Source organism: Sarcophilus harrisii, chromosome 3 (assembly GCF_902635505.1).
Source record: "Sarcophilus harrisii chromosome 3, mSarHar1.11, whole genome shotgun sequence".
NCBI lineage: Eukaryota > Metazoa > Chordata > Mammalia > Dasyuromorphia > Dasyuridae > Sarcophilus > Sarcophilus harrisii.
In genome coordinates this window covers 560,692,183-560,836,361 of record NC_045428.1, presented here as the reverse complement: position 1 = coordinate 560,836,361, position 144,179 = coordinate 560,692,183, and the positions used below count along the sequence as shown (strand labels likewise).

Here is a 144,179-nt window from a genome sequence, read left to right as displayed (position 1 = left end):
ATATACTGCCTATGTCTTATTTATATCTTTATATATCCTCATATATCTACATCTACTATATCTTATATATATGTCTTACTTATATTTTTCTATCTTTATATATCTATATATATGGTCTTATTTATAGCTTTCCATATGTTTATATATATATAAATTATGAGAGATCATCTCTACCTGTTGGTCATATACTAGAACTTGTATAATGGGCTGGTGGGAACTAGTGCGGTCTCTTCAATGTGAACTGGATTCTTCAGCCCAGCTCGAAAAGTCATCCAAAATCACAATCCAAAAGAAAATAAGACAAATGACTTTCAAGACCCCAAGAGCTTGCTTTCTTGTCACCCCTCAATCTATTGACTCTTTGACTCTGCAACCAAGCAGGGAGCTCCATCACCAGATGGTTGTTATCTGACGGAGTAGACTGGAAGTGGGCAGAAGTCAGGAGGGTTTACCATTAGGAAGGGCAAATCTGCATACATCTTGTGCCTGGTCAAACTTTTCTAAGTATGTTTTGTCTTTCCTGTGAGAAGAGAAGTTCTCAAAAAGTGGCAAATATTTCCTTCTTTCTTTTTCTTTTTTTCTTTTTTCTATTCCCCAAAGCCTAACACAATGCCTGGCACAGAGTAATCACAATAAATGATGGCCAATTCATTGATTGATTCCCAGCTCTGAAAGGCTATGAGTCCTAAAAGCTTCATAAGATTTTCTTTTATCAGGGCAGCTAGATGACGCAGTGGATAGAGCACCAGCCCTGAAGTCAGAAGGACCTGAGTCTGAATCTAGTCTGAATCACTTAACACTTCCTAGCTGTGTGACCCTGGGCAAGTCACTTAACCCCAACTACCTCAGCAAATAAAAAAAATCATTTATTGCATCCCTTTGTTTAAATCCTTTAAAAAAAAAAAAAAAAAAAGGAACATAGACAATGTCTTGTACCCTAGCAGAAATGAACAGAAACTTAAAGGGAGAAAATGAAAAGACCTTAACAGGAAATTAGCTAGAGACCCAGCTCACTAGTCATGTGATCCTGAGCCCAGAGATCCCACTCTCAGCCTCAGTCTCCCCATCTATGAAATGGGGTCAAGCATTTCTATGCTTATCTCCCTCCCAAACTATAGAAATCCAAGCTATTTTTTTTGCCACAATAATAATAAATTCGCACATGTATATATATATATATATATATATATATATATATATATATATATATATATATATATTTTTTCCTTTTTCCATTCATGTGCCTCCTTTCCTGCTAATTAATCTTCTAACCAGTAATAGGCACCCTGAACACAGCCTCATTTTACCCTGGGTCCAGAGAGAACAGAAATAATGAAGCTGATAGAGGCTCAGGCTTGATCTTGCGTCTTTATCAGTTTCATCTCAGAAAAGCCAATGGAGGTGCTGGCAGAAGAATTCTAATTGCTACCAAGGCGTCCCTGGACGTGCCGCCTTGTTTGTTTGAAGTAGGCTGCGGCGGGGCAGCGGCACTGATGCCGGAGCTGGGGGGCGGCTCTGAAACCCTCCGACGAGCCCCAGAAATCTGCTCTGAAGGTCGCTGCCAAGGTCACCGGAATCTTGGGAGCCTTTGCCGGGTTGCAGCCGTTCGGTGGCTGACATTTTCTTCAGTTTTCTTGGTACAGAAAAGAAATCCCAGTTGTCAGAGCTCTCAGCGTTTCTAAAATGCCTGCTCTGCAGACTCCGCAGTGACAACCAAGTCACCGCAAGGGCAGGCCCTGTCTCCGCTTTAAATTGGTAGGCTTTTTTTTTTCTCCTTAGGTAAAGAGATGGAAGGATATATTTAGTATCCTAAAATGTCAGGGGTGGAACGGACCCTGAGGGGGTAGAACTTTAGAACTAGAAGAGAGCTTAGAGCTTATCTAGGTCTGTCTTTTCATTTTCTAAATGGGGAAACTGAGGCCAAGGGAAGAGATGTGACTTCATATAGGTCACAGAGGCTTTAAGTGACAGAGGAGGGAGGAACCTAGAACCCAGGGTGTCAGAGCCAAGAGGGCCCTTAGAATCCAGGATGTCAGAGCTGGGAAAATCCTTAGAACCCAGGAGGTCAATGGGAGGCCTTAGAACCCAGGAGGTCAAACTGGGAGGGCCCTTAGAACCCAGGAGGTCAGACCGGGAAAGGCTGAACCCAGGAGATCAGACTGGGAAACCCTTAGAACCAGGAGGTCAAAGTTGGAAGAGCCCTTAGAAAGGAGGTACGGAGAACCCCTTAGAACCCCAGGAGGTCAAACTGGGGACCCCAAACCGAGGCCAAGTTGGGAGGCCCTTAGAACCCAGGATTCAGACTGGAGGGCTAGCCAGGGATTAAACTGGGACCCTTGGAAACCAGGATCAAAACTGGGAGGCCCTAGAACAGGATTCAGACTGAAAGGGCTCTTAGAACCCAGAATGTTAAAATCTGATGGACAGCAAATGGCCAAGTTGGAAACTAAAAAAATCCCGAATCATAAGTCAACCTGGTCATCTTACATAAGAAACCTAGATGTATGACAGATCTAAAGTCATAAAACTAGAAAGGGACAGAGGCAACAATTCAACCCCCAAACTTTGGGCTGCAAATACAATTCTCTTTTCTCTATATCATACGCCATCATAGAATATGGAATGTTAGATGTTAAAGGGACTTTTTCCTTGATATTTTTCTTTTTATCTCACTCTGATTCTCTACTATTTCTCTCCTCTCTACACCCATAGCAAATCTTCAATTTAACAAATCTTTAAAAAAAAAAACAGTTTTGCAAAATCAACCATCACTTGACTGGGTTAGCACTTCAACATTCCACATCCACAATTGCCCACCTCTTCCAATTAAAAAAGGAAAGCCGCATTTTCTCAACTCATGACATCATGTTCAATCTGGTCTCTATAATAGCTGCACAGCATTTGTGCGTTTTTTTCCTTCTTTCAAATTTATCATTTCTTATTATCTATATCATTTCCTGATTCTTCTTTCTTTAGCTGCCATCAGTTCATATGAGCTTTCCCAAATTTCTCTCTCAATTCTTCACACTTATTATTTTTCATGGTCCCATAATGCTCCATTACATCCTTGCCCCACAATTTGGCCATTTCCCTCAACTGATTGGTATCTAAATTGTTTCTAGTTCTCTGCTACCACAAAAAGCATGGTACAAATATTTTAAGATTTATAGGACTTTTCTTGCTATCTGATCTAATTGCGGTATACTCCAGTGGTAAAATCTCTGGGTCAAAGAGTGTGGACTTATAGGTACTTTTTAAAGAGAATTCCAAATTGCTTTTCAAAAATGATTGAACAAATTTGCAGTTTCACCAACAGTGTATTAGTGTGCCTGTCTCCCCACGACCCCTCCAACATTAATTCTATTCTAATTCATTTTTCATCTTTGCCATTTTTGGGGATGTAAAAGTAAAAAAAAAGGAGTTATTTTGATGTACATTTCTCTTGTCATTAGTAATATGAAGCAATGTTTAATGTGGCAATTCTTTAGGAACATCATTTCCTTTGACTGTTTAATATCTGGGGAATGCTTGTAGTTCTTAACTAGTTGTATTAATTCAATTTATAACATGTATAGCAGAGACTTAGCAGAAATATTTGATGCAAAGATTTTTTTTTTCTTCAAATAACATTTCTGGAAGGGAATTTAGGAAGCCATATAATCCAGCTCCCTTTCTTTACTAAAGAACATGACATTATGAGAGATTAAGGAATGAACCCAAGGTCACAAAGCAGGTGAGCAGTGGAAAGAGGTGGTGGGGGGAGGAGAGGGATAGAGTGGGGAGGACCCAGAACTGCTGACTCCATGATTTTATACAATTTCTCTTTGGTATCAGGTCTCCTGGCAACTACTTTGAGGTCCATAGCATCATTTTCATGGTGTGGTGAGAGTGTTCCATGTTGCCTTCCAGATCATGTGCCTTTTCAAATATGGTCACACATTGTGAAAACGTTTAAGCAAATCAGAAAAGAAGGGATCAAATCTAAGTTGTAGATAGATTTGGCAGCTAGGTGGTGCAATGAATAGGGTGCTGAGTTTGGAATAAGGAAGACAACTTCAAGAGTTCAAATTCAACCTCTGACACTTACTAGCTGTGTGATCTTGAGCAAGTCACTTAACCTGTTTGCCTCAGTTTCCTCATCTGTAAAATGAACTGGAGAAGGAAATGGCAAATTACTCCAATGTCTTGTCTAAGAAAACCCCATTGGAAAACTAAACATAGATAGTTTTGCAGCATTTATTAGTTACCCTCTCAAACTCACCTCCAGGGTGCTAGTGACAACATATGAACATATTGTAGTCCCAGTTAAAATATAACCTCCATTGCTTAGCACAGTGTTTGACTCATTGTAGGCGATTAACAAACGTTTATTAATTGAATGAATGACTCTAGTATTCTAAAATGGCCCTTCCAACCAAGCTCTAACTTGAGTTTCTCATCCACCCCCACCTCAGGCTACAACTTAATTGCCTCTCTGATGTTTTTTCTTTTTTTTCTGAATTTGGCCATTAGTCTTGTCAACTTTAATCACTCTATCCCCATTCTGTCCTTCTCTTTTTGAGTTTGACTTCTTACTTCCTAGTCTAACAATCATTCTTATTTTTCTTTTTTATTCTCTGCATTGCATTTCCCTTAAGTATAATTCTTACTGCTGCCATGCACATATCCTATGCTTAAGCTCAAGTGGACAATATTTCCCACAGGGACTACATTTTCCTTATTGCCCTTTTTTTACTTATTTTACTTATGCCCTTTAATCTGATTTCTGTCTATTACCATAGAATAAATACAATCATCTTCAGTCATTTTTTAGTCACTTTAACTCTTTCTGACTTTTTTTTTTTTGAGGTTTTCTTGGCAGAGATACCAGAGTTTGTCATTTCCTTTTTTCAGCTCATTTTACAGATGAGGAAACTGAGGCAAATAGGGTTACATGACTTATCCAAGGTCACACAACTAGGAGGGAGCCTACTAGAGGGGAAGGGATCTGATTAGTATATAGAAGAAGTAGTATAGGCCTGCATTGAGTCGTTCGTTTTGGCTTCCTCATCTTGTGATGATGATCAGAGTAGTTTCAAATAAAATGTAGAATATAATAAGTTCTGATGAGGTGAAGGCTATAATTAGGGAGAGTTGAAGAATAATAAGTCTTTGAAACCAGATTGGAAAACAATAATATGAGCCTTCCTCTAACAGTCACTCTGAATGATTTCCTCTCTTCCTAGTCTAGGAAGAAATATACCTCTCATGGACTTTAATGATTTAGTTTCTGTTTTAAGACAACTAGCCCAACAATTATTTATCAAGTGCCTACTATACACCAGGAATTATGCAAAGCATATAAAGAGACAAAAGACAATCCCTACCTCAAGGACCTTATACTTTAATAGGGGAGAGAGGACAATTTGCAAACAAATATATATATATATATATATATATATATATATATGTACATATATGTACATATATACACACATACACATACATGCACACACAGAGACAGAGAGACAAAGACAGAGACAGAGGGAGAGACAGAGAGACAGAGACACACACAAAGAGAGACAGAGATAGAGAGACAAAAACAGAGACAAAGATAGTGACACAGAGACACAGAAACAGAGAGAGACACACAGAAACAGAGAGAGAAACAGACAGACAGACAAAGAGAGAAACAGACAGAGACACACAGAGAGAGCTATCTACAGATTATATAGGAAATAATTAACAGGAAAAAACATTAAAATTAAGAGGGTTTGGGGAAGACTTCCTGCAGAAGGTGGGGTTTCAGTTGGAACTTAAATGCAGACAGAGAGATGTCAATAGAGGGAGAGTATTAACATTAAGGGGACTGAAGAAAGCTTTCTTGTGGAAGGTGAGATTTTTACCTGGGACAAAAGAAGTCAGAGAAACCAGAGATGGAGGTTGACAAGGAATGAATTCCAGGCATGGGGAAACAGCCAATGAAAATAACACATAAATGGCACATGCTGTTTACTGTAAATATCTTATTTGGGAAACAATGTGTCACTGGATCTTAGGGTATATAGAAAGGAATAAGATAAAAAGATTGGAAAGGTAGGAAGAAACCAGCTTATGAAGAACTTTAAAAACCAAATGGAAGCTTTTACATTTGATTGTAAAAGTAATAGGGAGCCACTTGAGTCCATTGAAGGGCAGATAGGTGGAGCCATAGTACATAGGATGCAGGGATGGAATCAGGTGACTCATCTTCCTGAGTTTAAATCCAGCCTTTTACTATCTGTGTGATCCTGGACACGTCACTTCACTTCATTCTGTCTGCCTCAGTTTCCTCACCTGTAAAAGGAACTGAAGAAGGAAATGGCAAACCACTATAGTATCTTTGCCAAGAAAACCCCAAATGGGATCACAAAGAGTCAGACATGACTGAACAACAACACAAAAGAGTTTACTGAATAGAAAAGTGACATGGTCAGATCTGCCCTTTATGAAAATCAATTTGACAGCATTGAAACTAGATGGCACTTTTGAGATAATAACTAGTTTAAACCCTTCATTTTACAGAGGAGGTAGCTAAGGCACAAAATGGGGAAACAACTTGGCAAATGTCATCTAGCTAGTTGATGGCAGAGCTGGGATTAAAATCTAAATCTTATAACACCAGATGAAGAACTTCCACTATTATCCAGTTCCTGATGTTCTCAATGGCCCACTCATGAGAAAAATTTTCCACAAACAATTCAATAAACATTTAGCAAGTTGGTGCTAAGTGCTAAACCCCAAGACAGATTAAAAAAAAATAAAAACATGAATACTTTGACAACATAAATCTCATTTCAATCCATATAGGAACTTAACATTCAACAAAAACAAGAACAAACAGTAGTTAAGCCCCTTGTGTTTTCCAGACTCTGTACTAAAAATTGGAGATAAAAAGATGAAAAGAGACACAGTCCCTGTCCTTGAGGACCTTACAGTATGAGTAGAAGGAAGTGGGATTTTTAGAAACAAGGAGGTAAAAATTCAGGTAAATAATTAATCCTGATACAAGTTTGAGTCTGACTGGGCGACAGAGATCTACATTTGAATGCCCTAGGAAAATAATAGGGCAGCCAGGTGGCAGCAGTGGATAGAACACTGGGCCTGGAGTCAGGAAGACTCATTTTTCTAAGTTCAAATCTGGCCTCAGTAGCTGTATAACACTAGATAAATCACTTAATCCTAGCTGCCTTGGTTTCCTTATCTGTAAAACGAGTTGGAGAAGAAAATGGCAGACCGGTATCTCTGCCAAGAAAACTCCAAAGAGGATCATGGAGAGTTGGCCAAAATGAACAACAAGGAAAATAAAAGAGAACGCTTTCATTTGGGAAATAAACATAGTAGGCTTCATGGCAAAAGCCTTCAGTTGACCCAAAAGAGAAGGAATCAATAGGCAGAAGGGAGGACTTTAGAGGCATGAGAATAGGATTCTCCCAACTAAGTGGGAGAGAACAGGACCAAAACCGAGGAATAGCTTGTAGTGCAGTTTAGTTATGTAAGTCTGGGCTTCTCACACACGTCCTCATATTTCTGTAACCCCTCACTACTTCTCAAGTTGAAAGTGCTTTGGGGTACTCTCCACCCAGAGAGAGGACTGCGGGAACTGAGTTGGACCACAACATAGCATTTTCACTCTCTGTTGTCATTTACTTGCATTTTGTTTTCTTTTTCAGTTTTTTTCCTTCTTAATCTGATTTTTCTTATTATAGCAAGATAACTGTATAAACATGTATACATATATTGGATTTAACATATATTTTAACATATTTAACATGTATTGGATTACTTGCCATCTAGGGCAGGGGTGGGGAAAATTTGGAACAGAAGTTTTTGCATGGGTCAATGTTGAAAAATTACCCATGTATATGTTTTGTAAATAAAAAGCTTTCATAAAAAAATGAAAAAAAGAATCCCTCACTAAAAAAAGAATGAATATTGAAAACTATCTTTGCATGTATTTCAGAAATAAAAAGCTACTATTATTTTTTAAAATGCTTTGGGGGAATGATTTATTCAAAATTATACCCTGAGCCCCCACCAATATAGCTCCAAGCCAGGTCAGACAAAAGATACATGATTCTGAAGAAAAAAGGCATTTCGTTAATATAAAATAGTAAGATAAATAACAAGGAATTGAATAAAATAACAAACATACTCTATATCCATGAAGAAAATTGCTGCCATCTTCCAGGACCTCAAGGCAGGATTATTCATAATCTTTTTTTTATCCCTTTGTTTCTCCATCTTAGGAGGGGGAAAGGGCACAGTCAGCTGAAACTTAGCAACTCCATGATGAAGCTTAGATTCTCATATTGCCTATTTCTTGAGATTCTTTGTGTGCCGTTTTAATGGGCAAACTAAGGGAGTGCTAAAGCTAGTTTAGTACTCAGGGTTACAAAGTACTATGTTTCCTCCACCAACAGACATAGTAACTCCCACACTTGCTAGACGAGCTTTGTAAATGGTTGTGACCAAAACAAGTCATCTGCTCATGGTTCATTCTCTGGTCATGGACCCCACCTGCCATGAATTGGATTCCTCCAAAGAGGTCCTTTGCATAGTCTGTCACCAGACTCCCACTGGAAGCTTTTCCAACATGGAACTTCTGCCTTCAGGAAGCTAAGGTGCTCTCCCTGTACTGTCACCCCTGCTTGATGGAATTCTTTTTTCCTCCATATTTTCCTTCCATCTTCAGGTACAAGAAATGGGGAAGGAAGATGAACTAAATTATTTTCATATTTAACATTAAAGAAGATGTCCAAGGTTTGGGTGAAAATTTAAAAAGCAAGTCCACTGGCTGTCCCTCATGCCCGGAATACTACCCCTTCTCCTCCGCAGCCATACTGAAAAGACAATATATCCAACAAGTGGTGATCTAGTTATTATTTGAAGAACTCCAGCAACAAGAAGCAACCCCCTCCCAAGGTAGTCTGCTCCATTTTGGAAAAGGTAGGTAGCATGATGGATAGAGTACTGGTTCTGGAGTCAGAAAGGTCTGAGTTCAAATCTAGCCTCAGACGCTTACTTCCTACGTGACCCTCAGCAAGTCACTTCACTCTGTTTTGCCTCAGTTTCCTCATCTGTCAAATGGAGGTGAAGTAGTAATTAGTGATAATTATTAGATAATTATCTAGATATTAGATATTAGACAATAATTGCAAAGCATTTAGCACGATGCTTAGCACATAGTAGGAAGTATGTAAATTATTTTTGTTATATTATCTGTCTCCTGGCTTTAACTTACTTCAGTTCCAAGCTAAAATCCCATGTTCTGCAAAAAGCTTTTCTCAATCTTATTTCATTTTAGTATCTTCTCTCTAAGGTTATCTATAATTTGACCTATCTCTAGGTCATACATACTTAGACTATAGGCTCCTTGAGAGAGAACTTATCTTTTGCTTTTCTTTGTATCCCCAGTACTTACAGTATCTGCCACAAAGTAGGGGCTTAATAATTGGTTGTTGACTTGACCTGACTTGACCAGTCTATCCTTCAATCAGCCACCAAAGTCATTTTCCTAAAGCATAGGTCTGACATGTCACTCTTCCCCTACTCTATAAACCTCAGTGGCTCCCTATTGCCTTCAGAATCAAATTTAAAATGCCTTGTTTCATATTCAAAGCCTTTCATAACCTAGCTCTTTTCTATCTTTCCAGTCATCTTACTGGATTTTTATCTCCCAAGTCACAGGTCTTTGGGAGATGAGTTTATGGAAAGCAGTTCTATATCAACATAATCACAAATTCTTGATATACTCCCAGAGCCCAGATTTGTCAAATTACAGAGTCCACAGAATTTGCCCACAGATATCCCCAAACTAGCCAAAGAATTAGCACCTGACTCAGACCTAAAAAACATTCTCTGCTCATCTCGATGAATTGAAATCCTTCCCTTGCTTCAAGGACCTGTTCAAGGACTATCTTCTCTCCTTCCCAGGACTGAAATGGTCTCTCCCTTCTCAAATTTTTTTGGATAAGTTTTTCTGCATATTTCCTTTTTCCCTAACATACTACATTGAATTATGCTTTTAGTAGAGAATATATATTTTCCATCCTCCCGAAGACAGAAGCGGAAGATGGAGTAACCTTTCCTCCTGTATATGCAACAAACATCCTCCTATGGAAGTCATTAGAAGTAACCTCAAATAATTTGAATAAACCATCCTTATTGGCCTCAGAGAAATTCCATCCCTGGAGTGAAAATTCGTGTATATTCTCAAGCCTTTAGAGCAGGGATTCTTAACTTGACATCTGTAAACTTAGTTCAGATTTTTTTCAAATGCATTTTGGGGGGCAGTTAGATGGTGCAGTGGGTAGAGTACCAAGCCTGAAGTCAGAAGGATCTGAATTCAAATCTGGCCTCAGACACTTGTCATCCTAGTTGTGTGACCTTGGGCAAGTCACTTAACCCCAATTGCCTCAACAACAACAAAAAAAACCTTAAAAAATTAAATAAATATTTTGATTACTATATTTCAATGTTAATAATTTTTTTATAACTCTAAGTATTTTATTTTTTGCATTTAAAAATTTTATCCTAAGAACTGATCCTTAGGATTCACCAGATTGCCAAAGGGGTCTATGACACCCCCTTCCTCAAAGTTAAGAACTGTTCACAGACCCTGAGAATTTCAATTCTTGGTGCCATATTTTGCAAAGCCTATCGACCAGCCAGAAACCTTCTATGGAGAAACCAGAATAGTGAGGGGTCTACAGAGCATGCCACATGGGGATCATTTAAATAAACTGAGGATGTTTGTTTTATAAACTTGGCGAAGGGAAGACTGGGGAGGAAGAAGCAGGGACAGGATAACAGTTATCCTGTATTTGAAGAGCTATAATGTGAAAGAAGGATAAACAGAACCAAACTAAACCACACACATGACAATGTAAATGGAAAGGCTAAAGAAACAAAATTGAACACTATGTAATTAAAATGAACAAGAAACTTGGCCTTAGAAAGAGATGGAAAAAAAGCACCTCACTCATTCTTTTCAGAGATGGGGGAATGGAGTGTAGAACATTGCACACACTGTCAGACTTTGTTGGTTAGTATTGTTAAATTGATTTTTTTCTGCTTTCTTTTTCCTTTGTTCACAAAGGATGGTTCCCTTGGTAAGGAAGGGGAGAAGGATCTATGCAGAAAGGAAGATCGTGTAAAAACAAAAAGCATCAATAACATTTTTTTAAAAGAAAGTCAATGAGGGAAGTCCCTCACCAATTCATGCTTATATTAACACAATAGCTTCTTATTTTATTTTTGAACCTCAGTCCAATGCTTCTTCCACTCAACTGCCAAGGTGATTTTCCTGAAACTCAGGTCTGACCGTCTCATGCACCCCCACTCAATAAACCCTAAAAATACCTGAAGATTGCTATAACATCCCTCCCAACCCAACCCTCTTCTCTAGGCTGAATAGCTTCAGTTCAGAATCACAAAATCACAGAATTTGAAAGTTGGAAGGTACATCAGTAGCCAACTAATCCAGTCCATAACTGAAAGGAATCCCTATTATAACAAAGGGAGAAGAAAGGAAACAAGCCAGGCACTATGCTAAGCACCTTGTAACAATTAAGTCCTAGGTGCTATTATAATCCCCATTTTACAATTGAGAAAACTGAGGCAGGCAGAGGTTATGTGATTTATCCAGGGCCACATAGCTAGTGAGAGTCAGAAGCCATATTTGAACTCAAGCCTTTCTGACTCCTGGTCCAGCACACTATCCACTGCCCCATTTAGTAGCCTCCATATATAATTACTCCAAGTCAGACTAGATAGCTGCTGAGGTCCCTTCTAACTTTCAGAAGACTGAATCAAGAAGATACATTTCCATCTACTTTGCTGCTACAACCCAAGGACCTCTCTAAGCCTTTCTGTCTGACATATAACTAAAAACATCCCATAGGTGCTGTATCCCCCTAACAGAATGTGAGCACCTGGAGAATAGGGACTGTTTTGCTATCTACTTGTATCCATAGTCCTTTGCATGTAGAAAAGTGCTTCATTAATACTTTGTCATGAATTTCTTTATTTTCCATTTATTCAATGTTCCAAAAGTCAGACTCTTATGCAGAGAAGTTTTGATTTCCTGGTGAGAGCCAGTCTTGACAATTGCCTTGTGGGTAACCCCGAGTTCTACATTTCCTGAGTTTGAGAATTGAAAGGTGGGATAGTGCAAGGAGAAAGGTACTAGTCTTATAGCCAGGACAATCTGGATTCAAATCCCACTTTAGACTCTTCCTTGATGTTCAATATTGGGCTTAAACCCTCTGTATTTCTAATATATCATCTTTAAAATGAGGAAATTGGATATGCTAGCTTCTAAGGGCCCTTCCAGATGGAATTCATGATGTAATATGTTCTTGAAGGGGAAAAAAAATCACTTCTATGATTCCTGAGAACTGTCCTACCTGTATAGAGCAAACCAGTGAATTATCCAGTTCTGGCCCAGTAGGAAAGAGATCACATGTTTGGAAATCCAAAATGTGTCCACAGGAAAAACCAAATCAGAAGGTGATAACACAAGTTTCCCACACTGTGGGAAGCATAGACACTCACCAGAATATCATAGGGTTGCCTCCTGGAGACCCCAAGCTCATTTCCTCCCAAGGGGAGTTGATGGATGATTTGGTTATTCTCTCTGTGTGTTTCCATGCATGTTCATAGGTTCCTTAAAATCATTTGCATTTTCACTGTTGGAAAAATTACCCATGCATATGCTTTGTAAATAAATACATTTTTAAAAAATCATTTGCGTTTTCTGCATTATCTTAGGAATGAAATAAAGACTGTCCTCTCCAGGTACATTGGTGTCATGAATGACTATATGGAAACCAAAGGATCCTATAACCCACATTTGAGGAAACAGATACGTCAAATGTATTAAATGTAGAGATTTTCCTAGAATAACTCTAGGCAGTGAGGGAAATAAACTAAATAGAGAAAATGAGCTTCTTGGGGTCAGCTTTCAAGACTAGACCTAGCGTGTGCATGATCCCAGAGTCGTGGGACAGAGGAGAAGTAGGAAGGAATCAAACCTGGGCAATGAGGTATGTGCCTATATACAAAATTACACTTAGACATCTATCCTTTTAACAAAACTAGATAAAAAGCACCCTTGTTTTTGATCTGGGTTCATCCTTTTCCCAGAAACACTCTTCCCTTCACTCTGCCTGTGCACAAATCCCCCAAAGCTCTGAAGATAAGCCCTCCCTCCCTCACTATCTCAGATCATTCTATCCTTTCCTTTTTGACAGATAAGAAAAAAAGGAAACGCCAAGTCTTTAGCCCTCACCCACTTCCCAGTTGGTTTCTACAAAACCCAATTCTTATTTCTGCTAAAGAGGTAATAAGCACCAGACAGTGGGCAAACAAACAAATGAAAAACAACAATAACCAAAGAACCCCCAACAACAACAATGAAGAGAGAGGAGGCCTTTAAAGTTCCTTCCGGATCTCTATTGATGATCTACTGATGCTAAGACCTGAATTCAAATCCCACCTCTGCCACCAGTTAGGGGACTCAGTGAATAGCGTGTTGGACCCATCATCAGGAAAACCCAAGTTGAGATACTTACTAGCTGTGTGACCTTGGGCAAAACACTTAATTTGTTTGCCTCAGTTTCCTCAATTGCAAAAAGGGGGTAATAATAGCACCTACTTCAGAAAGATTGTTGTTAGAATCAAATAAGACATTTAAGACAATGCTTGGCACATAGTAGATGTCATATAAGTGATGGCTATAATTATTACTATTGTTATTTCTTTCCTGAGCATAGGTGACTAAATAGCAATCCCTAAAAGGGGCAAAATTTAATCAGGACTGAGAGAGTCCCAAACTAGAGTTTATTAACTTGGTGGGGGGAAGAAGGAAGAGGGTGTGTGGCCCCAGGTGAGAATTCAAGGATTCACCATGTTAAAAGCTACCACCGGGGCAGCTAGGTGGTGCAGTGGAAGAGCCCCAGCCCTGAAGTCAGGAGGACCTGAGTTCAAATTTGGTCTCAGACACTTAGTGTCTTAGCTGTGTGACCCTGGGCAAGTCACTTAATCCGATTGCCTCAGGATAAAAAAAAAATTACCACCCTTCCCCTCAAGGACTATCTCTCTCTACCTCCACAGTACACAAAAGCTTATGTCTTATCAGCCACCTTCATTAGATTCTCTGGGCAGCCAGGGGGATATTATTCTTTGTGCATGAGGGAAAATGTGTTTTCCAGCAGAAGTCATTCTGAAAATCTCTACTTTCCCCAGACTTCTAGGCTTCTAGATGTGTGACAGGCTGAATCTATGGTCTTAAATAGAGGGTCTGCCAGAGAAAACAGGAGAGGTCTCCTTGAAGCGATGCAATGAAGCAAGCAAAAGTAAGAGAACGAGTTATGCAATAATAACAACATGACATAGAAAAACAACTCGGAGAGACTTTAGAACTCTGATCAATATAACGATCAACCTTAATTCCATGGGACTAAAGGTACTACGTCCTCCTCACCTCCCGCTGGAGAAGTGATGCTCTTCAAATAAAGAAAGAAGCATGCATTTTTGTCATGGCCAATGTGGGAATTTGGTTTTTGCTAGACTATATGAATTTATTATGAGCTTTCTCTTTTTCATTTGGTTCAGCTGGGATAGGGAGAGGAGGAAATAGAGAAAATAATCTTTATAAAAATTAAATTAAAATGAAACAAAAAATAAAATAAAAACCACCAGTTTCCAATCAAAGGATTAGCTGTCATGGAAGAGAAAATGTGAAATAGTGAAGGTTGATTTTTCTTGATGTCATATCCTTTCTTCTGTAAGGTGATCATAGGACCTTAGACCCCCAGATTAAACAATCGACCCCTACTTTATCAGAGCATGGGAAGGAAAAAAAAATCCCATTATTATAGATCCTACTCATCCATCTCCCCACTCTCCCTCCCCCACAAGGAATGCTGCCCAATTCCCAACTATGCAGCTACCAAGCCTCTTGGTTGAAAGTCAGCACACAGAAGGTAGCCTTGGGGAGAAGCACATGGAAGGAGACCAGATACCATGAGAGGGAGTGCCATGATGAGCCTTTCTCTGCGTTTGACTCCTTTCATCCTGAGCCATATCCCCTCAGATCAATACCGGGCAGTAGCCAAACCAGACTTGTTTTCCTCACCATAACACAATTCTGCTAAGTCCTCACCCTGTGGAAATTAGAGAACAAAGAGAACAAAGAGCTGGAAGAGAAGGAAATGTAAGTGCTGGGAAAGGACCTCAGGGGTCGAGTATTCCAACCCTGTCATTACAAAGGGAGTGGAAGCTCAAAGAAAAGCATCAATATGCCTTCAGTTTACCCAGTGAGTTAGCAGCAGAGTCAGAGCCAAAGCTCATTTCTCTCCATTCCTGTTGCAGTATCAGATGAATCATTTCTTCTCCCACTCCCACTCTCCAAGCGCTTGGAAAATAGAGTTGATTTCCTCTAGACTTAAAACTAGATATTTCTGAGCCAAATGCTTACTTTCTCTCCCCCAACCAAAAAATCTATCTTGGTTTCCATCCTAGGGTTCTACTGGGGGAGGAGGGGAAGCATTCTATCTGATCAAATAATTTACTCCAAGGCTTTAGAGATTCCATGTATTGCCCTTATCAGAACATTTGTATTTTAAAGAATGCATTTAAAAGTATGGTTTTTTAATAGGGATAAATATAAATAAATGTAAATAGGGTCCAAAAATCAATTCCACAAATAAGAAACAGGAAATGTATGACTAGATAGAAGTTTGGTCTAAAAACCAATGGGATTTTAGTACATTGCAAGCTCAATATGAATAAAAAATCATATGGTTGCACTCCCCCAAAAAAAAAAAAAAAAAAAAACAACAAAAAAAAAAAACAATATGATTGAGACTTTATTAAAAGAAGCTGAACGTCCAAGACATTCACCACCATCGTGGAGAAGATGCAGCCCAGAAGCATAATTGAAGGTAGAAAGTCAGGATCTCTTGATACTCTTGTTTACATATGGCATTGTACAACTGCAAAGCCTCTTAAATGAGACTCATAATCACTAAGAAGAGTTTTGCCTAACTATACTGCAAAATTCAAGTGGATGAAGAATTTCTATTGCCCAGTTTGGCCAGAAGTTAGCTGGACAACCCATATAGATAACCTAACAGTTCTGTTAATGAAAAATGAGCTAGATCCAGAACTGAACAGAAAAAGGAGACAGAACTGGGTGGCCTTTGGGACATTGTTCTTTTAATGATTCCCAGTTTCTTCAGAAATGAAAGCCCAATATTCTTCCAATGATGTTGTATGGTTCAGATTCAAGGGAATGCCATAATCTTTAAGTAAGGATTACTCAAAAACCAATGTGGGTGTGAGAAAGCCGTTGCTGTTGTTGGGTTGTTTAGATTGTGCCTGACCCAGTTTGGGATTTTGACAAATATCCTGGAGTGGTTTGCTGTTTCCTTCTCAATTCATTTGACAGGTGAGGAAACTGAGGCAAATGGGATGAAGTGACTTGCCCATGGTCACACAGCTAGCTCAGAGGCTGGCTTTAAATTCAGGTCAGGTCTTCCTGATTTCAGGCCCAGCACTCTTTTCACTGAGCCAACTAGCTGTCCTTTATGTCTCTGAGACTAATAATATTTGGGGAGAGGAAGAGGGAAGATAGAGATAATTCTAATGGGGTACCCTTTCTCCAAGGAGACCAAAGTGGCCAGCCTCTAACACTGATCTCCTGATTCCCTCTCGATAAAAATCTGAGTTTTCCTTTGAGAATAGCGAGTGGATTTATTGTGGGTCTAGTGCCAAAATGAGTAGTCCTGGTCCTGATTTGCTATGCAATTGGCATGCATTGCTTAATAAATTGATATCCTTGGGAGCCCAGGAAAAAAAGAAGGGTAGGTGGAGGAGAATCTAGATTGATTCCTGCCTTCCTTCATTCCACATCTAAACAAAACCAAAAGGGCATCTCACTATGTGGGTTGTACATCCTTACTGAGAAAAGATGCCATCAAAAGAAGAAAATGACTGAAAAAAAAAAGCTGACCAGGTCATGTGGTGATAGGTATTATCTTTGGAAAGTCCATGTGTCCCACAATGTCAAGAGAACAAGAGGAAGACTACTCACCATGTTGGGTGGTATTTCTATGGCAGCATCATGGGAGGATATGAATAGAAATTAAACAGGATGGGCAGGCAATCTGGATCACAGATGGATTGCAATCTAAATTATTGGAGAGAATACCCGTACTGATAAGAGCACAAATCTCCTGTTATCTTAGAGCAATCAAATCTAGGGACATGACTGTTTTGTTTTCTACCCTCATGACGCTGTACAAGGAGTCTTGGATTCATTTTCTTGGTATCACGTTTCAGAAAGGTCATTGAAAAAATTAGACTTCATCTAGAGAGGGAAGACCAAGATGGTAAAGAGCCTCAGGGAAATGGAGATGTGTAACTGAGAGAGAGGAAGACTTAGAAGGGACATGAAATTTTCCTACAAGTATTTGAAAAGCTGTCACAGAGGAAGAAGGAATAGACTCACTCTGTTTGGCAGAACTAGCATTGACTTAGCAGTGATGTGTTGGAAACTGCCAAGGCAGTTTCTGTTTGATGCAAGGAAAAATTTCCTCACAATTAAATCTGTCCTTAAGTGAAATAAGCTATATTATGAAGTTAAAATTGTGTGTGTGTGTTTGTAAAAACAGCTCACATTAATATGGTTCTTTAAGATTTGCAAAGCATTTTACAAATTTTATGTCATTTTTATTCCTATTTTTATCCCTGTTTTACTGAGGCAGATAGATTAAAGGACTTGCCCAGAGTCACACAGACTCAGTTTTTTTCATCAATAAAATGAAGATATTAAGAGCATAGCTCCCCATATGTGAGAACCAAATGAGATAATATTTGCAAAGTGTTTTGAAAACCTTAATGTGATACATAAACACAAGCTATTTTTATTATTCAGACCCAAGTTTCCAGGTTCCAGGTCCAAATTCTTTTCCTTATATTGTATTGCCTCTCTATGCCACTTAAATGGTTTAATCTGTCTCTAGAATGGCCAATCCTGCCTAAATCATTGCTTAGGAAAAAAAAGCAATTTCTCCCTTTCCCACATCCCATCTGGGGGCCACCTCATTGTCATCTGAGAACAAGACAAATTATTTTAAATGTGGAGAGGCTCACCAGAGAGTTGGTCAATAGGAGACTGGTTCAGAAGAACTAGAATCACTCATATAATAATCTCCTAAAGCTTGGAAGGTCTTGGCACTGCATGGGCAGAAGGAATGCTCACACAAATCCAATCATCTATTCTTCAAAGTGGGCAGTTCTGTGGACTCACTCTCCCAGAGAGAGGTTGGTTACATCTCCTTCCTGGTATTCAAGGGGTACTCCTTTTTCTGGTGAAAATTTTAATTTTTTCCAAATTACACATAAAAATTATTTTTAACTTTCCCCCAATTTTGAGTACCAAATTCTCTTCCTCCCTCCCCTCTCCCTTCCTTGAGATAGTAAGCAATTAGATAATAGATTATACATATGCAATCATAAAAACATATTTCTAGTTAGCCATGTTGTAAAGGAAAACACAGACTCCCACAAACCCCCCCCCCCACAACATAAAGTTTTTTTTTTTTTTTAAATACTTTGATCTATATTCAGACTCCATCAGTTCTTTCTCCGGAGGTGAGTAGCATTTTTTTTAACTTATCTTATTGTCAACAGTAATCCATTAACAACTATTTATTAATTGCCTAATACACACTAGGCACTGAGAATACAAATACAAGGAATTAAACAGTCTACTTTCTTTTCTCCAATAGTATTTTATTTGCCAAATACACATAAAGATAGTTTTCAACATTCATTTTTGTAAGACCATGTTTTAAATTTTTCTCCCACCCTCCTTCATCTAAACCCATCCCAAAGCTGCAAGCAGTCTGATAAAGGTCATATATGTACAATCTTTTTAGATATATTTCCCTATTTGTCATATTGTGTTAGAAAAATCAGACCAAAAGGGGAAAGAAAACTACAAGAAAAATGCTACCCACCTCCACAGAAAGAACTGATGGAGTCTGAATATAGATCAAAGTTTGGTTTTTTAAGAACTTTATCTTGTGGGGTTTTTTTTTGTGGGAAGGGGAATGCATTTTCTTTTGCCATATGACTAATTGGAAATATGTTTTTGTATTTCTGCATATGTATAAATCATTTATCTAATTGCTTACTGTCTCAGGGAAGGGGAGGGGAAGAAGTATTTGGAACTCAAAATCGGGAGGGAAAGCTAAAATTGTTTTTACTGTAATTTGAAAAAAAAACAAAAATGGTGAAAATACTATACTTCTATCCATATTCAGTCTATAATTCTTTTTCTGATGTGATTGGTATTTTTCTTCCCAAGTCCACTGGAATTGCCTTGAATCACCACATTGTTGAGAAGAGCCAAGCCCAGCACGGTTGATCATCACATAATCTTGTTGCTACATGTGATGTTCTCTTGGTTCTGCTCACTTCACTCAGCATCAGTTCATGTAAGTCTCTCCAGGCTTTTCTGAAATCAATCTACTCATCATTTCTTATAGAACAATAATATTCCATTACATTCATATGCCATAACTGTATTCAGCCAATATTCAACCGATGGGCATTCACTCAATTTCCACTTTCTTGCCACTAACAAACAAACAAAAAAGCTACTACACTTTTGCACATGTGGGTCCTTTTTTAAGATCTCTTTGGGATACAGACCCAGTAGAGATATTGCTGGATCAAAGGGTATGCGTAGTTTTATAACCCTTTGGGCATTATTTCAAATTGCTCTCCAGAATGGCTGGATCACTTTTTAACTCCCCCAATAATGCATTAGTTTCCCACATTGTAGATGGCATTTTTTATTACAAGTCCTTTGGAGTTGTCATGGATCAGTTTATCTGATAACATTTTGATAACTTTTTATCACTCCTTTTCTTTCCTGATCTCTCCCAGAATTATGAGACTGTCAACCAGGCAAAGGGTATTCCTAAGGATGGGACAATGATATTGGCTCAAGTTCTCAAAATTACAGGCTATCCTTTAATCAGCCAGACTCAATGTTGTTTTTGTTGTTGTTTTTCAGCCATGTCTGACTTTCTGTGAACCCATTTTGGGTTTTCTTATCAATGATACTGGAATGGTTTGTCTTTTCCTTTGTCAGCTCATTTTACAGATGAGGAAATTGAGGCAAACAGGGGTAAGTGGCAAGCACAGGATCACACACAAACTAAACTGCCAAGCATTGCAACTCTACTGCAGAGAGCTCGGCTCTGTTGCTGACCACATTGTCTGAATGCCAAACGTACACTTGCCAAAAAGACTCTTTTATGGAGAACTCACACAGAGCAAGCGCTCACAAGGCATTCAGAAAAAGCAATACAAGGAGACTCTCAAGATCTCTCTTAAGAACTTTAGAATCTCTTATGAGACACTGGCGTGTTCTCATCAGAGAAGGTGCTGAGCTCTATGAACAAAGCAGAATTGAATTAGCCCAAAGGAAATGAGAGATGCAGTAAGTTACAGCATCTACCCCAAATGTTCCTAGGGATTATTTGTGTCTGACCTGTGGCAGGGCATTCCGAGCTCATATTGGTCTGATCAGCCATTGTCAGACTCATGGTAACTGGACTCTGACACAATGATGTCCTTTTGGTCTTCTTCAAGAACAAAGAACAGCAACCAGGGAGGCCAGATTTGAACTCAGGAAAATGAGTCTCTTTGACTCCAAGCCTGGTGCTCTACCCATTGCCCCATTTCGCTGCCTTATCTTGTTTTTAGAAAAGGGTGTTTACCAAAAAAAAAAAAAAGTTGGTACAATAAGAACATTCTCTCTCTCTCTCTCTCTCTCTCTCTCTCTCTCTCTCTCTCTCACACACACACACACACACACACAGGTTATGACAAATTTTCCAACAAGTAGATCCAGAGTCTAGAGGAAAGAGGGTCTAGACTAAGATAGCAAAGGGTTAACTCATGACTTTTGGTTACCAGGAGCCCTTTGACTAGTAGGTGTGACATAGTATCTAGAGACCTGAGTTCAGATCTTTACTATCAAGTCTCTTAATCTTGCTCAGTCTCAGTTTCCTCATCTGCAAAATGGGGATAAAAATAGCACCCACCTCCCAAGGTTGTTGTGAGCATCAAATAAGATAATAATTATATGAGAGCTTTATAAGTGTTTATTATTGTTGTTATTCTCCTCTTTATGGGATACTCAAAAGTTTTCCTTAGACATGATATAATTCCCTTCTATCCAGTCTATCCTGGCTTCCATTGCCGACACTATTTTCAGATGACCCAGGGAGGATACTAGGACTCTGATAGGGAAGACATGAAATCCGAAACCCTCTAGTTCACAGGGTCTTCTCTGGTCAAAGTCATGGGGGCAATGAGGATCTAGGTCTCTCCTTTTCAGTGGTGTGAGCTGGAATATTGCACTTGCTCCAAACTTGGGAATGACCCCAGCTCTAACGTAGCTTGATAATTTACAGTTGAGTGCTAGGACATGACCAAGTTTCCTCCTCTCAGCCCCATCTAATGTTCCAAATGCTTTTTATATTTCCTTTAATTTCCCAAAATTTTTATATTTAACGCCTATGATTTTCCAAAGGACTAGATGAAAATGCTATCCATTTAGAGAAAAAAGAACCAGAGTAAAACTGAAGAAATTTTCATTTTTTTCAGCTTTTTTGTGATGTGGCCAATATGGTAGTATATTTTGCATAATTTCACATGTATAATTAATGTCATATTCCTTGCCTTCTTGATGGGTGGGGGGAAGGGCAGGAGGGAGAAAGAGAGAATTTAGAACTCAAAATTTAAAGGAAAAATGTTAACAAATAGATAATTCTTTCAAAATGTAAAACTTGAGATTAATTGAAATTTATGCCTATAACTGAGATAGGTTGAGATTTGCCCTTATCTTTTTAAGCTATTAGGTTAGCTTATCACTTTAAGTCAGGTAAGGGACAAGAAACGCCATCTTCTTTAAAGTAAAAAGTGTTTGAAGGGTTAATGTCCACAGTCAGGGAGAAAATAGCAGACTGTTGAATCCAAATGTTTGGGCTCCAAGTTAGATAATGCTTTGATTATAGAACTTTGGCCCACTCCTAGTTCCATCCCAGCTGGGCTATTTCTGCTTATAAAGAATGCCATCTCCACATGAGCATCTGTCACCCAGCTTTGCAGTGGCTGGAAGGATCTGCAAGTTCCTGGGAAGCCACTGATATTCCTTGATTCTCTCTGGCCACCAGTCTGGATCAAACCCCTCCAGGAGAGCCCCTCTCTTAGATACTGCTTAATAATTTATGCTCATTATAGAAATCTACGTTCTTTTTATCCCCAAAACAATTGAGAATGTGGTAGGATTGTTTGTCCTTCATTCTCAAGAGAACCAGTGACATCAGGAAGATGACACCGTGGCTTACAAGTGAATTGGATTGAAATGAGGGAGGGCTGTGCAAGGTCACCTGCCTCACTTTCCCCTCCAGAGCCATCTGGGTGCAATAGCAAGATATAGATGGGGATGACTGGAGTTGGCCCTAGATGCAATGGGAGTCTTGGCCTTTTTAAGTTCAGATCTTTCCTGGGGAAGGGGGGGTGGTTCAGGGAAGATGCAGGAAAGGGCTTGAGAAGGAAGATCTGCCACATATTATCTGTATGACTTTGAACGTCTCACTCTGGCTCTAAATGTCCTTAGCTATAATTTGAAAAAATTACCAAGAAATTTTTCTGGTTGTTCAGTAGTGTTTGACTCTTTATTACCCCATCTGAGGTTTTCTTGACAAAGATACTGGAGTGTTTTACCATTTTTTTGCGCCTTTTTAAAGTGGAATGGGGGAGGGGGCCCAGGCCCACAGCTAGTAAAATCTACCAGATTTGAACTCAGGAAGATGCATTTTCCAGATCCCAGGAAACTGGGAATTCTATCCATTATACCACTTAGCTACTCTATTTGACTTTAAGACATATGTAAAGGTGGAATGGACCATGGGCTTCCCACCACTTGTCCAGGATATTGGAGAGGAGATTTTGCCGTAGTATTGAACCATCACCCTAGCTTCCTTCCAAAGCAACAGACCCTTCCAGAGGTCAAGTAGTGGTCCCCGAAATGGGGGAGAACAGACAGGGAGCGATGGACAGAGAGAAGAGACACATACATAGATAGAGAGATAAAGAGAGACAAAGATAGAGATAGATACAGAGAGAGATAAAGACAGAGAGAGAAAGAGGAGGGAGAGACAGAGGGAGAGAGAGAGAGAGAGAGAGAGAGAGAGAGAGAGAGAGAGAGAGAGAAAGAGAGAGAGAGAGAGAGAGAGAGAGAGAGAGAGAGAAGAGAGAGAGAGAAAAGAGAGAGAGAGGAGGGAGGAGAGAGAGAGGAGGGAGAGACAGATAGAGAGAGAGCCAGAAAGAGATACAGAGAGATAGCTCATCAATATCAGTATCAATGGGTATGGATAAGACAAAGGAGATTAAGGAGCAATAAGATAGTAGAATCAGGAGAAAATGGTATGATAAAAACAAAGGAAAGAAAATACTTAGGAGAAAGTCATCTAGGCAACAAACATTTATTAAATGCTTATTATGTGTTAAGCACAGGGCTTAGAGCTGGGAATACAAATAAAAGGAGAAAGGAAGATAGGTCCTGTCCTCAAGGAGCATACATTCTAGTGGTAGAAAAAGAGTTGGGGACCAGAGTGAAGTGCCCAGTCACAGAGAAAGACCCAAATGGAGTCTATCCCTTGGAGAGGGATAAAGACAAGGCCAGTTTGGGTGTATTCTTATTAACCTGAGGTTTTGAGAGGAGCCCTCCAATGAGAGGGATTGGTCAGGGGAGTAGGAGCAGTGCTCAGCCTTGCCAAAATCAGCCCAAAAGTCAAAGGGGATAAAAGAACAATTTCTTTAGAGCAATGCTTCTCAAACTTTTGTTTTCAGTATCTTTATCCTATTAAAAATTATTGAGGATCTCTCCAAAGCGTTTTTGTTTATCTGGATTATATTTATAGACATTTACCACATTGGAAATAAAAACTGTTTTTGAATTTATAGACCCTCTAAAAGGGTTTCAGAGATCCCCAGGATTCTCTATTCCATACTTTGAGAACCACTGCTTTAGAGAGATGCAATCATGAGAATGTAAAGAATTGAGGAGTATTGAGTATTGAGGAAATGAGGGCAGAGAGGAGAGACAGACATTTTTTTTCCCTAGAAGTTTGGCAATGAAAGGCAGGAAAAATATAGGACAATGGCTTCAGGGGATGGTAGGGACAAGTGAAGGGTGTGTGTGCATGTGTGTGTGTTGTGTGTATTTTAAAGCATAGGGAAAGCTGGACGTGCTTGGAGACAGCGGGGGGAAGGTGTCAGTAAAAATGAAAAAAGCTGAAGATGAGAGAGAGGGAATGATCAAAAGGCTGAGCTACCTGAGGAGACAGGAGGAGAGGGGAAAGGAGGGGAGAGGGATCAAGGGTCCCACCCAGGCAAAGAGGCTGATTCTGACCAGGTGAAAGGCCACCTCATCCTTGGGGATGGTAGCAAAGATTTAGAAGAGAGGCTAAAGCATGGGAGGTGGATTAGGAGAACAGAGAAAGATAGGATTGGATGTTGAGAGAAAGAAGAAAAATAATTAAGGAATCATGAGGCAAAGGGAAGATGGGAAAGCCAGGAAAATATGATCAGGGAAGGGGAACTAATTCAGTATCATGAAGGTGGTACAGTTATGGAGGATGGTAGAAGATGTGAACCAGATGAACTCCTTGAGAAAGGAAGGAGCAGTGTGGTGTAGTAAATGGAGCAGAGACTTGGGTTGATATAGGGTGAATTTACCTCAGATAAGTACCAGCTGTGTAACCTTAGCAAATTGCTCTCCTTCTCTGGGCCTCAGGTTCCTCACCTGTAAAAAGAAGGGGTTAGACTTGAACTCCATCTGATTGTAGTGCTGGTATCCTGTGACCTGATGTGATTGGTAGATGACATTGGGAACGAATGATAGAGATTTAATTTAATACACATTAATTAAGAAGGGTGGTGTAAAGGATTGAGATTTCAGGACCAGTAGCAAGGAGAAGGGATTTTGTCTCAATATGAAGCACCTCTGAATCACAGAGATTAAGGTGGCAGCAGGAAGTGTCATTTTGTTTTCTATCTATCGATGAACTACATCATCAGAGTGGCAATGTATGGGAAACTGTGGTGACTGAGGATACGTGAATCAGTCAGCCAGTCAGTAAACACTTATTAAGAACCTGTGCCATAGTCCCTCCCCTCAAGGAGCTTACCATCTAATAGATAAGAAAATAAAAAGAAAAATATATACAAGGCACAGACAGATTGAATAGGAAAAGATGGGAGCAATAGTTCTATGTCTTTATCCAGCCTTCAGAGAACTAGGGATCAAGATGTCAAAGGAAGGGATGGGTTGAGTGTGCAGGCTAGCAAACACTTGGCAACAAGGTTTCTGGCTCATTGATACTGAATTCATACCCAGCATCAGTTCCAGGATGAAACCCACTCAGAACATGGCCCATTCATGGAGAATGTACTAGGCTCAGGATAGGGTCAGGAGGCTCTGAGTTGGTAGGAACTTGGTAGCAGATCCCCATCTTTGGGGAAGTGACCTTTTACCGCTCCCAGAGTCATATTCAGGTTTGGAAATAACCTTAGGAGATAACTACTTCAATACTAACCTGAGCAGAAATCATCTCTTTGATATCCTGGACAAATTGTGGGGACCCCATAACACTCTTTATGTAGCCCATTTGCTGTTAATTGAAGGGAAGCTAGGTAGATAGATCATGGATAGAATGCTGGCTGGAGTCGGAGAGATTCATCGTCCTGATTTGAAATCTAGCCCCAGATACTTAATAGCTGTGTAATCCTGAGCAGATCACTTAACCCTTTTCGCCTCAGTTTCCTCATCTGCAAAATGAGCTGAAGAAGGAAATAGTAATCTACTCCAGTATCTCTGTCAAGAAATGGGATTGGAAACAATCGAGATAACTGAAGAATAACAACAAAATCAGCAAGTTTTTCCATATATGGAGCTGAAATACTCCTAGCTGCAGTTTCTACCCATTGGTTCTGTTTCTGCCCTTTGGGGCCAAGTAAAAACAGTCTTATTTCTTTCACATGACAGCCTTCAAATGTTCCCTCCCATGTTTCTAGGTTAAACATCCCTAGTTCTTTCAATTGATCCCTGTATGGCAGAATTCCCAGTTCCCTCATCACTCTATTCACCCTCCTCTGGCTGTTTTCCAGTTTGTCAATGTCCTTCCTAAAATGTGATTTCCAGAATTGAACATAATACTTGTTAACACGATCAGGAGAACAGACTTGTTGGGCTGTGTATGAAGAGGGAAGGTAGCAGCTGGGTCAATAAGCCTAATAAGACCTTCAGCCTTTCTCTCATTCTAAGGCTACCTACAAGCAGCATTATATAAAAAAAAAAAAAAAAAAAAAAAAAAAAAAAAAAAAAAAAAAAAGCTTGAAGAGCCGGCTCTGAGCTGTTTTCATAAACAGACCCTTCAAAACTATTTTGATGGAACTTAGTGTGTTGATAGGAGAGGGTAAGAAAAGGGAATGGAAGATGCATTTATTATATCACCTATTATGTGTCATGCATTGTGATAAGTATTTTACAAATATTATCTCATTTGATCATCACAATAACTCTTGAGGTAAATGCTATTTTTATCTTCATTTTACAATTAAAGAAGCGGAAATTAAGACTTATTTAGGTTACATAGTTAGGTGACATTTTAACTCAGATCTTCCTGACTCCAGACATCTCTAAAACATGGTGTCTTTATTACAGCAGAGCCCTGTAGTTTTCCTTGGGTGGTTCTGTGTGTTTCTATTTATATTTTCCTGGGTTGTGTTCATTCCTGGGGAAAGGTTTGTGCATTTGACCATGCTGTATATTGTTTAAGATCTTGGGTATATATATGTGCATTGGACCATGCCGTATATTGCCCAAGATCTTGGGTGCATAGTACACTAAAAGGCTGGGCAATGGTAAATATGTTCTCCAAAGTCAATGACTCAGATTTCATCCTTGAAAATGCCCTCTGATGATTCAGGTCAGTTCCAGTGATCTTGTGATGAAGACAGACATCTGTACCCACAGTAAGGACTATGGGGACTGAGTATGGATCACAATGTAGTATTTCACTTTTTATTGTTGTTTGTTTGCATTTTGTTTTCTTTCTTATTTTTTTCTCTTTTTTATCTGATTTTTCTTGTGTAGCATGATAATCGTGGAAATATATATATATATATAGAAAAGTTGCACATGTTTAACATATATTGGATTACTTGCTGAAGAAGGAAGGGGGTAGGGAAAAAGAAAGGGAAAAATTTTGGAATAAAAGATTTTGTGAGGGTGAATGTTGAAAATTATCTTTGCATATGTTTTGAAAATAAAAAAGTTTAATTAAAAAATGCCCTCTGGAAGGAAAGGGACCCACATGTACAAAAATGTTTGTGACAACCCCTTTTCATAGTGGTAGGAAACTGGAAAGTGAGTGGATACTCATCAGTCGGAGAATGGCTGAATAAGTTATGGTGTATGAATGTTACGGAATATTATTGTTCTATAAGAAACAATCAGAAGGATGGTTTTAGAGAGGCCTGGAGAGACTTACAGGAACTGATGCTGAGGGAAATGAGCAGAACCAGGAGATCATTGTATATAGCAACACCAATATTATACGACGATCAATTCTGATGAATGTGACTCTTTCCAGCTATGAGATGATTCAGGCCAGTTCCAATGGTCTTGTGATGAAGAGAACTATCTACTCCCAGAGAGAGGACTGTGGGAACTGAATATGGATCACAACATAGCATTCTCACTCTTTTGTTGTTGTTTGCTTGCATTTTGTTTTCTTACTCATTTACTTTCTTTTTTTGATCTGATTTTTCTTGTGCAGCAAGAGAATTGTATAAATATGTTTATATATATTGGATTTAACATATATTTTAACATGTTTAACATATATTGGATTGTTTGCCATCTAGGGGAAGACATGGGCGAAGGAGGAGAAAATCTGAAACACAAGGCTATGCAAGTGTCAATGTTATCAAATTATCTGTGCATGTGTTTCGAAAATAAAAAGCTTTTTAAAAATGCCCTCTGAATTCTACTGATGTAATTGATTAGTATACAATACTTATAAAAAATACCCTCTAAGATTAAAAAAAAAAAAAGGGAAAAGGACCCACATGTGCAAAGATGTTTGTAGCTTCCCTTTTTGTAGTGGCCAGAAACTGGAAACTGAGTGGATGCCCATCAGTTGGGGAATGGCTGAATAAGTGATGGCATATGAATGTTATGGAATATTATTGTTCTGTAAGAAATGATCAGCAGTTGGAAAATGATGAGCAGTATGCTTTCAGGGGGAAAAAATCCTGGAAAGTGCTCCATGAAAAAAGTGAAATATATTGTATACAAAGTAGTAGCAGATCATCCACACCTTCTCTGAAGGACTTATGATGAAAAAACCTATCCATACCCAGAAAGGAACTGATTGAGCCCGAAGATAGAGCAGAGCATTCTCTATTACTCTTTCTATCGCCTACTTAATTTTTCTTGAGGGTTTTTTATTTTCATTAGTGTAGGACATCTATGTTTTCTTTTACAACTTGACTTTTATGGAAATATTTTGAATAACTTCACATGTGGTTTCCTAATTGTGGGTGGGGATAAGGGAGAGAACTTAGAACTCTAAAATCTTAAAAACGAATGTAAAAAAATTGTTTTGAATGTAACTGGGGAAAATATTAAATAAAAAATTTTAAAAAGAAAGAAAAAAAAGAAATGATCAGCAGGATGATTTCAGATAGGCCTAGGGAGGCTTATATGAACTGATACTAAATCAGGTGAGTAGAACCAAGAGAACATTGTACACAGCAATAAGAAGATTAAGTGATGATCAATTTTGATGGACTTGGCTCTTTTCAACAATGAGATGATTCAGGCCAATCCCAATAGACTTGTGATGGAGAGAGCCATCTGCACCCAGAAGGAGGACTGAATGTGGACCATAGTATAGTATTTTCACCTTTTTTGTTGTTGTTTGCTTAATTATTTTTTCTTTCTCATTTTTTTCCTTTTTGATCTAATTTTTCTTGTTTAGCATGATAAATGTGGAAATATGCATAAAAGAATTGTACATGTTTAACCTATATTGGATTACTTGCCGTTTGGGGAGGGGGGGAGGGGAAGGGAGGGAAAAAAAATCTGGAACAAAAGGTTTTACAAGAGTGAATGTTGGGGCAACTAAGTGGTTCAGTGGATGGAGCACCAGCCCTCTAGTCAGGAGGACCAGGGTTCAAATCTAACCTCAGACACTTAACACTTCCTACCTGTGTGACCCTGGGCAAGTCACTTAACCCCAATTGACTCAATAAAAAAAAAAGAGTGAATGTTGAAAACTATTTTTGCATATATTTTGAAAATAAAAAGTTATTATTTATAAAAAGTTATTTTAAAATACCCTCAGTTCTTTTCTATTTTTCTGATTGGGACCTGGAATAGCTGACAAGACTGGATGTCTTCAGACAAGGGCAAAGAAACAGAGGGGCGATCAATCCCTTCACTATGGACATGATGTATTTATTCCTACAGCTTAATATTGAGTGATGCCTTATAGTTTAATTTCTTGTATGCATGTTTTAGTTCACTTTGAGAGTGCGATTTCCCAGAAGACATCAAAGGGGGTCTTGTCCCATATCTTTGTCTCTTGCACACAGAATGTTTGATAATTATCAGATGGCAAGGTATATATGCAAAAAGTGCTGGAACTGGAAGGCAGAGGACATATCAATATTTATTTATTAAGCACCTGTTGTGTGCCAGGAACCATCCTAATGCTAAGGCTACAATCCCTGCCCTCAATGAGCTCATAGTCTAATGGAAAAGACAATATGTAAACTTTCTTGTATGAACAAGATACAGGATAAATTGGAGATGAGATTTCCTCAACTGAGGAAATGCACTAGGAAATTCCCAATGCTCCTTTGGGAATGGCTTTCTGTAGAAGCAGGATTTTATCTAATCCAGGAGGCAGAGGTGAATAGCAAGAGGGTTCCCGGCTTGAGCACAGCCAAGGAAATTGCCCAAAGTCAGGAGAAAGTCTTGTTCCAGCCAGGAAGCTGGAGTTTCTGGATCACAGAGTATGTCCCCTTTCTACCTGCCTGACCTTGGGCAAACAACTTAACCTCTCTGAACCTCTGAAAATGAGAGGATTTGAACAAGACGCCCCTTCCAAATACAGGTGTGTGAACCTATGGATACATGTATAGAATCGTTGTTTTCAAATATATAAAAGGCCTTCAGAGGGACCTTCCCAACAATTCTGTGGTGCCTCAGTAGTCCTACTTCTACTAAATGCCTAAAGTCCCTCTGCCCAAATACCTCTAGTAGTGCAGAGCTACTTAGTTTGAAAGCACCCTGTTGGACAGCTCTGATTTTTAGAAAGTTCTGTCTGTTGAGCTGAAATCTGTCTCATGATGGAGACAGTTATGTTTACTGTCTGAGGACCAGTGCTTGCTAAGTTCTAAGTAGTACATTATCAGGTTGATCACAGGATGATGAATCTTTCAGCCAGAGAAGCTCCAAAGACTATCTCCTAAGGCACAACAAGGCTATACTATATATCCATGGAAGGAAGATTCAGCAGAAAAATCACCAGTTCTCCTTGTATAGCACATGACCCCAGAGGATATAACAAAGACCAATGTATAAAAGTCATAGGAAGGCAAGTTTTAGTTCAACAGATAGGATAATTTTATTTTATTTTATTTTATTTTTATTATAGTTTTTTATTTACAAGTTATATGCATGGGTAATTTTATAACATTGACAATTGCCAAACCTTTTGTTCCAATTTTCCCCCTCCTTCCCCCCACCCGCTCCCCCAGATGGCAGGTTGACCAATACATGTTAAATATGTTAAAGTATATAATTTTTATTTTTAAATAAAAAATTCTCTCTCTCTCTCTCTCTCTCTCTCTCTCTCTCTCTCTCTCTCTCTCTCACACACACACACACACACACACACACACACACACACACACACACACGATAAATTGGAAGTCATCAACAGAGAGAATTCTTACATTCAGGAGTCAGTGGGACTAAATGACCTCCAGATTCCTTTCACTAAGCCTAAATGTGGGGGGAAAGACTTCTGCTTCTGCTTTTGCTTTGGCTTCAAGGATATTTGATTTCTTTGCTGTGAACCCTTTAGACCACTCTGTGATTAGGTGATGTGGATAGAAGCCAGGAGACCAAAGTTCATCTCCATCCTCAGATACTTCCTTAGTGTGTGCTCTTGTTCAAGCCATTTAACCACTGCCTGCCTCAGTTACCTCAACTGCAAAATGGGGATAATTAATAATAGCGCCTAGTTCCCAGGGTTTTCATAAGACTCAAATAAGAGAATATTTCTAAAATGCTTAACATAGTGACTTATACAAAGTAGGTACTTAATACTTGTTTTCTTCCTTCCTCCCTCCCTCTTTTGCCTTCCTCTTTCTTCTTCCTCCCCTCCTTCCTCCTTTCCTCCTTCCCTTCCTTTCTTTTTCTTTCCCTCCCCTCTCTTTCCTTTTTTCTTCCTTCCTTTTTCCTTCCTTCCTTCCCTCCCTTTCTTCCTCCTTCCTTCCCTTCTCCCCTTTCTTTCTTCTTCCTTTCCTTCTTCCCTCCCTCCTTTCTCCCTTCTTCTTTCCTCCCTCTTTTTCCCTCCCTCTCTTCTTCCCTCTTTCACTTCCTCCTTTCCTTTCTTTTTCCTTCCTTCCCTCCCCTTTCTTTCCTTCCTCTTTTTTCTTCCTTCTTTTTTCCTTCCTTCCTTCTCTCCCTTTCTTCCTCCTTCCCTCCCTTCTCCCCATCCTCTCCTTCTTCCCTCTCTTCCTTTCTCCCTTCCTTCCCTCCCTCCTTTCCTTTCTTTCCTTCCCTCCCTCTTTTCTTTCCTTCTTCCTTCCCTCCCTCTCTCTTTCTTTCCTTTTACTTCCTTCTTGCCTCCCTTTCTCCCTTCCTTCCTCTTCTTTGCTTCTTTGACAAATAAACTTCTTGAATCACTATGATTCCAATAATTCATCATCCTATGGATCAATTGGATAATAAGCCTCTTTTGATCTCAGCTAGGAAGTTCCATGTACCACATATATGAGTCTGAACTTGTGCCCAAAGACTTTTGTAATGTGGTAAAATTGCCATAGTCTGACCATTGAGAAAGCAGGGTCACCTTCATACCCAGTGAAGCGTCATCAGGGGAAACCTATTGTGGTACAGGTTTTTATCATGCTCTAGTGGAAGGCTGGCTAAGTTAGGAATCAGGAGACGTGTCTTTGCCATGAAAGCTCTTGTGTGACCTTGGGCAACTGGCTTCATTCTGTGGGCTTTGGGATCCTTCTTTTTAAAATGGAGGCACTGGGCCAAATGACCTCTTACTCCCTTTCCTTCTCTAAAGTTTTCTGATTTCTAAAAGAAGGCTAGCAGAGTTATCTGAGAGTGTCAGTCTCTTAAGTCTCAGGCTGGCAGCTGCTCTCATCCCAATCTTTTTGCACCTGAAATGGATGAGAAGCCTACTGACCTTTCTGCCTCATTTAGCAAATTCCTACAGCCTCCACCACTGAGATTTCCTGGCCTCTGCCAAGCAGGCTCTGAAGAAAGCAATATGAGTCCCAATTCCCTGGGCCTACAGAAAAGTACCGAGCTGGTCTCATAATTAGAATATCAGGGAATGGGACGCCAAGGGCCGGACGCCAGCTCTGATAAATATGTGGCATATGGTGTGCACACGGCAAACCCGACTTTGGCTCCCTACAAATGACACCAGCGACACAGGGAATTACGGGAACATTTGACCAGTCAGCAGTCACTGCAGAAGGTGCTATTTACAGAAGTCAGCTAAGCTGATAGAGATCCTGGAAATGATCTTTGTGGAAGGGGGAGAGAAATAAGGAAGGAAGCACAAAGGGAAACACACACACACACACCATTCAAGGGTAGAACTAGATTTTCTTGGGAAAATAGCATGGTAGGAATAATGTACCACCTATCAATACTTTAGGAACATAGGATTTAGGGGTTATCAGGAAGCAGGATCCAGGGGAGACAGAGACAGAGAAAAGGAGATATTAATAATAATTTCTACTAGCAAGTTTAGAATTAAAAACTATTTTAGAAAATTTTCTTTAGAACTAAAGATAGTCAAAGGGCCTTAGAATATAGGCTGATTCTAAAAGGAGCCCAGAAACCTTGGAGTTGGGAGGGGCCTTAGAACATAGACTATCAGAGCTGGGACAGCCCTTAGAACTTGGGATATTAGAGCTGGAAAGGCCCTTAGAATCCAGGATGTCAGAGCTGGAAAGGCCCTTAGAACCCAGGATGTAAGAGCTGGGAGGGCCTTAGAACCCAGGATGTAAGAGCTGGGAGGGGCCTTAGAACCCAGGGTGTCAGAGCTGGGAGGACCTTAGAACCCAGGATGTAAGAGCTGGGAGGGCCTTAGAACCCAGGATGTAAGAGCTGGGAGGGGCCTTAGAACCCAGGGTGTCAGAGCTGGGAGGGCCCTAAGAACCCAGAGTGTCAGAGCTGGGAGGGCCCTTAGAACCCAGGATATCAGAGCTGGGAGGACCCTTGGAACCCAGGATGTCAGATCTGGGAGGACCCTTGAAACTCAGGATGTCAGAACTGGGAGGGCCCTTAAAGCATCCAATGTCAGAGCTGGGAAGGTCCTTAGAACAGAGGATGTTGGGCCCTTAGAACATAGAATGTCAGAGCAGATCCTCTGAGCTCTGACAGTCTCTGACCAGCTTCAGCTCTCCCTCTCTTGCAGTCTATTCCTACCTATTATTACCTTCTACTCCCTAGTGAGGAGTATGGATAACCGAAGAAAATTGAAGCAATTGCTCTCTGTTCATGCTGAGCTGAAGAAAGGCTGCTGTAAATACACAAAGCAGGCAGAATCAGGGCTAAAGAACTCTGGGCCCAGAGAGGGAAGCCAGGTAGACTAGGTCCCCAGGGGAGAAGGCTGTGGCAGATTACCCTACTAAGTACTCTGAGATGCAACCCTGAGCAGAGGTGGGGTGGGGAAGGCTGTTCAGGATGAGAGAAAGGCAAAGCTTCCCGATTATATGTAGCAGCGCTCTTGAGACTAAAAGTGCCTGGGAACAGACAATGCTAGAACTGGGAGGGGGTCTCAGGTCCAGGAACCAGGAGGATTGGGGTGGAATGGGACTCTATCCCCAACTTGAGCGGAGCTCTTCTATTTTCTGGTCCTTAACGTCCTGCTCTATAAGCCCAAAGACCTGAAAGACCATTCTAGCCATCTCCTCACCAGCCGCCCTACCCCTGAGGCACCTGAGTGCAAACATTTACTGTGTGACCCTGAGCAAGATGCTTAAAATCTGTTTGCCTCAGTTTCCTCAACTATATATTGGGGATCATAATAGCTCCTGCCTTCCAGAACATAATTACAGAGTGCAGCATAGTGCACAGCACATAGAAGGCACTTTAATGCTTATTTTCTTCTGTTGTATCCCCTCCCAAAGACCCTGGAGAACTCAACACTTTCAGCTCAGGGACTCCCATAGGTCCTAATTTGCAAGCTCCTTTCTTGGCACTGGCTGCTATGCTTCATCTTAAGTATTTTTACTTAAAATATCCTGCCAAAGTGTAGATATCACAGGTTCCCACCCTCCACTGCCCTTTCCATTTCTGGAAACATAATCAAATCAATACTTATTATGTCCTGAAAAAGGATAGTATGTATGTATGTGTGTGTGTTTATGTACATATATAGTGTCATATGTCATATCACATATATGTTGTTCAGTTGCTTTCAGTTATTTCTAACTCTTCATAATCCCATTTGCAGTTTTCTTGGCAGAGATCCTGTAATGGTTTGCTATTTCCTTCTCTAGCTCATTTTACCAATGAAGAAACTGAGGCAGACAGGGTGAAGTGAACTTGCCCAGGTCACACAGCTTGTAAAGGTCTAAAGCTGGATTTGAACTCAGGAAGAAGGGTCTTTCTGACTCCAGACCCAGCACTCTATCCACTCTGCAATTATATTTATATACACACAGACGCACATATATACATATTTATATATAAAAGCACAAGTATATGTATATGTACATATATGGGTATGTGTACATGCATATAGACATATATATGTAAACACAACATCATTTAATATATAATTATAATATAAATCCTCCCAGGACTGCACATACCATTCCAATGACTTTCTAAACTAAAAGACCGCTTCCTGCCACATGTATTGTCTCCAGTGGAATATAAAGCTCCTTGAGGGCAGGAAATTTTTTTTTCTTCTCTTTTTCCATCCTTGGTGCTCTGCAAAATACCTAGCACAGAAACAGGACAATCTCCTGTGCTTTCACTGATATTGGGAACTCCTGGAAGGGGAAACTTCTTTCACTGGTACAGGTCAGCATCTTTTCTGCAATATCTCATCTCAGATTATTGTCTAGACTACAGCAATGAGGACACTACAGTGCTCACAGTCACACAACATACTCCTCTGGGATAGGATATGAGTACAAGTTCTCCTGACTCCTCATGGTGTCTTTCTTAATCATAGTTTTGTCATTCATTCCCATACCCAACTTGATGTAGTCTAGAAGGTCTAGAAATATTAGAACCCAGGATGTCAGAGCTGGGAGGGCCCTTAGAACCCAGGATGTCAAAGCTGGGAGGGCTCTTAAAGCACCCAATGTCAGAACTGGAAAGGTCCTAAGAACAGAGGATGTCAGGCCCTTAGAACACAGAATGTCAGAGCTGGAAGGGCCCTTAGAACCCAGGATGTTAGAGTTGGGAGGGCCCTTAGAAGCCAGAATATAGATTCTACAAATCTATGTCTTTGTGCATTTACTACTTGTGTGAGGTAAGATAAATGACTTACATGTCAGTTTCCTTTTATATAAAATAAGTATAAAAATTTACTTGGAAGGGACCTTAGATATCACTTAATGCTAAGAATCATTAACTTAGGGCAGCATTCTCTTCTTGTTCATACATTCCTATAAGGCTCATGATAGAGGTTTACCTTTCCTCCTTCCTCTTCAGAGACTGTTACACATTTGCAATCAAAAAACATCACAGGAATATTAATGGTAAGAAGACAACAAACATTTATTAAACACTTACCGGGTTCCAGGCACTGTGCAAAGTGTTGGGGTATGGATATAAACAAAAAAAAAGTCTCATACTCAATGTAGGGCTTGGAAAAACTCAGGGACAAAAAAAAAAGCAGGAACAGATTGTAATCTCTATCATTGGGGGGACAGAAAAGATCCATTGAAGCAATAGTAGTGGAAGTAATATTAATAACCAGCATTTATATTATTTAGGGCATGCAACACTAGTTTATATATTTTGCCTTTTATTTTTATGCTCAGAACAACCTTTGGAGCATGTACTATTATTACCCCTATCTTGCAGTTGAGGAAACTAAGGCAGACAGCAGTTAAATATCCTAGAGTCCCATAGCTAATATTTAAGCCAGGATTTAAACTCAGATATTCCTGACTCAAAGCCAAATGCTCTATTGTCTGTGTTACTTGTAATACAGGTAGTGAAATTCTAAAAAAGGAAGCAGTGATGACCCAAAGCTAGTATAGCTCTAGTCATGTCCCACTAACCCAATTTTATCTTTTAACAAGGTTTCTCTGCTGGCAGATCAAAAGATACTGCAGTAGGTAGATAGGGCTAATCAGGAAAACCTGGGTTCAAATCCAGTCTCCAACTCTTACTGGCTATATGATTTTGGAAAAGGCATTTCATCTACCAAAGTCTCGGTTCCCTTATCTGTAAAATGGAAATAATAATACTTGTAGTACATGAGGTTTCCCCCCCTCCCTTGAGGCTGTAAGACGATAATGGAAAGAAACTTCAGTGCACAGGATTATCCAGGAAAAGTTGTAGATGTCAGTAAAGCATTCAATAAAATCTTTTCAATGCTATTCTTGTTGGATAAAATAGAAAGACTAAGCCTATACCATAGAGAAGTTAGGTAGATTCAGAACCAGTTCAATGGCAAGACCCAAGGAACGAATATTAACAGTCATATGCTAACTCTGTCTCTAACCTAGGTCCTTGGCTATTTGGCTTATTCATTTTATTTTATTTTATTTTTTTTTTATTTGACTTTTTCATGTATGACTTAGCTGAAGGAGTGAAGAACAAGTTCCCCAGAGCTCAGAAGGAGATTTTCCAGGGGAGGTTGGAGAACTATTTACTGGGGATGCTGCTGAGAAGATTTAAGTAGAAGTTGGGACTAGATCATTGCTGCAGCCCCCTTTAGCTCAAGGATTCTGCAGTCTGTCACAAATAACCATTTTTAACTCTTCCAGAAAATGGTGGTTGAGACTAATGGAATTCCTAATGCACTCAGACCTGGCTGTTCCTGTCCACACAGCTACTTTCCATTGACACAAAGATTCGGTATAGTTATATATTCTAAGTATTTGACTGTCCCAGATTAATCCTCCCAGTCACTTTCAGGTCACTTACAGGCTCACAATGTTACCCAGCTTTCATCAGTATAATATTTGCCAAGAACCTACTATGTGTACATTTATCCAAATAATTCCCATTGTCTGTCACACAGGCACTCTGTCCAGCCCATAATTTTAACTGCATTTTTGCAGTTCCATACTGTAAACAGATATCACCTATTCAATCATTTTCACTGTCTCACTCATACAATCATATTCAAAGTCAGCAAATATTTATTAGATGCCTACTGGATACAGAATAATCTGCCCTGGAAACTTAGAGAAGTCACAGTTCCTCTAAGATAACATATACAGGTGGCTAAAGTATACAATATGATGTGAAGGCAGTATAGCATTGTAGAAAGAGATTTGGAGTTGGTAATCCTGCTTCTGATGCTATCTGTGTACTTTTAAATAAGTCATTTAATGGGACTCAGTTTCTTCATCTGTTAAATGAGGCCATTGGACTAGCTGACCTCTGAAATCCCTTCCAGGTCTACCTCTATGATCCTACATAAATTCTAAAAGCTCAAAAGAAGAACAAAATGATATACGAAGTCAATGGGAAATGTCATTATCCTTACATACAAAATAGCTGGCATTTATGTAACACTTTAAAATTTACAAAAATGATTCATGTTTATTATCTTCCTTGATCTTCACAGCTACTCTATAGGAGTAAGTAAGATTGATGTTATTCATTCCCTTTTTACAGATGAGGAAACATAGGACAGAGACATCGAGTGAATTTGCCTAAAGTCATAATGATGGTAGCGAAATCTAAAGTAACTAAGGAAGCAAAGATTCAAGCTTCAAAGTATATTGATTTTTTTTTAAACAATGCATGCCAATTGCATGACAAATCAGGACCAGGCCTCCTCAACTTGGCACTGGACCCTAAATACAAAGGGAGACATTTTTATGTATTAAAAAGAAACAATTAACAGGATATAAACCCGGATACAAGATTAGGTCATCTGATTTCTAATTGGAGGAAAGGTTAGGGGCTTTCTGAGTTGGAAGGAGGAGAGTCAACAGGTGCAATTCCCTGACATCAGGGGGAAAAAAAGTGTCCCACTTCCCCTACAAGTGTCTGTATTCCATCAAAGGAACAAAGAAATAGTGCTGATTGACCTGTATGGCGCCGGTTTTCAGATAAGATATTTGGGTTGTTTGAGATGTATAATTGTGAGAAAATTCCTTGTATCAATCTTTGGATCTGACTTGGTTTCTGGTCAGCATAACCTATTTCCTTAGTTAAGGATCTCTAAGTAACAGGTAGGGGTGGTCCAGCTTCCTAGACATGCAAGGCTGGGTTCAAACAATACAATAAAGTTTTCTCACCATTCCCATAATTCAATAAAGTTTTCTCACAAGACAAAAATTGGACTAGACCCACAACTGAATAGAAAGGAATTGAGTTGGATCCAGAATTGAATCACAAGATGTAGCCACTGTGATCCATTCAATTCCCACAATTAACAACTCAGTTAATAATCAGTTTTGTATTTGGACCCAAATTATATCATTTTCCCTCATCCATCATTAGAATTTAGACACAGATCAGTGACTTTCATTGGTGCATTGGACCCTTGCCTCCCCATCACATATACCCATGTTCATTTACATAGTTTTAGCCTCCTTGTCACCTTTATCATGATGTAACTGGAGCATAGATGAATATACTCCTGCTGATCTTAAGAATGGGAGAACCATTTCTGTGGGTGTATGTTTGTATATGACTGAATTGATGATTACATATGGCTTGCATTGACTTCTCCTACCTGTACTTGTACTCATGCATTCCCTATGCTTTCAATGCTGATCCTCTTTCCCCATTTACCCTATGAATTGCCCAGATATTCAAAGCTCAACTCCAAGGTTACCCTCCCAAAGTCTTTCCTGATTCTTCAAGTTAGTAATGACCATTGGATCCCCAGTAGGACATTGTTTGAATCTTTATAATAAACATACTTATAAGATCATAAATAATAGAAGGACCTTGGAGTATATTTAGCCAAGCACCTTTATTTTATATGAAGGGCATATAGTTCTAAGCGTTCATATCCCAGCTTTCACTCTCATAGATAAGCTTTGGATCCCAGTACAAGATTAGCTTTCCCATATAAGTCGTGGGCCTATCTCTGAGGAGTTAGGGGTGATCTTCTAATGCTATTGGCTCAATCTTCACTGGTATGTTTTCTTCCAAGATTTATCAGGTGATTATCAATTAATCAGCCAGCCTTGAGTAGCTTTAGAAAGGGACATTTAATAAGGTGCTATAAGAAGAACACTTAATACAAAACATCCCCTTTCCTCCTCCAAAGTTCTGTGACACTCTCCCACAAGTACATATAGCATCTAGGAGAAAGGACTTCAATTTAGAAAGAACACATGGTAGAAATGGATAATTCACAATTTCTGGTTACTGTAACTCCTTTTCTCCTTAGAAAGTTCCCCTTAGACATGGTATACTTTCTTTCCTGGACTCCCATGAACCCATGACTCTTCCATGTCCATGACTCCCAGTGCAAACACTGCCATCAGCTGACCTACTAGAACACACATGAAGAGATGGGAAATTCAATATTAATTTGATTCCTCAACACTCAAAGGGCCCTCGTGGATAAAATAAGAGACTGGAATTGGGGTAAGAAATGGACAAGGAGACCAAGGCAAAACCAAATTGCTTTTCTCTCCACCTTTTTTGACCTTCCACAAAAGATTACTTTTCAGTTGGAATGTTCTCCAAACTCATTTGCTCCTTTCTGACATCTCTATCCCACATTTTAAGTAGCTTGATACCTTATATAGGACCTAGAGGGTGTAACAAAAATCTCACTCAACTAGAATGGACTTCCCATAGCATTTTACCTCATCCTATAACATTAAAATGTATTTCACACAATCTAAAACTTAGTATTAGGACTGATAGGTAAGACATCTTATTGACTCAGTCCCTATATGTCAGCTGGAAAGCTGTTAATTTGACAAATTGTAGACCCCCCCTTTGATAAGGAATTCTTGCTCTCCTTATTCTGCTGCAGGGTGAGCTATTTGCTAGAACTGGGGCTCTACTGTGCTCCTCTGGACTGAGTCGCACTGCTACTACTGGCTTCACAAATTTCTTCTCAGTTTTACAACTTAGGGACTCCCTATATGGAAAGTTAGCCCCAGTAAAGATCCCCTTTCCAGTCTCCTCAGAACATGGGAATGAATGATAAAAATTCTAGTTAGCACCTCTCCCCCTTCAGGTGCCTTGTTATGGATCTAGGAGTTCCCCAAGATAGCTCTAGGACCTCCTCTTTCCCTGATGCTTGGAATCATTTGGATACTAGAATATTCTCTATGCAGTGTGTTTTCCACAGGAGCCTGAACCCATGTCCAGTGTCCATAAGTCTCTTTGTTTCTCTATGCCAGACTGAATTGGACAAATGACTCACTGTGATTTCCCCATCAAGATTTTGTCTGGTTCATTGTCTATTTCTGTTTGAAGGAATTTTGTAGCGAAAAACTCAACTGTAAGATCTCATGCTACTCTTCCACTTTGGTTCCACCTCCATTTTCTTCAATTAAAAAATAAACTTTTGATTTTTGTTTCTAATATTAATGACTGATGGGATTGCTGAGTTCTATTTGACCTATTCTAATTTCAGGGAGTCTCTATTTGTAAGATTTTCTACTTCCTATTCAGGTTAAATTTTTTTCTGTGCTTTCCTATATCATTTTTATTTCACTTACATGTTTAACTCTTGCTTCATTCCTTCCAAATATTCTTCTATTCCTTGTGGCCAAGCCATGGTTGTTGTTTTTTTTTAAATTAGCTTGTTTTTTGTTTTTCTCTTAGTAGTAAGTGTAGAATTACTCTCTTCTCAGTTTACCTCTTGGGTGTCTCAATCCATAATATTTTTCATCAATCATTGTCTTCTTTTTCCAACCTCATTTTCTGATTTGAGTTTTTGTGTCCCAGACTAGGCTCTTTCCATTCTCTCAAATGGCATGGTCAACTTCCTTTTGGCCCTGACCTTGATTTCTTTTTTCCCTTTTCTCCCTTCCCATCCTTTCCCCTTCTCTTCCTTCCCCTCCCCTCCCTTCCCTTTCCTCTCCTCTCCCTTCCCCTCCCTTCTTTCCTCCTTTTTTTCTTTTTCCTTCTTTCTTCCCTCCCTCTCTTTCTCTTTCTTCCCCTCTCTTTCTTCCCTCCCTTTCTTTCCTTTCTCTTCCTTCCTTCCTGTTTTTTGTTCTTTCTTCTCTTTTTTCTTCCTCTCCCTCCCTTCCTCCCTCCTCCTCCCTCCTCCTCCTCCTCCTCCTCCTCCTCCTCCTCCTCCTCCTCCTCCTTCTTCTTCTTCTTCTTCTTCTTCTTCTTCTCTCTCTCTCTCTCTCTCTCTCTCTCTCTCTCTCCTCTTTCCACTTCTAACTATTCTGCATCTTTTAGTCTGAATGTGAATGAGGGCCATGCACACAACAGGAGCTCATCTGAATTTGATACAATGAATGTGGCTGTAACAATAGCCATGAGTCAATGAAAGTAGCCAAGTGGGTAACTGTCTATACAACAGGAGCACAAACAATACTGTAATGAGCTTGAGTACCAATGCAAGAGTTGACAAGTGGGTTGACAGTAACTGTGTGAGTGGTGACTAGAACGGAGAGTGACAAGCTAGGACCTGCACATTAGGAATTTCTATGAATTTTACCAAACATTTAAAGAACAATTGGCCCCAATGCTATATAAATTATTTGATAAAATAGGGAATGAAGGAAGTCCCTACAAATTCCTTCTATGACACAGACATGGTAGATACCTAAACCAGGTAGGCTGAAAACAGAGAAAGAAAAATTATAGACCAATCTCCTATGAATATTGATGCTAAAATCTTAAATAAGATATTAGCAAAAGACTTCTAGAAAATCATCTCCAAGATAATACACTATGATCAAGTAGGATTTATACCAGGAATGCAGGGCTGGTTCCAATTTAGGAAAACTATCATATAATTGGCCATGTCAATCAAATTAACAAAAACCATATGATCATCTCAATAGATGCAGAAAAGCATTTGATAAAATCCAACATCCATTCCTATTAAAACACTTGAGAGTATAGGAATAAATGGACTTTTCCTTAAAATAATCAGCAGCATCTATTTAAAACCATCAGTAAGCATCATATGTAATGGAGACAACCGCAACCATTTCCAATAAGATCTGAGTGAAACAAGGTTGCCCACTATCACGTTACTATTTAATATTGTATTAGAAACGCTAGCTATAGCAATAAAGCTGAGAAAGAGATTAAAGGAATAAGAATAGGCAATGAGGAAGCCAAACTATCCTCTTTGCCGATGACATGATGGTATATTAGAGAACCCCAGAGATTCTGCTAAAAAGTTATTAGAAATAATCCACAACTTTAGCAAAGTTGCTGGTTTAAAATAAACCCACATAAGTCATCAGCATTCTTATATATCATAAAAAATCAACAGTCAGAGTTACAAAGAGAAATTCCATTTAAAGTAACTACTGATAATATAAAATATTTAGAATCTATCTGCCAAGGAAAATCAGAAACTTTATGAGCAAAATTACAGACCACTTTTCACACAAATTAAGTCTGATCTAACCAATTGGAAAAATATTAAATGCTCTTGGATAGGGCGAGCAAATATAATAAAGATGACAATTACCTAAACTAATCTATTTATTTAGCGCTATACCAATCAGACTCCCAAAAAACTATTTTTAATGACCTAGAAAAATAACAACAAAGTTCATATGGAAAACAAAAGGTCAAAATTTCAAGGGAATTAATGAAAAAAATCAAATGATGGTGGCTTAGCTGTACCAGATCTAAAACTATACTATAGAGGCAAGTTACCAAAACTATTTGGTATTGGCTAAAGGAATAATAGTTGATCAGTGGAATAGATTAGGTTCAAGGGATAAAACAGTCAACAAATATACAACCTAGTCTTTGAAACCCAAAGATCCCAGCTTTTGGGATAAGAACTTACTGTTTGATAAAATTGCTGGGAAAATTGGAAACTAATATGGCAGAAACTAGGCATTGATCCATACTTAGCCGTACACCAAGATAAGGTCAAATGGGTTCATGACCTAGGCATAAAGAATGAAAATTAAAAATTAGAGGAACATAGGATAGTTTACCTCTCAGACCTGTGGAAGGAAGGTTTTTATGACCAAAAGAACTAGAGATCATTACTGATCACAAAATAGAAAATTTCGATTATTTAAACTGAAAAGTTTTGACAAACAAAACTAATGAGACAAGATTAGAAGGAAGCAATAAACTGGGAAAATATTTTTACAGTCAAAGGTTCTGATAAAAGCCTCTATTCAAAATATAAGAGAATTAACTCTAATTTATAAAAAATCAACATTCTCCAATTGAAAATGGTCAAAGGATATGAACAGACATTCTCGATGAAGAAATTGAAACTATTTCTAGTCATTGAAAGATGGTCAAAGTCATTATTAATCAGAGAAATGCAAATTAAGACAACTCTAAGATACCACTACACCTGTCAGATTGGCTAAGATGACGGGAAAAATAATGATGATTGTTGGAGGGGATGTGGGAAAACTGGGACATTGATTCATTGTTGGTGGAGTTGTGAACAATCCAACCATTTTGGAAGTTTGGAACTATGCTCAAAGTTATCAAACTGTGCATACCCCTTTGATCCAGCAGTGTTACTACTGGGATTATATCCCAAAGAGATTATAAAGAAGGAAAGGACCCATGTGCACGAATGTTTGTGGCAGCCCTTTTGTAGTGGTAGAAACTGGAAACTGAATGGATGTCCATCAGTTGGAGAATGGCTGAATAAATTGTGGTATATGAAATTATGGAATATTACTGTTCTGTAGAAATGACCAACAGGATGATTTCAGAAAGGCCTGGAGAGACTTCACGAACTGATGCTAATGAAATGAGGGACCAGGAGATCATTATATACTTCAACAACAAGACTAGATGATGACCAGTCCTGATGGATCAGGCCATCCTCAGCAACAAGATCAACCAAATCATTTCTAATGGAGCAGTAATGAACTGAACTAACTATACCCAGAAAAAGAACTCTGGGAGATGGCTAAAACCATTGCATTGAATTCCAATCCCTGTGTTTTGACACCTGCATTTTGATTTCCTTCACAAGCTAATTGTACAATATTTCAGAGTCGGATTCTTTTTGTACAGCAAAGTAGTGTTTTGGTCATGTATACTTATTGTGTATCTAAGTTATATTTTGATATATTTGGCATCTACTGGTCGTCCTGCCATTTGGGGAGGGTGGGGGTAGGAGGTGGAAATTGGAACAAGAGGTTTGGCAGTTGTTGGTGCTGTGAAGTTACCCATGTATATGTCCTGTGAATTAAAGGCTATTAAAAAAAAAAAAAAAAAAATTTCTATGAGGAAGAAAATTGGCAGTGTGTAGTAGTGATGGAGCAGGGCATACCCAGTAGGAGATCAGTAACTTGGTAATTGATGGTGGATGATACAATCATGTGCCTAATAGAAACTTTGTAAATAATGTACTAAGTTTATGAGACAGTGACTGAGAATGGCAACACATGATTAGGATGAACTGAGACAGCCATAAACAGAGTAGGAGCTAAAACCATATCATCATATTTTTGTGTAACAGTGTAACAAGTGTATGGTCAGTCTCAGAAATGGATTGGGACAGCTGTGGAGGAGCTCAGAAAATATCGCCCTGAGGGTGTCTAGATGATGTACTAGATAAGAGCATTGGTCCTGGAGTCAGGAAGACCAGAGTTCAGAATCAGCCTCAGATACTTCTTAGCTCTGTGACTTTGGAAAAGTCACTTAAACTCTTGTTTGCCTCAGTTTCTTCAATTGTAAAATAGGATGTTAACAGCACCTACCTTCCAGAGTTGTTGTGAGAGTCGAATTAATGTTTGTAAAAGATTAACATGGCACTTGGCACATGGTGAATACTATACACATGCTTATCCCTTCCTCTTCCCTAAATATTGTCCTTTATATATGCCTCAGTAACCGAGCAGGTGATAAGGGGTGGCAGGGATAGCTGGGCACACAGTAGGAGTTCGCTAAACACCGCGCTGCATTTGTGTAACTTAGTAGGTGACAAATGGCAAGCGGCAGTAATGGAGTGACTGACAGGGACAGCTGTACACACAATACTGTCTATTAATAGTGTGGCTAACTAAAATACCGTACTGAATAAGTCACAGTGACTGAGTAGGTGACAAGTGACAGGTTACAGGAGCGGGGTGAAGGGGACAGCTGTGCACACAGCAGGAGCTCACTAAATACTGTGCCCGACATATGTCGCAGGGACTGAATGGGGGACAAGTGGCAAGGTTGGGCTGACAGGGACATCCATGCATACAGCAGGAGCTCGAGTCTCGTAGTTAGTGACTGACTGACTGACAGATGGCAAGACTAGTTGAGACACGCAGCGGGGAATCTGGCGAGCCGAGGATCCTCCAGAGCATGCGCAACGATGCGAAACTTGGTGTCATTTGAAGATCCCCGCGCTGGACGGTATTTTGATTCAGGATGCTAGGGAACCTGGGGGCGGGGACCAGATGTCTCTGCTCAATGGGGATTGGATACAAATTAATGGCTCAGCCAATCACATGAGACTGAAGGCCGAGCCATTTCACCAATGGAGCCTTCTATTGCTTACAGACCTGGATGACCCTTACCATTCCGGGGGTCCCGTAGGCCCAGGGAGGACGTTTAAGTTAAACGGCCGTTTGTCCGCACTCCCTCCCCCTTCCCTGCCAGGTTCTTCCTATGAGTGGGCACAAAGCCCACAGGGGGTGGGGCTGGGACTTTTAAAAGCACGTCCCAGCCCCGCCACCTTCACTCGGCCCTCCCCGGCGCCGCTCCCCCGGCACGTGACGCTGGAAGTCGCCGACTCCGGCTCGGCCCCCGCCTCCCTCGCCCTGCTTGCGTCCCCTCGCGAGCCTCAAGATGGCGTCGCTCAGGCGGCTCGGGCGCTGTTGAATGGAGAAAGCTTTATTGTTCCCCGAGCCGCCGCCACCAGCCCCATCACCTCCCGAAGCCCGAGTGTTCGCGTGTCCTCCGAGCCGCTGTCAATAAAGAACAGACAGTTTGAATCGGCGGCGCCGAGCAGGTAACCATAGAGACGCGGGGCTGGGGCTCGGCCGCCGGGACCACCCCGGTGGCCCGGGGCCCCTAAATGGAGCCGGGCCTTGGGGCCCAGCCTCTGGAGGCCTCGCCGGCGGCTGGCCTGGGCCTGGGCCGGGGCTGGGGCTGGACCTCTGACCTGGACAGCCACCTTCGGGCCCGGGCCCGGGCCCCGACCGAAGCACCCCAACGGCACTCGGGGAAGCCCGGCCTCGGACTTTCCGCTGTGCCTCCCGGGGCCAGCCCTTGACCTCTCTGTGCCCTTTCCCTCTGTATGGGGTGGGAGGGGGGACGAACATTTACTTAGTACGTTACGAATACTCTCATTTGATCCCCAAAACAACCCAGGGAGGCACGTCCTAATTCTAACACCCCCATTTTACAGTTGAGGAAACTGAGGCAGACAGTTGCCCAAGAGGCTCGTGGAGGTCGCAGGCTGTGGAACGCGGACCTGAGGGCGCACAAAGCTCTATGTACACCCCCCCCCCACACACACACACAGAAAGACGTCAGGATGCAGTTAAGATAAACACGTGGCTGATTCTGAATTCGCACCCAGCCCCTCCGACTCCCAAATCCCAGGCTTAGCGCGGGGATCTTGAGACCCGAGGGGTGGGAAAGTGTAGGGATGGAGGAAGTGTGAACTGGGGGAAAGAACCCAGATACTGACTAGTGCCGGGACCTCTCTGCCGGGCCGGCCAGCCCAGAGGGTCCGGGATGACTGGGAGGGGCGGGGGTGGGGGGGGCAGCCCTGGGTAAACCCCGAAGTGCTTGGAGATCCACGGGGCAGAGACAAGGCACCAAGAGTTATTCAAAGCCTTCTCCGTGCTAGGTGCTGCAGACCGTGCAAGAGAGTGCCTGCGCTCCGGGAGCCTGGATTCTATCTAAAGGGAGCGGGAAAAGGGGGGAGAGAGGGAGGGTGGGAGGTGCTCCAGCCTGGGAGTGAGGAATGGCCCCTCCTCACCATGGAGATCCCATTAGAAAGGGGCCGCAGGAACTAAGTGTGGAAGCAGCTGGGGTGTGGTTGCCAAGCTGGAGAATCAGAGGAATGGAAGTCCAAATTCCATTTACTTTTCTGAATATGGGGAAGAGAGATCTAAATCACTTCCCTGTTTCCTCATCTGTACCAAAAAAAAAAAAAAAAAAAAGTAAATTCATGTAGAACCTACCTGGGGAGGTAGAGGTGGAGGAGGGCTCTTAGAAACTAGGTAATTATGAAAGATATAAAGTATGTAAAAATACCAGCTATTATTATTTACATTATTTACACTCTGAAGTTGACAAAAACTTCAAATGCGCCATCTCCCATTATGGCAATGGTAATTATCTCTTGTTCTACGAAGAGAAAACAAGATTTAGAGGGAAGTGATTTGCCCAAGGTAACATATCTTGAAAGTTCAGCTGTGGGAATGCAAATTATGGTGCTCCTGACAAGTAAATCTAGGGTTCTTTCCACAGTTCCTGCCTGCCTGGACTTCAGTTTCCTCCTTTGTAAGAAGAGGGAGATGGTTAGTCAGTAAATATTTATTACATATTTGATATGTGCCAGGCTACAGTGCTAAGCCCGGGGGATACAAAGAAAGGTTTAAAAAAAATTTTTTTTTTCTGCTCTCTGGGGAATGTGTCATTCTTTAAAGTCCATTGTAGCTTGGCCATGTCTTGTCTGTCTCTGGATTTATCAAACATTAGATTACTATCGTCATTTATTATTGTGTCTTGTGAACCTAACTTATTCCACTGATCGACTATTTCTTAGACAGTACCAAATGGTGGGGTTTTTTTTATTTTATTTTTTATTATAGCTTTTTATATACAAAACATATGCATGGGTAATTTTTCAACACTGACCCTTGCAAAAATTTCTGTTCCAATTTTTCCCCTCCTTGCCCCCACCTTCTCCCCTAGATGGCATGTTAAGTATGTTAAAATATATGATAAATACAATATATTTGTACAGAAGGTTTTGTGTTCCAAATATGTATACATATTTATACAGTTAGCTTGTTGCACAGGAAAGATTGGATTTAGAAAGAAGGTAAAAATAACCTGAGAAGAAAAAACCAAAAATGCAAGCAAGCAATAACAGAAAAAGTGGAAATGTTGTGTTGTGGTCCATATTCATTTCCCAGTGTTCTTTCTCTGGGTGTAGCTGATTCTGTTCGTTACAGATCAGTTGGAACTGATTTGGATCCTCTCATTGTTGAAGAGAGCCACGTCCATCAGAATTGATCATCATGTAGTATTGTTGTTGAAGTGTATAATGATCTCCTAGTTCTGCTCATTTCACTTAGCATCAGTTCATGTAAGTCTCCCTAGGCCTCTCTGAAATCGTCCTGTTGCTTATTTCTTATAGGACAATAATATTCCATAACATTCATATACCACAATTTATTCAGCCATTCTCCAATTGATGGGCATCCATTCAGTTTCCAGTTTCTGGCTACTACAAACAGTGCTGCCACAAACATTTTTTGCACATATGGGTCCTTTTCCTTCTTTTAATATCTCTTTGGGATATAAACCCAGTAGTAACACTGCTGGGTCAAAGGGTATGCACAGTGCCATAACTTTTTGAGTATAGTTCCAAATTGCTTTCCAGAATGGTTGGTTCCATACACAACTCCAACAATGCATCAGTGTCCCAGTTTTCCCACATCCCCTCCAACATTCGTCATTATCTTTTCCTGGCATCTTAGCCAATCTGAGAGGTATGTAGTGGTATGTCAGAGTTGTCTTAATTTGCATTTCTCTGATCAACAGTGATTTGGAACACCTTTTCATATGAGTAGATATAGTTTCAATTTCTTCATCCGAAAATTGTCTGTTCATATCAATTGGAGAATGGCTTATAAGTCAATTCTCTATATATTTTGGAGATGAGGCCTTTATCAGAACTTTTAGCTGTAAAAATGTTTTCCTAGTTTATTGCTTCCCTTCTAATCCTGTCCACACTAGTTTTATTTGTACAAAAGTTTTTTAACTTAATATAATCGAAATTTTCTATTTTGTAATCAATAATGACCTCTAGTTCTTCTTTGAGTACCAAATGGTTGTGATGACTGCTACTTTATAATATAGTTTTAGTGCCATGCCTTGTTTGAAGGAACTTTCCAACCCTGACAGTTTTAAGCAGGGATGGCAATCTTTAAAAAAAAAAAAAAAAAATCTTATTTTTCCAAATACATGCAAAGATAATTTTCAACATTTACCCTTGCAAAACCTTGTGTTCCAAATTATTTCTCTTCCTTCCTCCATCCCCTCCCCTAGATAGCATGTAATCCAAAATATGCTGACCATGCAATTCTTCTATACATATTTCCACAATTAGCATGTTGCACAAGAAAAATCTGATCAAAGAGGGAAAAAAATGAGAAAGAAAACAAAAAGCAAAAAAAACTTCAAAAAAGGTGAAAGTACTGTGTTATGATCACATTCAATCCCCACAGTCCTCCCTTTGGATACAGATGACTCATCACAAATCTATTGGAATTGGACTGAATCACCTCATTGTTGAAAAGAGCTATGTCCGTCAAAATCTATTGTTACATAATTTTGTTGTTGCTGTGTACAATATCCTCTTCCTTCTACTCTCTTCACTTAGTATCAGTTCCTATAAGTTTCTCCTCACTTTTCCTAAATCATCCTGCTGATCATTTCTTATAGAACAGTAATATTCCATTATATTCATACACTATAGCATATTCAGCCATTCTCCAATTGATGGGCATCCACTCAGTTTCCAATTACTTGCCACTACAAAAAAGGCTGCTACAAATATTTTTGCTCATGTGAGTCCTTTTTCCAAAGAAAGTTTTCAACATTCACCTCTGCAAAGCCTTGTGTTCCAAATTTTTCTCCCTCCCTCCTCTCTGCCCCCTTCTCTAAACAGCAAGCAATCCAATATTGGTTAAACATGTACAAGTCTTCTAAACATATTTATGTATTCATCATGCTGCTCAAGAAAAATCAGGTCAAAACGAGAAAAAACATGAGAAAGAAAAAAACAACAAAAACGACGAAATTATTATGCTTTAATCCACGCTTTAATCCACATTTAGTCTCCATAGTTCTCTTCCTAAATGTGGATGGTTCTCTCCATCACAAGTTTATTGGAATTGTCTTGAATCATCTCATTGTTGAAAAGAGCCAAGTCCATCAGAATTAATCATCCCATAATCTTCTTGTTGATGTATACAATGTTCTCTTGGTTCTATTCACTTTACTTAGCATCAATTCATGTAAATCTCTCTAGGCCTTTCTGAAATCAGCCTGCTGATTGTTTCTTGTAGAATAGTAATATCCCATAACATTCATATACCATAACTTATTTAGCCATTTACCACCTGATAGGCATCCACTTAATTTCTAATTCCTTGCCATTACAAAAATGGCTGCTACAAACATTTTTGCACATGTGGATCCTTTTCCCTTTTTTGTAATCTCTTTGGGATACAGGCTCAGTAGAGACACTGCTGTATCAAAGGGTATACACAATTTAATAATAGCCCTTTGGGCATAGTTCCAAATTGGTCTCCAGAATGAATGGATCAGTTCACAATTCCACTAACAAAAGTTTAGTGTTCCACTTTCCCCACAGCCCTTCCAGCATTTATTATCATCTTTTCCTGTCATCTTTGCCAATCCGAGAAGTATGAAGTAGTAACTCAGAGTTGTCTTAATTTGCATTTCTCTAATCATGAGTGATTTAGAGCATTTTTTCATATGACTAGAAATGACTAATTTCTTCTTCTGAAAATTGTCTGTTCATATCTTTTGACCATTTATCAATTGGAGAATAGCTTATATTCTTATAAATTTGAGTCAACGCTCTATATATTTTAGAAATGAAGCTTTTTATCAGAAACACTGGATGTAAAAAAAAATTTGATGGCAACCTTTTCTATTTGTTTTCAAAGACATGCAAGTCAATTTTTTTTTTGCAATCCTATTGGAACATAACTTTTTAAAGCTATTATTTTTATGTATCCATTAATATTCTTCCCTGATTTTTTTTCTGGGAGTTTTCTCCTTCAGCCATATGCTTCAAGATCTCTCCAGGCCTTTCTTCCTGTGCCTCTCTTTCGACAACCTTTTCAGAGAGGATCACCATGATTGGATGCTTTATTCTGGACCTGTTAGTATTGGGAGGGCTATCAGGATAAGCCTTTGTCTACCAGCCAGTTTCTCATTCTTAAAATTGCCTTAGTTTAGAGCTCAAAGCATTGATGGCAGTCCCCTTGTCTGACACTCTTTTTACAGATGTGGCAATAGGCCTAGATGGGTAAAATGATTTACCTAAAGATTGTCCCTATGTGGCTTTCCATTGTCCTTTGCCTTACTTATAATGCTGATTCTTCTGAGGTTGTGGTATTGCATGAATCATAGCCATACATACATACATACTTTTTTTGTTCATGCCAGAAAGATTGAACATTTTCACACACTACTGGCATATAGTCAGCACTTCAAAAGTACTTGTTTACTGAAACCACATTTGAACAGGGTTAAACATCTTGTTATTAATTTCCATAAAGTAACAAGAGAAACACCAAAAAATTATTTTTCATCTACAGAAGACCCTTATTTGAATGCACACGCTTGGCCTTGCACCTGTATGGAATATTCAAAGGGAATTTTCTCTCATTGTCTCATTAGTACAATGAGTTTATTATTTGTTGTTGTACAAAGCAGGGAGAGGTCTGGAAGCATAAGGAGCAGAACTCAGAGGAGAACATTGGGGGAAGCAGAAGAGGGATGATTTGTACATAGAAGCAGAAAGGATGATAGATAAAAGGAGGAAGGGGGGGCTGGCTGGATGCAACTACACAACTTAAATCTCCCCTTAAAATTATCATTTTAGTCTAGTGGTTCTCAGAGTGGTCTGGGCACTGCTAGGGGCTTCTAAAACCCTTTCGGGGATCCCAAAGTCAAAACTATATGCCTTGCAATACTTAAGATGTTTTCATTTCTAATATGCTAGAGATTGTTAGATGTAAGCCACATAAACAGAAAGGGCAGAAAACTGTGCTCTGTAGTCCAGCACCCTCAGAGGAGGAACATGACCAGAGGGTAATGCCCTGGAGCACACAGGAAGTTGCAAAGTTGAGATTTGAATCTGAATTCTCTAATTTTTTTGCTCCACCACAGACGCTTTCATTCTTAGGGCTTCAAGTTGTTCCCTCCAGGTTTCTCCCTTCCTCCAAAGAAATCTTGTCAACACATAGTTATAGGTCTGTTACTTTATTTGGCTTTAAAAGCCATTGGTATATAGTGATTCAACAATTTAGTCATATATTAAGCGTCTACAGCATGTAAAATATTGTGCTAGGCAAGGGAGAAGATAGAAAGTTTAAATATAATACTTCCTGTGGTCATGGAGTGCTTATTTTCCATAGGGGACATAAAATACACAGATGAAACTTTCAAACATTAAATAGCTACTATGTGCTAAACCCTGAGCCAAGTATTGGGAATGTAAAAGCAAGTGGTTCCCTGAGCCCAGAATGCCTTTCTCCCTCACTGCCTCCCAGAAACATTGTTATCTTTTAAGGCTCCATTTGGAGCCCTGACATTTGCAGCTGATAGTAAGTGCTCCTCCTTCCTTAATTTTCCTTGTACTGTGTTTGTGAATGTCATATTAACTTTGTTTCCTGTCCCCAGCTTCTTCTTAGCAGAATGTAACCTCCTCAAGGGCATAGATTTTCATTTTTAACTTTGTATCCCAGCACCTTGCATCATGCTTGGCAAATAATTGTTCAGTCTTTTTCAGTCTTGTCCAATCTTTATGATACCATTTGGGGCTTTCTTGGTAGAGATACTGGAATGAGTTGTCATTTCCTTCTCCAGCTCATTTTATAAATGAGGAAGTTGAGGCAGATAGGGAGAAATGACTTCTCCCTATCATCAGGATCATATAGTCAGTAAGTATCTGAGGCCAGATTTGAACTCTGGAAGAGTTCCTGATTCCTGCCTTCAGGTCTGGCACTACCTAACTGCTCTGCTTGGCACATACTATTAACTTATGTCAAATGTTGAAAACAAGAACCAAAAGAATCCCTCCTCCTTGAGGAGTTTGGGAAATGCTATACTTTCAGGAACAAATACAAAATGTTCTGTTTGACATTCAAGGTCTTTCTTAACCAGGCCCCCTCCTTCCCTTTCCAGTCTTCTTTCACCTTTCTTTCCATGCAGTGATACTGACATCCTGTTCCTCCAACAAGCTGCTCCAGCTCTCATTCCCAGTATTTTCTCTTGGCTTTCCCCCATGCTTGGGACTAGCAGCTTCTCTGGCTTCAAGGCCCACCTAAAATCTTACCTTCTACAGGAAGCCTTTCCTAGCCACTTTTAATTCCAATGCCTTTGTTGTATATGACTTGTTTGTATATATTTGTTTTAGGAACATCTAGGCGGTGCAATGGGTAGAACACCAGGCCTGGAGTCAGAGAAACTCATCTTTTTGAGTTCAAATCCAGCCTTAGACATTTCCTAGTTGTGTGACCCTGGGCTGGGCACTTCATACTGCCTGCTTCAGTTTCCTCATCTGTAAAATGAGCTGGAAAATGAAATGACCAAGCATTTTAGTATCCCTGCTAAGAAAACCTTAAATGGGATCACAAAGAGTCAGACACTACGTAAGAAAACAGGACCCATAAAAACAACAACTGTCTGTGTATACATTTGTCTTCCTCGTCAGACTTCACATTTGTTTCAAAAGCAGAGGACCTAGCTTTACCTTTAATTCTAATACTTCTAGTATGACTTTGGGCAAATCATGTAATCCTAGAGATTCCTCTCTGTCAAATGAAGGGTTGGACTGGATGGCCTCTATTAACTAAAATTTCCAATTTGAGACTTATGCAGTGTCCTCTCCTTCCTCGACCCATCCTTCTCCTTCTCCTTTCCCCTCTACTCCCCCCACTGTAGAGAGTACTTTATCTCAGAAGGGAGAGAAGTGTATTCTGTAGCTCTTCTTTGAGGGCAGGAATGATCATTATAATTACACAGAGTTCAGTTTTAATTGTTTCCTTTCAATTTATAGTGTTATTTTTGTGCATAATGTTCTAGTGTCCAGTCACTTTTTATTAGTTCATGACTTTCTTTGCTTCTCTGAAGTCTTCATATTCATATGTTTATTACAATGCAGTAATATTTCTTTATATTTATTCACCACAATTTGTTTTGCCATTCATTTTGATGGGTATTCATTTTGTTTCATGCTCTTAGCTACACAAAGTGTTGCTATATTTTAGTGTCTGTAACAACTTTTTAACTTTTGACCTTAACTTTTAAGCTTTGCAGTGGGTCATATCTGGGTCAGATTGCTTACTGGATACTTAGATGAAGTTTGCAAAGTACTTAACCCAAGACCTCGGTGAACTAGGTAACCAAAATATTATCTTTACTTAACAGATGAAGAAATGAAGTCTTAGGAACATCCTGTCTAATCCCATTTTACAAACTGATGCCCAGAGAGAGTAAATGACTTAGCATGGTCATGTCATTGAGAAGTCATCTGATTTCAAACCTTGTAGTATACCATGTTGACTTATTGCTTTGCTCATAGCTGTATAACTAATATAGGTTCAGAACTTGTTAAGGAACTTGGATCTCCTGAGGATTACACAGAATTTCTGGGTTTGAAGGTACTCTGGTGATCATCAAGCTAATAAGAATTCTCATTTCAAAAGCTTTGACAAAAAGGGAAAAAGAAAACAAAGAAAAGAGGATCTTGGAAGTATTTTAAAGAAATATTCAGAAGAGGCCAGAAGGAACACAGACAAGTAGGACAGCTTTGAAAGTTACATGTTAAATTTGTTATATGCTATCATGGAAAAGCAAGCTATAGATAATAGAGATTCATAGTTTTATGTGTAATCTTTTTCTATGCTACTTTATATATAGGAATCCTTATTTTACATGGCATTTGCCAAGTTCCAGATTATTTTTTTAAATCCTGGCCAAAGGTCCTCTTGTTTCTGCTAAAAGTTTGGCTTTTCTAAGTAAGGGGGAACCACAGTACAATCTATTCATTCCACCTTTGAATGGTTGTTTGGGAGAGAGGACCAGGCCTAGGGTTTACTGGCATAAAGAGACTCCTTTTAAGGAAACACTCAACACGAGGGCATATCAGCATTGTAAAATTACTAACTAAAATAGAGACTGATTTAAATACAAGGGCTCACCCAAAGCTAAAATAACAAGAACATTCTGGGCTCATTTTTTGCTTTGTGGTAAGAGTCTGGGAGAGTGCCTTCAGGGCAGAGAAAGGATCAGGGATTTGCCTGGGGTTAGCCAGTCATGTGTCAGAAGACCCCGAATTGTAGCTTTGAGGCCACACCATCTCTCTTGTTATTTTAGCAATTCTGTTCTTTTAGATTCTTCCTTAGATTCAGCCCAAATCTTTGCTCCCCTGGACCCAAGAAGGACAAATTTGACCTCTCTTCCACATGATGATCCTTCAGATGTATAAAGACAGCAGCCCTGTCTCTTGAGATCTCTTTTCTCTAGGTCAGAAACGCCCCCATCCTTTCAGCTGGTCCTCATGGAGCATGAGCTTGAGGCCCTTTACCATCCTGGTCTGTCTCCTCTGGAGGCTCTCTGGTTTGTAAATCCCTTCCACTCTTTGAAGAGGCAATTCAGACGGACATCTGTGGGATGCTATTGAGGGAATGAAGGATGATAGGAGCAAAGGCACTGAGATGGGAATGGATAGAGAGGCAGGAATAGAGAGTAGCTCTGTTTGGCTACTAGAGTATGTGTACCCAATAATGAGAGCTAACTGCACAGGTTAGGTTTGTCAGGTAATGGAGGACATTGAATGCCAGACTGAAGAATTTATGCTTGAAATGGTTTCTTCCTGGGCAGTTAGGGACATGCTTTATTTTAGGCTTGTGCTAAATGAGGACTGTGCTTAGGATCAAATGAGAGAATCTTTTTAAAGTACTTTGCAAACCTTAAAGTACTCTGTAAATACCAGCTAGGAAAATGGTAGCAGAGGCAGTACCATACTGAATAGAGATCTGGCTTCAAAATCAGAGTGATATGGATTCAAATTCTGCCTCTGAAACATCCTGGACAAGGCAATTAAGCTCTCCGTGCTCTAAGCAGCATTCTAAGACTATAAATCAGCTGCAGAAAAGGTGCTGACCTACATTGATAGAGGGAGTTTCCTTATCTTGAGGGGAGTTCCTTCTTTTTGTGATAGATATAATTTATTATTATTATTATTTTTATTTTAATAGCTTTTTATTTACAAGTTATATGCATGGGTCATTTTACAGCATTGACAATTGCCAAACCTTTTGTTCCAATTTTTCCCCACCCCCTCCCCTAGATGGCAGGATGACCAATACATGTTAAATATATTAGAGTATAAATTAAATATAAAATAAGTATACATGGCCAAACCATTATTTTTTGTACAAAAAGAATTGGACTCTGAAATATTGTACAGTTAGCCTGTGAAGGAAATAAAAAATGCAGGCGGGCAAAAATATAGGGATTGGGAATTCAATGTAATGGTTCTTGGTCATCTCCCAGAGTTCTTTCACTGGGCATAGCTGGTTCAGTTCATTACTGCTCCATTAGAACTGATTTGGTTTATTGCATTGCTGAAAATGGCCAGGTCCATTAGAATTGATCATCATATAGTATTGTTGTTGAAGTATATAATGATCTCCTGGTCCTGCTCATTTCACTCAGCATGTGATAGATATAATTTAAAGAAAAATTTCAGAAATAGCACAATCTATTGTAAAGTGATAGATGGAAGCTCAAAAGGTATAAGTTTGATTTCTAGCTCTACCTTTTCCTTTTTCTTTTTTGTCTCTCTTTTTCTCTGTCTCTTTCTGTCAGCTTCTCTCTCTTTCTCTCCCTCTCCCTCTTCCTCGATCCATCCATTTCATTTAACAAATCAAGAAACTGAGGCACAAAGTAGTTAAGTAACTCTCCAAAGTCACATAGGTAGTAAATATCAGAGGAATTTGAACCCAGTTTCTCAGCAGAATCAAATTGCCTTTCCCCTGTGCCAAGCTGTCTTCCTTCGATAACCTCTAAGATCCTTCATAACTCCAAACTTATGATTCTGTAATTGTATGTAGGCAGAAAAGTAAAAGGTTTTTTTGAACTGTCCAAAATGGGATGCTGGTTTTTTGTTTTTTTGTTTTTTTTTGTAAGCCACTGTGAAAAATTATGCTGAGGCAGTAATAGATCAAGAGAGTACTATGGGAAAAAAAGAGAAATTTAAAGTTTTGACTTGAAACTGTATCCAGAAACCATCTTGCAAATGTCATCAGAAGCTATAATCCAACCTAGTAAATGGAGCAAGAAACTGAACACAAAGTGTCCTGTTAACACAAACTAAAAGCAAGCCTTGAATTTCTTTGCTATTTTGGGTTTGGGTGGGCCCTTCACATTCACATCAGTACAGTGTGTCTTGGTGATCTGGGTCGACTGGGTTTGAGCCAGAGAGTAGGTGATGACCCTTGCTTGGCAGGATGATGGAAGCCCTGGAGGAAGAGCCAGAGCAGCCAATGGGTTTTTCAATCTATTTTATTTCAGTTCAAAGCGACATTGCAAAGGGACAACCCAGGAAAACAAGCTGTACCTTGGCAATCCTCTGCTGCTTTTGGAGATTGAGGAGGGTTGTGTATAACCAGAATGTGGCTTGTTTTCTCAGGCTCTCTGTCTGCAATGATGCTTTGAACTGAAATAAAATAGATTGAAAAACAAATTGGTATGCCCTGGTGCTTCATGCTGAGTATTTACATTATGCTTCTAGAGCACTGCCTGTACCAGCAGCACCCTGGGGGAAGGCAGGGACCTCTTGGCCTCTCTCAACTCTTCAAGAGAGTAAGCACTTTGATTTTGGGGAAGGAAATTGAATTGGGATATATGGTTTCCTGGATCTCCAATAACCTGCTTTTCAAAGGCATCATCTTGGATAATGAGGAGAAAATCAAGCTGCTAAGCACATTGAGAAAAGTATTAAAATAATGTTAAGGGCATTTAAATTCAGAGATAAGATTGTCACTCTTTTTAACTTGGTGGATTGGTTTACACTGAATGTGAAGGATCTTGCTCAGTTTTAGCTCTTCTCTGGCCTTTAAGGCGAGTGGCTAAGCTAGAGAAAACTAACTTTCACTGCATTTCCCTCTTATTTATGATTTAAGTCAAAATCAGGATACCAAGCATGTAATTTAATGAGATTAATAAAATTTTAGTATGTTTTTGATGTGACTCGTGCATTGACATCCCTGTAGATTCATTTTGTTCTCACAGAAATATGGCTGGAATCGCATTATTGAAATTTATAGGATTATTGAATTTAGGGCTTTGCAGTACCTTAGAACTAATTTGGTCCAAACCTCTCATTTTACAGTTAGGAAGACTGAGTTACAAAACTGCTGTGAAGTGCCTGAAATCAGACTCCAACACAGGGTACTAAATTTCTTTCTAGTGATCTCTATGTTGAGGGTTCCATGATCCTATCAGCCAATTGAGGGAACTTTGTCCACTGACAGATTTTGGCTATTCCATACCTTTTCATCCAGCTCCTCTTGTTTGCTATCATATACACATACCCATGCATACACACTTACCTATTTACCATATTGTCTTTGTCAGTACCAGCCATGCATCTTTTCATTCCCCTTTGGGTTGTTTATAATTTTAATTCTTCCAAGATTCACACAGCCCTGTCGAATTACAAATACAGAATTGTATGGGATCTTAAGAGATCACCAAGTCCAACCTTCTGATTTTATAGATGAGAAAATTCAAGCTCAGAGAAGTTATGACTTGCCCAAACTTGCCAGTGGACGGAACTGGGATTTGAACTCAGAATTAAGAGAGCACCTAATAAGCTACCTCTGGTGAACTTAGGTTATCTGATCCAAGTGATCTATAGCCTTTGAAAGTGAAAGAGATAGCAAATATGGCTACTTGGCCACCATCAGTGATCTTTGAAAGAGGGGAAAAAGTTTATTGGATTGATTGGTTTTGCTGATTTAAAATTTCTTTTTCTTTTCTAAAAAAAAATCTTTGTCATAAGCATCATAAGATATTATCTCATTTGATCTTCACAATAACCCTGGGAGATAGGCACTGTTATTTATCGAGGAGGAAACTGAGGCAGACAGAGGCTGGCTTGGCCAGCTAGTAAATACATACAGCTAGTAAATATCTGATGCTGGATTTGACCTAAGGTCTTCCTGGCTCCAGATCCAGGGCTCTTTTGTTGAGGAGTGAGGTACTGGGGAAAATCTAGACAACAGAAGGTGGCAGTGTATTTAATAAGAAGGATATCAGAGAAAGGGAGAGGCACCATAGGACTGAAAAAGGGGAAATACCCTGGTTTTCAAAAACAGGAGAAAACAAGAGTTTACAAACTATAAACCAATGAGCTTGACTGTGTCCTTCATAGTACATTCAGGTGGATTTGACATTGTTGAATAGTCCTTCTCACTGAGTAGTCTTTCCTGGCTTTTATTACGGTTTTAGAGTTTTCCTGTAGAGTGCCTCAGTCATCTGTTTGGCCTGTGCTGTTGAACATCACAAAATTAGAAGAGGTGAGTTATTAGTCCACTATTAGGATCCAAAGGTGTTGAGAAGCTGGAACATTGGGCTGACTTGACCTAGGTGAAATTTAGTAGGGATAAATGTGAAGTTTTATATTTGGGTTAAAAAAATTAAATTTATGTGTGCAAGATGGAGTTTGTGTGAAGAAGACTTGGGGTTTTTGTGACTTGCAAGCTCAGTATGAGTTATCAGTGTTGTGGCGGTCAAAAAGTTCATGCCTTTTAGACTGGGTGAAGGGAGCCATGACTTCCAGGGATAAGCAGTCATCATCCCAATTTAGTCTGACTTAGACACCACCTAAAATATTATATTTGGTTCTGGGCAGCCCAGTTCTCAAGATAGTGATAAGTGTGCAAGTGCCCAAAAGAAGGCAGCCTGGAGGATGGAGACCTTGAATCCGGGTTCTCTAGGAATCATTTGAAGCAGCTGACATGTAGAGATTCATGCATCTTGATGTCTGTCTTCTGGTGTTTGGAATATTGTCCCATGGTGAGCTTGTTCTGTCTGACACAGAGACTAGATCTTGGAACAACCCGTGGAAGTTCTCCCACAGCTGTGTGGGCTGCCTTGAAGGTGGTGATTTCTCCCTCACTGGAAGTCTTCAAGCAGGGTTAATGACCACTTGTTAGCATAGTTTATGGTTGGCACCAGCTCACTACTGCAGCCCTCTCATGCTTAAAATTCTGTGGATCTGTCCTCTGATTCAAAGTCCATTTTACTATTTTCTGTTTAGAAAAAGCAACATCCAGCTAGAATCTTATGGCTTATTTATTTTGATTTAATTTTAATGCATAGAAGGTCAGAGCTGAAAGGACCTTGGAATTTACTCTTGACTCATTTGATAGATGAGGAAACTGAGGACTAGAAAGATTAATTTGGGCCAACTCTCAGAGCTGAGACTTCTGCCCAGACCTTTGTGATAAAGGCCAGGCTTCTCAGCTGTTTTAGTCACTGAGATAAAGGGATCACAATAATTTATAAACTCTTGAAAAATAATTCAGAATTTTGTGCTGGTCTTATTTTGTTCAGGCTTAATATGAGACAAAGAGGGGAAGTTGGTGCTGTTGTGTGTACCATTATTTGTACCACACCAGCTCTGACCCCCAAAGAAAGATGATGTGCTTGTTTATACGTAGCATTCCAGTGTTAGACCCTAGAATTCTTCCTGCTTCTGTCATCTTGGTATCTAGTTTGCCATTAAATTGTGAGCAGGGCAAGGACTATTTTTGACTTTTTTTTTTTTTTTTTTGTTCCCCTTCACTTAGCACAGTGTCTAGCACACAGTAGGTTCTTGATAAATACTTGCCGATTTGTAGACAGTTTGTATCTGAGGGAACATAATTTGCTGCCAAGAAGATGGATAGGATTGAAGTCGTCAAGGAAGAACATTGGCTAGGTGAAGAGAGTGGAGAGAAAGATGGATTGAGGGAAACTGAACTAGAAATAGACTAGAGGGGAGTAGACAGGTCTTAAAGAGGGCACTGTTGGTTTTAGACATTCAAAGATACCTTCATTGTGATACTCAAAGCGTCTGGCTCTGGAACCCCAGGGCTAGCTAGCATCAAGAAACAATCTAATGCATAAATTGTCCTTTCTGGTTTTATTAGTAGTGGAAAAGAAAGGCGGGAGGGATAATGGACATTTTCATAAATCTTTTAGCATCTTTGAGTTGCTACCAAAAGGAATTGTTTTAGGAACCAATTTGGCCAGGATTTAAGAGATTAGCTAATGCCCTTAATACATAAATAAGGAAGCAGAGGCTCATATCTATTAAGTGATTTTTTCAATTTCATAGACATGAACCCAAGGCTTCTGATTCAAAAAGCCCCTTCCCTTCATATAATCCATCCTCCCACATATGGCTAGGACCCATGCTTGTAGGAAAATAATGATCCTGGAGAATAAAAGAAGTGGCATAAACTGCTAGAGAGGGTGGAGATCAGTGAGGGAGAGGGTAGAGATGATGAGGCTGGCAGTCCAGAAAGCAAGAGAAAGGACTCTAGTTTGCCCTCGGGGAAATGTGTTAAAGTGTTCCTTTTTTCTCACTGACAGAAGCACACCTTGATAATGTTATTACAGATTCTAATTCTGCTTCTGACTTGCTCAGACATTGAAGGAGGTGCTTTACCTGTGTCTCCCAACTCTGGCCCCCCAGCTTCTCCCATCTCCCTATTTCTTTCTGCCCCAGAAGCCTGAAAGTTCTAATGGCTTAGGAAGCAGTGACTTTCATTTTAGCAGTAGGGAGATATTGAGAGTGGGTAGCTCAGAGATAGCAACTTAAAAATCAATTTCTGAGGGTTGTCATATATATGCTTGAGTATTTGGTTATTTGGGAGCCAATGGAAGGTCTAGAGCCTTCTTATTCGTACTACCTGTTCATATTCCAAAGCATTCAAAAATTGAACTGAGAGCCCCAAAGAAATGTTTGAAAGTATGTTTGTTTTTTTTTTTTTAATAACCTACCCCATTATTAACCCCAGCATACTCTTGAGCTTATGGCAATTATTACACACAACTCAGAAAGTAAGTTTGGCCATAAGCACTCAGCCAGTGTGTATAACTGCCAGCATGTCACTAAGGTTTTGTTTTGTTTTTGTTTTTGTTTTTTTGTTTTTTTAATCTTGGCTAAAACTCTAGGGAGAGCTTTCCAAGGGCAGGGTCCATGACAGTAGAATAATTGGCCCCCAGAGTTCTGGCTATTTCTGAGCAACAAAATGTTGAAAAAAATTTTTGACAGATTTCTCCATGTCTGTCTGAATAGTTTTGAGCCAATCATATGGAATCCCAGAAGCTTGGTCCTGAAGTTTAAAGCAATAGAAGTTCATCAACACCTCTATGTGTGTGTGTGTGTGTGTGTGTTTAATCTAACTCCTTATCAGATTCCCTAGTGATGGGTACTAGAGAAATATGTATATCAAAATAATCTTCAAATGTTCAAAGACAAAAAGATTGCCAAATTTTACAGCATAGGAAGTGAGAAGAGTGGGAATATATTTAACTGTTAGCCATGTTAGAGAAGGATAATCTATTTACAATGATAGTTAGACAAAGAATGAAGATTGAGTTATTCACGTCCTAGGTCTTTATTGCCACTAGCAATACAGGGAGAAAAACCATTTCACCTGCTGTGTCTGGAAAGTCCAAGCAGTAAGAAATACATGCAATCCCGATCCCTTCATCCCAGAGCCTTTTCTGCTTCTAACTTCCCCCTTTGCCAGGATGGTATAGTGAAAGAAGTACTGGATGCCTGGGCCGGAATCCCATCTCCCAGCATTTGCTAGCTCTGTGACCATGGCTTAGTCCCTTCCACTGATGATCTCTTTTCACCAGAACATATGTAGATATTTGAAATAAGTATACAAGTCAAACATTTGCTGATAATGATAATTTTGCAATTCCCACATTCAGTTACAAGACCTTATATAAGGTCACAAACCACAAATTTAGGAGACAGCAGAGAATGAGGGTAATCACCCCTGTACTGCATAACTCTTGAAGTAGTTGTGAGCAGATCCTCTAGGGAGTTGATCGTGTTCCCTGAAAATGCCAGTCTCTTTTTCCTCCTTCTCACTATTCCTCATTTCTTGCTAGACACACAATAATAACAGCTAACATTTGTAATTTTCAGCATGCTAACAAGAGGCAAGTTATCTCATTTTATTCACATGGCAACCTTGTGAGAGCTATTATCTCCATTTAATAGATGAGGAAACTGAGGCAGACAGGAGAAGTGATGTGTCCAGAGTCACGCTGCTCATGTCTAAGGTAGAATTGGAAATGCCTAAGGTAGGATTGGCTTTAGGTCCAGTCACTATGCTACAGTTTTTTCAGCATCAAAATTTTGGGGGTTTTATAACACCCCACCTATCCTCCTCTTTCCTCTCCTTTACTACCTTATTCATTTTTAAGACTAGCCCTTTCTGAAGCATGTTATTCAACTTTTCATTGGACTTGGAATGCAGAGTGAGACATATAGTTTTTGAACATGGCCATTATGGGAATTTGTTTTGCTTGACAGTGTTTATGAGAAAGATTTCTTCCTATTCTCAGTTGCTGAGGTGTGTGTGTGGGGGGGGTGGGAGTGGGGGGGGGAATGGATGGGAGAGAACATGGGATTTTTGTCAATTGTAAAAAGTATGTATATGATATATAAAATTAAAAAGAATAAACTTTTTTTTAAAGTATTTGGGGATGGGCTTTAAAATGTTGAAGTTGTTACTGATTTTTGAGAGCCTTGATTGTAACAGATGAAAGATTAGAATTAAGTGAAATTTAATAGTAATTTTGAGTTATTTATATGGTGGGTGTTTTGCAAGACTTTTCATTTTCATTTCAAGATATAAAGAGTTCTTGGAGGCTTTTAATTCTAACTTCATTATGAGGTTACTCTGTCTCCCTCCTCATTGCTTTCCTCTGATAGGGTCTTTCTCCTTACTCTAGCTAACTCTGGTTACTCTTAACTATATGCTCGCCTAACTGTTTCATGTTCACCATTCCTAGTGTCTATTGTATCCCTTCATTTTATCTGTAACCTCTTCCCTTAAATAAATCAAAATCCAATGAATTGTATCATGTATCAGATGCCCAGTAAAGGCAGGAAATGAGGCTCATCCTAAAATCTTCCATTTTTTAACAGTCTTTAAAAGTTATGAGACTCTATGAATTAGCCAGAAAGCACAAGAATTACAAGAGATTTATCATGTTGAAAATATTGGTGGTGTGCCTTGTGGTATCACATAGATATTCTCAGAGGAACATTTCTATCAGAAATAGAGCATTTGGAAAAAGAAACCAGTTGACTCAGATGGTAATTACTGACCTTTCAAGAATACAATTTTAAGGTGTATTGCTTTCTCTTAGGTGAAGGTTAGAAAGGAAATAGTTATGAACAAGAGGATTTTGTCTGTAAATATTAAACTTTGTATCATTTCTGGATGGAGGTGACCATTGTGAGGAAAGCAGGGAGGTTAAACATGCTGTAGTATTTGAGCTAGAACAGAGATAACATTGATGGTGGCGCCTGGGTTCTTGGCTCTGCCCACTTGCTCAGTGTATGGGAGAAGCAGTTAAGTTTTTTCAGTTCTACTGGGATTATATCCCAAAGAGATTATAAAGAAGGGAAAGGGACCTGTAAATGCACGAATGTTTGTGGCAGCCCTTTTCGTAGTGGCTAAAAACTGGAAACTGAATGGATGTCCATCAGTTGGAGAATGGCTGAATAAATTGTGGTATATGAATATTATGGAATATTACTGTTCTGTAAGAAATGACCAACAGGATGATTTCAGAAAGGCCTGGAGAGACTTACACGAACTGATGCTGAGTGAAATGAGCAGGACCAGGAGATCATTATATACTTCAACAACAATACTATATGATGATCAGTTCTGATGGACCAGGCCATCCTCAGCAACGAGATCAACCAAATCATTTCCAATGGAGCAGTAATGAACTGAACCAGCTATGCCCAGAAAAAGAACTCTGGGAGATGACTAAAAACCATTACATTGAATTCCCAATCCCTATATTTATGCACACCTGCATTTTTGATTTCCTTCACAAGCTAATTGTACAATATTTCAGAGTCTGATTCTTTTTGTACAGCAAAATAACGTTTTGGTCATGTATACTTATTGTGTATCTAATTTATATTTTAATATATTTAACATCTACTGGTCATCCTGCCATCTAGGGGAGGGGGTGGGGGGGTAAGAGGTGAAAAATTGGAACAAGAAGTTTGGCAATTGTTAATGCTGTAAAGTTACCCATGCATATATCCTGTAAATAAAAGGCTATTAAAAAAAAAAAAAAGGAATTTAAAATAAAAAAAAAAGTTTTTTCAGTTCTAAAACTGGCGCTGTAGTATTGTCTTCTTATAAAAGGAATTGGAAACTTGATAATTAATGCTTATAAAAGAAGAGCATTAATTATCAAGTTTCCAATTCCTTTTATAAAGGTTATAAAAGAAGAACCTTTGAATTTGTAGGGAGAAAGCACAGTGACACTGCCATATTTTTATTGCTGGATTTTATGGTTTCAGGGTTTCTTCCACAACTGGGCTTTCATGCTTATGTTAGGGTGCTTAGGCAAGTACTGACCTATTTACAAATGAGATGGACCACCTGCAGCTTCACTTACTACTGGAAAGCTTGATTGAGGTTTAAGAAATAGTGAAGCTATTTTTTTCAAGATGAGGCCAACAGAATATTTTTACTGGCTTAATTTTTTTTTGAGCTTTTTATTAAAAGCTTATTTATTCAAAGACATTTTATTTGAATTCAGTATTTTAAATATTATTTTACTTGTTTAGTTTATGATAATTGGTTTAGTCATTGCATTTGAGGCTTAGAATTGTAAAATTTAGGGAACCATTTTCCTACCTTTGAGTTAAGGGGAGAAAATGTCGTCCATGGGTCTGAGTCTCCTTCATGTTCTGCATTCTCTCAGAACAAAAGAAGAAACATCATTTCTTAGAACTCTCCTCCCTTCTTGGGAAGAGAAGAAAGGCTATTCTATTAAGTCCGCTTGATCTTCTGCCTTGGGGATGCTGAATATAACACCATTCCTTCTGCTCCAGAAACCCGTTCCTTCACTTAAACTGTCTTAAGACCTTAAGAGGACTCTGTATGAAAGTAGACTTCTTTGAACATGTATAGCTTCTTGAATTCATTCCTCCAATCCATTCTCTCTCCATTCCAGTGATTCTGGATGCATTTCTCCCCCACCCCATACAACAATCAAATCCTGTTCTCTATACCCCATTGCCAGATCTGTTATTCCCAGTTCCCTCAACCTTCCCACCTCCATGTGCCATTTTAAAGCTATCCACCCTTCCACTGTGGTCTCTGGAAAGGCATTTTAAATTTTTTCCAATCCTATTCCTTCTATCTTTTGACTCCCATTGAGTTCTGGCTCACTTCTGATGACACAGCTACCCAGTCACCCTTTCTAGCACTGGTTATACTTCCACACATTGTCCTTCTTCCCCTTTTGGTAAATTTATTCCCCGGAAGTTGAATTCCTTGTTTTTCCATACCTTTGAAATTTCCCTTAATAAAATATGGTCTTTTCCCTTTTGTTAAATTCTACTTTTGCAAAGCCCTTTGAATTGTTTTCCCCCTCCCTTATTCTTCCTTTTGTTCATAACATTATTTCTTGAAAGCCTTTCCCTTTCTAAAAAATTTTCCTCCTCCTTCTTGGAAGACCTTTTCCTTCAGTCATTTGATTCCCAATAAAATCCCCCTTCTCTGGCCTTCCCCAATCCCTTTAAGTTTTTTTTTGGTATCTTTTTTAAATTAGGTTTACTATTGTTTATTTCTCTCGGTGTAAAATTTTTTTTTTTTTGTTTTTTTGTTTTTGTTTTTTTCAAATTTTCCCCATTTCCAATTTTCCTAAAATGACAAAATTAATCTTGTAGATCCAAATAAAACCAAGGAATTTAAATATCATACTCTCTCTTGAACTTAATTAAATTTGGGTGCTTTGGGTTTCTTTAGATGGGGCCTTCAAAACCTTGGGTTATTCTAAAGGCCAAATCTAAAATAATTTGCCAAACTTTAAGTTTTCCTTTTTTTTCCTTTCTTTTCCGTTTCTTTGTTTCTTTTCATTAATCAAATTTTTTCTTTTTTGGTCATTCTTTTCAATTGGAAAATTTTTAAATTTGAACTTTTTATTTTTATTTTAGTTCCAAATTTTCCCCCCATTGAGAGACAAATTAAACCCTTTTTTTTTGTTGCAAAAGAAAAAAAAGAAAGGGGTTTTATTTTTCCATTTAGTTTCAAACTGGAGGTTTGGTAGTTTTTTTAGTTTTTGGAATTGTTTTTTTGGTTTCATTGGTTTTTTAGTTTTTTATCATTTTTTTAGTGGATGTTAATTGTTTCTTGGTTAATTTCATTTGATTTGGGTTCTTTTTTTTTTCCTTTTTATTTGAGATTATAAAATATAAAAAAAAAAATCCATGAAAATAATTATGGAAAAAAAAATTTTGAAAATAAATAAAAATTAAATTGAATTAGATAAATTTTCTTTTAAATTAAATCCCTTTTTGTATTTTCGAAATTTGATTTCGTTGGTGGACCCTAGACTAAAAGGTCTTTGAACGGGTTTGGGAATCTTACATCCGTGGTCAAAATGGGGAAAACAAATGATTTTTTGGAATAAAAAATATATTCCAAAAAAATCATATTCATCCTTTTCAACCTTCCCTTTTGGTTTTCTGAAATATTTCAATATTTTTCAACCCAGTTCCTTGGGATTCATTAAGGTCCCTTTTTTGATTCCCGTTTTGTTCCTTTTGTTTTGTTATCATAAAAGTTTTTTTTTAAATTTAATATTTATTTTAGGTTATAATTTGGGGTAATTTAACAACTTGAAATCGGATTTTCCCTTTATCCCCCCCCCAGGATGGCGGATGGAACATGAGTTTAAATATTTAAAATTAATTAATACAAATAAATATCAGCTAAAAATTTTTTAAAAAAGAATCGACTCTGAAATATTTAAATTAAACGGAAATCAAAAAATTTAAAAATAGGACTGGGATTCAATGTAATGGTTTTAGTCATTCCCAGGTTCTTTCTCTGGGGGTAGTTCAGTTCATTCTGCTCCATTGGAAATATTTGGTTGATCCATTGCTGGGGATGGCCAGGTCCATGAATGGTTATCATCAATTGTTGGAAGTAATTAATGATCTCCTGGTCCTGTTTTACCCAGCATCGTTTTGTAAGTCTCTGGGAAATCATCCTGTTGGTCATTTCTTACAGAAAAATAATTTATAATATTCATATACCACAATTTATTCAGCCATTCTCCAACATGGGATCCACCATTTAGTTTTAAAACTACAAGGGGCTGCCAAAACATTCTGCACATACAGGTCCCTTTCCCTTTAATTCTTTGGGATATGCCCGTGTAATATGTGGATCAAAGGGTTGACAGTTTGATAACTTTTTGAGCATAGTTCAAACTATCCAGAATGGTTACCTTCCAACCCACCAACAATACAATGTCCCAGTTTTCCCGCATCCTCAACAATATCAATTTTTCCTGTCATCTTAAATTGACAGGTGTGAGTGGTATCTTGAGTTGTCTTAATTTGCATTTCTTGATTAATAATACTTGGGCATCTTTTCATATGACTAGAAATGTTTCACTTCATCGGAATTGTTATTCATATCCTTTGACCATTTTCAATTGAAGAATGGCGTTTTTTATAAATTAGGTTAATTTCTATATATTTTGGAAATGGGCCTTTAAGAATTGACTGTAAAAACCCCAGTTTATTGCTTCCCTTCTAATCTTTTGTTGCTTGGACAAAAACTTTTGTTTGATAGTAAATTTTTTTTTTGGTCTGGTTTTCTTTAGTAAAATTCCTTCCCCTTCCACAGGTCAGAGGTAAACTATTCCTCTTTCCTTAATTTTTAATAATTTCATTCTTTAATTACAAAAATTTTATTTTTATCTTTGTTTTTTAAGTATAGATCAATCTGTTTCTTTATTAGTTTCCAATTTTTTCCCAGCAATTTTGTCAAACAGTTTCCTACCAAAAAGCTGGGGTCTTTGGTTTTCAAAACAGGGATTTGTTACTGTTTTGTCCCTTGAACCCCTTTCCACTGATCAACTAATCACCTTTTAAACAAATGTTTTGGTAAGCTCCTATAATATAATTTTAGATCTGGTACAAACCTTCATTTGATTTTTTTTTCATTAATTCCGAAATTTTGTTTTTTTTATGAATTTTTTTTTTTTTCTATCATTAAAATGTTTTTGGGGTCGTTGGTATATAAATAAATAGTTGTTTTAAATTTTAATTTATTTTTATAAAATTTTAAATTGGTTAGATCGACTTAATTTTTAAATGGTTTAATTTTTAAAAGTTTCTGATTTTCCCTTGGCGATGGATTCCAAATTTTTTATATTATCAAGGGTTATTGGAATTTTCTTTGTAACTCGCTGTTGCATTTTGATGATATATAAGTTTTATATTATTGGGTTTATTTTAACCAAACTTTAAAGTTGGATTTTTTCTTTTTGAGAATCTCTGGGGTTCTCAAGTATACCATCAATCATCAAAAGGAAATTTTGATCCTTTTTTTATTCCTTTAACTTTTTCATTCCAAATAGTGTTTTAATAAAAAAAATTAAATGTAAATAGGTGGGAATTGTTTCCTCGATCTTATTGGGAAATGGGTTGCGTTTTCTCCATTACATATGATGCTTATGATGGTTTTAAATGATTGCTGTTATTTTAAGGAAAACCATTTTCTATATCGGTTTTAATGAATGGATGTTGGATTTTCAAAGCTTTTCGATCTTTAGGGATCATATGGTTTTTTAATTTGGTTAATATCAATTATTTGATTTTTTATTGAACCGCCCTGCATTCCTGGAAAACCACGATCTGGTTTATCCGGGGATTTTTTTAGTCTTTTTGCTAATTCTTATTTAAAATTTTTAATCAATTCATTAGGGAGATTGGTCTATAATTTTTCTTTCTGTTTTCAACCTACCTGGTTTAGGTATCATATTTCTTTGTTAGAAGGAATTTGGTAGGACTCCTTCATTCCCTTTTGTCAAAAAATTTATATAATTAGGCCAATTGTTCTTTAAATGTTTGAAAATTCACATATAAACCATCGGTCCTGGGTTTTTTAGGGAGTTTTTAATTCCTTTTTATTTCTTTTTCTGAAATGGGAATTCCAATTTACTTCCTCCTCTGTTAGTCTGGGAAGTCTATATTTTGGAGGAGTATCCATTTCACTTAGGTTATCAAATTTTTGGCTAAAGTTGACAAAAAAACTCCATTATTTCTCAACCTCTTCATTGGTGGAAAGTTCTCCTTTTCATTTTTAAATACTAATTTCATTTTTCCTCCTTTTAATCAGTTTCAAAGGCTTACTTTTTTATTGGCTTTTCAAGAAAACTCTTAATTTTATTTATTAGTTCAATAGTTTTTTATTTCAATTTTTAATTCTCCTTTTAATTTTAAATTTCAAATTTAGTATTTGATTGGGGTTTTAATTTGGTCTTTTTTAGTTTTTTTTTCAAACCCAATTATTAATCTTTTTCTTTCTCTGTTTTATTAAAGCCTCTAAGGATTAAAATTCCCTTTATTACCACTTTGCTGCATCCCAAATTTTGGTATAGCTCATCATTGTCATTATCTTGGTAAATTTTAATTGTATTATAATTTTCTTCACCCCAATCATTCTTTCAGATGAGATTTTTAGTTTCAATTACTTTTTTGGGTCTATTTATCCCAACTTTTGTTAAAGTTTTTTATTGCATCTGATCGAAAAAAAAAAGCATTACTATTTCTTTTTCTTGCATTTAATTTGGGTCTTTATGTCCCAATAATTGGTCAATTTTTGAATAGGTTCCATGAACTGCTGAGAAGAAAATATTCCTTTCTATCTCCATTCAATTTTCTCAGAGATCAAATACCTAATTTTCTAATATACTATTTACTTCTTTAATTTCTTTCTTGTTTGTTTTTGTGGTTTGTTTGTCAATTCTGAGGAGTCAAGGTTGAGATCTCCCCTATTACAGTTTTGTTGTCATTTCTTCCCAACTCTCTTGTTTTTCTTAACAGGCCTAGAAATTGTTTAGAAGACTAAATGGCTTTGCCCAATGGTGTTAAAAGGGCTGAACCATAATTGATATATAGTGTATCTTCTGGGCTTTTTTGCTCTACCTTCACTTGGGTTACAGGTTGGGTCCTCAGATATTGACTAGCTACTCTTCCCCCTAATGCCTCCATTAGTCCCTTGCTGGTGTGCTTCTTCAAGTGATTGTCACTTTCTATCAGTTAGGCAGCCAGACTTAATGAGATTTTAGAGATGAATACTTAGTAAAGATAGTTGGGATGAACATTCCCCAACCAGGGCTCATTCTCCTTCAAGCACAAGAGCATACAGAGGTCAGAAGAAAGCGGGCTCAAGTGTAGATGGCACATGCAGCAAAGACAGTAATGTTCAACTAATTCTTGAAAACTCTTGGATAGGAGTCTCTCTTCTCCTTTCATGGAGCCCTCATGGGTATGTAATCGCATCCTGTTAGGCTTCTGGCTTCTAGTCTTGAAACTGTCATCCTTCAACATGTCTAATTTTTCCTTGACTTTTGATACAGACACAACTGTTAACCACGGCTATTCTGGGGACAGTACTAGGATGCTAAAGACAAATTCAGGTCTTTTGACCCCTTAGAATTCACAAGGTCATTCTTTGGTAAAAGGCACAAGGGAAGAGACTGAGGCTCTTCCCACTAATCCCCATCCTCTCCCCTTTGCTCAAGTAAGTCCTAGCCAAGTTAGCCCCGTGAAAATGGCTGAGTCTCCTCAACCAATTGCAGTCCCACAGAGCATCATTTTCATTTTAGCCAGTGTTATTTCAGTGTTTCCAAACATTGTACCGAGTTTAATGCCTTTGATGGATGAGTTCAACTCATAGCCTGATTTAAGGTAGTTAAAATGGTATGATTGATTCAAACAGCTCTTTTCAACTCCCACCCCGACCTTAACACTTTTATGATGCTTTTATTCTTTGTAAATTACCTTTATTCTGTTTGATTCTGCAGCATCCCTGTGAGGTAGGTAGTGCAGATGACATGATTTTTCTGAGCTTCCATTTCCTCATCTGTAAGATGAAGATAGCAATAGCACCTAACTCACAGGGTTATCGTGAGGATCCAGTGAGCTGTTGTCTCAAGTGCTTTGTGACCCTTGAAAGTCTGTTTTTATTCCTGTTGCATAAAGGAAGAAACTGAGAAGCCCAAGGTTCAGGGATTCATGGTCACACAGCTGATAAGCAGCAGAGCTGGCATTTAGTCCAGGCCCTCTGATACCAAATCACATGCTTTTCCCCATTCTGTTCCTGCTTTTACTCTAAGAAAGAAGCAGTAATCTTACTGGGAAGACTGTGGCTGGAGTCAGAAACCTTTCTTCTTTTTGTGTCTTAGAGACTCAGTTTCTTCATCTGAAAAGTGATATTCCAGCTTTCTAACTCCTTCAGAACTTAAGCATTATTAAATAAAGAGTAAAGATTTTACTTCAGAAGGAGCCCGGGGCTAACAAAAAGAAAGATGTCTGGTGTTTGTAGGAAGGTGGTTCAGTTCTGCACAGCCTGAGATAACAGTGTTTGGGTCGGGGTGGGGAGGGGCAGAATTTGAGTAGAAGTCTGGAAGTAAGAACTGGAGAAAAAAGCTTCATTCTCCCTTCTCCTGTGGAGATAGCCAATATGGGGAGCTAGCAGCCAGCTGGCTGTTCTGCCTCACACCTGGGTTTGTAAATGTGATAACATTCAGTTTATTCAATAAAACACTAGTGTCTTCAGGTAGACCTTTCCATTTTTCTAGTGTGGCATCTTGCCCTTCCAGCTAAGGCATTCATCACTCCAGTTGACCTTTTTCTTTTGTAAAAGTCCATGGGAGGTGGGAGGGAGATGGCAGCAGGAGGAGGAGGAGTAGTATTTCAAGTCTGTGTTTTCAGTGTCATTTTCTTCCCTATCCATTAAAGAGACCTCATGTCTCTTGTAAATTGTATCTTGGTTCTCACTTGTGTTTTTCTGAGTTTACTCCTCTAAGCACCTGCTATTTCTTTGTACTTCTCTTCATCAAGTTGGCCTAGTTTCCACTTGGTGTCCAATTCCCATTCGCATTTCAGGGCTTTATGCTGCACTTGGTTCTACCAATTAAGTGTCTTACCCCTCCTATCTTGATTCTATATCGGGACAGTCTTTTCTTATGCCTTTAATATTGTTCCTTTGAGGAACATCCGGATTTCCTCTGCTCTTTTGTTGCTTAAATGTTCTTCCCCTGGGACCCTTGACAATTTTCCCAAGCCTAGCAATTTCAGTAAATGCTTAATAACGTAATTTCAGTTGCTTCTATACAGGCATCTCCAGGACTCCACTTAAAGATCCCAACGTGCAGTATTCCTCTTTCTTTCTTTTCTTTTCTTTTTTTTTTTTTTTTTTTTTTTTTTTTTTGCTTCTCTAGAAAGTTCAGTTCAGTTACTCATTACATGAAACCCATAACCTCCCCACAAGAGAACAAGAAAAAAAAAAACACAGCTACGTGTATTTACCTTAGTAAGAAAACACATAATGAAACCAGCAGTTTAGATTGCATTGTATCCTTACACAGCCTGTTTAACTCTCTAGTATTCCCTTGAGTAGAAATGAAAGATCCTACAATCTCGGATTATTAATAAGACTACAAAATTTCAGGGGATCCCTGTCACTGGTTGTAGGTACTCCCTATAGCAGTCTTCTTCTTCCTGTGAAGTTATTTGTGCCATCTTGGAAATTCTCTCTACAAGATCCTCTCTACAATATCCAAGTAGTCTTTGCTGCTTCACAGATATTAGCACTCTGGCAGACTACTGTTGTACTTCACCAGCCCCTTTGTATTTCTGGTACTTTTTGCATCACACATTATATGTTTCAGCCTATTCAGGCCCACCATGAGTCTTGGGTTCCATGATTTGCAGCCATAGAGTATTGGAAATGAGTGATGGGCCTGGAATCAGAAACACTCATCTTCCTGAGTTCACATCTAGCCTCAGACTCTAGGCTATGTCAACCTAGGCAAGTCAATTAACCCTCTTTGCCTCAGTTTCCTCATCTGTAAAATGATCGGAAGAAGGAAATGAAAAACCACTCTGGTATCTATGCCAAGAAAACCCCAAATGGGGTCATAAATAGTCAGATGTGATTGACTAAACAACAATATATGCCCAACAAATAGTTGTTTTCCTATTTATCAGACCTTTTTCAGGCTCTCCCAAATTAGATACAGTGATTGTAAGTTCTTTCTTAGCACATAATTCTAAGAAAAGATATATTTCCCAGGGGACAAAATGTTGGACTTGGTACCAGAAAGGCCTGGGTTCAAGAATATTGGCCCAAATTTACTAGCTGTGTGACTCTGGGCAAGTCACTGTATCTCTCTGAGATGAATTTTATCCATTTGTAAAAGGGGATAATAATAGTACCTACTTCACAGAGCTATTAAAGGGATCAACAAAGAGATGATGTATATAAATCCTTAGATCAGCATTAGTTATTACTATCAGGAGTTCTTCCTAGTTGAATGTCTTATTGCCATTAATAAATACTTCCCAGCACTAATACATTTTTAATGGAATTGTGAACTGATCAAACCATTCTGGAGAGCAATATGGAAGGAACTATGCCCAAAGGGTACATACCCTTTGATTCAGCAGTGTCTCTACTGAACCTATATCCCCAAGAGATCATAAAAAAGGGAAAAGGGCCCACATGTGCATAAATGTTTGTGGAATCTTTTTTTTTTATAGTGGCAAGGAATTGAAAACTGAGTAGATGCCCATCATTGGAGAATAATTGAATAAATCATGGTATATGAATGATATGGAATATTATTGGAATATTATTGTTCTATGAGAAATGATGAACAGGCTGATTTCAGAAAAGCCTGGAGAGACTTCCATGAATTGATGCTAAGTGAAGTGAGTAGAACCAAGAGAACATTGTATACAGCAGTAAGATTATATAGTTATCAGTTCTTTGGACATAACTCTTTTCAACACGGTAATTCAGGCTTCCTATGGTCTTTTGGTGGAGAGAGCTATCTGCACCCAGAGATAGGACTGTGGGGATTGATCCATCAATCACAACATAGTATTTTCACTTTTTTTTGTTGTAGTTTGCTTGCATTTTGTTTTCTTTCTCATTCCCCCCCCCCCCATCTGATTTTTCTTGTGCGGCATGATAATTGTGGAAATATATATACATTTGCCTATGTTTAACATATATTGGATTACTTGCTATTTAAGGGGGGATGGTAAGAAGAGAGGGAGAAAAAAATTTGGAGCACAAGGTTTTGCAAGGGTGAATGTTGAAAACTATGCTTATGTTTTGAAAATAAAAATATTCATAAAATAAACACATACATACCTGTATACATACTTCCCAGAAAATTTGAAAGTTTTCTGCTTCTAGAGATAGTCATGCTGTAGCCTCTATTTGATCATGTTGTTTTCCCCATAAGTTGACCTTTGTTTCTTCATGTTTGTTGGTGTCACTTTAAATTCTATTGCTGTTGTAGTTTGGTAATAAACTTGTTTAACTGAATTCTGTGGTCTGACTAAGCCTATTTAATACAAATGTATATGGTATTAGACTCCTTCCAGCACAACCAATTTTCCAACTGCCCTTTAGACAATGGCGAATTGGTGATCACTATGCTTTGGGTGTATAATTTTTTGGTCATCTGATTAGTCACTTGATAGCAGAGTATACACCATATGTTCCTGGTTTTTGCAGGTTAAAATCATAAGTGTGATGCAAATGTAAATTCATTATATATGTTATTTTTTCTTCATCTCAAGGTCCGTATTCTTGTCTTAGAAGACAATTGAATCAGGCTGAGAGTTTGTTTTTAAACCTTATTGGTGCTTTTCCAGTCACTATGTCATATTCTTCTGGGTATTTGCATGTTGAATACTAGATCTTTGATTAATAGTTTCCCAAGCTTCAAAATATCAAAGTGAGATGCTCTCCTAAAGCATCAGAGTGACTAAAGTTTACATCCCGCACTTGTTTGTGTATGTGTCTCTCTCTTATTAAGCAGAATCATCAATTTGACCATTTAAAATATTTTGGCATTTCTTTTATCCTCTATGAATATTGAATCAAAATTTGAGGAACAGGGATTCCAGGATCTAACTCTGCCATATTAGCATTATACCACTGATTTCTAAGTACCTTTATTCTCTCATTTGTCAACTGAGAGCTTGAACTACATGATATTTAAGGTCCTTTCCAGGTCAAAAAGTATAATTTTCAAAAGTTCCTTAATTCACTAAATCCTGTTAGACTTGAATGATTGAGACAGCAAGTGGCTCAGTAGATTGAGTGCTAGACCTGCAATCAGAAAGACCTAGGTTTGAATCCAGCCTCAGATACTTAGTAGCTCTATGACTCTGGACAGGTCACTTAACTCTGGTCTGCCTATTTTTTATTTATAAAATGAGGATAATAATAGTGTCTGCCCCAGAAGATTGTTATATAGGAATTGAGTGAACCATAGTGACTCCATCTTATGACTCAATCTTGTATCTAGCTCATTCCCTTTCTTTTTTTTTTTTTTTTATTATAGTAACTTTTTATTGACAGAATCCATGCCAGGGTAATTTTTTTACAACATTATCCCTTACCTCCTGTTCGATTTTCCTCCACCCTCCACCCCCCCTAGATGGAACGTCCTATTTTTGAATGTCCTAGTATTCAAATACAATGTTTGCAATCAAACCAGTTTTTTTTACAGGAAATTGGATTCAGAAGGTAAAAAAACCTGGAAGAAAAAAAAATGCAAACGTTTACATTATTTCCCATGTTTTTTCTTTTTAGGGTCTGTCCATCATTGATCAATTGAAACGAATTAAGGTCTCTTTGTCAAAGAAATCCACTTCCATCAATTTCTTATACATTCTTGTTGGGTATATAATGATCTTTGGTTTCTCATTTCATGCACCAGTTCATAATTCTCTCAAGGCTCTTATTATCCTGCTGGTCATTTCTTACAGAACAATAATTTCCTAAATTCATATACCACAATTTCAACCATTCTCAATTTTAGGATCCCTCAGTTTCAACTTCAACTACAAACAGGGCTGCCACAAACATTTTGGCACATACGGTCCCTTTCCCTTTAGTATCTCCTTGGGGTATTTGATAGAAACACTCTGGATCAAAGGGTATCACAGTTTGATAACTTTTTGGGCATAATTCAGATTGCTCTCCCAGAATGGTTGGATTGTTCAACTCCACCAACAATGTATCTGTCCCAGTTTTCCCATCCCTCAATAATTCATTTTTTTTTCCTGTCATCTTAAAATCTGACAGGTGTATTGGTATCTCGGTTGTTTAATTTGCATTTCTCTGATTAATAAGATTTGGAACACTTTCATATGGTTAATAATTTCAATTTCATATCAAAATTATCTTTCAATCCGACCATTTATCAATTGGAGAATGGCTTGGTTTCTTATAAATTAAGTCAGTTCTCATATATTTTTGGAAATGGGCCTTTATCGAACCTTTAACTGGAAGATTTTTTTCCCCAGTTTTTCTTCCCTTCTAATCTTTTTACATTAGTTTTGTTTGTACAGAAGCTTTTTAATTTGATGTAATCAAAATTTTCTATTTGTGATCAATAATGGTCTCTAGTTCATCTTTATCCAAAATTTCTTCCTCCTCCACAAGCGAGAGTAAACTTCCTATTTCTTAATTTGTTTATAATCTGCTCTTTATGTCTAAATCAAGGGACCCATTTTGATCTTATCTTGGTTATACCAAGAATATCCGGTGTTAAAGTGTGGGTCCATGCCAATTTCTGCCATACAATTTCAGTTTCACGTTTTTAAATAATGAATTCTTATCCCAAAAGTTAGGATCTTTGGGTTTGTCAAACACTAATTCTAAGTTGACTATTCTCTTTTAACCTAACCCTTTCCACTGATCAACTAATCTATTTCTTAGCCAATACCAAAGGGTTTTGGTGACTGCTCTTATATATAGTTTTTAGATCAGGTACAGCTAGGCCACCTTCATTTGATTTTTTTTTCATTAATTCTTTTGAGATTCTTGACCTTTTATTATTCCATATAATTTTGTTGTTTTTTCTAGATCATTAAAATATTTTCTTTAAGTCTGATTGGTATAGCACTAAATAAACAGATTAGTTTAGAGTATTGTCATCTTTATTATATTTGCTTTCGCCATCCAGGGACACTTAATATTTTCCATTTTTAAGTCTGCTTTATTTGTGTGGAAAGTTTTTTAATTTTTTATATAATTTGACCTTTGGTAGATAGATTCCCAAATTTTTATCTTACAGTTATTCGAATGGAATTTTCTTTGTATCTTTGCTGTTATTTTTTGGTAGTAAAAATGCTGAGGATTTATGGGGTTTTTCTAACCAAACTTTCTAAGGGTTAGGTTATTTCTAATGCTTTTTAAAGGGAATCTTAGGTTCTTAAGTATACCATCATATCATCTGCAAAAGGGTAGTTTTGGTTTCCTCACCCTATTCTCATTCCTTTAATTTCTTTCACTCTTTTTCCATAGTGTTTCAAACAATATTGAATAATAATGGTGACAGTGGGCAACCTTTTCCCTCCAGATATTACGGGAAGATTCCAGTTTTCCCCATTGCAAATCACTTGGTTTTAAAATATATCTCCACTAAAGAAAAAGTCCATTTATTCCTGTACTCTCAAGTGTTTTTATTAGTAATGGATGTTGGATTTTTCAAATGCTTTTCTGCATCATTGGATGATCATATGGTTTTGTTAGTTTGCTTTGATATAGTAATTTCTAATAGTTTTTCCTAATATTGAAAGCCCTGCATTCCTGGTATAAATCCTCTTGGTATGTGTATTTCCGGGGAATGATTTTTGTAATCTTTTTTAATATTTTTTTAAGATTTTTGTATTCTTTAAGAGATTGGTTATAATTTTTTTTGTTTTCACCACCTGGTTTGGTATATACCATGTCTTTAAAAATTTGATTCCTTCAATTTTTTTTTCAAATGTTTTATATAGTTGGAATTGTTCTTTAAATGTTTGGTAAATTCCATTAAATCCATCTGGTCCGGGTTTTTTCTTGGGATTGGTTAATAGCTTTTCTTTCTTTTTTCTAAGATGGGACTTTTGGATTTTTCTTCTTCCTCTGTTTATCTGGGCAAAGCTATATTTTTGAGGATTCCTTTCATTTGTTTCGATTTATTGCCATAAAGTTGGGAAGTAATTTCTATTATTTTAATTTCCTCTTCATTTTGGGGCCCTTTTCATTTTAAGATTAACAATTTGATTTTTCCCTTTCCTTTTTTAATCAGTTTACTAAGGGTTTGTTATTTTTTGGTTTTTCATTGTTTTTTAATTAATTCAATGGTTTTTTACTTTAATTTTATTTCTCCTTTTTTTTTAAATTTCAAGTTTATTTTGACTGGGGGGTTTTAATTTGTTCCTTTTCTAGCATTTTTATTTGCAAGCCAAATTTGTTGACCCTCTTTTTTTTTTAGCAAGTAGGCCTCTAGAATTAAAATTTCCCCTTATTACCACTTTGGCTGCATCCAATTTGGTATATTTGTCTCATTTTGTCATTTTTCTTGGGTGAGTTTTTTAAATGTCAGTTTGCTGTTTCAAATCATTCAATTGGGGTTATTTAGTTTCAATTATTTTTGGTCTCTTTCCCTGGCTTTTTTTGGTGTAATTTTTTTGCATCTGGTCGAAAAGGATGCATTTACTATTTTCTGCCACCATTTGGTTTGGGTTTTATGTCCTAATATTGGGTCTATTTTTTGTATGGGTTCCATGAACTCTGAAAAGAAAATGTCTCCTTTCTGTCTCCATTTCTTTTCCCCAGAGGTCTATCATATCTTTTCTGGTATTCTTTTACCTCTTTGACTTTTCTTATTTATTTTTGTGGTTTGATTTTTTACGGGGTGGGTTGAGTCTCCCACTATTATGGTTTTGCTATCTTTTCTTTTGGCTCTCTTAATTTCTCTTTAAAAATTTGATTCCCTACTTTGATTTGCTTCATTTTTATTACCCTTTAAGCAAGATATGGTTTCCTTATCTCTTTTAAAGATCTTTTTGTTTTTGCATCCGGATCAGGATGCTACCTCTTTTTTACTTTCCGGCTAGTGTTTTGCTCCATCCACCATTCTGCATGTTTTCCCCAGGTGTGTTTCCTTAAACAACAATTTAGATTCTGGCTTTTAATCCATTCTGCTAATCATTTCCTCTTTTGGGGGTTCCCGTTACATTTATGGTTAAAAAAATTCTTTTCTTTTCTTTGTTTCCTGTTTTACTTTTCTCCCCTTTCCCCCTTCCCCCCAGTGTTAAATTGTAGGGCCCCGCTTTCACGGCCTCCTTTTGACCCTCCTCCCCCACCTTGGTTCCTCCCCTATCTTACCCCCTCACGTTTTTTCCTTCGCTTGGCTGATTCCTTCCCTTTTCCTTTTCCCTTCTCACTTTTCAAGGATGGGAAGGTTTCTCTAATTGAATATTCTAAAATTTTTTCTCTTAAAGTCATTTTCTTATGGCAGTAAAATGGCCATATATTCATCCCCCTCCATTCTTTCTCTCAGAAAATGGGTTTCCTTTGCCCTTTGTGAGATATAGTACCCCACTTTACCCTTTTCTGATAAATGTCCTTTCCACCTCAATTTCTAGAAAAGGTATACATGTTTTTTAATCATCTTTACACAGAAATATAGTTCCCAAAGATTTCTTCTTACCTTTTTAGGTTTTCTTGGGTTTTTTTGCAGATCAAACTTCTTTTAAGTTCTGGCTTTTTACAAAAAATAAAAATTCATTTTTGTTAATGACCATCTTCTTCCCTGGAAAAAGATGCTCTTCAGTGGAGAAATTGTTTTTTGGTTGTTCAGTTCCTTGCCTTTCAAGAATTCTATTCCAGGCCTTGATCTTTTTAATGTGGATGCTGCTAGATCTTGGGTGATCCTTTTGTGGCTCCTCTAATTTGAATTGGGTTTTCTGGCTTGGGTATTTTTTCCTTTGTTTGGGGTTCGGCTTTTGGCCACTATATTTCTTGGTGTTTTGTTTTTGGATCCCTTTCAGTGGGTGATTGTAATCCTTTCAATTTTTTACCCTCTGTTTCTGCTTTGGGAATTCTTTTGTAATTTCCTGGAAAATAGTGTCAGGCTCTTTTTTCATCATTTTTCCAAGTCAATATTTAGATTTCCTCCCTAGCCTATTTTCCAGGTCTTTGTTTTTCCCGAAGGTATTTCCATTTTTCATTTTTGATTTTTTGGTTTTGTGACTGATTCTTCTTTCTCGGTCATTTCAATTCCATTTGTTCATTCTTTTTCAATGGAGGTTTTTTCCTCACTTTTTTTTCTTTTCTAATTTCCTTTTTCAGGAATTTTTATTTTAAATTTTTTCTTTAGAAACATTTCTGTTTAGTTCCCCTATAAATTTTTTCGTTTGTTTTTTATCCCTCTGTCTTTAAATTAAACTTCATCCTTTTAAGGTCCCCCCTTTTCCCATTTTTTTTGCTCTTTTAGAGAATTTTCAGAGACACTTGGGGAAAAGGGGAAAAAAAAACCCCATTTAATCTGCTTTTTTTTTTTTTTTTTTTTTTTTTAGAGGTGGCCTCAAAAAAAGCCCCTTAACGTTTTTTTTTTTTTTTGGGGGGTGGCCCAGGCTTTTAGACTGGGGGGCGCGCCTGGGACTTTTGGGCTCTGGGGGAGGCGCTGTTTGGGGGAGGGTGGGGTTCCAGGAACTGCTGTTTGGGGTTGGAATTCTTCACCCCTGGTGTTTTGCTTCTCTGCTGGGCCCGCTTGCTGGGGCAAAGATCAAGCCTGTGGGAAGCTCTCCCATGAGGCTGAATCACCCCAACCCCCTCTGGTCTGGGCGAGGCTGCCCTGAGCTCTTGCTGCCCCTGCCCTCAACCTTGCCCAATCAAAACCATCCCGTTAAGCAAAAAAGCCTTTCCTGGTGAATCTCAAGGATGTCTTCTCTTATAACTGTTTGTGGGTTTTTTCATGAATTAATTCAGAGGCTTGTAATGGATGGATTCTGGGAAAATGTGGACTTAACAGCTTGTCCTCCTTTCCCCATCTTGGCCGGAAGTCCTAGCTCTTTCCCTTTCTATTCAGTTGTGGGCCTAATCCAGTTTCTGTCTTGTGGAAAAAAAAAAAAAAAAAACTTAATTTATTTATGGGAATTGTGAGAAAACTACTGCATTGTTTGAACCCAGCCCTGCATGGATTACCATTACCTATTGCTTAGAGACTCCTAAAACCCAGTCAGATTCAAAGATTGATACAAAAAGTTTTCTCACAATTATGTATCTTAATACATGGGAGGGAGCGCCTGCAGTACAGATGTCTTATCTGAAAACTAGCTCTGTACTGTTTCCTTATTTCTTTGATTGAATACAGGCACTTCTAGGGAGTGGGAGACCTCTTTTTCTGATTTCAGGGAATTGCGCCTGTTAGCTCTCCCCCTCCCAACTTGGAAAGCCCCTATCTTTCCTCCAATTAGAAATAAGATGATCTAATCTTGTATCCTGATTTATATCCTATTAGATGTTTACTTTTAATGCATAAAAATCTGCATCTCCTTGTATTTGGGATACAGTGCCAAGCTGAGAAGGCCTGGTCTCAATTTGTTATGCACTTTTGGCATGCATTGCTTAATAAATCAATATGCTTGGAAGCTTGAACCTTTGTTTCCTCAATCATTTCAGATTTCACTGGTCACAGTTGTGACATTTGTTAACATATTAAGAACTGTGCAAATCTCTGTTTAAGTGGTGGTGGTAATAGTGGTTTATACTTTTGGCTTGTAGAAACCGTGATACATTCAATCCTGATAAAATACTAACCTAACATTTCTCTTGTTCTCTCTAGCTGGTCTTGATCATCAAAAAGGCATTTTGGCAAGAAGGCTAAACAGTGCTCTACTTGCCCCCAGCTGGAGCAATGGAACTTCCCAACTATAGTCGCCAGTTGCTGCAACAACTGTATACACTCTGCAAGGAAAGACAGTTCTGTGACTGCACCATTTCTATTGGGACAGTTTATTTCAGGGCCCATAAACTGGTCTTGGCTGCTGCCAGCCTCCTCTTTAAAACATTACTGGATAATACAGATACAATCTCTATTGATGCGTCTGTTGTGAGTCCAGATGAGTTTGCTCTCCTGTTAGAAATGATGTACACTGGCAAGCTCCCTGTGGGCAAACACAACTTCTCCAAAATTATCTCCTTAGCTGACAGTCTGCAGATGTTTGACGTGGCAGTTAGCTGTAAGAATCTGCTCACCAGCCTTGTAGGCTGCTCTGGTCCAAGTCAAGTACTAAGAGATTCTTCCCCTCAGACAGTGGAGCCATGCAAAAATGATGCCGATTCTGATCGACGGCTGCTCGGGAATCCTTCCCCAAAGAATGTGATTGTGTCTTCCCATTCTGCAGAGGTTCTACCTCCTCCTGTGGCTCTGAAGGCCGACACTGTGGTGGTGGTTAGTGCAATGACACAAGAAGCTGAGGAGGTGAATCCTGCCATGGAGCAGCAGGAGGTTGATACGACTTCTGCTGCTGCCCAGGAAGAGACTCTGGAGATTGAAATGAAGGGAGCAGCTTCACCAGGGGAGACTTCCACCATTTCCCAAATGCCTTCTCTTTCTCCTGGGAAAGAAGCAATAAATGAAGAGGTAGAGGAAGAGAAGGCGGCAAGAGCAGCATGTATATCTCAGAAAGTGACAGAGACCACCACAGAGCCAGGTAATTGTCCTTAAAGGAAATCTTGAAGTCTGGGTTACCTTCTTATTACTTAATGATTTTGGTCCTATTTTTTATTTATATTTTTAGAATTGCCCTTTAAACATCAACTTTATGGTGTCACAAATTTTTCTAAGAGCCCATTTCTCCTGCCATATGCTTGCCTTCTCCCCTCCCCCCACTTTTTGTTATTGGGATTGTGTACATAAATATTAGTTGTTGCCCTTTCATAACAGTGGGAGAGAACTGAAGTGGTTATGTGGTGATCGCTTTTCTCAGCAGATACCTTTCTGGGCGTTCAGAGTGGCTCATTATGGGCACTCACCATAAGGGGAACAGCCAACTGAAGAAGTGTTTGGGCCATTACAGCTCCTGAAGACCCCCTCCATGGTCATGGAGGGAGCGCCTGCATTTTGGCTCAGTGAAGGAACACTCACGCCAGCATAGTCACGGCTCTTTTGAAGTGCTGAAGTACAGCAGCTGATGGTTTTCAATAACCTCTGCTCTGTTAGCAGCCTTCTAGGGGTCTGGCTTAGTCATGGTGATATGACTGACATCAGTTTCATTCAATGTAAAGTGCTCAGAGCCTTTGTACCAGGCTGAATTCTCTTCCTCTTGGCGTACTTCTGTGAGATTCTTAGGTTTGTCTTGTTGGCGCAGTTTGCATCTCATAGAAGCAGCCATTCTCACGCTGTAGGAAGAGGGCCTGTCAGCAGTCTGAAGACAAAAGACAAACAGGAGAACAGAAACATTAGTAAGACCAACAACAATGTACCATTTTGGATTGATGCTCATTGTTTTAACCATGCTGAGTGTGGCACAGAAGAGGAAGCTGTGAGTGACATTCTGGTCCTTATTATACCTGACACACTAGATAGCAGTTAAAAGATGTGTCTGACCTAAAGACTTGCAGGCAGCTTAAACTTCCACTTAGTCCCTTCAATTAATGACTGACTGATGTTGTTTCTTACATGCAGAGCATGAGAGGAGAATGTATAAGTTGGATTTTCTTCTGCAAAATGAAAGTATCTTCTCTGAAGTGCTCTGTGTTGCCCAGGATGTACTGAAAAGACTAGATGAATGTAGAAACATTAAAAGTCCCCATAAGGAGGTATGTATCATTTTCTTCCTATCTTGTTGTACTCTTAGCAATTTGTAGGAATCCAGGAAGCAAGTAAGAAGTGTATTTCATGGGTAAGATATAATATCCTGCATCCCCAGGATAGAAGAACAAAACAAAACCAAAAAAATTAGTCTCTGCCCTTAAGGAGTTTATATTCTACTTAGCAATTTTCCCTTTGCTTGTCATGAAGCCTGGCAAAATAGATATGCAGAATATTCTAATAGTGCAGATTTTTCTTAAAGTTAAATTTCATTTTCTTAGCTTTTATTCTTATATGATCATAATAGAGTTCTTTACTATAATATATGTGCTAAATATAGTATTCTGAATATAAATATATATAATATATACTATATTAATTTAAAGATAGGCCATCCTTCTAAAAGTGTGGGCTCTTTGGAAGTAAAAAAAATATGTAAGTATACAATGAAAAGAATTCCATAAAATTACTGTATGTTGAACATGTTTTTGCCAATTAAGAGGTTTTTTAAAAAAAATTTCTTTCAATTCAAATAGAGACTTTTAATTTTTATAGCTTTTTATTTTTCCAAATACATGCAAAGATAGTTTTCAGCATTCACCTTTACAAAACCTTGCATTCCAAATATTTTCCCCCAGCTTCCTTTCTCATCCCACTCCTAGACAGTAAGCAATCCATTATAGATTAAATATGTATAATTCTTCTAAATTACATAATACATGACAAAATACATAAAAAGAATTTAGAAGAATTCTTCTAAATATTTCTATATTCATCATGCTGTGCAAGAAAAACCAGATCAAAAGGAAAAAAAAATGGGGAAAAAAAAGCAAACAAACAACAAAAACAACTGAATGTGGATGACTCTTTCCATCACAAGTCTGTTGGAACTGCCTCGAATCATTTCACTGTTGAAAAAAGCCAAGTCCATCTCAGTTGATTATCACAATTTTTAAAAATCATTACTTTTAGCTGTTATTTTCATTGTTACAGACCATATTCAGGTTTTGTATGCACCAGATTTTGAGAGCAGCCCGAGGCTCGCTTATATTTTGACTGATATAGTATATCACCAGATAAATCCCTGGTGATGAAAAACGTGTGTTCTCATTGCTGGAACGATGTAGATAATTAAATCAATGGAATCAGTTTTGGTTTTTATTTCCCTGACTATAAATTATAGCTTTCTCTGGAAAATAACTAAACTTAATGGTTTCTTCATGAAAAGGAATAGCCGGAGTCCCACTTCTCTGGGACTCTTTGGGTTGTATCTGAAAGGACCTTTGAGTTGTTCTTTTTCCTTGACTGGTTAGTCCAGTACCTCTCTTTTATTAGCATATGTTGACTTAAGTGTTTTATAATCTTTTAAAAACTGTTTTACAGTTTTAAAAAATAAATTCCCTTGAAGTTTCTTCTTTATTTACTGTCCAAACATAGGGGAGGTGCCCAGCCCAGGGGATTCTTGATTACTTGATACTACTAATTACCCAGAGTAAAGTCATTGTGTTTGAGGGAAAGGCAGGAGGGAGGACCAGATTTAGAAAGACCATGCTCTGTACATTTATTTCTATTTAAAGATGGCAAATATCACCATGTCTTCTCCAGCTATTTCAGGAGAAAGTCTGAGCCACCATTTCTCTTTAATGTTACTATTGTCTGTCTTTTTCAAGAGAGCAGAAATCTTGCCTTTTTGTTTACATGTTTTTTTTGGTAGAAAGGATTCTAGAGCATGGTGTCAGAAAGATGATTATTAGATGATTGTTGCTTGACTTAGTTCTTTGTTATTTTCCTAGACTTTTTTTTAATCTTCCAAAGAAGTTAGCTTGTTTCATTGTTATCTTGTTAATTGTCAAAGTGTTTATTAATCTTACAAATTTCAGTGCTTTCAACTTTACTCTTTTTGAGGCTTGTATTTTGACACATTGTTCTGAAGGAAAGGAAGCAGAAGTAGGGTCTCTGCTAGTTGTTACAGTTTTGTGTATTTCTTCACTGAAATTAGTTTGTGAAACAACCCTGTGCTTAGTTTGAGGAGGACACCGTGCACTGATGTCCTCCTGATTTTATTTCCTAGGGATAGATGATGAAAAGTGGCAAATCTATTCTCCAAGCAGTGATTGCAGCAACATGAGCAAAGGCTGGCTTGCTGAAGATGGTGTGAGATCAAACCCAGACTGATTAAGAAGTCTCTGAGGCCTTGAATTGGAAGGTGTCTTTATCTCAGGATAATATCACTGCCAGTTAGACAGAGATGTCTTTGCAGCATTTCTTCTGGGAGTAAATTCATATTTTTCTCTTGTTTTGGGGGCTATAGTTTATATTGATTTTTCCTTTTTTTCTGACCATTGTCATTTTCTTAGTGAATTAGATGTACACAGTAATGTTAGATCTTTGACTAGAGTTAAGAGAGAGCTTTCCCTCTTTTTGCTGATGATTTCTGAGCTTTTACATTTTTTCCTAATTTTCCCACAAAATTCTGGAGAGACTCTGAGGTCATAGGATCATAGAAGGCCTAAGACTCAGTCATTTTTTTCCTTTACACAGTTTTATTTAGAAGGCAGTCAAGTTTTCTCTTCTATGTAAATTTTAAGATGTTCTTTAGCAAGTAAGTATATTTGTTTGTTCCCTATCATGACAGTATAAAATCAGATTTGTTGTGAAATGATTATGGGGAGTTAGATTACTAGTATGAGGTCTGGAGGGATGAGGAAAAAAGCTCAATTGTACTTTATTTCTGAGTCCCTACATTATCAGGATGAGAAATACAGCCAGAAGGAACATAGAAGTATTGATACACATCTAGAAACGAAAAATAGATCGACTTAATGATATTCATCAAATAACTGAAGATAAATCCTCTTAGAAAGTCCAGCAGATGCTGGAATGATCTGATTCCTAATCATACTTCGTGCTAGGGAGGTAGAACCTAGAGAAAGGGCTAGGGATCCTTCACAGTGAGGTCAGTGGATCTTTAGAGCACCCAAGAAGAAAAAGGGAAATGAAGATATGATCTATGTGATCACAACCTATTAAAAGTCTGCACGTAGGGCAGACAGAAAGGCTAGGATTTGAGGAAGGAAGCAATCCTTGTTTAGTCCCAGATGATGAAATTAAAGTGTCTTTTCATATGACGGAGTGGAAGGAGAACATGGAGAACTCAACCTTTTTTTAGGGATGGATGTCAGCTTAGTGCCCTTGGTTTAATATACTACCTTTATAAAAGGGCAAATCTATTGTTTATTTCATTTTTCATAAGCAAGAAAACTTACATTTAAAGCCCTCAACCCTTTTGGAAAGGCTAAGTGTTGAGTTGAACAGTTGTGACTTTTATATCACATGGTACTTAACCCCTAAGCCTCTGACATATTTTAACATGTGACAGCCTTCCATCTAGGCAGATCAGCTATTTTAGAAGAGGGTTGGCCACCAGGAAATAAATCTGAGCCCAGTTTATTTGTGCTAGACAACCCAGAGCATCTTAGATGGCTGATGGAGCCACAACCATAACTGGCTTTCTGTGGTGCAGCTTCTCACTGGGGATTAGTAGGGAGAGCCAGGAGCAGGCTGTCCAGGCAGCTGGCTCCTGCCTCCCGGCTCTTCCCTGAGTCTGCCCCTGCTACTCTTCCCAGATGGCCACCTTGTCTTTACTGCTGAGCAATGAAGTTAACAAATGTTTTAATTTCACTGCTGAGTAGCTTTGCAAAGGGAGAGGAAAGAGGGAGGATAATGAGCTGAGTCAGATGCCATTGCTGATAAAAGCTTCTCTTAGCCACCAGCTCAAATCAGAAAACCAGAGGGAGTTAGGACAATATGAGGAGAACTGGATTTCCAGAAGCCTCAGAGCAGAAGTAAAAAAAAGACTTTGGCATATATTGCCAGTAAGAGAGAGGCAGTATAGAAACAGACAGCCAAACCTGCTTCACTTAAGGTGCCCAAATGAAAGCAAATGGAAGGAAAGATAGGAAAAATGGTCAGCTGGACATATTGTTAATAAGCCAGTGGATTCCATCAGAATGTCCTGGCCCCTAATCAGGCCTGGGACCTTTCCCCTAGAGATCCTATCATAATTGAGGGTATTAAAAAAAGTCCTTGAGACCCAGAGAAATTAAGTAACTTGCTCTTGTTCACATAGCCAAGACTTGTTAGAGCTGGAATTTGAACTTGTCTTTTCTACAAAATGGTAGAATTCCATTAAAATGAATTTGTTTAAAAAGGATAAAATTTTGAAATGATTCCTTCATTCTTTAAAAATATAGACAGTTATTTTAGATTTACAGCCGCCTAGATATTTTGTGAACTAACAAGCATTTATCATCTCTCCCTTTCACTGTCCTTTCCTCAAGAAAACCCAAACCCAATGCTTTAATAAGTCCACAAAACAAATTCCCATGTTGGCTGCGCCCAAAGATGTGTCTCTCATTCTGGAATTTAAGTCCATCATCTCCATGGCAGGAGATGGGTGGGGTGGTGTATTCTCAGTGTTTCTGATTTAGAGTTTATCATTGTGTTAATCTGGAACTTGTCCAAGACAATTCTTAGAACTGACCTAGAAGGATTATAGGATTTGTTAGAGAGAAAGTAGCAGACAGAAATGAAAAATCAGCCAATCCTCAAGTATGCATTGAGCATTAAGCCCAGTAGCAGACAGAAATGAAAAATCAGCCAATCCACAAGTATGCACTGAGCATTGAGCCCAGTCCTCCGCTCTGCCTCTGCCAACAAAGATCATGAAAAACCCCATTTTGGAGCTTGGGGAGTGGGAGGAGGCCAAGAAGTTTCTCTTCCTTAGAAACCTCAGAGACTCCCTAGAAACTCATACCGCCTTTATACTGTTGAGAAAACTGAAGTCCTAAAAGGGTAAGGAATCTGCCCAAAGTCATATCAACAGTTAATAGCAGAGCAGGGCTTCAAACCCAGATCTTCTCATTTCATATCCAATTTATTTTCCTATTTCCATTGAAATAAGACATAGTCTTGGCAGTGACCGATGATCAAAGCCTGGTGTATGATAAATGCCAGTTTACAGTATGAACTCCATCATATACAAAAGTCATGTATTCTTTCTGCACAAATTGGTTTTCCATGATGCAGAGAGTAGAGTATAAACCCAGCTCTTGCCTGAAGGGAGCTTATAGTTGGGATTTGGAAAGTGAACATGGATTGCTAATGAGATAGGACTTGAATTGGGCCTTGAAGGTCAGGTAAAATAATGTGGAGAATGAAAATGAGAGCAAGAGGGATGTTGCAGAAATGTAGCCAACGGTCCCCAATATAGAGGGTCTTTCTGAATCTTGAACCCTCATCTAAATCAAGAAAACACTGATATGGATCATTTATCTAGATTTCACAAATATGACTGAACCTTGGTCATCTGTAGTTAATAATAGCACATAGGTATAAAAGGAGACTGTTTCCAGACTTGTAGACTTAGGGTTTGGCTATAAAATTTTTTCCCTCATAATTTCTTTCTCCAATAAATTATAAATGAAGCTTGCAAAGTCAGCCGTTTACATAAAACAAGTTCAATCTGTCAGATTATGATAAAAGAAATAATTATAGTTTTTTTTTATTGTCTTGAGGAAAGATTATCTAAAACTTAAATATATATACTTCTGTCATGCTTGAGTTAAGTCTGGCCAAGTTGCTAGTTTTTTTTTTTTCTTTTAAAATTCCTTGCCAAATGAAATGAATTAACATTGTTATTAAAATTATTTCATTAGCATTAAAACTACCTTCAGTGTGTACAAGTGACTGCCTTGTTAGACACCTTGGGTCTTTATGTATATCCTGCTTTGGGGCTAGATAGCGTTTGATCATAAAACTGTGGCAGTAGAAATTCCACAGTGGCTTTTGCTCCAATTTCAGTGAGCCCTTGAATTGGTTCTTGGCATCTCTCAGCCCCTATCACCAGGCCCACATAGGACAGGCCCTTCAGAAATGTTTGTTGTTTGAAATCCAAAGTACATGTTCCCTCCTCCCAATAGCCCTCGCGAGGGAGTTTTGGTTAAAATGAGATAATGGCTGTCAAACATTTTGAACTTACTGAAGGAAAGGTGCTTGAGGATTTAGGGTACTTTAGCAGTCAAATGTCATCAGTCATTAATCAGTGAGTTAAAAACTGAGATAATCCTTACAGAGTGTACTGAAAATCTACTCTTGCCTAACTAGCTTTTTATTTCTTGTTCAGTCACTTCAGTGCTGTCTGACTCTTTATGCCCCCATTAGGGTTTCCTTGGTGGAGATACTGGAATGGTTATTTCCTTTTCCAGCTCGTTTTGCATATGAGGAAACAGAGGCACCCAGGCTGAAGTGACTTGTCCAGGATGGCACAGCTAGGAAGTGTCTGAGGCTGGGTTTGAACGCAGGAAAATGAGTCTTCTTGTGCACTGTGGCGCCCCCTAGCCGCCCATAGTTGACTGTGGTGGAACAGTTGTAGGAAGCCGGGCCCTGGAACTTGGGGAGGTCACTAATGGGCTGGAAGTTGGTCCAGTAATGTTCCATTGCGTCAGTCTTTCCCAGGCACTGCCTAAAAATAGACAAAATAGATAATGAAGGAAGGGAAGACAGTTGCATACCATGAAAAGAACATTGGCCCTGGGTTCAAATCCTGTGCTACCTGTGTCACCTTGGGCAATCACTGAAGTTCCTTATCTTTTCCTTTCCTCCTGGAGTGGTCCTATAGTTGTTGGAGACAGTCACCTCTAGGGGTGGGGATGAGACCTAGAGAGTGAAGGTAAGAAGGAGTCTAGGCGTGGGAGAGGTCCCTGCAGAGGCAGCCGGAAGGTGAAGGGAGGTGTGTGAGGTCTTCCCGAGGGCCCAGTTTGCTGTTTTATAGAGTGGGATAAGGGCAGATGTGTAATGGAGCCAGAAAAGTGGTCAGAACCAGGGAGCGAAGGGATTTAAATGACAAACAGTGGAGTGTATCTGAGCTTTGAAGTAATGGGGAACCATTGGGGTTTATTGAGCAAGAGAGTGTCACGGTCCTTTTGGCAGCTTGATGGAGGATAGATTAGAATGGAGAGAGATGAAGTAATGAGATCAATTAGAAAGCGACTTCAGTAGAAGGGGCAAGGAGTGTAAACAGAGGTTTGACCTATAAGAGTGACTACCCAAAGGGAGAGCAGGGCACGGATATGAAAGATTCAGAAATAGGAATAACAAGCTATGGCAACCACTTGTTTGGGGTGGTAGATAGTTTCAGTTGAGACTCCTTATATGTTTATGCCATGGACACACACGCACACCCATAGTTTCATATTCATCTTGTAGCACTTCTATTCTTGTCTTGATTTCTAAGATAATGCTTGTGTAATATCACATGTGCATATACACATACATACATATATACACACATAGTATATGTACAGGTGTATGTATATATTATATATATATATATATATGTATGTATATATTATATATGTATACATATACATATATATATATACACACACACATGGATAAGTAATGTGTGTTATAGCAGATATGTAGGAAGAGCCTCCTAATTAATATGTGAATTAACGTATCAATGAATATTTATCAAACACCTACTGTGGCAAGTGCTAGGGATACAAAGAGAAGCAAAAGGCAATTCCTGCCTTCAAGAAACTTACAGTCTAATAAGGGAGAAATCATACAAACAAACAGATACAAAGTGTGTATACAAGATTAATCAGAAATCATTAACAAAAGGAAGGCATTGGAACTGAGAGGAGTTGGGGAAGGCTGCCTGTACAAGTTGGAATTTTAGTGGGGACTTAAGGGAAGCCGGGAAGTCAGTAGTCAGAGTGGAGGAGGGAGAGTGCTCCAAGTATGGACGACAATCTGAGAAAATGCCTGGTAGTGAGAGAAGGGTTGTCTTGTTTGTGGAACAGTCAGGAAGCCAGGCTCACCGGATGGAATAATACATGTGGAGGAGTAAGTGTAAGAAGACTGAAAAGGTAGGAGGAGGCTAGGCTAGGAAAGGTTTTAAATGCCAGACAAGGCATTTTGCATTTGCTCTTGGAGACAACGGGGAGCTGCTGGAGTTTATTCAGGGAGAGGGGGGATGGTAGGGACACGATTGGACCTGCATTTTAGGAAAAGTGCTGTAGAGCTGAGGCAGGCAGACCCATCGATGGGCTACTGCAGCAGCCAGACGTGCGGTGAGGAGGGTCTGCACCAGACCGTTACAGCGGTAGAGACAGAAGGGAACAGCTTGGATATGGGGGAGTTGAGAGGTGGTGAGGAGTCCAGGCTGACTCTTAGAGTGAGCCTGAGGGCCTGGAAGGATGGTGGTAGCCCGGGCAGCAGTAGGTCCTCAGAGGACCCAGGAGGTGGATAATGAGTTCCCTGTGGGCCATGTTCAAGATGTGTGAAGGGCAGTTAGAGGTGTGAGACTGGAGGTGAGCAGAGGGGCTGGGGCAGGAGAGGTAGATGGGAGATTGGAGAGCAGCAGGCAGTGGACAGGATGTGAATGCAGGAGAATGTTAGTGCACAACAGATGTAGGAAGCCCAGAAACAGAGTGAATTTAGCAGAACTAGAATAATGTATGCAGTAACTAAGATGAAGCCAAATGTTGCATAATTATAATGACTGATTGTGACCCTGGATGAGCTGAGGGAACTTGCCACCTTCCTTCACTAAAGAGATGGGGGATCAAAGGTGTGGAGTGGCCACTCCTATCTGTGGATTTTGTTTAAAACTTATTTTATTTCCTACAAGGGAGGGAATTTAGAGATAAAATTCCTAGTAGTCTATCTAGAAATGATGGCTTTTTGTTTGTTTTTAGGAATCAATAAAACTTGAGGGGTATTTTAATGGTTTCTTTTTTAATTAATGGCTTAGATTAAAATATTTCTAAGGTCCTTTCTGGCATTAATATTTTATAATTGTGTGATATGTTAAGGATAATAAATTTAGACTTAGAAGGAATCCTAGAGATTTTCTAATCCAATCTCTCGTTTTTTCAATGAAAAACCTTGGGTCCCAGTGAAGTTGATGGGACTTGCACCAAGATCTTCTGGCTCTAAGCCCAAGGCTCTTTGCACCATACTGTGCAAGATCAGAAAATAATAAAACCAGCTCCCTTTTGAAATAGGCTGTAATTTAGAAATTTCACTGACTCAGATTTATTTGCTCCGCCATATAAGTCCACAAGGCTTAACTTGTATTCAAATTAAATAATGTGACACTTTCTGGAGTTCAGAATCATTTAGACTATTCTATCAGTACTGTGATTTTGTTATACTCTGACTGAAGAGGCAGTACAGGAGGAGGAGCCTCGGTGGTCTACAAGCTAATGGTGGATGACCTATGGGTATAGATGACTGGGTGATAGTGAACTGAATCCTAAACTGATAACTAAGATCAGCCAATAGATTTATAGCAGGTGGTTGGCAGGGTGGGGCCCAACGGCTGGAGCTCTAATGATGAATGGATTAACTTCTCCCAAGACCAGACGCATGGATTCCAGAAGCCCTGGGTACGGAGGTCAAGTTCTCAGGGTACAGAAAGCCACAAGGCAGAGCATAGGGAAATTAAATATGGTTGCTGATTACTCTTCCTGGAATCTTTTGTTTAAAAGGCTATCTTGGAGTGTCTTGAAGCTAAAGAAGGAATCTCAGCATTTAAAAGAATGCTCAGTAAAGTAAGCAACAATGAATGCCTCGATGTTGAGACTGTGGTGTCTTTGTTGGAGCTATTCCAGGACACACATCCTGAAATAAAAGCGGCACTACAAAAGCAAGATCCAGAAGATGGAGAAAACATGCAGCTAAAAAGTAGGAAAGCTCCCATCTACTTGAGTCAGTCTGTTATGTTCATTGAAGGGGTTTTCAGAGTTCAGCTTTAATTATCCCCATAGGCCTGGTTATCTGTTCATATGATTTTCATTTGAGTTCTGCTGTGTACAATTCTCATAGCTGTATGATGTATCTATAAAAGCAAAATTAGCTTTTCCATTGCTAGGATAACTGGTCTTGTACCTTAAATTGAGAGAGTACCAGCAGTGTTCCCATGCCCTTCAGAAAAAAAAATAAAATAAAAAGGCCTATCAGATCGATGTGTTGGGTGTCCAAGGTGAATTGGCTCTCTAACTGACACAAAGCAGTGGCCTTGCCAACTCGAAGTTAACCTCTGGCTGGCTTTGCAGCTTTGTGATCCATCAGAAAAATGAAACGTTTTCCTTTTATAAAGTTTAAACAGAATAATAAAGTGTTTTCCATTGCTAAAAGAGTATCTGCATTCCGGTGCTCAGAATAAGCTGTGGATTGCTTTACTATTCTGTTAGATCTCTCTTGACAAACCAAGCTGTCATTTTTCTTCAAATTGACTAGTCTCTCTTGTGTGTTTCTAACATTTTCTCTCCCCCAGGGAGCACAGAGGAGGGAAAGACCTTGTCCATCCTGTTACTGGAACACAAAGAAGACCTGATCCAGAGCATAACCCAGATGAGACCTATTAGGGAATTTCTAGAGACGGCCCCTGGGGAGCTCCTGACCAATGTGGAAAAAGAGGTGAGTGAATGGGAATCTCCCATCTGGGAGATTACTTAAGATGACCCCCTGCTCTGAGTGCCTTAACCTCATACCTTGAGGGTTTTTTCATACATGAATTTAAAATTTAGATTTTTAGAATGGTTTTATTAATAGAGAGGAAGTATTTGGTTCTTAAAAAAAAGTTTATAGTTTTTATTTTTATTTTATTTTTTTGCCAACAGCTCTTTTAAAGACATTTTAGTTATTAGATGCTCCTCTTAGTGCTTTTCCCCTCTCGGTATGAGGAATACCAAGGGGAAAAGTAGAACTCTTGACATGACTTAATGGTCTAACCAAATTTGGAATGAATTGTTGATTTCACCTATTTGTACTGGATCAAGATTTTATTAGTAAAAAGAAAGAATCAGAATATTGATGGGACTTTTTTGAGTACCAATCCATCAGATTATACTACACCTATTCAATGTATTGAAGGAGAGATTGGGGAAACATTTTCCTTAATGCATAATACTTTGGATTGGTCATAAATATGAGGCCCTAAATTTGATTTTGGAGTATGTATTGGGTGTGAGATATCGTGGTGAATGTTTTAGAATAATTAGAAGAACTTGGAAGCCAACAGAGACCCTCAACAAATGCACAAGTCCAGCTTTTTAAAACAAATATTAATTAGATCCCCCAAGGCCCTAGGACAAATCGATTCTGTTCTGGGTGCTTTAAGAGTTAAAAGAGAAAGAGGAATAAAAGGACTACATTGATGCAGAAAAAAAGGAAGAAGGGGATAGAAGGAACTTGTACATGGACATGGAGGAATGGGTGGAGGGAGTGATGAATCACATTCTTATTAGAAGAAATAAAGGAAAGGGACACACAGAATTTGGTGTAGAATTACATCAGATTCAACAAGGAAACAGAAAGAGAAGGGTGACATGTTAAGTGGAAGGATAATCCCAGGAAGGGAATAGAAAACACCAAATGGTGAAAAAGGGCAGTTCTAAAAGACTTAAGGATCAGCTATGTCTCCTAAGCACTTGGGACACAGCCCATGACCTCCTCCAAACAGAACACAAGGCTGCAAAAAAATCGTGACCAAAACCTGGGGTTCCTCTTGCTTGTTTGTTACAGGAGTTGCTTTTTTTTTTTCTTTCCATTTCTCTAAGTGGAGGAGAAAACAGAAAGAAGCACAGGTAAGCAGGACCGTTTTGAAAGTATAATCTATAATAGTTCATATATTTACTTTTAAGAACAAGCATGAAATGGATATTTGTAGTTTCGTGTGGAATCCCTCTTTTGTAGTTTGCTATATGTTTGGAAATACTCTTTAGGGATCAGAATAAAAACAATTAGTGCTAGGAGTACTTACAGTGAGTGAAGGCTGGCAAGAAAGGTCCAGAAAAAATAAAGAGGCTTGTTTTTGTGTTGGTTATGCTTGTGAGAAGATTGTTTTGTTTTAGCAGACAAGTGACAACAGGCTAGTGAGCTTCACTGTGGTTTCTTCATAAGTCTAAAAGATTTAATAAAAGGAGTGGGAAGGGGCCTTCTAGAAAAAAAAGTGTGATCAAAATCAGCCGGCGGGCTCCACCGAGAAGAAATCAGGCCTCCCAAAACCCCGTGAAAGGGAAGGCTCTGTGCTTGCTGGGTTCAGCTTTTGTCCTAGAGAGCAAGTAGGGCAGTGTACCTCCCTTCTTTCATTGAAGAGATGAGGACATATAGAAGTGAAACATGGCACCCACTGGCAAGTATTAACTGTATATTGGCTTTGCTTTACTGTTTTCAAGTTGAAGAGGGGCAGGAAGAAGGGTTACACCTGAAAGTGATTGGATTATAAAAACAAGAGGTCTCAATAAAAGTTTAAAGAGTAAAATAAACAAGGTTAATTCATGTCTTTTTTCAAAATGGTTACTATTAGAATGGTCAATTTAAGGAATGTCCTAAAGAAGTTTACCTGGATTTTAGGAAGGTATTTGATATCATTTATCATGTTTTTCTTGTTGACAAAGAGAAATCTGGAGTGGATAATAATCTAGAGGGATGTGGATCTGGAGTTGAATTAGTGACCATTCCCTGAAGTTAGTCTTTTGGGGTTTATTGCCTGATTGTGCCTCATATGCTAGTTAATATTTTTTCTTAATGACCTGGTTAAAAGCATAGATGATATGCTTATCAAGTTTGCAGATGATACAACAAAGCTAGAAAAGCTATTGGATGGCTAAATCAGTATCAAAAAACATTTCCACAGACTTAGAATTTGGGACTAAATCTAATAAGCTACTTAATAGTCTAAATTTAAAGTCTTGTGCTTAGGTTTAAAAAAAATCAGTTTCATCAAGTATGAGTGGAGAAATTTGGCTACATAATAGTTTATCTGAAAGAGATCTTTGGACACTAAAACCCATGTGATACGGCAACCAAAAAACTAATATAATTTTGGGATACATTAAGAAGTGCATAGAATACAGGGTTAAGGAGGTGATCACAGTTCTTTAGTATGTTGTTATCAAATAGATACCAAATAAATAAATAGTCTCTTCAATACTGCTCCTTATTAGCTTTCTAACCCTTGACAGGCTCTCTCTGAGCCTTAGTTCCTCAATTGGTAAAATGAGGAAAATGGATTAAATGATTTTTAGGATCTTCTACAGTTCTAAGTCCTGTGATCCTGTGATTAAAGAAGCTACCATGGCTACAGGGATGAGACTAGGAGATGAGAAGGAAACTAGAAGAAATAACAGTGCATTAAAAAAAAAAAAAAAAAAAAAAAAAGCTTGCTAATAAAAGGCCTAGAGATTGATACTCAAATATCATGGTTGAAAGGAAATAAAGAGGTAGGATAATAAAGTTAATCCCATTTTATAATCTATTCCAGGAGTTATTCACTGCATAACAACCACAAAACATGTCACATTTTCTGTGATAGACTGGTCTTTGTCATGACCTCCTAAGCTCCCTGTAACTTGGAATGAAAGGGTTCATGTCAGGAAATTTACATTTAATAGGTTCTGTCAGTGTTCAGGTAAACATATTCTCCCCAAATGCAAGCTAATGGAGAAAAAAAGATTTGTATATAATTATATCCATGTATTTAGGATGGAAAAAAGATTTCATGGTATTGTTTCAAAATAATTTATCCAGAACTTCAAATATCAGTCTGATTATATATACATTAAATTTGTGTGTGTGTGTGTGTGTGTGTGTGTGTACATACACACATTTGTATTACAAAGTAATTTCAACATATAAAATACACTGGACATTGGAACCTCTAGTGTATAAAAATATACTTACTCCATGTCCCTTCTAATTATTGTCTTTCATCCTTATATTTTAATAGGCCATTTTCCCTTTAATGCCACTAAAGCCAAAGCCAGTTATTTTCCTTGCCTTACTTTCTTTAATGTTTACTTAAATTAACTTTTGTTTAGGTCTTTCCATGTGATAAAAGTTCAGGAATTTGTTATTTCACCAATGTGAGAATTTGTTAAGATTTTCTTAAAGAGCTGCCTTAAGATTCAAATATATTAAGTGTTCTTCCCATGATCACACAGCTAACATCAAAGACAAGATTTAAGCATAGTTTCCTGGATTTCAGGTTCAGTGCTCTGTCCCCTACAACATTGTTTCTTCTTTTCATATTTTCTTATGTGACCTCTATTCTTACTTACATTAAAAGCATTGTATTGCATTGATCATTCACAGTTAATCTTTCCCACTAAATTGTTTTCCAGAAATAATTCCACCAATGTACAGTGTTGTGTATATGACAAGCATTCCTGCTTCTCCAAATTTGCACCAGAGTTAAATTTTGTTGCCAATTCCACAAGGTTCTAATTTGTACTTTCTTGATCATTAGGTATAATTTTAGTTAGTTTGTAAATCTACTCCTGTAAACAGTTTATCCAAGTCCTTTGACAATTTATCTATTGTAGAGTGTGGTAATAGGTTATCAGTTTCTTGTCAACTTTGGATGGTAAGTTTTTCTAGAAGAGATTTACTGCAAATTTTCCTTCCTTTTCCTTTTCTCCCTCCTTCCCTCAGTTTTTTTTTAAGGTTTCTATTGTTTTATAGAATTCCTCTTATTTTTTGTAATTAGTTTCTTCCATTTCTTTTCCGTTGGGGGGAGAAAGCATTTTTGTTTCTCTTCTTCATGAGACAGAATAAGGATCAATGAGAAGTGAAGAAGGAAGGGAGCCAAGAGAAGCAGAAGAAGATCAGTGCATCTTGCAATGCAGAATTGTAATGCAGCCTTGCTGGGGTTTGCAGTTGTGTGTCAGATAAATTTAGCATTGCCAGTGACTGGTGTCTGCTTGATTGCCCGCCACTGCAGGTGATTTTGAATTGCTGTGAGGGCGGAACACCCAAGGAGACAATGGAAAATTTGTTGCACAGAGTGACTGAAGAGAAAACATTGACTGCTGAGAGTTTGGTTAAACTCCTTCAGGCTGTGAAGATCACATTTCCCAACTTGGACCTTCTGCTGAAAGATTTACAGAAACAAGCAAGTGTGTCAAGCACCACAGGTAGCAATTCATCATCAGACCTTGGGGCGAGAGTCCCAGTAGATAAAAATATACTCCATGCAGTCTTTGGAGAGGGGGGTAGATGTATGGGCTGGAGGCAGGGACATAAGGGCAGGGGCTGCTGAAAAAGGTCCTTGTTAACAGAAACTAGAAGGGGACACAACCAAAGTGGGGCTTCCTGAAAGTTCCTCTGTCCCTCTCAAGTTTCCCTGCAAATAGAGTGTGTTTGAGGGTGTGGACACCACAGAGTTATCAGCTGTCCCTCTGCTCAGCCTCTGGACCTTTTGGGCCAGCCCTGGCTGATGAGGCAGCACCAAGACTCTGCCCCCTTCCCATAAGCCCAGGATAGCTCCAGCCAGCAATAACAAGCATGCATTAAGCATCTGCTGTGTGCCAGGCATGGTACCAAGCATCGGGGTTACCATGACAAGATGGGAACAGTCCCTGCCTTCAGGGAGCTTCCATTGTCCTGGGGAGCACAAGTAAATCTAGAAACTTAATAAAAAGATACAGAATAAAGGCCGAGTGATTTGGAAGGAGAGGAGTTATAACGAGGAAAGTCAAGAAGGATCTCTGGGAAGAGGTGAGCTAGGGAGTCAGAGGTCACACCTCAGGTAAATCAAGGCCCACAGCTGGTCGGCGGTAGAGGTCAAATCCAAATGCTGCATCTTTTAACTCACTCTTTTTATTCTCCCTTGATGATAACCTTGATACACTAGCATAGCTTCAAAATCTATATTCTTAGTTTGGTTGCCTTCCCCAGCTCACACAGGAAAAATTCTTGTACTTTTCAAACAAAACTGATCCTGGTTCCTGATCCAGAACAGTTCAGCCTATTTTAAACTTTTATAAATTATTTAGATCTTTTAGTGGGCAATGTTAAAAACATATAAGTTTGAGTCTAACATGTTTTTGCTTTCTTAATTTTTAAAATTATGGCCAAACTTAATACTCTTGAAAGTGCCCTCGTGACAATAAGACAGCTTAAATTAGGAGTATAACAGACTATTCCTGGGTCAACTTCTACACCTCAAAGGAGTGAAGGTTTAATGTCAACAACCAGCTTTGAAAATATTATTTTCTCTAAAAGATATTGTGGGATAATGGAAAGAACTCTGGGCTCAACATTAACAGAGCTCCTTGCTGTGTTACTGTGAAGAAATTATTTAATCTTTGTCTTGTTTTTTTTTTCTGTTAAAGTGGGAGGTAGGAAGTGTCATTCCTTCTGGACATCCCCTACCTCCTGGGTTATTGGAGAAAAAAGCACTTTGTAAACTATAGAGTACAGCATGTGCATGAACAGTTATTAGCGGGCTCTGAAGTCTTGCAGAAGATGGATAAATAAGGACCCAGGGACATTTGGCCAAGATTGTTAATGCGTTTTCACTGTCCCAAGATGAGAGTTGAATCCAACTCTGAAGATGATGAAACATTTTACATTGACTCCCTCTCCCTCTTCTCATTTGTAATCCCCCTCAGTCTCTGCAGGAGAAACCCTTAAGGAGGTCATGTTGCATCAAACATTATTGTTTTGATAATATCCTTACAGTCCAACCGAGCCCTGATGATTATGGGACTGAGCTCTTGAGACGGTACCATGAAAACCTCTCTGAAATTTTCACTGATGATGAGATGATACTAAAGGTAATCTCATCTGCAAGCAATTTAACTTCTGGAGAAAGAGAGGTAAGAGGGATGTGGTGGGGTGTTTGTGAGTCTGTTTTCTGATATTTGTCATTATTAGCCTCTTATTTAATATTTTATTTTTCCCAACTCCGTATAAAAACAATTTTAACCTTTTTTGCGTGTATCAAATTTTGAATTCCAAATTTTCTCTTTTCCTTCACACACCCCCATTGAGAAGGCAAGGAATTTGACATAGGTTATACATGTATGACTATGCAAAACACATTTCCATATAAGTCATTCTATGGGGGAAAAAAGGTAGACAAAAAAATCCCAAGAATATTAAAGAAAAAAGTATCTTTGATCCATATTTGAGCTCTACTGGTTGATAATTATCAATCTCAGTAAGTATTCATTAAAGACCTACTATGCACTAGGCACATTACTGATCACTGTGTATGCCAGATTTCACACAGCTCACAATCCGATGGGGAAACAATGTGTATACTGGCTGTGTATGAGACATATATAGTAGAGATGGGCTATGGGAGAGACCAGGAAAGACCTCCTGATAAAGATGGCATTTGAGCTGATGATGGTTGAGGACTTCAGGAAATCAGGAGGCAGAGGTGAGGAAAGAAATCATTCCTCCCAGGCAGAGCAAGGCAAAGGCCCAAAGAACTTAATATGGAGCAGCACAGTACCTGGCACATAGAAGGTACTTAATTAATATTTACTGCCTCTCCTCAATAATTGATAGATGCAGAAGGAGAAATATGGAGAAGGAGAAGAATTCTGTCTGCAAACCAGAGAATGAGAAGAGAAGAAGCATTTATGTAGTATCTACAAGATGCAGAATATTATCTCATTTCATTCAACATTTTTTGGGAGATAGATGCTGTTATTTTTTCAGTTTTACAGTTAGAAAAACTGAGGCAGACAATGACTTCCCAAAGGTCACACAGCAAACAAGGGTCTGAAGCCAGATTTGAACTTGTGGCTTTTTGATCCAGACCCAGACAAGGAGTATGGCATGGTAGAAGTTTTCACAGTGATGATGTAGGGATAGAAGGCAAAAAGAGGCCTTAGAAATCATTTGGTGCAGAGATTCTTATAGGTTCCCCAGGAGTCCCTAAATTTGGATAGGGAAAAAAATTCCATCTTTCTTTTTTCACTAACCTTTAACTGAAATTTAGCATTCCCTTCGATTATGAACATAGATAACAAATCTGGAAAAGCAAGATCCAGGGCTTTATCAGATCACCTTTGGGGGTCTAAGACACAGCAAAGGTTAAAATCTCCTTTGGTCAAAAAGCCTGTAATTTTACAGATGAAGAATTTGAGTTTTAGAAAGGTTAACTGATTTTCCTTGAGTCACTTAAAACCTGATGTTTAAACCCGGATTATACAATCAAAGATGTAGCAAAATGCAAATATAACCATTTTCATCCCACACCTACTGTGTGCAGAGCACAGTCTGACTCTGATCCAAAGGGGAGATGATACAAAGTCCCCATCTCTGTGGAAACCAGAGGAGTGGGATGTCTCCCCCTGTCTTCCTCAGTGACCTAAGCGTGTGTTTGATTGAATGTCAGTGCTCCATCAGAACGTCAGAGGATCTAGGGCTAGAAGCCTTTTAGAGGTCGCCTAGTTGAGGGCTTCTTCCCTAAGGACTGTGAAGAACTTATTTTCTAAAAGTATTTTGATAACTGCATTCTAATATAATTGGTTTCCTTTGTAACCCTGTGGGTTTTATTTTATGTATTAAAGCCTCCTTTTGAGTCAGTCCATAAGCTAAAGGGCTCCCAAGGGAGGGTCCGTGTCTCCAACCAAGGCTGAGAAGTCCTGCTTTTATTCCAGCCTGTGGTTTTTCACATGAAGCAACTGAGGCCCAGGGAGGGGAGGGAAATGACTTAGTCCATGACACCGAGTGCCCAACAGTAAAGTCAGGGAGGGGGCGGAAGGGACGAGGCGGAACAAGTGCCCCCTTTGCCCAGCATCCTTTTGCCTTTGCGTCACTTGGCTGAGAACTCACCCTGATAGGGGATGGAGCCTAGCTAGACCTTGAACACTGGCTCCCTCCCCACTGCCTTCTTCCTCCCTCTGCTCAGACCCTCCTCTTCTCGGGATGTCTCCTGATGCTTGCTCCCCTCCAGCCCCGCTTGTGTGTAATTGCCGAGTTTCCCTGGGAACTCCTAGGAGAGAAAGCTGGTGATTGTGCCCTGGTGTCAGCCCATTTAGCACGGTGTCTTGAGAATAGTCGGCACTTCATAAATGCTTGTCAGATTCACTGGGATGGAGTGCATTGTCCCTGATCTTTGCGCTCGGCACCTGTTTTGAAGGCCCTGGAACAGCTTGTGAAAGGCGACGGTGGACGAGGCGGCTTCGGCTCCCTGGTTTCCGCGGTGCTGGAAGGACAGCCCCTGTTAGGGAGGGCCATTTGGAAGGTGCTGCTGGGGGCCCAGTCAGCGGAGCCATGCCCTTTGAACCTGCTCATGGAGGAGATGCACAAAGAGCCTGGCGCCGACTATTTCTTCCAAGCAGGTACATGTTGGGCTCTGCTGCCTGCTGGCCCGTGCTGGACAATCCGGCCATGTGGGGCCTGGGACCAGGCAATGACCCCCTTGGGTTAGTATCCAGATAACAGCAGCATGAACGGGGAAAAGGGCACAGTCATTTGCTAAGTTGTAATGCCCAGGTAGCTAGTGTCTCTGTAAACTCGAGCTCTTTGTTATTCTCTTGATTAGTGGAGTTTGTCACGTTCCAAATTTCCAGTTCAAGGCGGGAGATGGAGGCTTGTTCTCAGCGCAAAGAGTAGATTTTTAGAAAAGGTGAAGGGTAAATACGGTGTTCATGGTTGTGCTATTGATTTTCTTAATCCCCTTTACTTTCTTTAGTGGCCACCCCAGAAAATGCTACTATAGAAATCATCTTGAGACATGGCAAGCTAATCACTGAGGCCATTCAGCCGAGAGCTGAGCTAAAGTGCCTCACTCCAGGAGAGGAGAAACTGGCGGAGGCTGTGAAGGAGGTAACGGGGCTGAAGAACAAAGGGAGCCCAAACCAGCCTCACTGCTGAGCCCCGGGGAGGGAAGGCAGCCCTGCGCTCTACAGGGCCAGCTCCTCTCAGCAGCAGGGCGATCAAATTGTATGGAGCATCTCGGGCAGATGACATGCTCTGTTCTGGCTTCTAGCAAGAGCCAGGTTAGCTGTAGAATGAACAGATGTTGGATGCCCATGTGGGATGCCATGTAGTGCCAGCCACCACATGGCCAGCCTCCCGGAAAAACCAGGTGGGAAAGGGCCACTTTCTGGGGGGTCAGCCCAAGACCACAGATGTCCTGAATGGAAAGCCTTCACAGACACAGAATTGGGACAGAGGCTCCCTTCTAGTTCATTTTCATTTGAGAGGCTGTGGGGATCACTCTGGTTTTTAGCCCTCTCGAATTTCAGTCCTTGTCATCTTCACATTCACCTCTGCATGAGGAAGGGAAGCGTGTGTGGGGCACAAACTTCTGTAGAGCTCTAAGAGAAGAAAACTACCTCTTTGAGACATAGACAGCTGTCTGCAGGTGATCTGTTTTTTCTCTACCCTAATTGGTCTCATGCCTGCCTCCAGGAACGCCAGGTTTATCTAGACAGACTTGAAAAGAGTAGAAAGAAAATATCTCCGATATGAAAATTCCATGTGGCCATCTGTGAGTGGTTCATCCTGCTTTTCTGAGCACACTGGCTCTTTGCACTGCAAGGCCTAACGTCTGAGACAGGGAAGTTTGAAAGAATAGTCTTGGCCCCAACTTAAGCCTTCTGCAATATTTGGGTTCCTTCTAATAATGTTTAAAACCAGTGTACTTCATAAAGTGGCTAAAAACGTGAATCCGTCCCTAGTAGTAAGGAGCTACATGCAGCCTAATGCCATGGAGACAATTGTTCTGTGAGAAGTTTGTTGATGTTCTGGATAGGAGCTGAAATTCACAGAGCCTGTGCCTTGAGCTGCCTTTGAGAGGCTCTGGAGCAGACATCTGCAGGGGCTCTTTGGGTTCCCTGTGCATGGAAAGGTTTCTCATGGAGAGCTCCTGGTGCTTAATTGCTTCCAAGCACCAGGACAGTCCTTCCCCTAATCCACCCTTGGCTTCTTTTTTTGCTTCTGCCTTCTGAAAGACATAAAGGATTTTATTATGCTAATCACACGGAATTTAGTCTCCTCTGAGATGAGGAGACTTCCTAAGAGACAATAAAAACAAACTGAAGCAGGACAGACCCCACCAGTATTCACCAAGAACTTCTGTCCCTTGGTCCTCATTTAGATTCTGAGTGCTTCCTGTGAGCCAGCCAGCCCTGAAGCCTCCCTGAAAGCAGCTCTCAGCAGAGTGCAGGAAAAGTCACTCCCCACCATGGAGATCTGCCGCCTTCTCTGCACCATTCATGAGATCTTTCCAGGCCTGCAGGCGGTCCTGCAAGAGCTGGGGAACCTGGGTAAGAGACCTGGGGTAGGGGCTGTCCGGAGGTGAGGTGGGCTTCCCCTCCTCCCCTTGTGTCCTTGTGGGAGACAGGTGCCGGCCCCCCGGAGATGGGCTGCCTGGTTCCCGAAGTTATTTACTGGTGTTTATGAGCTTTTGCTACCTGAGGGAGGCTTGGGGCATGGATAAAAAAGGGACACAGTTCATGTTTGTTAGAAGATAAAACTAATGATGACATTTTAATAGAATTTATTAGAAACCAGGTGATCTCCACTCTCCCCTAAGAAGTCACATGAATTTTTAAAGTCATAATGAAAGTCAGCTTGTCAAGAGATTCCCAAACAATGACCGTTTTCTCCCATGCAGGTCTCCTTACTAAGGACAAGGAGCAGGGCTCTCCCCAGCGGTGGAAAGTGCTGGAGGGGAAAGGAGAAGCCTCCGGGGCTCCCGATGAGCCTGTGGAAGGGAGCGATAAGGAGAAGGGGGCAGCCCTGGTGGAGGAGCTGGAGAGCAGCGCCGCCCCCTCCCCTAAGAAGAGCTTCGTCTGCACAGCCTGCGACAAGAGCTTCCATTTCTACTGCCGCCTTAAGGTGCACGTGAAACGCTGCCGCGCAGCCCAGGGAAAGCAAGTGCCCTGCAAAGAATGTGGCGAGACAAAGGCCTCCAAGAAGGAGCTGGAGAAACACCTGCAGGAAGCTCATGGTGGGGCGGGGGCGCCAGGCACCCCAAAGAAGAAGAAGAGGAGGCTCCCCGTGACCTGTGACATCTGCGGGAGGGAGTTTGCTCATGCCTCTGGTAGAGTTTGCTCTCCCCTCCCTGGTTTGGGCTTCATCTCCTGGGTGTAGGCCGTCGGACACTTTCTGGGAGGGGCGACCTGGGCACGGGGGAGCTCCACCGGGGTCTTCTCCTTGTGGCTGCAGGCTCAGTGTAGAGGCTGGGTGGAGGGGGGTACAGTGACAGGCTCACATGCAAAAGCCTGGGCTCCAGCCTTCTCGTAGATATTCACCAGCATGGTGAGCAAGAAGCCTCCCCTGTGGGGCGGGGGCTCAGCAGGCAGCTGCTCTCGAGGCCCCTCGCACCAATGTTGTACAAGAGAGTTCTGTCTGTGGGTAAAATGAGAGGCCCTTGCCTGGAAAGAGTGCTGTTCTTTCATTAACAAGTATTTGTGATTTTTAAGCAGCTGCCAGGGATTATTCGGGGCCACGGAGATAATGGCAGCCCTCATAGTGCCTTCAGGTCCACAGAGTGCCTGGCACAGATTATTTCACCCCATCCAGCTTCCATGGACAAGGATAAACACATCTAAAATGCAAAAACAAAATTGGGACCTGAACTTGGGCGCCTGGGGCAGGAGGCACCAAGAAGGAGGCTAGGAAGGGAGGGTGGGCCAGTGTTTCCCACAGCCGCAACACCAGGTGGTCTCTGACTGAAGATCTGAGTTAAGGGATTTAACTCACATGGTCACATGACCACTCTGTGTTAGAGGGGAGACTTGAACCCATGTGCTGGTTCTGAGGCATGCTCCCTATTTACTGTGCTCCCTCTGACAGATAAGTGTAAAATGTACAAAAAGCAAGTACAAAGTGACATTGGGGAGGGGGCAACTAACTAGGGGGAGTGAGTCTTGTGTAGGGAGGGAGCTGGGGTTTGAAGGAAGCTGGCGATTCTGAGCAGTGATGAAGGGGACCGACGTCATCTGGCCTGAGAGCAAATGAACCCCTTTGGCCAGATGGCACAAAGGAAGACTATCACACACTGGGAGAGGGAGACTGAGGACTTGGGTGCTTGCATTTGACCCTAGAGAGAGTGGGAGCCCAGGCCCTTATGAGCAGGATCCGATGTGAGCCACCTGGGCTCTGTAACTGGCCGTTTGGTGGTGGCAACCATGGGCATTCCGGTGAAGAGAGACCCCGAGGGAAGCTGTGACCACAGGGCCCAGTGAGGGGCACTGGGCTGGGGTGGGGGGAGACAACTTTGGGATGCCATTTGGTGGGCAGGGGAAGACCAATAACCACAGAGGGTTTGGAGCCATTCTCCAAGGCCACCTGGCTCTGGTGACTTGGCTGGGACCACCATTCACAGGGCGCTTCTGCTGGTGACTAATCGCCTCCATCTCTTGGTCTCTGGCATGGCTCTCCTAGGGATGCAGTACCACAAGCTGACGGAACATTTCGATGAGAAACCTTTTTCATGTGAAGAATGTGGGGCTAAGTTTGCGGCCAATTCGACCCTGAAGAACCATCTCCGGCTTCACACCGGGGACCGCCCTTTCATGTGCAAGCACTGCCTTATGACGTTCACACAGGCGTCTGCTCTGGCCTATCACACCAAGAAGAAGCATGCTGAAGGTAAAGCCTTCCCCTCTAGACGGAGCTGGAGCCTGGGCCTGGGGCCGGGCTCAGCTGCTGCAGAGTGAGCGGCTCCTTCTGGGCTCCTTCATTTCATTGTCTGCAAAATCCACTTATTTGTAGATAAGGCTTGCCCAAAACTGCCCAGCTGGGCAGCAAGTAGCAGGTTGTGATGGAATAGAAATGGCCTCAAAAGTACCTGTCAGCTCTATCGTTCTTTGATCTTAATAATGATGGTGGCTCCCTGGCACGTGTTCGAATGATTGAGAAAATGTACATGTGTTTGGGTAAAAGGGCAGGGCCAAGGATGCTAGATTATGAAGTGTTTGAAAATTAAATAATATCCTGATTCTTTTAGTGTTTTATTTTATGCTACATTTCAGAATTGCCGTGGGTTATTGTGATTTACTGCCACAATTTGTGATAATCTTTGCCATGTTTGGCTGTGTAATGATACCCTTTTCCTCTTGACTCCTCTATAATCTAGCATTTCAATAGTGTATTATTTTCTCTAAGAACTTTTATATGAAGGTTCTTTTTCTTAACAGTCATTTGCTTTGTTAGGGCTATTTTAAAGGCAACTTGCCTAAATTGTACCATAAGTTTCCAAAGAGTGTCATAATACCAAAAGGTATTCCTCCCTCCTGCCAAGTTTCTTGTTTGGTGTTTCTTGCCCCTGAATGAGCTTATCCCTGTGTGCAGCCTCCACCTTGTGCTGGTCTTTTTTGGCTGCCGAGCAGCTATGTGCTCTTGGGCCAGTCGCATCTCTGCCTGAGGAGATGGTCCCTGAGGTTCCTCTCCCACTCTCTAGAATCCCTTCCAGTGCTGGCTCACTGCCGGGGCAGCTCGGAGTCGGAAGATTCTATCACTCGCCAGCGGTCATCTCGCAGGGCCTGTCAGACCTGTAAGGGCTCTTGGCATGACTGGTGTTAGAGGGTCCGACGTTAGCCTTCAGGACACCTTTGTGTGCTCCCGGTACCCGTAATGTGACTCCCCAGAGCTCCTTTGCCACAGGCCGGCCACAGTTATAACTTGTACCTGTCCTTTTCAGGGAAGATGTACGCTTGTCAGTACTGCGATGCTGTGTTTGCCCAGTCAATCGAGCTGTCCCGGCACGTACGCACTCACACTGGAGACAAGCCGTACGTTTGCCGCGAATGTGGCAAAGGCTTCCGACAGGCCAATGGCCTCTCCATCCACCTGCGGACTTTTCACAGTACGTGTGTCGGGGGCCCTCTAGCCAAGGGGGTCAAATGGGGGGAAGCAGGCCATACAGCCAGTGTCTGCCATCCTGTTCTTAGAACAACTCAGGGTTCATCTCTACATCACAGAGAAAATCAAATGTCTTGTGATACTTGTTTTTAGAAACTAGCTTAATCTGTGTCCAATGGCTCAAGCGTAGGAGGAAGGAACGGTCTGGGCTCAGTCAGGAAAACCCAATTCCTTTGGACATTTGGTATCCCTGTGCCTGTGGACAGAGCGCCTCGGCCCAGCCTCGGCTCTCTCATCTCTTAGAGAAGAAGAAATCTGCAGCTCTTCCTTCCCGTGGGTCAGGCATTATGTAAATAACAACTGGGGTTGCTGGCTGACCTAGATACAAGTTTTGTTTGAAGGAAAATCCCTCGATCTTCTCACAGACCCGGGCTCATTCAGGCATCAGTCTGCCGGCCACGTGGAGGGGAGGGGAGGGGCCTTTGCCTCAATAATAACTGTTCTGATGACCTCTGCCATCACTTACTCCGGACATAGGGTTAGCATGTGTCCTCGGCAGCCTAACATTAATGAGGACATAAGCTGAAGCAGTCACAGTTGCAGCCACGGCGCGGTCCGAGAAACAGACCTTCAGAGGAGGTGGATCAGTGAGGGTGCAGCTCAGGGCCTGAGAGGGCCCTTTGGACCCCAAAGGATGAAGGGGGCCACAGGAGGTCCTCCAGGGAAGGGGGTAAATCAGGCCTTTGTGGGACCTTTAGAAAAACACCAGGATCACAGCTGAGGCATATGGCTGGGACAGGCTTTCTCCTGTTACCTGGAGTGGTGAGAGAGCCTGCTGAGAGATGGCTGCAGGACAAATGAGAGACCGACTTGTCCCAGGGAACCCCACACACAAGCCTCACCCCCTCCAGGTGAAAGGAGAGGTTCCCCTTTGGAGTCGTACATACCTTTGGCCGTTCCCTATGTGGATTACATCCAAAGGGGACGGAGTAGTCACACTCCCCACTGCTGGGCCATTGCAGGCCCAGGCTTCCATCTGCTTTTTATAGCTTGCTTGACCTTCTTGTCTTTCACAGAAGGTCAGAGGTCAGTAACTGATCCCACTGATACCTAAATAAGAAACCCCTCTACAATAAAAGCCAACAAATGACCCACCAGCCTTTACTTAAGATCTGCATTGAGGAGGACCCAAACTCACAACTGCTTCTGCAATCAATTCCTTTGGAGGAGAGCCTGAACTGTCACTGAGATTTTCTGAGCCTAAATTTGCCTCTTTAAAACTAGGATTCAATACTTCCAGTCCAAACAAAGCAAAGTTAATCTTTCTTCTTCCCCACCTACAACCCGCCCCCAAATTTGTTATTGTAACAGGATGCTTCAAACATTTTATTTCAGTCCATTCACGGATACTTATGTATTAAGGATTCTGCAAAATTCTATGAGAAATAGAGTTAACAACACAAGCTTAAGGAGCTCATTATCTCATTGCAATAAAAGCGGTAAATTTCCAGTACATGGTAATAGCCTGTTGTTGTGATAGTTTGATGTCCCATCTTCTTACTTGAAAAGATCTGTGTTTTCACTGATGTGGGCATTCCTTCCACCTGCTTAGACCGCCATCCCTCAAGTCATTTTGAGTTGCTGTGGCCAGAAATATTTATCCTCTAATGTCCATCCTTCTGATGATGACCTTTCCACTCTAGTCTTCAGAATGCTCCAGGTCCGTGCTGATGGCTTGCCAGTATGGGGAGCCTGGGGGAGCTTTTGGAATCCAAGAGTCACCAGACCAGAAAGAAGCATCAGAGGTGGACTGGGCTGGAGGCATGGGCCACCAAACCCTTCTGATAAGATTCTACCTGTATTTCATTTACTGTAAAAGAAAGAAAGAAAATGTGGCTTCCTTTTTGCCTCAGAAGAAAGCCCATGTTTTCCAAACCTATCTCAGTCATTTGAATTTGGCAAGCACTTAGGAAAGGCCTGTAAGTAGTGGAGATGAACATGCACCTTAGGCCTTCCTCTCAAGGAGCTAGGAGTCTAGTGAGAGGCAGGACCATGGACAAGGGAGAATGGGCTGGTGCAAAGGAGGCTCCCAGGTAAAATGCTGTGGCAGTGGCAGAATAGGAAAGGGAGAAGCAAAGGCAACTTACAATCATCCTCCTGGCTCCTGAATATCCTAGGTTTATGAAGCTTTTCCTCACTCCCCTGGAGCACTCATATCCCCTTTCTAGGCGAGGAGGCCTGAATTCCGAGAAGGCAGGAGACTTAGCCAGTGCTGTCAGCTCCTAAGTCTCAGAGCTGAGACTCAGACCCCTGCTTCTGATCACAAAACTAGCTGAACTCCAACTATTCTGTATCATGTGTTTTTTCCCAAATAGTATTTTTAAATGCCTCTTGAATGCTTAATTGAGACTATAAAATGAATTTCATTATCTTTAGTAATCAGGCACAATGCCTGGCACCTAGTAAGCATTTGGTAAGTGCTTATTGATTGATTGATTTGAATATTGATCCTTATGTAAGTAGAGAGAAAGGCACCTTTATCAAGTTAGCTGTGGCTATAAGTTTTGTAATTTTTCTTCTGTTATTCAAGGAGACTTTCTCAAGGGCATGGACTCAAAAGGACAGAGAGAAATGTAGGCACATAGATCATGAGAGCACGAGTCTGATTGGAACAGAGCTTTGGTAGCCCAGAGTTGAGGCTCAACTCTGTAGTATATGTGCAAAGGAAGATTGTGGACTTGGGGGTCATGGAGAGTGGATAGAGGTTGGCCAGACTGGCAACAGCTTGGGAATTTGCAGTCACATTGAATAGGAGGACCAGAATTAAACTGCAGCCTGAGGAGTTTAGATCCATTGTTTAATGCCAGGAGAGCTAATGGACAGTACAATAGACCATCCTGGGAGCTTATCCGAAATACCTTTGGGAATCATCTTTGCATGGGTAGAAGAGTTGGATCATCCCTGTGGGGGGACTTGGTATTATCCTATCTGGAGGCAAGGGAATAGATGTGATGATCTCTGGGTTCCCACCATCGTCCTGGGATTTGGGTTTATATGGGATGCATGAACAGGTGTTTTTCAGTGGAATAGTGATATGGATTGCTAAGAGTTTTGTTACCTTATTTTCTTACTGTTCTATACCTGTGGCTTTTCTTTTCCCTCACTTTCTGTTTTACGGCATCAGATATAGATGATCCCTATGACTGCAAGAAGTGTAGGATGAGTTTTCCCACTCTGCAAGATCATCGGAATCATATCCATGAAGTCCATTCAAAGGAGTACCATCCCTGCCCTACCTGTGGGAAAATCCACGCCGCCCCTGTGGAGAACATGGTGACCCATGCCCGAGGGGTTCAGTCGGCATCTGTGACAAGGCCTATCAGGTGAGGGCACCTTCTCCTGGCTGCTGGACTTGGCGTGGGTCCATGTTCATCCTTCTGGAGTCTGATGCTTGTATCATCCTATTCAGCTGTGGGCAGGTGATGGATCATTTAGAGCTACCCAGCTACTTCTAGAAGCCCAGGACAGGGGAAGCTAGACTTAACAGGAGCAAAAAATGTGTCATTCTGCTCCTCCCATCTCTGAGAATTCAGCCAAGCTTTCTTGTTATGAAATCACAATGAGAAACCTGCTTTCTTCCTTGAATGTATATGTTCTGTAAAATATAATGGCTGTGTGCAGAGTTTGGAGGGAAGGAATTGGATGCCTTTGGTCCAAGGCCAAGATCAGTGTCAGAACATGGGAGAGAAGGGAGCAAGCTTTTATGTAGGGTGATACAAATGTCAGAATGCACGAGCATTTTAGAGCATTTTCATTCAGGCCTATCAACAATGCCAAGAGGGATTTCCATTTTTTGGGAGGAGGAAATTAGGGAAACAAGTCAAATGCCTTGCCCAGAGTCACACAGTAAATAAATCCTTGAAGCCACATTTGATTGTGGGGAATTTCAAATAATCTAGAACTAATAAGAGTGGGCAAATGATCCTAAGGCAGCAGCTCAGTGGTGAGTCTGCCTTTTTGATAAAACTATTAGCCAAATAAATAGCCCAGCCCATCAGTGTACATTAAGGTGCCCTTCAGACAAAAGTCTGTGAGCACAAACCCTGTTAGGGTGCAGGCCCGGATGGGGGAAAAAGGGGAGGTGGGAAGGGCGGAAGTCCCTCCCCGGTTTTTTTTGATGGGCAAAGGCCGAGGTCCCTGGGGTGGAATTCCCCGTTTTGAGAAAGCTTGGCTTGTTCAAAAGTTGGCTTTGGTATCCAAGGAACCCAGGACGGTTTCGGGAAAATTTTGGTTTCCCCGTGAGTTTTGGGGCCCCGACGGGCGGTGGGCGGGGGAGGGGGGGGTGGGGGCGGGGGGGGGTGGGGGGGCGGGAGCGGGGGGGGGGGGGGGGGGGGGAGGTGGGGGGGGGGGGAAGGGGGGGGGGGGGAGGTTGGAGGGGGGGGGGGGGGGGGTTTTGGGGTTTTATTTTTATTTTTTTTTTTCTTTCTTTTTCTTTTTTTCTTTTCTTTCTTTTTTCTTTTTTTTTTTCTTTTTCTTTTTTTTTTTTCTTTTTCTTTTCTTTTATTTTTTTTCTTTTCCTTTTTTTCTTTTTCTTTTCTTTTTTTTTTTTTTTTTTTTTCTTTTTTCTTTTTTTTTTTTTCTTTTTTTCTTTTTCTTTTTTCTTTTTTTTTTTTCTTTTTTTTTTCTTTTTCTTTTCTTTTTTTCTTTCCCTTTTTCTTTTCCCCTTTTTTTTTGATGTGGTTTTATGAGTGTGAGATTTAGGAATTTTTCACTTGGTTGTTTGGTTTATGCGGTTTGGAAGGTTGGGTGGTTTTATGGGAGGTTTATTTTGGAGTTTTTGTTTTTTCTTATGTTGGATTTTTTTTCTTTTGTTTTTGTTGGGGGGTTTGTTTTGTTGTGTTATGTTTTTCGTTTTGTTTCTTTCCGGGCAGCTGTTTTTGTGTTTTTCTGTTTGGGGTTTTCAAAAGTAGGAGATTTTCGCAGAGGAGGAAGTTTTCGTAGGTTTGGGGAGTTTTTTTTGGGTTTAGGGCATGGGGAGGGGGTGGTGGGGGAGGAGGGGAGGTTGCAAGATGGTAGGTATTTTGCTTTCTTTGGGGCCGGGAGGGGCAGTGGGAGGCGTGGAGGCCCGGGGTTTTTGCGGGGAGGGGGCAGAAAGTTTATTTGGAGTTTGAGTTTGGGAGTGGGAGTTTGTGAGGGTGGGGGAAGGGGGGGGTGGGAGGGAGGGGGGGCACGGGGCCCAAGGTTTGAGGAGGGGGGGTTGTTTGGGGTAAGGGGTGAGAAGCCAATGGGTGAGGAAATCCCAGAAGGTAGAAAGAGAGTTTGTTTGTTCCCGGGGGAATGGAGGTTTTGCCAAATGATGGGGGTGGAGAGGCGTTGCCCCGCCGGAGAGGGGGGGGGGGAGGGGGGGGGGAGACCGAGAGGTGGCGGGGGGAGAGGGGGGTGTTGGGGACCCGGGGGGGTGTGGGGGGGGGAAAGGGGGGGTTGAGGGGGGAAGGCAGGGGGGGCGGGGGGGGCGGGGGGGGGGAGGGGCAGGGGGGAAAGGCCAGGCAGGGGCCAGGGCGGGCCAAGGCAGGGCGGTACAGAGCAGGGGGCCGGCAGGGCCAAAGGGACAAGGGGGGCAAAGGGGGGAAAGGCGAGGGCAAGGCCAAAGAAGGGAAAAGGAGGCGCAAAGGCGGCGGGGCCAGGCCGGCAGGGGGGGCGGGGGCGGGGGCAGGGAAAGGGGGAAGGCCAAAAAGGGCGGGGGGGGGCAGCAAGGAGGGGCCGGGGGGGCCAAGGGGGCCAGGCAAAGGGGGAGAAACAAGAAGAGACAAAACAGAGACAAAGAGAGAGACAAGAGAACAAACAAAAAGACAGAGAAAAGAAAGAGAAACAGAGAAGAGAGAGAGAGAGAGACTGGAAGTGGTTTGGGGAGGCAAGGACTATTCCAACTTTCCCACCATGATCAGCCCATCAGGGAGTGTGAGCCAGTGCTGGGAAGGGAAGCTCTATCAGGAGAGAGCCAGCCTTTGTCTCTGAATGCAGGAATAGAAAGGGAGCGAGGGGGGAGAAGGATAAAGCTCACTTGTTACCTGGCATCAGGGATTCCAGAGAGCACAACTTTTGAGAGGAGCTGAATCAAAGAGTGTGGGAAACAGTCAGTGTGAGATGGAAAATGGAGTGGCCCAGGGTCTGGAGTCATGGCATTGGGGAGAGAGTGCTCACCTTGTGGGACAGGCCGGGCGAAAGCCCAGGCCCTCGCAATGGGGCGTCATGAGTGAGGGACAGAGTCACAGATTACAGTCTGGGAGGCCCGTCCAAAAGCTAAAGTGAGGAGTTTTATATTGAATTCTAGAGGAAATAGGAAGCCCCCGGAGGTGAGTATGGGTGGTCAGAACAGTCTTGGAATACACCTGCAGATGAGGGCAAATGTGACTGAGAAGCCCTTACAGAACACTGGGAAGATGTGGTCCCTTAAGTGAAAAGAGAACCAGCAGAGGTAAGTGTCATGAAGACTCAGGGAAGGGAGGTGTCCAGGAGAGAGATCGTCAGCTTTGCATCAAATGAGGGCTGGTTTAGAAGCCAGATTGCCCAGGCTGGACTAGAGCAACGTCACAGACTTTAAAGGGTTCGGTGTTTCATCATTTGCTTCCTTTCCTCTTATTCCAAGCTAGTTAAGGGCCTGACACACCACACACTGCTCGTGGCTGTCACATTCTCCACCCTTCCTGACTCCAAGGTAACTTAGATTTCCACTGTCCCACAGTGACCCATACATGGAGACCCTTAGATACAAAGCTGAGGAGTTCCTGTGCCTTTGTGTCCTACTTCAAAGAGTGCTGGCAGCCCCTTTGGCCAATGAACTTGCACTCCAGAGGATCCTGGTCGAGTAATGAGTGTTTCTTTGGCCCTGGAAGGTAGCTGCCTAATGCAGAGTAGGCGGGCACTGGCCCAGTCTTGCCTTTTTGTCACAGAACATCGCAGGCTATACAAGTGGGTGACTCGGTTCTGCAGCCTCCTGGGCCATCCATACCAACTAAGGAAATCTGACCATTTTGCAAAGATGAGCTTTGGACTGGAGGGATCATATTAAGAGACAGCCTGGGAGTGAGATAGGGGCTGGAGGAGAGTCTTGTGTTATGTTCAACTCTGGGCTCCGTATTTTAGGACAAAGTCCACACTGACCAACTGGGTCAGAGGACAAATGGGGTATGAAGTGACTATCTATGGATGGGGTAAAGGAGCTGAGCATGTTTAGCTTAGAGAAGGGAAGTCTGAGGTAGCAGCTGATATTTGTTTTCAAGTATTTTCTGGGAGAGTTCCAGAGGGCAACCAGAACTGAGAGCAGAGACACAGACTTTGGTTTGATGTAAGAAAAACCTTTGCAATAATGAGCAGGGTCCAGGAGCGGAGCAGCCCTACTGAGCAGGTGTTGGAGGCTAGGACCACTTGTGAGGGAAACTCTAAAAGAGATTCCGGACTGAGCGGCCTGGGTGTCCACTGGGGTCCTTTCTGCTTTAGAAGGGAGCTGACTGGACCTGTAGTCCTCAGCATATCTTCAGAGCATCTGGATCCCACCATTGTCGAGGGTGAGAGGGGTATGGCATAGTGTATTGATAGAGCATTTGATTCCGAGCCAGGACAGCCATGGTTCAGACCCAGGCTCTGGCACTTATCCTGGACAATCACTTAATTCCTCTGAGCCTCCATTTCCTCATTTGTAAACAGGAGAACATCTCCATTATAGGCTTGTTGTGAAGATCAAATGAAAATGCATAGAAAGAAAAGATCCCACCAAGTTTAAAGTGATAACGTGACTTGTTATTGTAATCATGGCGTTTCTGAGGTGGTTTAGAATCTTCCAAGTGCTTTCAAATTTTATTTCACTTGAGCCTCCCAATGACCTGGTGAAGAAGTGCCCCTGATACTCATTTTTTCACTTCACACATGAGGAAATGGAAGCTCAGAGAACATCTCATGGTCATATGTTTGCCACCAGACCTGTCAGTGGCAGGTGGGACCTCTGTCTTCCTGACTAATTTCTTTCAGCTTCTGTCTCAAGGGCCTGGTTTCTCTTGGCATTCCCTGCCACGTCCTCTCCAACTCCCCCCTCCCCCCCATCCCCCCACCTGAGCAGGATCAGGAAACAGAATTGGAGAGACATGGATCGCTTCTGTTTTAACTTGGGACTCTAAGAGCCCATGTGCACTTTGGGATTTTTCAAGGCCTGCTTCCTTAATCTGTCTTCTCTATATTTTCTCCTTTGCTATTAATCTTGTATCGATCAATGGCCTTTATGGGGAACTGGGGTGGTTTTTCAGTCAGGTTTGGTCTTTGTTACTTGTCCTCGATAAGCAGAGTCCAGAACAAGGAGTTGTGTTCACTCCTCGAGAAGACAAGCATCTCACTGAGGCAGCCCCTGGTTCTCAGGGGACGCTGCACATGTCGTTCCCTCCCCCAGACAGAGACATTGAACTGCCTCTCTGGTACCCGGGCGTCTGTCTCCTAGCCTTCAAGAAACAGTCTATCTGTGGGCCCCTGACCCTGGGGGCCTGGACACAAGAGCTGGCCTGGCCGGGGAGGCCCTAGCCTGAGGGCTGCCTGGGAGATGAGACTGGCCGCCCCCCTCCCGAGGCTCAGCTTCCTCCTTTTATGAAATGAGGGAGTTGGCCCTACTGATCTCCACAGTTTTTAACAGCTCTGAAGTCCTCCTTTCCATGACTTGAGTGACCTTTGACTTGAGTCCTCCAAGGCTGACTTTTGTGTTGTTGTTTTTGTTGTTTGATCTTGACCTGATTTGAGGTTTTCTTGGCAAAGATACTGGAGGGGCTGGCCATCTCCTTCTCTGGGTCATTCTACAGATGAGGAAACTGAGGCAGACAGGGTGAAATAACTTGCTCAGGGTCACACAGTCAGTAAGGGTCTCGGGAAGATGAGCCTTCTAGACCCAGGCTTGATGCTCTGTCCACTGTGCCGCCTGCTGCCCCCAGGGCTTAGTGTGACCTTTATCACTTGTGCTTGGTGCAGAGGTCATCATCCCTTTGGAAATGCTAGGGAAGTAATGCTCACCGGCCAGGGTGGGACTGACCACTCTTTTCTGTACACCTTCTTGTTGCAAAAACAGCTGGTCGGGCCCCTCAGGAAACCTGTGTGCAGGTTCCCTGGCCTGTGATCCCAGAGCCTGCACACTCGGAGATGGCACACAGAGCCATACGGCAGCAGTCTGATGGGCAAAGTTATTTAAATTGTGCACCTGCCTCCCCAGGTGCATCACTGTGTATTCGGCTCATAGTCTCCCATCAGGCCCGTGCATTCTGTAATCGCTCTCCTTGGGTGAGAGAACAAGCATGATCATTACAGTGTGAAACGAGAACAAGACAGAGCCCAAGCAACAACACAGGGAGGCCGCCGCAGGTCCCTGAGCCCTGGTCTTTGTCTCCATTACAGGTGATCCAGGCCCCGGAGCCGGGGGCGGCCGCCGAGCAGGTGATCACTTTGGAGGAGAGCCCTCTGGCTGGATCCCAGGTGTTCGTGACGTTGCCAGATGCCCAGGCTCCCCAGGCCAGCTCGGAGCTGGTGGCGGTGACGGTGGAGGACCTGTTGGATGGAACTGTGACCCTCATCTGTGGAGAGGCAAAGTAAAAGCCACTCAGGGGCCTTGGAGAGGCGCTGGGTGTGAGCCGGAGAGCCACGCAATGACTGAGCCTTCAGGCAGCCTTGCAGGCCGCACTGGCCAGGCACTTTGCCCTCGGTGTCCGGGATGGTGACCCTGGCCCCCAGAGGCAGCCTGACCCCGCATGCAGTGCAGCTGCTCTGGTGTTCGTGTTACATTCCTGCCTAAAATCAAGCACTGCCTCTGCAAGCCTGAGGGACACCGGAGAAAGGAGGCTGGGGACTGGGGCTTTGTCCAGTTACAGGCAGTCCCCATGGCAGAACGGACACGGCCAGCAAATAAGGGCCGGACAAATCGTTTTTAATTTTCCCTAGCAGGGTATTGGACAGCTCCAGCTCAGGTGCATTCTGCCCGACCTTGCCCACACCACCAGTCCCAGTCTCTCTGTTGCTCGTTTCCCGTTCCTGCCCTGGTGAGTGGCCATCGGGAGGCCCCCAGTAGCTGATGTCCAAGGGCCAGGCCCTCATTACCTTTCCCTAATCCATGCCCATGGTAGCGATCCAAACTGTCCTTTTGTTTTAATTGGGTCATCCATATGGACTCTCTCCCCACCAGGTCTGGCCTGCACGGCACAGTAATCTCTCTCCCAGAACAGAGTCTGGAGTCTTCTTCGGAGAACCCCAAACATGAGATGAGCCAGCTGCCAGGGCAGGCCCAGCCGGCTCTGTCCTGCCCCTGTGGGGATGTGCTTCGGGAGGTGCCCCTTCCCTTTGTGCCAGTTTCCCCTCTTCCTGAGGAAAGCTTGAAGCCTCTGTTGGAGGAGCACAACAGTTGCCCCAGAGTCAGGCACCTTTGTTGTAGCATCCGAGAGAATTATGGTTGTGGGGTTGGCGGGAGCACAGTCCCTTCTGCCCCAGTGCAGCCACAGCTGCCCACAGCTGCCCATAGGCCCCGGCTCCTCATGAAGGGCTCTCGGAGGCCTTGGGGCTCAGGCTGCCGCCAGAGCCCACTTGGTATGCCTCTCTTGTTGCTGGGCCATGGCCCCTCAATGACTACATTTCCCAAAGCCTTTTATCTGCCGTTTCCTAAAATATAATCTGATAATTAATGGTTTGTTGACTCCATTATGAAGTGCAATTAGATGGATGTAGGTTCCTGCAGTTTGGAGGGAGTGCCCAGCATTTATCTTCTCCTCCTTGTGCCAAAAGGTCAGGCTCTGCCCGCGTGGTGTTTACATGCTGAGCCATGGTCCCTGCCGCAGCCTGGATCTCGAGCCCCTCCGGGGAGCCGTGCCCACTCCATCCCTCTTCCCAGAACCAGCTTTGTAGGAGATAGAGCTATTTCTCCCCATGTATTGCCCACAGCTGGGCCCAGAAGCAGGAGCTCATTCTGTTTTTTGCTTGTTGCCGCTGCTCACAGTCTGTGGCTGTGCCGGGCTGGGGGGGGGGGAGAGGGGATTGTTGCCTGTCCAAGCAGGCCAGCTCTTGGAGGGGGATCTCAGACCCCCCCTTGGGGCGGTGGGGGGAGTGCCTCAGCAGCCGAGTCTGTGCCTTAGTTTGAGGGCCAGTGGCTCTGGGGCTGAGCGCGTTGTAGCCAAACAACTCCATGTCCGTGCAGGGGTCCTGCAGGTCTCTCCAGTAAACCTGAAATAAATGAAGTTCTCAGTGGGGACAGCCTTAAACACTGATAATGACCAGAAGATGGTGCTCAAGCCTTTAAGACTTTAGCGTTAGCCTTGGTGAAGAAGGCTCCATGGTGGCTTTCCCTGGGATTCTTGGCAGTCGTTTCAACCTCCTCAGGCCCCCTACCCAAGCTCTCAAGCTTGGAGAGAACTTGGCCCACGGGGAGTGACCTGGAACGATCTGAAACATCAGCTCCTGAGTGAGAAAGTCCTAGTGCCAGACCCCAGGGAATCTGCTGGCAGCCAGTCTGAGCAGCAGCACATGGGCCACGAACTGTTGCCCACAATTAGCAGAACAGGAGAGAACGAAAGACAAAGGGCTTGCTCGTAATGGAGGTGACAGGAGAGTGGAGGCGCACGGGCTGTGTCCGGTGGAAAGGTTATTCTGACTTAAATTCCGGCTCCATGTGAGCATTTGGAAGAAGTCCCGCCCAGATTTCTGGCAGAGGCACCCAGATAGGGGCCGCGGAGCCTGGCACAGAATCATCGGCCTGTGGGGACCGAGTGGGAGCGGTGTGAGAGGCTGAGCTGCTGATCGGGCCCACCCAGGGAGCCCCGCTGCTCTGGCAGAAACAAACGGTAGCTGCGGAATCTGTTATCGGCGCTCCACCTTCTGCTTCCTGCTGAAACTGAATTTGCCGAGCAGAGATGATAGAACCTGCTTGTCCCACAGAGGGTCCTGAGCCCGGATACAGCGACGCAGTGCCTCAGGGAGGCTCATCCCTTTCCTCCCAGCTAGCCCAGCATCCTCCCATCTCCCTCCAAACGATCCCCCAGCCAAGGGAGAGACTGGGTATTTGCTCAAGAAGCTTGTGGCATTTCAGGGAGGCGAATTACAGGCCAGGCTCCCACAGTAGTTAAGTTATGTAGAAGCAGCCATGAGGAGGAAGCAGCGTGGGCAAACTCCTTCAGGGCAAGTGACGGGGAGCAGGCATGGAGCCTTGTGGGTCGGGGGTTGACCATCACAGGAAACTACTTCAGGGAGAAGGCAATTAGGTGATCAGGAAGCAGGGATCAGTGTGGGAGGGTGAGTCATTCCTAATAAGCCTGGTGTACATGGCAGGAGGACCGGGAGGTCAGCAGAGCAGCCAGGAGACTTAAGGTGGCTTTATTCTCTTCTTGAAAATAGTCTGTCTCATCTGCCTCAGAAGCCCCAGATTCTACAACCTTCTTAAAGCTTTTAGCTCTGCATGGACCAAAGGCTGGAATATGGATGTTGTGTTCCCATGGTGATTAAAATCCTCTCAGAGGAATAAAGTGCTTTCCTTCATGGAGCACCCTCAGGGCCATGAGAAAGTCAGACGACTTCTGGCTCACTGAGGCAGAGGGGTCTTGCTGCCCCTCGATTGGGTGCTGGAGTGCTCTGGGTGCTCCAGACGCCAGGAGGGCATGTGGGATCCCTGCCCTCTACTCACACTCAGGGACGGGAGGAAGAGGGGGACCTTGGATAAGCCACTTTCCCCCTGGCCACCATTGCCTCCTCAGTGAGCCTGGCAGGACCCTGTTGGAAGAGGGCCATGTGTGGCGTTCCTTCCCAGGTGAAGGCAGTTGCCAGCCACCCCCCCCCCATAGAGCCAGGAGGTTCCAGGAGATGGTGAGAGTGTGGGGGAAAGGCCCCATGACGTCTCCTGTGCTGGGGATCTGCTCAGCACCATGTGGGTCCCTAGAATATTCAGAAGAAAGGGAAGGTTTGACTTAGAGGGAGGCATTAGCCGGATTTGGGATTAGGGAATTGTCAGAGAGTGACGGGGTTAATTATCTGTCATATTGTGATAGAATATCCAGAGCTGGTCAGACTTGGGCCAAGTTCAGAGAGAGAAGGAGAGCAAACTCCAGACACTTAACTCTGCATGTGCATTAGCTCACAAGGAAGAAAGACACCGTCCATGCTTTAGATGACAGCATGGGCCAGGGGAGTTCCCAAGGCTAAATCAGGCCGCTTCTAAATTGTTCAAATATAAAATTGTCAGGTACTATGCCAAGGATAACTGGGCTGGTTCCCTCCCATTTGTACCTGGAACAGCCATATAACTGACGATACAAATTCTGCAGACTTGCTGACAGGCTGTCCCACCACCAAGTCTCATCCTCCTGCAGAACAGGGCCCCAGCCACCCCTCCAAGCAGCCCGGGTTTCTATATGACTGCCACCAAGGATGGTAAAGACCCCTGGCCACTGTTGGCTGATTTTTCTCATGAAGCTGGTTCCCAAACTCCATTGTTTGGATGGTACCTCAGCGTCCCCTCTTGTTCCTCCTTGCCTTTGTATAGGATGACCTGAGATCTTCCCTCCTAGATTCCCTGCATCACATTTACACAGTCCAACAACCCTTAATTACACAGAGTCCGTGTATCAGTGGTTATTTCATGTGCAAGCCTGACCGTAAATGTCGCAAAACAACAAGGTGGGGAGGGGAATCAAAGCAAAAAAATGAGGGGGTCAGGGAGGGAGCAGGAGCTGGACTGAGTGGGCCTCCCAGCATTCCGAGGGAGGTGAGACAGAGGCTTATGGAGGAAGGCGCCTGCACGTGCTTACTTCAGCCTCAGAAGCCCACCGTGCACCAAGCACGCCCTCACGACGTACTGCTGACATGGACATCTCTACTCAGACCCTTCTGCCCAAATGGTTATTCCGTCAGCATAGCCAAGAATGGGAGTTTTCACACAGTAGGCTCTTTAAAAAGAAATATCAAATTGAACATTGCAGCTTCTTGGCCATATCCTGCCCATGACCACCAGTTCTGGCTCCATCAGAAGCTTGGCTTGTCCTTTTTATCCCCCTTAAAGGAGATTAGCAGGAGATTCAGAGCTGTGCATATGGGCCGAAGAGCCCCCTCCCCCCCCCAAGCAAACACTGTTTGCTTGGGCTCATAAGAAGCCCTCCTGCTGGTTCTTTTCGCACCAGGTGCTCCTGGTGATGCTGAGAACATGGAATTGAACAGAGCAGGGCAAGGTGACTGCAGGAAACCACCGCACCCCTCCAGGGAAGATTACACAGGTCTGTCATTGGGGGGTCTCCAGCAAGATGGATTGGAAGTGGCTAAGCTGAGCAGGGGAGCTCGGGCGCCAACAAGAAGAGAGACCTTCCCTCCTTGGCACCCCATGAAGGATCCAGGCAGAATCAGACATTCCCATTAGAAAGAGCTGCCTTCAGAGATGCCTTTCTTGACACAAAGAATTAAGTTGAATAAAAGTCACCGGGATAGAAATGAGATTTGGGCTAATGGCCCATTGACAGTTGCGCATACAACTGAGCAAACTGAACCCTACTTTGTTCAAGGCCTTGTCCCAGGCTGGGGTGGAGGGAGTAGGGGTTACCAGAGCCAGCCTTTTCCACAAAGAGCTTGTGGTTGGTCTCCTGGGAGGGGACGACGTGTATAATGCTAAGTGGGAGAACAAGGCGAGGGACCGTGGGGCAGAGAAGCGGTCTGGAGAGCAACGATTCAGGGGGGCGTTTTCAGCTGAGGGCACCAGGCAAGGGTGATGGAGGGAGGCGCACCTGAGTTAAACCTTGGCAGGAGAGAGGAAGTGCAACCAGTGAGCAGGTGTGCAAGAATCACAAAGGTGTTCTGCACCAGAGACTACCAAGCATAAGCACAGCGCTGAGGAGGATGCAATAAGAGGCAGGGTGGAGCAGTCCTAGAAAAGTCCATGACATATGATTTTGGATAAGTCCCCCAGACCGCCTCTGGAAAATCCCATCGGCTTAGACATTGCCAAAGGTCACTCCTGGTTCCAGTATTCTGAGAGTCCTGAAACTAGGGGATCCTGAGGAAAAGGAAGGACACAGCAAAGCTGAGAAGTGGGGGTCTGGCGCCCTGAGATGTATGGAACAGTTAGGGAGCCTTGAATGGTGTAGTACAGGCTTTAAGGAAGAACAGCGTGTCCTGTATATAGTCACTGAATCATAGATCTGAAGCTGCAGGGGACTTTAGAAACTGGCTTGGTCCATTGTGCCAAACTCAGAAATGGATAATAACTTAGAAAACCACAAATTAACCTTCCCAACCTTGTGTTTTTATTTTGTTAAACCTTTCCTGGTTACATTTTAATCTGGTCCCTCTGGCACTGTGGAGTTTGGGTGGGTGGGGCAGCAAGTTTCACATTTCTGGCTAACCCAGCATATGTTTCACAGGGGAGGAAACTGAGTCCCAAAGAGGTCAGAATGGAGAATTTCACTTAGTAGGTCCTCTTGACTCAAACCTCACACTGCCTTTCTCATTATCCCACACTCCCAACTCAAGTGAAGAAATTACCACATTTTAGCAAGATTTTCCAACAAAGGTTGAGGGAGAAAAAGGATTTTCTGCTTTAATCCTCAGCTAATCCGAAAATTCAGCTCACCACAGTTCTGTTCCTTGAACATTCCAGTTAGCCCAGACCCTCACTGCCTTGTGCCTGGTTTACTGGGACCACCTTCTAGCTAATCCCTCTGCTTTCCATCTTTCTTCCCTCCCATTTGTCCTGTATCCTTAGCCAGACTAATTTTTTCTTTTCTAAAATGATGCTTTCATCATGTTACTCCCCAGTTCAAGACCTTCATTCCCCCCCCCTTTTTCCCCCCAACAGAACTCTGCCCAACATCCCGGGCTTCCACATTCCGACTTCAGGTCCAATGCCCTGTTCAACCCAACAGTCGGTTTCCTTTCACAGACATAGGTCACACAGAGTGGATTCTAATACAGAGAGATGTGCTGTGAGATTGAGACCTTCCTCTAATTGGAAGGATCAAGGGAAAGTACCATTTCCTTCTCTGCCAGGGCTAGAATTAAAACAAAAGCAAAACAAGAAATTGAGGATTTGAGAGGTAACAATGGAATCTAGGCCTGGCTTCCCCTCCCTTCCACAGGCTTTTGAAATGCCTCTTATTACTCCAAGTACTGCTGGAAAACAAATCGGGGGCCCAAGCAGCTGTAGCTGTTGGGTCTCACCATCAGTTTCAGCTCCCGGATTCGGCTATGACTTATTGTGATGAATATTTTATCGGACAATGGTTTGCCTTAATTAAACCTCAGTTTTTTAAAGCTCTCGAATGTGATTTTTTATTTTGACTTGGGGCCAAAAGCCTTTCAAAATATGGGAATACATCTGCAAAATTGGGTAGAAGTCTACAGGAAAATAAGATTCAAAAATCTCCATTCTTAGATTTGCACGCTGCTTTCCAGGAAGGCACCCGTTTGTGTGCACTTGGGCCTCTGCCATTATGTTCAGTCAGAGCTATTTGGAAAGCCCAGAGTACCTGAGAGGGGAGGGGAATGTGCCCAGTAGTGGCACTGATCCCAGCACAGGTGGTGAGAAGAACATCAAAGAGAACCGTTTGAATCCTTTGAGGCTTCCCTGCAGCTTTGATCTGAGTCCAAGGGCAGCTTCCCTTCACCCCAACATATTTGCCACCATTCATCACCTTAGGGAGGGCACCTTCAGGGACAGTCCCCCTTAGATCGCTCTGAAATCTCTTCCCACTGAAGAAGGTCTGACTCGAGGTCTGAGGCAGGTGGATCTGGGTGGGAGAGGGGCTATGGAGAAACAACTGGGAGGACGTGATTGACTGGTAGAGATTGAAGTGGGGGTGGGGGTGCTTGCCACTGATAATGGGAGAAGTTAGACACGCTGGAGCAGCTGAATTGGGATCTCCGGAGAAATCCAAGTTGAGAAATGACAAAGATCTGAATGAAGGGCTTGGGGCTTGGGAAGCAGACAGAAGCAAGAAGCCTGAAACTCCATCTCAGCTCCTTCCAGCACCTAAGCAAGCTTCATGACCACCATATTCAAAGCAGCAGAGCAGAAGCAAAGTGGGTGCCAATTGGTACAGGAATGGCTAAAACTAGAATGCACCAATATCACAGGGCATAATTGTGTGGAAAAAAAAAAGACAATAAAGAATCCAGAGAAAGGAAAATGGGATACACAACAAAATGAGAAGCAGGAAGCTGCATAATGCCCAGGACAATGAACCTGAACATAGAGGACAATAAATAAGGCAGCATCATTGCAAAGAGCAAGAGAAAGGTTGGGAAAATACACCTTTCTGCCTTTGTGAAGGGAGGGAGAGGGCCACTTCTATGAGATGGCACATTTCCTGCCCTGTGGTTTTGCTTAATTGCCCCCTTTCTCCCCCACACCCATTCTTTAAATATTAACCATAAGGAATAGAACTATGGGAAAAAGGTATATCTGAAAATGAAAATCATATTTTTTAAAGGCATCAATAAAAAATTTTAAAAGGGCTACAAGCAAGTGAACTGTGACAGAGGAGGAAGAAGGGCGGAGGGACTCCTTGAGAGGAACCTTGCCACATAAATCCACAGCAGTATTAGTCCGACTATAACCTTGAAGTCACTCAGACCCTGATCCAGGCCCAACACAGAAATGAGCCTGACCTCAGTTACCTCTGAACTTGAGAGAGCAGGGTGTGGTGTGATGGGAATTGGTGGACTTGGAGTCAGGAAATCTGTTTGAATCCTGGATCTTACTGTGTGACCTTGAGCAAACTGCCCTCTCTGGGTCTGTTAGATAATCGCTAAAGTCTCTGGTTCTGATCATCTCTAATCCCATGATTCCTCTATCCTGGCCTCCAGGTTTGGATTTGGCAGGGCTGGATCAAAGGGGTTCTACTTTAGAGAGCCTCAAATGTTGCTAGGTCTTGCATGGGGGAAAGGGGATAGGAGGGGCTGCTATTTGGGGGATCTGAGAGTCGAAGGCACTGAAATATTGAAATGCTTAGCTACAGAGTCAAGACCAGTAAGAGAGGCAAGTGAAGCCAAAGTGGGGTTTTAGCCCAAGAGGACTAAGAGTCCTTAAGCCTAAAAGCACTGAGAGGTAGAAGTCATAGTGAAGATGAAATAGATCTTAGAGGGAGAAGGTATAGGTAGGGAGGGAATAATAGGAACTTCTCAAGCAGAGGAATTTTAGAATCCTTGGCAATGGAAGTGGACTTCCTATGGGTAATGGGGAGATTCAGGGGAAACCCATGCACAGTGACACTAGAGGAGTGATGAGGAAATGATGGGGTACCTAGGTAGTGCAGTGGATACAGTGCCAGTCCTGAGGTCAGGAAGATTCATCTTTGGGAGTTCAAATCCTGCCACAGACATTTACTAGCAGAGTGATTCTGGGCAGATCATTTACCGCTTGCCTCAGTTCCCCCATCTGTAAAATGGCATGGAGAAGAAGACGGCAAACACTTCAGTATGTTTACCAAAAATACCCCAAATGGACACAACTGAAACTACTGAACAACAACTTATAAATGTTGCATGAATATGAGAACACACCTAGGGCACAACTCCCGGATCTATATATCCATCTATCTCTAGTTTCTTTCCTGAGTTTGCTTCCTCCATCACCAATGGCTTACCCCCTCCTCTCTTGCAAACTGGCCAGTTCCTATTGAGGGCACCACCATCTTTCCAGTCTTAAGTCATTAAGTCATTCTCTATTCCTCATTCTCCCTCACCTCCCTTTTATAATTTTTGGCCAAGTCTTTTAGGCTCTACCTGCACACATCTCACAGCCCTCTTTTCTCTGTTCTCAGCCACTATCCTAGCCTACCATGGGCTCTTCTCACTTCTCACCTGGACTTGGTCTCCCTGTCTCGATTTTCTTTCCTTCCTCAGTCCATCCTTCCCACAGCTGTAGATAGACATTCCTCCAGTACAAATCTGATAATGACACTCTTCTATTAAAAAAGCTCTTCTTTCCTCTAGGACCAAAACAGATTGTGTCATTTGGCATTTAAAACCCCATCACAGCCTGCCTCGCCAACCTTGTCACACATTGCTCCCTCCTTCCTTCCCTCCCTGTCTCTCTCTCACTCTTTCTTCTGGCCAAACTGATCTACTTGTCACCCTCCACCTTTCATCTTTGTACTTTTGCAGGATCTGTGTCCAGGACCTCAATAGCACTCCCTCATCCCCTAGACCTCTAGTATCTTGTTTTCTTTAATACCTCAGATTAAGTACTACTTCCTATATGGGGCCTTTCCTGATCCTTTCAGTTTCTAGTATTCCCCCCTCCCATTATCCTGAATTTACACTGTATGTATGTTTACTTAATGCTGTTTTCCCTAAATAGAATGTAAGCTCCTTGAGGGCAAGGAATGACTCATTTTTGTTCTTAATCTTGGTGCAGTGTCTGGCATATAGTAGGTGCTTAATGAATGCTTATTGATTGACTGCCTTCCAGCTGTACTTCCTAGGAGATGAACTCTTTAGGGATTTTATCTTATTTGTAAAAGGAAGAGTTAGGCTGTGGGATGTCCACGTTCCTGGAAAACACTGACACTCTTCCTATAACCTCTGTCCTGAGTCCATGCAGTCTTGTTGTTCAATGATTTTCATCGCTACTGTTTCATTACCTCTCCTGACTTATGGAGAGAGATGGAGAAAATGTGACCGGGTGCACCTTGAGGTAAGGATTAGTGGGGGGGGGGGGGGACACAGAGATAAAGACTGAGAGATTCCAAGCAGGGGAGAGACAGACAGTTGGTTAATAAACATTTATTAAGCACTTTCTATGTACATGTCAGGGACTGTATTAAGAATTAAAAGTGCAAAGATAAGAAAAAAATGCAGTCCATGATCCTCAAGGAGCTCACATTCTAATGTGTGTGGGAATCCAGGTAGGAATCATATTTATAAGATAAATTCAGTAAAAATGGAAGGAGACAGAAACAGAGAAACACAGGAAGACCAAGAGTAAGTGAGGGAGGATAAGTTGAGAGAGACCACAAAGCGGATGGAGAGAGGAGGTTAAAGAGATGGGAAGGAACAGAGAGATACCAAGAGAGACAGACCCTCACACCCAAGAGTCCTCCCTCTTCTCCTTCCTACTCTTTTCTCTCTTCATTTTCAGGACATTTTTTAAAATTCTCTCCTGGCTTTCCTCCTACTTATCTGACCACTCCTTCTCAGTTTTCTTTGCTGAATCCTTCTCCAGATCACACATCCTATAGGGTTCCTCCCTGGGCCCTTTCTCCTTCTATGGCACTTCACTTAGGGAGCCTATCAGATCTCATGGATTTAATTATCATCTCATGCTGATGCTTTTCAGATTGATCTATCCTGCCCTAATCTCTCTCCTGACCTCCAGTTTTGCATCTCCCCATCTTTCAGACATCTCAAACAGAGATGCTCCATTGCCATCTTGAATTCTCTCTCCAAAATCAAACTCATCATCTTTCCCACTAAACCCTCCTCCTTCCTACCTTCTCTATTACTGCCTAGAGTGCCACCATCTTCCTAGAGCATCAGGCTCACAACCTAGGAATATCCTGCGTTCCTGGCCATTCACCACCATCTCCCAAGTATCCGATCTGTTTCTAAGGCCTGCTGATCTCACCTTTGCCACATCTCCCTTCTCTCTCTTGACACTGCCATCGTCCTGGTCACCTCACACCTCGATTGCAGTAGCTAGTGGGGCTGCCTGCCTCAAGTGTCTCCTCATTTAACAATCAAATTTTTCCAAAAGCTCCAGTCTGATCTCCCCCACCCCCATTCCATCAACTATCTCTTTATTGCCTCCAGGATCGCACTCAAAGCCCTTCCTAACCTAGCCCCCTTCTACCTTTCCAGTCTTCTTACCCCTTATTCCCCATCATGCACTGTCCCATTCGGTGGCCCTACTGGCCGTTCCAGGAACAAGACACTCCATTTCTTGGCTCTGGGCATTTTCTCTGATTGTCCCCTCTGTCTCTCCCACTTCATCTCCACCCTCTGATTTCCCTGGCTTCCTTCAAGTCCCAATTAAAATCCCACTTTTCCATGAAATCTTTTTCAACCCTTCTTAAGTGCCTTTTCTCTATTATTTCCTATTCTTATAATACTTCTATATGGCTTGTTTTTTATGTATTTGTTTGCTTCTGTCTATTAAATGTTTTCTGTCTTCTAAACTAAGCTCTTTAAAGTGTGGGCTGTGTACTCCCTTATCCGTGAAGAACTGGGAGTGAGCAAAGAGAGAGGAAGCACTTTAGAGATGGACTCCTTTCCTTCCCTCCATTCATCCCTTTATTCCACCCCCACTCCCTTTTGAGGGGACAGATGCAGGGCGGGGTGATGCTTTGACAGTGCATGCAGCCTGCCAGTGCCCAGAACTTAGGTGGAATGCTTTCAAGCTCCTGAAGGCAAGGACAGAATGATGAGGGTCAGCAGGGCCCTTCTCTGGTTCCGATTAAGCTCAGAGAAGATGGGCTGGCATCCCCTCAGCCTTAGACTTAAGACAGCTTGAGCGTGCAAGTTCTTTGGGAAGCAAGGGGCTTTTCTGTCTTCTCTCCCCCCACTGCATGCAGCTTGAGACTTTTTCTTCTTGTTCTCTCACTCCTTCCTATTTCTCTGTCTCTCTTGGTATCTCTCTGTTCCTTCCCATCTCTTTAACCTCCTCTCTCCATCCGCTTTGTGGTCTCTCTCAACTTATCCTCCCTCACTTACTCTTGGTCTTCCTGTGTTTCTCTGTTTCTGTCTCCTTCCATTTTTACTGAATTTATCTTATAAATATGATTCCTACCTGGATCCCCACACACATTAGAATGTGAGCTCCTTGAGGATCATGGACTGCATTTTTTTCTTATCTTTGCACTTTTAATTCTTAATACAGTCCCTGACATGTACATAGAAAGTGCTTAATAAATGTTTATTAACCAACTGTCTGTCTCTCCCCTGCTTGGAATCTCTCAGTCTTTATCTCTGTGTGTACTTCTCTGCTCTCTGTCCTGGAACTTTCTTAACCTGGTTTTTCTTCTTCCTCCACTCAGTGCCTCCCTCCGGATGCCCCTTTCTCAGAGGTTTCCTCTGTTACCTCTTTATCTCTGTCCCTCTTGCTCAAGCTAGTTCTGACATCTTTTTATGTGCCTCACTGGCTCAACATTTCCTTTCCCCATTTTTCTTTTCCTATGATGGAGTGCAGAGAAAAAGGGGAGAGGTATGGCTCAATGACAGCCCCAGTCTGAGCCAGCCCCTCTGAGCTGTCACCAAGGAAAGAAATCACATAGCAGCCCCTGAAATTCAAATGAGAGTTTTGCTGAAGCTGCTAAAAAGTCATCAAACGCTATCTTTGAAGTCCTCTGGCAAGCTGGTCATTTCTTTTCAATGAGTCCCTGGTGGAAAGGAGATTGCAGGGCTGGGGTTGTGGGGGAGGGTGGGTCTAAACACACAGACACCCCAGGGGGCGGGCCCCAGGTCTCCCTGCTTGCTTGCCTGCCAACAATCAAATCCAGAGAATGTCAAAGCGAAAAGGTACCCGGGAGCCATCTAGTCCAACCCTATCATTTTACACATGAGGAAACTGAGTCTCAAAAAGGAAAAAAATGGTTCACCCGACGTCACTCCAGAGCTGGTGGAAGAGTCAGGATCCAGAAGCAAACCACTGGGCTCTGACCATGGTGCTGGGAAACAAGAACAAGCCACAGGCTTCTGTCCATGGTGCTAGGAAGCAACTCATCCTACCAGGGTCAGAGGGTTGAGAGCAGACAACGTCTACAGGTAGCTAGGAAGGATGGTGAAGAGATTGTGAGAGCTAAACTCCAAGGTCATCAGGGTCCCTGACACTGTCCCTTCTGGTAAAGGATGGGGGATGGCTTGGTGCGGCCAGTCCCAAAGCTGGAAACAAAACTGTGCATCCCAGAAGAGAGAAAAAGGAGAGTATTGTTGTTCATCTTGCCATGAAGTCCACAGTACTAGCAGCCTCTGTGCCTCTGTGAAGACATGGAATAGGGGAGGGTGTGGAAATATCAGGAGGGTGCTGGCCAACTTCTGAGTCCAGCTTGGTCTCCACTATCAAATGGGTCCTAAGCCAACCCTTCAGCACAGATGGGCAAGGACAGATTGGCACAGCATACATTCCTTTCTCAGGATCATACAGTGACTTAGTATTGGTGACAGGATTCTAACCCGGCGACGAAGTGATGGTTCAGTAGATGGAGCCTAGAGCTGGAGTCAGGAAAACCTGAATTCAAATCCAGCTTCATCTAAAGAGGTAAATTACTTAAGCCCTGTCTGACTCAGTTTCCTCATCTTTAAAAATGATAATAGTAATGATACCACAGTTCTTGTGAGGCTCAAAGAAGATGTTTGTAAAGTGCTTTGCAAGCCTTAAAGTGCTGCATAAACACTAGCTGTTATCTCCCTGATTTCTAGTCCTGCACAATCTTTGCTATAATATGCTATCCCTTGGGTGTAATTCAGATAGAAAAGATGAGGAAATATGGGGTTTTATGGAGTGTAAGCCCAAAGAGTTATGGGACATAGATATATGAATTCAATTATGCCAAGGGCTTTGAGATAGAAAAAAATCAGGAGCCTTGGACTTGAAATTGAGCTGGATTTGTCATCTGAGAACCCACATTCAAATCCCGCTTCCTTGTTTAAATCCCATGACCTCTCAGACCCTCATTTTCTTCCTCTATAAAAATGGAATAAGACCAGAATACTCTTTAAGGTCCCTTCCAGTTCTAAATCCCATGACCTTCTGCCTCTGAATCACTAAGAGTGTGACCTTGGGCTTATAGCTGACCCTCTCAAGGCCTCCCTTTCTAAATGGAGAAAATTGGATTTGCTGGTCTCAAAAGTCTCTCCCAGCTTTGATATCCTGACAGTCTATCTTTGAGGTGTGTGTGTATATGTGTGTGTGTGTGTGTGTGTGTGTGTGTGTGCACGCACGCTTGCGCATGCATGTGTGTGTGCCTCAGCGTATGTGCGTGTGATGTTAAGAAAGATTTATACAAGTGCCCCAGGTGTATTTTCTGTGCAGTTAAAACTCCATATTTAATGGTTGGAGCCATAGTGGTCACGGCTGTCACCCGGGATTTCATGCTCCCGTTTACATCTTTAGTTTCCCCTGTCAGAGACAGCTTCATCCTCTACTCCACAGGGCCTCTGCGTACTGGGAGGAGGCGGGGCTGGAGCCGGAGCCCCCCGCTGTAGGGTTTGGAGACAGATGTGCGATCTGTCAAGGGACAATATGAGAAAAAGAACGGAACGTCAGCACCCTGGGGAGGGTGGGAAAGAAGACAAGGAGTGAGACTAACCAGGGAGTGGAGGCAGGTGGTAGTCAGAATCCGGGCAGTTCAGGGTCATATTAGCAGCCAGCTCTTCAACAAAGAGAGCCATCAGGCAAAGGACCAAGTTTACCCAAGGAGGAAGTTTGCCGGGCAGAGAAGTGGGGCGGGAGGGTCTGAGGCAGCAATCTGGATTGGGAAGGGGACGAAAAAGCTCCTGAGGAAATGAAGTCAGGAAGCCAGGAGGTCTACACCAGATCAGGGACAGGTTTACAAAGCCCAGGTCGAGATGCCTGGAGGTCAGAGCCACATTTGCTGAACCAAGATTAGGACCACCAGCCATGAATCATGACAATTGAAAAAGCCCCAGACATTAAGCTCTTAGACTGTGCCCTGGCAGGGCCAGAGAGACGGGTCACCAAGCCAAGAAGGAAGTCCAGTCTCCCAAGGTTGGCATCTGGTGGATCCAAAGAATTGTGAAGAGCTGTAAACTCTAGGACTGAAGAAATCCAGGGAGTTTAGCCTAAAGACTCCTCCTACTGAAAGGAGACCAACCTGGAGGGTGGGCTAGACATTTCCAGCTGCAAAGCTATTTAATCTCCTGAGTAAAATTTTTCACTTTCTCAAATCATTCTCCCAAAATCACTTTCTCACCCATGAGCTCCTTCCGCCCTCATAGCTCTCCTGTTCAGTAGCTGGGACGGAATTATTATTCCATTTTACAAATAAAGAAAGTGGGGCCCAGGAGAAAACGACTTGCCAAGGTTCTCACGTATTGATTAATCAATTCTATGTATCAAACACTAGGTCAGGCGCTATGGATTCAAAGACAAAAATAAAAACAACTTCTATCCTCAAGTAGCTATCATCACATTGAGAGACATACGACAGATAGACTTGTAAGCATATGCAAAATGCATACAAAGCACAACCCCGGCAATCTTGGATCTTAGGCACTAGCACTTGGCAGGGGAAAAGTGGAATTCGGGTAGGAAAGACAGGAAGATGGGAGATCTGAGTCCAGATTGGAGGTCTAAAAGTAAAAGGGACCTCAGAGGTCACGTTAGTCCATCACCCTCCATTTACAGGAGAGGAAACGAAGCCCTGAGATTAAGTGATTTGCTCTAGATCCCTGGGGATCTGTAAATGTCCCAAATAGAATGACATACGTGAGGAATGGTGGAAAAACCAGTGTATTGGACCATAGATTATGTGACAATAAGTGAACTATAAATCCAGAAGGGACACGCAAGGACATCCAGCTTCCAACCCAGATCTTGCTCTGCACTGTTTTCCGGGAGGGAGGTTTCATTGGATTTCAATCTCTCTCTTGATCAGGAGTTCTTAGCCTTTTTTATATCCCTTTGATGAATCCTTTCTCAGAATAATATTGGGGGGGGGATTAATTCACTGAAAGAAAACTAAATATCAGAGGTTAGTGAAAATCATGTAATTTCTTTCCCATCCAAATTCACAGACCCTTTAAATTGATCCCAGGATGCTGGGTTCAGGTCTGAGGCTATCTATGCCTTATCAGCACCCCCCTCCAAAGATGGGCTCCAGGTCTGTCCCCAAGCAGACCCCTGTGGGAATCTCCCTAAATTCAGACCCCACAGATCTGTCACCAGCTCTCTAGGACTTCTTTCTTTGCTTCACGGGATAATTGTCTTTCCCAGATCCATTGTCCCTCCCTCACTCTCCTGAATGGGAGGCAGGAGATATTCAGAACCCAGAAAACAATCTGGGAATAAGAATTGCAGCAAGAACAGCTCATGTTTTTGGTCCCGGTCCCCAGATATAACCAGCCCACAACAATCCCAAGGATTCAACAGAGGCAAAAATAACCACTCTTCCCATGCTCTCTACATAAAAAAAAAAAAAAATCCTATCCATATCACTCCTAGCTTCTCTTTTTCCCCAACTCTTCTCTTTCCTGCCTTTTTTCTTTTCTTTTCTTTTTAGTCATTTTCCAAATCAAATTGGATCCTAAATTCACCCGGCCAATATTGAGGGAAAAGCTATTCATCCTCCTCCATGAAGTCCTCTGTGGTTACTCCCACCTAACAAATGGGATCTTTGCTTCATTCCCACTCCCTTCTCATATCTTCCATTGTCTCTCTGGACTTAGCTTAGCAACACAAACAAACTGACCTAATTTCTGTCCCCCTTCTGCCACATCTCATCTTCTTCCTCTATACCTTTGCATAGACTGTGCTCCCTGCCTGAAGTGCTGTCCCCTTACTTTGCCTCTTGGCCACCCATTCTCCCTTCAAGACTCAGCTTTAATGAGCCACTTCCCTCAAGAAGCCTTTCCTGACTCCCCCAGTCTCAAATGCCCCTCCTCCCCAATTACATTGTACAGTGTCTTGCACATAGTAAGCGGTTAAGAAGCAGAGGTAAAGAGAGTCAATCATCCCACTTCACTTAGTCTGGTCCCTTTGTTCAGTGAGAACACATCTCAATGGAATCAATCAACGTGGAGGTAGTGGGGAAGGGGATGCCAAGGGATGGCAGTGGTGGTGGTAAACAAGTTAACCAAGGGAAGTTTGTTTGAATTGAGTAAGGAAATTCATCGTGCCCACTGGAACCTGTTTATGACTAGGAAACTAACCTGGAGGGCAGGATTAGAACTAGTAGCAATCCAAGAAGGGCCATTCTGGCCATTTCCCCAAGAAAGAATCGGGTGACCAAGGCCGGGGAAGAAGAGCCTTGACCTCGGTCTCAGTTTCCCCATGCTTGGCTTGTAAACTTTGGAGGGCCAGAGCATTGGGGTATTTTTACTGACATCTCAGTCGTAAAAGTGATGGCATGTGTGCGTATGGAGATGACAAATTAGACACACTGAGGATTCTTCAGGATACTTTGGGAGAAACACACTACAGGGGCTCCTATGCTATAACACTAGAAAGATACTTCATCCCTCTCCCTACTGCCAACCCCCAAGGCTATGCTTAGAACCTTCTTGTTCTTGTTTAATGACACTATTTGGGGTTTTCTTGCTAGAGATACTGGAGTGGTCTGCCATTTCCTTCTCCAGCTCATGTTACAGATGAGAAAACTGAGGCAAACAGAGTTAAATGACCAGTCACTAAACAGCTATGAAGTGTCTGAGACCAGATTTGAATGCGGGAAGATGAGCTTTCCTGACCCCAGGCCCGGTACTGTCTCCACTTTGCCACCTAGCTGCCCCTTGGAACCTCAAGAGAGAGATATTAGGACAACTTTCTCAAGACCAAGCCTGTCAGTATGAGTAGGGATTGTAAGAGTACATCCCCACAGAATGGGGTCTCCATTCTCAGAACATCTGAAAGACTTTGGGGGATTTACGCACTTGAACCACTTGGATTGAATTGTCACCCATTCTGGATTTTCCATTCATCGGGAAACTCTGGTAATTTCCATCTTACCATTAAAGTCTTGGTCAACTAAATATCTCCCCTTCTGCCATCACCTTTTCTCCCCCAAACTAAAAGAGACGAGGCAAAAAAATTAAGTTCATGGGATCTAGAAAGGACAATCCCTTTAGGACCATCTAGTCCAACTACCCCTTGTGACTAATGAAGACATGAAGCCCTAGAGAGGAAAAGAAATTACTTGCCCAAGCTCACACAGCTAGGAAGGGGCAGAACCAGAAAAAATCCAGGGGCTTCTGACTTGGAATCCATCCCTTTTTCTTGCTACCAAGGTAGTTTCCATTACCTCAAATAAGGAACACAACAACCCTGGGAATCTAAAGATGAATCCCTCCCAGGAGCCAGCTGGCCCTTCTCGTGAGCAGCAGGGCACAGTGCCAACCATCATGCCATCTTAGCGGACCTCCATGCCAGCTTCAGCCCTGAAGAGAAAGGTTACCAACTCCTCCTCTGGCACCCCTGCCACTTTGACTCAAGTTCCCCCCAGAATTCCTAGCAGGATTCCAAGCTACTAGATCCTCAGACAAACAATCTCCATTCTGCCTGGACACTGCGCCTCAGGGAGGTCTCCTTCACATTGTCGCCAACCGCTGGCCAAGAGCTGCTCTGGCTCCCTGTCCTGCTCTCCACCAGCTGGTCACATGAATATCCTAGGCTTGTCTTGAGGCTGATAAGGGTCAGTGGTCAGACACAACCCCGGGGACTTTTCCCTTCCAGCTGCCATCCCGGCCCATTGTCTTCAGCCTGACAGCCCCCCAAGCTCTCGCTTATGCCATTTCTCTGGCCCACAGGGCCTTGCCCCTTGACAGGCAGCTGGCTTCTGGCGATAGTCAGGCCCCCACCTCTCCAGGCCTCCCAAGGGAACTGTGGAGGCCAGAGGCCCTGTCTGCTCCAGCAGCCAGGTCCTGCTGACCTGGCGGAGAAAGGGAAGTGGTCCTGTCAGGAGGCTGTCAGTGGGGAAGGCAGAGGCCCGGCTTTGTTGACAGGCCAGGGAGCTTCGGCCCTTCCTAGCCAGGACTCCTGGGAGTTGCCGCAGTGTAAGAGACCGTGCTAGGACCTGGCTCATCCTCAGCCAGCCTGAGCCTGGGAATGCTGATGGCGCTGCAGGCACTCCCTCTCAAGGCTGGCTTTGCCCATAGGCAGGAGAAAGAGTTCTTTCACCTAAGGGGACTTGAGGGATACGTGGCCTGCTACGAACTTGTTGTGTGAACTTGGGTCGGTCACCTTCCCTCTCTCAACCTAATTTTCCTCATCTGCTAACTTAGTATGCTACAGCAGGAGCAGTCTTGGACTCAGAAGTTTCAAAGGCCACTTATCAAGTATGTTGCGGTATGACTTCTATTTTCAAAAATATTTATTCATTCGTTAAAAAAAGGGGTTTTTTGGAGGCAATCAGGATTAAGTGACTTGCCTATCTTTTCAACAATGAGATGATTCAGGCCAATTTCAAGGGTCTTGTGATGGAGAGAATCAGAGAGGGGATTGTGGGAACTGAGTGTAGATCACAACATAGGATTTTCACTCTTTTTGTTGTTATTTGCTTGCTTTTTTTCTTTTTCACTTTTTCCCTTTTGATCTGATTTTTCTTGGCTGCAAGATAATTGTGGAAATACGTATAGAAGAATTGCACATGTTTAACATATATTGGACTACTTGCCATCTGGGGAAGGGGGCAGGGAAAAGGGAGGGAGAAAAAAATTGGAACACAAGGTTTTGCAAGAGCGAATGTTGAAAATTGTCAATACATAAGTTTTGAAAAATAAAAAGCTTTAATAAAAAAAATAACCTGCCTAGGGTCACACAACAGTTCTGAACTCAAGTCCTCCTGGTTCCCAGTCTGGTGCTTTATCCACTGAGTCACCTAGCTGCCCCTATTCATTCATTCTTTCAAATTCTTAAATAATAATGTACTTTACTGTGCAGAGAAGCACATTTTTGATTTACAAGATGTTAACAAAAGTCCAATTCCAGGGTTTCTTGCAGAGCAATACAGGCAGTTCCCAGTGATCATCCGTGGCTCAGCTTAAAACAGTCCCCTTTTACTTCTGAAAGAATGTAGATAAAGACAATGTCAAATACTGACGGGCACATGGCAATGTGACTTCATAGTTATACATTTCATTTCACTGCTAAGTCTGATACTACCAATAGCAAGATTTCACTGTGTGCATAATGAAAACGCACCCCTCCAGGATTTTTCTTTTTTACCATGTAGTTCTAAGGAATAAGAATTCCATATATTCAACCTCTGTTTCCAAGAAATAATGCTTGATTACATTTCACATAGATTTCAAAGTAACAATCATTCATTCCACTCTTTAAAAGAAAATTCTTTCCCTCCAACCAAATTCTCTCCCTCCCTTTCTCTCTTCCTCCAAACTCTCTCCCTTCCTCCCTTCAAATTTTCTCCCTTCCTTTCTCCCTCCCTTCAAAGTCTCTCCCTCACTCCATCCCTTCCTCCAAATTCTCTCCCTTCCTTTATTCCTTCCCTCCAATTCTCTTCTTCCCTTTCTTCCTCCCTCCAAATTATCTTCCTCCTTTCTTCCCTCCCTCTGAAGTCTCTCCCTTTTTCCCTCCCTCCAAATTCTCATGCTCCCGCCAAACCCTCTCCCATTTATTGAGAAGATAAGCAATATGATACTCATTCTAGATGTGAAGTCAGGAAAAACACAATTCCATGTTAGAATGTGACTTTAGGACAGCTGGATGGTGCAGTGGATAACATATTGACCCTGGATTCAAGAGGACCTGAGTTCAAATCCAACCTTAGACACTTAACGTTTATTAGCTGTGTGACCCTGGGCTAGCCATTTAACCCCAATTGCTTTGCCCCCCCAAAAAAGGAAGAAACAAAAGAATATGACTTCTATTTGGAGGTATTTTTAGATCACTACTGAGGTTGTCTCTGCCATCTCTCACAGTCTATGATTCTGTGCCTTAGACCCTAGATTTATATCCTAGCTCTGATGCTTACTATCTGCATAAGGAATGAGCAATTTCATTAAGATTCCATTTTCCACTTATGAAATGTGAATAATAACAGTACATTATTATTATTATTATTATATAATCCTTGTACTCCTTGCCCCCAGAATTCTCCCAAAGACAATAGGAAGGAAAAATCATTTATTAAACCCCTATTATATACAAGGTACTGTATACTTTATAAATAGCATCTAATTGGATCTACTCAACAACCTTGGGAAGTAGGTTCTGTTATTATCTGTCCTTTACAGCTAAGGAAACTGAGGCAGATAGAGGTGAAGTGACTTGCCCAGCTCACACAACCAGTATGTGACAGAGGAGAAACTGACTCAGGCTTAGCCCCTCTATCCACTGAACTGCATAGCTGCTTTCAAAAGACTAGAAAGGGGAGCCAGAGTCAGATTCTAAAGTATATGTACATTGGAAACGTCTTTGGCTTATGTTGATAGGACTATGGGGACATGGACACTGTTATACACTGTTGTTAAACTTATATACTACATACATAAATACATATATATATATATATATAACTGAATTAGTTCAACTGTTTTTTTTTGGGGGGGATGCAATTATGAGGGAAATTATTTAACCCGATAAGTCCATTATCTGACATTCCTAAGGAGGTCAAAGACAAAAAGAAAAGGTCCCATATACATCAAGAGATTCAATTCAGCTTCTTCTGTGGCATCAAAAAAATAGAAATAAAATGGAGGAAGGGATGGCTGGTCAAACTGTGGCATTTAAATGTGATGAAATATCCTTATGCAGTAAGAGTAACAAGCGTAAAAAACTAAAGGAAACGAAAAACGTGAAATGGATGGATGCTACAGAGGAAAATAATCAGAACCAAAAGAACACAAATAATAAATGTAAAGAAAAGAAACAATACATAAAAATAAAATATTATCTCATTTGATCCTCCCCAAAACTCTGATATTGTTATTATCTTTCTCTCTTTTTTTTTACAGATGAGAGAAACAGAATCAGAATTTGACCTGACCAGGGTCACATAGCTAGTTAGTATTTGAAACTGCAGTTGAAGTAATGTCCTTCTGTCTCCAGATTCAGTACTCTATCCATAGCACCTCCTATGATGCCTTACATTTGCCAACAGCTACAAAATGTTTTTGTAAATCTTGAGAGGCAGTGTGGTATAATGGATAGATGCTGGACTAGGAAACAGTAAGACCTCCATTCAGATTGTGCCTCTGGTATGTACTAGCTGTGTGTTTCTGGGCAAAAATTCCACCTCTGTCTGCCTCAATTTACTCTCCTATAAAATGAGAGGGTTGGATTATATCAGAAGTGTCAAACCTGTAGACCAGCAAATTTTGGTCTGTAGCACATTAAAATGTAATTGGGACATGTTTAAGAAAATAAATGAATGAATATAACAACAATAATAGCTAAGCTAGCATAATACAGTTCTTACTATCTGTCAGGTACTGTGCTAAGCATTTTACAATTATTATCTCATTTGATCTTCACAACTCTAAGAGGCAGGTGCTATTATTATCCCCATTTTACAGATGAAGAAACCAAGGCAAACAGAATTTAAGTAACTTGCCCAGGATTATACCACTATTCCAAGTCTACTGCTAAATATGAACTCAGAGCTTTCTGTCTCCATATCCAGCACTAAACTATAACACAGATAATGTTACCTTGTGGGGTTTTTTGTTTTTTGTTTGTTTTGTTTTTACTGAAGCAATTGGGGCTTACGTGACTTGCCCAGGATCACACAGCTAGGAAGTATTAAATGTCTGAGGTCAAATTTGAACTCAGGTCCTCCTGACTTTAGGGCTGGTGCTCTATCCACTGCCCCACCTTGTGGTTTTCTAAGTCAATATTTGGCCAGAAGGGATCTATTTTTATTTGAGTTTCTATACCTCTGGACTAATGACCTCACCATCTCTGCATCCGTGGTTAAAGCTCACCAATAATGTTAACACAATTTCTATTACAAGCATCAAAATGAAAATTACACACGAGTGCCTCCAAAGAACAAATGAAACTGAGATTCTCCTTCCTGGTGCCACACTGTAAATGCAAAATGTTTTCATTTTATAGGATTCACTGTATCTGTTGTTTTCGCTTAATTTTTTTTAATATTATTATAAGAGCATATTCAATTTGGAAACAGACATGGGTGTAGGAGATGGGGAGGGAAAGAGAGAATCCAGAAATGGCTGGAATATAAAAATTAAAGCACTGATAAATCCTTTTTTTTTTTTTTTACTAATTTAAATTTTTTTTATTCCAAATTCTCTTCCTCCCTCTATATCCTCTCTCATTCATATAAACCTTATTATACTCATTCTTTAAATAAAGCTAATTGTAATCCCTGATATTGGGTTCTCGAGGGCTTAATGGACTGCTTCATCTCAGGAGTTTTGAGCTCAGTACGGCTAAAGCCCTTCTGCTATCCTCCCCAAGTCCAGCATCACTATCACAAAAACCCAAGGACAAATGGTCTCTCTAATGTGGACAGCCACCTACTAGTTCTGGGCTTGAGATCCTGCCCTGGTTCTTGTTGCCCACCCCTGCGTGCTGCCACTTGGACTGGGGGCTGATGTAAGCATCCCCTTTGGGAAGGGAGCTGTCCAAGGCGTAGATTAAGGCTGAGGATCCAGGGGCTAGGCTCCTCAGACACACTAACTCAAAAGGATATGAGTGAATAATGAAACTCTCCTTTTGTCAAATTGTAGCAGCAAAATCTTAGAGCTGGAAGGGAGGGATCTCTGAGATCGCCCACCCAACTCCCTCAAACCCATCTGGCTTTAAGCTCTCACTGATGCCTTTTGGGTTTTCCATCATACTCATTTCCTCCTATCCACCCTCTTCCAAATGGACCCTCCCTTGGAATACCCCTCCCCAACAACAACCCCAGTTATCAACAAAGCAACTCTGTCTGACTGACCCCAGATGTGATATCCCACACCCTCAGGCCCATCCTCTGCTGGGAGGTGGGAAATGCGTTTCCTCAATTGTTCACCGCCCCCCGAAATGGGACACTGTAATTTATCAGAGTTCAGTTCCCTTTAAGAATGGGGTGGTGGGAAAACTGAGGCCCAGAAGGGTTAAAGATCTTGCCCAAAGTCGAAGAGCCAAGATTTCAAGCCAGGTTCTCTGATTCGATCTTCACTACAGCGTGACACCCCCGCCCCAGACTGGGATCTCTGTTCCATTTAGATACAGTCTCTTGTG

General features: G+C 41.3%; 1 protein-coding gene across 1 annotated transcript; it reads left to right on the top strand.

Moving 5' to 3' along the window:
- The first annotated feature begins 46,321 nt into the window (after window positions 1–46,321).
- ZBTB40 (zinc finger and BTB domain containing 40) lies at window positions 46,322–113,959 on the top strand. Its single transcript, XM_031962641.1, is given in 15 exon segments — window positions 46,322–46,697; window positions 83,708–84,578; window positions 85,553–85,686; window positions 95,239–95,434; window positions 96,027–96,169; window positions 100,476–100,668; window positions 102,218–102,354; window positions 104,637–104,838; window positions 105,192–105,325; window positions 106,602–106,770; window positions 107,121–107,549; window positions 108,896–109,102; window positions 110,154–110,318; window positions 113,499–113,663; window positions 113,666–113,959. Coding segments are annotated over 14 exon segments (3,237 nt in total). The 5' UTR covers window positions 46,322–46,697; window positions 83,708–83,779; the 3' UTR covers window positions 113,830–113,959.
- Window positions 113,960–144,179: the final 30,220 nt, after the last annotated feature.